The sequence below is a fragment of the Talpa occidentalis genome, unplaced genomic scaffold (genome assembly GCF_014898055.3).
Source record: "Talpa occidentalis isolate TD23 unplaced genomic scaffold, MPIMG_talOcc4v2.1 talOcc4.6, whole genome shotgun sequence".
Lineage (NCBI taxonomy): Eukaryota > Metazoa > Chordata > Mammalia > Eulipotyphla > Talpidae > Talpa > Talpa occidentalis.
Genome location: NW_023604972.1, coordinates 42,932,167 through 43,076,345, shown reverse-complemented (window position 1 = coordinate 43,076,345; position 144,179 = coordinate 42,932,167). Strand labels below are relative to the sequence as shown.

Sequence of the window (144,179 nt, the reverse complement as noted above, 5' to 3'; positions counted from 1 at the left end):
CTATTGCTTAATCTCAAAACATATTGCTTCTTGATCACATTTTCAAAGAGCAGATGGTGAAGTCAAAACAGTGAGGTGAGAAAGCTGATTAAGTAACATTCCAATCATCCAGCCAACTAACATTTAGTGAGTGTTTAAGTCTATCACACTGTGGATGATAAATGGTAAGTACAGTAAGGAGAGAGGGGGCTGGATACACCGTTACAGAGTGACCTGCAAGGCAGGACTGGGGGAATGCACAGATGTAGTGGTGTATGGGGGGGGGGGACAAGCTGAATATTTATTTTTGGTGGTGGGAGAAGGTGAAAGGGCTTATCAGAGAAGGTCTGATATTATTCTTTAGTCTAAAAGCATAATGTTCACTGAAAGTGAAGAGTGAGTTGGGGGTATCCACTGCAGATGGTACAGCAGATTCACACATGGAGCTGGGCAGCTCACTTCTTTTAAGTATGTTATATCATTGATACAATGAGAAAAATAATTACTTTCCTGGCTATTACAAAGATAAAATGAAACATTTTCTAAGAAAGCACTTGGTGGCAATGGTGATAACAACTCTAACTTTAAGACTGCTTTTTATATTCTAATATATGTATTAACCCATATACAATAACCTGATAATATAGCTATTATGAGCTCCATTTTACAGATGAAAAACTGAGGTTCAAAGAGGAACAAATATTTCTAAAGTATGAAATGATACTAGATTGTGAAATCTGTATCCTTTACACGATAACTCTTGGCTCAAAACTACAGAGTTTGACATATATAAATGTGTGTGTGTGTGTGTGTGTGTGTGCGTGTAACAGAAGACGCTCTTCCCCTTATCCTGATGGATTTTCAAAAGAACTTGTATTTAACTCACTTTCATATCTCAAATTTAAAAATCAGGTTTTTGACCTAAGAAATGAGGGGTTAACATTATTTTCTGAACAATTATTAAATCACCTTGTGAACTAAATCATTACTTTAACCTAGAATGTCACAGAACCTTTATTTGCCCTGTAACTAGACACTCAGTCTTACACAAATGGCATTGCCAGAGGACACTGAGTCTGTTGCATTACTTCATTTTTTCAGAGGTTCCAGAATTGCCATACCAAAGTGATGGCTGTCAGGGTGCTCCTCCTTGAGGATATCTCCTAATATATACAGCTCTGAGGATCCTTCCCATTGTCTTCCAGTGGAATGTTCGGCAGTTACAGTCATACTAATTAGACAATTTGCATAGACCTATATTCAGTGAGGACTGACAGATGAGGAAACCACACCTGCATTGACAGTCTCTTTGAAGAGGATTTTTTACATGACATTTACATCTCTTGAATGACCATTAACCAGGAAATAGGAAATTCTTCTGCAAAAATGAACAAGACATTCAAATTTAATTTTTTCCAAATTAACTATGTGAGATAGGACTTTCATAAACCCAGGCAGTACATCTACTTTCTCACTGCTAATAGAAATGTGCTATGGATTTCAACTTGATCATTTATTGATAGTGTATTCAATCACAATAATATAAAAGGACACTGGGAATAAAAAGGATATCCGTATTCTACTTCTTGATTGTTCTATATCATATACATGTAGGAAATATAAAGACTTGAGTCAGCTACCATCAATGAGCGCTTTATAAAAAGTCATTTTTCTGGGAAATGTGTAGATTTAAAATGCTGAATTTAGGTTAAGTAAAAAATTCAACATATTTTGGCACAGCATAAGTCTGTGCCTGATTTTGTGTGACACCATAAAGGTATGATTTTCATACATAAGCCTGTCCCTATAAAAGATTTAACTATGGGGTAAACCCCCCAGACAACTACTACAGAACTTACTATCTTGATTATGCTTCTGATAATCTAGAGACCCTCTGACTTCTTACTCACAATTCCACAATGACCTTGCCAAGCACTGTCTCTTAATACCTTGTAAGGTATTTGAATTCGCAGAGTCTTAATGTCTTCATTTGTCAAACTGGGCTAAACAACCCTACCTCTTGCAGTTAATTTGAGGAGTAAAAATATGATTAGTTTGTGTAAAGTACTAATATACAATGTGGTTGACTCACAGTGGACATCTGGTAACTGTCTCCTTCCCAGATCCTGCATTTGAAGCCCACTCCCCACTCCTGAGCCACACATCCCAATTGGCCAAGTTGTTTATATAACAAAATGATGTGGAGGGTAAGTAGAGTGCCTGGGTCCAGACAAGAGAGGCCTATCATGTTTTCTGCCCATTATGTGTCATTTCAGGTTGTGCTTACACTCAGGGAGCTTATAAACTCTCAGGATCAACAGAAAATCTCTGAGGCAAGCCAATGTCTCATGGAGAGCTGTGCTTCTCATATTTTCAAGAAAAAATGTTCATTTTGCTTAATTCTCTGTCACTCTGCAATGAAATAGGAATAAGTTGTCTTGGGGATCTCATTACTAAACAGGCTTAAAAGCTCATTTGGGTTTCAAAATGTTTGACTTTAGCACTGAGACCCAAAGTATTAATCACAGAACTCCTGGTAAAAATTTTCCTCTTTGCTGTGAACAATCACAAGATTTGAAACAATAATTCAACTCAAAAATTGTATACTATTTAAAAATTTGTTATCTGGTTTGGGGCAGCTCATGTTCAGTTAGCTAAAAGTGCTAGCAAACACAGGTATAAATTTTCTCAGCTTAGCCTTGTTTTCTTTGGGACTGTCAGTCATGGTTCCCAATATTTAAAGGCAGAACCTCAATATCAAATATTTCTAAAATTTAAAAGTAACTGAATGATTGTGTAAACATGTGGCAATTTTAAATCTACATTTGTTGGAGGCAGAGGATGCAATTGAAGTCATCTATATTTTTTCAGTCATAAAAGCATACAATCTACACAAAAGGAATAATGAATTTTTGGCTAAAATCTAAAACAAATGTCTCCTCCTTTTGAAGGCTAGACATACGTGAAATACATTTCTAGATAATCTTTTGCTGTGGTGGGTTAGAAGGGCAATTTCAAGAATAACAGGTGGCCTTGTCTTTTTTCCGTGTACTTTCAAATGAGTCTATTGGACTTGCATACCTGAATAGAGTATAGAGATATGAGATAGAAATTCAAACAGGAACTTTCCTAGTGGCAGAGAAATATCTAAACAAACTGGGAAAACAGAAACTGACCTAGCTCATTTGGAAATGGGCTTGGTGGCTGATGAAATAGGTGAACTATAATTAAGTAATGCAATAAAGGAGTTAAGCACTTTCATGACAACAAAAACACACACAACACACACACTAAGTGGGTAGAAACCAGGTTATTCATAGGCTATTGCTGTCTCAAATTAGAATATTCAATGAGTGGCCTGAACAGACACTTGCATTGTTCAGATGTAACCTTACAGATGGCAAGTAAAAAGCCCTGAGCCATTCTGACCTCGGGGTTAATTTCTAACTCTAGGAAGACTGTCACCTTTCTAATTTCATTCTTTTCAGAGGCAGCAAAACAGCAAAGCCACATTATTTACTGATAATCTTTTAACAAGTCATTCTTAACAGTTTTAATAGAAGCCATAGATCCAGTTGGCACTTATGTTCCTGTACTTGGAGAAGTAAGTTCCAACTATGCATAGTATGCATTTCATTAAGTCTCCCAACCCTGAGATAAAGGATCTAGAAATCGTAATTTAACTGTCACATCCTGTACAAGTAAAGTTAGTTTGTTAAGGGGAATTCTTCTCTTTGCAACTCCAGAGTGTGAGACATGCAACCTCTGTTTCCTTATTAAAATTTTCATGTAAGCGCCAAAATCCTCTTGAGTTGAAAGAATTGGGGAAAAGTGATTATTTTCAAGCCAGGAAGGTTACATAAGGATTTTTTTTCCCCCCTTGTCCTCAAGAGCTAAGTAATCTCAACTCGGAAAATAGCATTAAAATACAGTCAAAGATTGCGGGCTACATCTGCAACTCAGGCAAAGCTGGTACACGCACCTGCCAGTGCCCCCTTCAAGTTTAACCATTTAGAAAACTGAGAGCACCCCGGCAGGAAAGATCTCTTGTGCTCGGGTCTAGTTTCTACTCCATCTCCTAGAGCCCCTCGGGGCCCCCCATCCCAGCCTCCACAAATAGAACTAAACTTGAAATGTCAGCAGCGCTTCCCCGGCTTTTGGATGGCTAGAGCTGGAAAATATTCAAAAGAGAAAACAAGTTTTTCTTCTTCTTTTTTTTTTGTTATTTTGCCTAATACGGAACTCTATTAATGCGTGCACAACGTATATAACAATAGTTAATTCATCAATAAAAGACATTTTTAATACCAGTCCCTCTCCCAGCCCCCCGCCGCACCCTATTCCATGCCCGCCTGGAAGAAAAGACGCAATCTCATAACTGGAGACCACGTTTTAATTAGAGTACACTTTAACCTAGTGCAAAAGTCCCTACTTGTTCCCCGACAAACGCACACCCGCGGCGGTAGCGTCGGGCGGCGGCTGGAGACTTACCCAGGTACAGCAGCAGCGCGGGGACCCCACCGGCGCGACGCGGCTCCATCCTCTCTCTGGCCCGGAGCGGGGACGCGGCGGGCGCTCGGGCTGCGCTGCGGGCGGACGGCGGGGAGCCGGCGCGGCTGCGGGGTGCGGCTGCGACGCAGGGGAGCGCGGTGGAGAGTCTGGAGGGGCCAAGCTTCGGCTGCGTCCTGCTGACACCCGGCCCGTCAGGCAAGTGAGCTCACATTGCCCGGCGCTGCGACCTTTATAAGGGACAAGCTCGGTGAGGTTCGAAGTGCCCAAAGTTTCATAATCGGCCCCGGGGGAGGAGTGGCTGGAGGATTGTCCGGATGTCATCCTCCCTCTCTGAACACCTGAGAGTGGCTGAGGAATGAAATAATGTCCTTCTGGTGTCCTGGGGACTACTCCCCAAACTTTTCCATCTCCCTCTTGACTCTTGCGGGAGGAAGTGCAGAGCTGGACCTGATGCTTGGTTGGCTTGTGGGGTCACTAGCCGGATCGTGGGTGGTTTTAGGTGCTCTGGTGACAGGCCTAACTTGAATCACAGTCAATCCGTCAGCCAGGACTGCATGCTTTTTGGGTGTGTGTGTGTGAGGGGAGGGGGGAGAGAGAGAGGATATTGTTAAAGTTTGTCAATGTCTCTAATGCCCTCCTCATATTCATGTCCACCTGCAGCACAGGTGCCTTACATATCTCCGCCTTTCTTCTCTTTCTTCTTAGCCCCTCTGCTTCTAGTGTAGTAGAGGTGTGTATGGCTTCAAAGTCCACTACTGTTTATAAAGAAAATCCTCCAGTTATTTTTTTCTTCCCTCTGACATCAGTCATTCTGGTTTCTTTAATTCATTTTACCTAAACTTTGCCTTAACCTTTCACTTCCATCCGAAAATCTTGAAATGACTTCCCACCCATTGCCTTTTGAACAAGACTTGACTCCAGTGAGAAGGAACCCAGTCTACTCAACCTCAGGTCCCATTAGTTCACTAGACAAATTGTCTCACCCCATCACGCTGGAAAATTATTCTTATTGCTTATTCCCACCTTCCTACTTGAATTGATGGGGTTACAGTGAGAAAATGGCTGCCATTTACTGGAGTTAATCAAATCCTACTCATTTTCATGGTTCTCCTCAAGGGCCTGCATCTCAACCTTACGGGATGTCTTTACTTTGTGATATTGTATTGTTTAAATTGGTTTCTCTCCCCCTACACTCAGAATTCTGAATCTGGAACTTCCCACTTGATAAAAGTGTTTTGTATTATTTAACTTTCCTTATTTGTCAGTCATACATATGTTCAGATCTGTATAAATATAGAAATTCTCTTACTTTTCATTCCACTCTCCTATAAAGCCCAAGAACAATGAGTCAATTAGCAGTAATGAAGCATATTTGACCAGAAAATGAAATCTGATGGATATCTAGTTTTTATTAGTTTTTTAAATTATTTTCTTAAGAAAAATTTTTTTTTTAATTTTCTTATGATTATTTTACTTTTTGTTATATTCTATGACTTTTCTTTTGGCTTCTTTCACTCTCACTCCAAGTGGTATCCCTTAATATCCAGAACTCTTCTGTTGGAAAGAAATACTTTATCCTTCTTTTCATGGTTAAAATTTAGACCATCTACAATTGAATCTTTGGACAAGTTATTTAATCTCTACCAGTTTCCTCCTATGTAAAATAGGGCTAATGATAGTTCCTAACTTATAGGAAGATAATGAAAGTGCTTACCACAGTGTTAAGCACAGAGTTAGCACTCATTAAAAATAGTTATTATTACAATATGTAAACACCGATTCTTAGGATGGTGATACCTGATGGTCAATATTTGTGAGTTTAATGAATCAATACATGGTAAAATGGAGATTGGATTATGGGTTAATAAGTTTGGGTTCTGACTCCATCAAGAAGGCAGGCAGTAAGTAATTTCTCATTTAAATGCTCTTTTGTAAAGGAACAAATGGAACCAAGAAAGATAATCCAGGCAATGATTACAGGTTATGAAACACTGACAGGGAGCATACTTTTGTAAATTAGAATTTAAAAAAGGGAGTTGATTACATAATGGCTTTTATTTTACAAATTGAATCAGGAAAAGAAGGGGCTCAAGTGCCTGAAAATTAAAGCAGAATTCATTCAAAAAGTGAGGTGCCCTATAAAACCAAAATGAAAACGCATACATTGTGCAAAAATGAAATATGATGTACAAAATATATGAAATTAAAAAATAAATAAATAAAAATGCAAGTCACACAAAAACATGAGATGTCAAGGGGAAGCATTTCTTTATTCTACACAGTGACACTGTCTGGTACTTGCAAGGAGTGACAGGAGATGGAATTTATTAGTCCTGATTGATGTCTTATTTCATCAACTGTAATACTGTGCTTTGTGTTCAAAAGAAGAATGGGATAGGAACGTGTTGGGGAGAATAGGGTCACACTACAACAGTCAACTCTGTGGTATTGATAGGTGGGGAGGAATTTTTTTATTTGTACTGATGCCTACATGTATGAGAGATCATCACCGTGAAAAAATCCTTGTGCGTATCCCAAAATTTTCCATAGCAATGTGCTCTTCTACGAGCTGATTTCACATCGTGTGAAGTAATCTTTTCTTTATTGGTTCTATGTTTACTCAATTTTCTAGCCATTAGTTTTCAAGAATGACTCCGTCATGACACATCAGAGAGGATTTATCACTGCCTCTGCAAAACAGTCTCTTTTTTTAAAAATAATTGGGAACAATTTTCATTAATCGTTCATTTAAATGTGTATACATAGTATGAAGTACAATCATGATTTCTCTTAAAGGCACAAAACCTATTTGAAGGCAGAACGGTTTGGGAAGAAAATAATCGCACAGATTTTTCCAACTAGGAAGTGACTTAAAGACGTCAGTCAGATTAACAACTCCAGCTACCGGGATTTTTTTCCCCAAGTGGTTGGTAAATTTAAAATTTTCTATGGACTAAATATTGAACATATCTATCTAACATTAGTTTCTAAAGTGTAGAGTCTTTATTGTGATTATGTATTCATTTTAACTGATACTGACTACAAGGTGGCTTGGTGACATGATAAGTAGCAAACATGTAGCCATTATTAGGTGGAGGAATACTGTAAAAATAATCTTTTTACATTAAAAGGCAGTCCTCTTAGGAGAAATTAACACATCCTGGACAGGCTACATCCATATACAGACCCTACATTGGTGTCAGCTCTGAACCCAGAGCAGCTTGCCACCAGCTCCAGCCATGGGCCCAAACTAAATAACCCACATCCAGCCTCTCACTAGAAATGATAAAACCTTACAATTCTTCCATCTCTTGCTTTTCCCTCAACTTACTGCTCATTAGCACTGAAATTGGTACTCATTTATTGTAAGTAATAACTGCTTTTCAGGTTGAAAAGCAGTAAAATATACCTACTTGGGTGAGTTAACTTTTATATAGCATAGAATATTTAGTCTTTTATTAGCTATTCTTAGCAAGAACGCTTGCAATGGAATGGTATTAGATTGCTTTTTTTTTTTTTTTAAGATTTCTTTATTTATTTATACAAGTACTGGGTACAGTCAGAAGCGCAGGAGGGTGAGAGAATTCACCAGAGCCAGAGTGGGGAGCAGAGCAGGCAGAAAGACCCAGGTACACTGCTGAGGGGAGCAGCGGGCGGCAGGAGAGATCTGAGTGCCATGTGGGACCCTCGCCAGTGGCGGGGAGCAGCCGGGGATCCAACCGGCGCTGTAGAGGCTGCGGGCAGCTTCGCAACACATCGCTCAACCGCTGCGCCACCGGGGAGGCCCTAGATTGCTTTTTCACAATGAAGTCAATGAAAAACATAAGAAGGTGTTCAAGATCAGATTCTTAAATTTAATATTTAAAATAAGAGCCCAAGACATTGAAGTCTCTGCTCAGATGCTAATTTTTGTAAACAATTGATTTTATTATAAATCTAACCAGATATATACCACTTGTGGCTTTTTTAGTAAGTTATTTTGATTGAAGAATTTGTTTTTCATGATCATTTTTAAAATATATGTTAAATTAAATAATGTCTTGTCAAATGCAAATAAAACATAGATTTCCAAGCAAAATTCTGTGTTCCGTATTTCTTCCAAATCTTTATGGGGCAGTAACTGTTTTGTTTTGTTCTTTGACAAAAATTAAAAGCTTTTGCTATTTAGGCACATCTTTCATTGATTCATTTATTCAACCAAGTATCTACTGAATGTCTCTATAATGGAATTGTTATATGAATATAGTTAGATAAATGTATGCAGGTGCATCCCTGACCCCAAAGAACTTTTAATCTAGCTAGAGACATCTTAGAGAAAAGGAGGAACATGTACTGAATATAGTAATACTCTATTTAAATAGCCTCTATCATAGATTTTTAAAAAGTCTTTTTCCTCTGGATGAATCCACTCTTAATTGAGAATTGGTTTAAGAATTCAAAAAGAAAAATTATCTTATTTTTCTTAAATAAGTAGAACATAAGCATTTACAAAGCTTTAAAGTCTACTAAATAATTATTTCTTTTGATCAATCTGATAATTTGAAGGCTTTATTAAATACATATGATGCCCATGCATTGGAAAATTTACAAACCATTTGAAAGTTGAGTGAGTGGTGTGGATGACTGATCAATTGATTGGATGAGTAGATTCACTAAAAGACTATTTCTTCTCTTTGTGGCTTCATTTTGATTCAGAACTATAGGTGGAATGGAACATACAAATAATGGATATTTTTCTTAAATCTAAATGAGATGAGCCAAATAATAATAAGAACTAATACTTGAACTTAACATTTCAAACTTAATAGGTAGTTTAACATATAATTGCTTAGTTATTCCTGAAAAACAGAACTATAAGTACTTTTTATTTCTATTTTACAGATGAAATTAAAGCAAAAAAGTTAAGAAATTTCTCTAGGACCTTTCAGCTCATAAATGGAAGATATGGAATTCAAACTATGGAGCCTGACTCCAAAGAGTACAACACATTTCACCCCCACCATATATTGTTTTCACATGTAACAGCCAGTGAACCAAAAGTGCAGGTTCTATTATATATGTTGCATTTTCATACATTTTCAGTAAAATCCACTTTTCCAATAATTTCTAGTCTCAGATTATTTGCAAACAACATTCAGACCCTTTTGCAAATGTTTTTTATACTCTTTAAGAATGTTCTATTTTCTAAAAAGAATGCTCTTTGTCTTTGTTTTCCTATTAAGAAGACAGTAGTCTTCTAACTTCCATCACCAAGCCATTTGTTAATATTACTTTTTTAGTTGTTTATCACATATTTTACCAACTGAACCCTTAGAAAATTAGTCAGTAGTCACAAAATGTAAACTGAACCATATATCATTTGATATTTGCAACTCAACTGATTCTGAATTCATTTTTTCTTCTATTGCCCTGTACTGTGCCCTACTAATAGAAGAGCCTCCCCTTCCGTCACTTATGCACACCCACAGAACATTAATTACACACATAGTGACCAGGAATTAGGAATGCAACTATCCCTATTTAAAGCACTGCTATTTCAGGTTTCGTTAACGCCTAGTTGCATGTATTCAATCCTACAATGTCTACATTAACACTGCTACTCCTTAAGCAACATTTTACGGTTAAAATATTACCTTTTGTGAAGCCATTGATTCAGCAATCATTTTCTGTTTGACCATTAAAGAAATATTTTATGTCTCATGCTACCACAAATCAACCTTTGAGGAACTTTCATTTTCCTGCAAAATCATTTGTATAGTTACTGCATGATCACATAAACATTTGTGTAGTGTATTAATATTTAATGTTAATGTTTTTCTCAGGTATAGATACAGAACAATATATACACAATAGATATTTAAGCTTGATAGATATTTAAACTTGAAACTTTCTTGGCTTTTAACCTCTTTAACCTAACTTCCTTTTTAAATATGTCTCAAAACACATTATAGATGATTGCCTGAATTCAGGATACTCTGAGGTTAAAGATATTTAGAAGACAGAATGGAATGAATAAATCCAGCCATTGTTTTGTGATTTATGTTTTCTTCTCTGCTTAGAACTTATTAACAGAAGTAGAAATTCTTGAAGGCAATAAAATAATATTTCTATTATTTTTTAATTTATTTTATTTTATTTTTAAAACATTTTATTTTTGTATTTATTTTTATTTTATAATTTTCATATTTTTTATTGTATTGGCTATTACTGGTAATATCTATTTGACTTAGAAAATATCTCCCAGTAGATTACACACAAATGAAACTATGTCTTCAAATACAACTTACTCTATAAGAAATTATTTATGTGAATTGTTAATATTTTGATGTATGGCTTGAATAGACTCTGGTTCTCACTGTTGTCTTCACTTTACAATCTCTGATCAGTTTCAGGAAAAAAATCAGATGCCTGGGCATTACTTTCCCAGAGATTCTGATTCATTTGGTATGGCAAGGGTATCAAATGAATATATTTTTGCAGACAGCTTACTGTATTAACTAAAACATGGAAAGAAGACAACAACATGGTTAAGATTCAAATTCTGGTCCTGACTGAAAATAAAAGTACTGTGTGATCTTGTACAGGTCATTTATTATCTCTTGGCCAATGTGTCTCTAAGCATCAGGCATTTTAGCCAAGTATGCAAAAGCATTGGCTGAAATGTTCTAGTGTGATAGCACAGACGATGTCCTCAGGATATGAAAAAGCATTTCACCTTATAAGCAGGCTTTTCCAGTTTTCTAAAATCTTGTCTTCATCTCCCCTAGGCTTTTTTTTTGTATTTCCTTTTTCTTCTTTGCTTAAAACTTACAAATCATGAACTGTACAAAAAATATGTAGATATTTTAAAAACTAGAAAATCTAGATTTTGTTGCAGATAAAGGACTGTATTAGTATATGACTCAAATCACATTTATAAAGAAAATTTAATTTTCTCTGATATTAAATGTGTTAAAAACCAAGGAGGAAAACAATCAAGCAGAAAAGACAATCAATAGTTCGAAGGGGTAGATTTCAATCCTGGCTCCCATCATTCTTGAGTATTTCAACCTTAGGACCATATTTAAGCTGCACAAACCTTATTTGTTAAACTTGGATATATTGATCCTGTGTTTCATTCATCTCCATGTTTTCATTGGAACTCAAATGAGATAATATTTAATAAAACCATAGGACAGAAATATAAGATAGAATTGTTGACAATAAATATCAGATATTGTTTAATGTCAGGAAATATAAAAGAGTAAAAAAATTAAAGGGACAACCATGAAAGTGCTGAATTCCCACAGTAAAAGGAACTTCCAAAGAGAAGTAGACACCAGTAGCAGGTAGAATGAGGTCAAGGCAATAGGAATGGAGGAAGAGGTTTGGCAACAATGAGATCATGAATAACCTTTCAGGAGAAAGTTCAAGAGGATGGAGAGGACAGAAGTCACATTACATACATCTATTATTTTGTATTTCTTCTAACACAAAATATTGCCATCAAGAGATGAGTGACTTGTGAAGATAGTATGGGAATATTTATAGCACAGAACCTCTCATAAATTGTCAAAATGTAAGTGTAAATCATAAGAGAGATGAGTAATTTTGTCACTTGGTCTTTCATTAATCCATATTTTACTCGAATGAACGAGATGGAGAAGCTACCTGTGGTGGGTTTTACTTGACATTAACTTCTTTTATTTGGAGGGAAAATGTCAAAAATAACTTGCTCAAATAGTTCCCATAGCTATTTAAGGGTAGAATTTTTCAATACTATGTAGTTCTATGGTCTCCTTAGATATTATACTAGAAGGAAGGTCCTCTATTATAAGGACAAAGGAATTTCTGAGATATTGAGATTCTGTACTTACTATTTCACTCATTCCTTTTTAAAATATATTGGCCTTTTCCCCATTTCCTTTCCTTATCCCTAATTTACTCTCTCTCTCTCTCTCTCTCTCTCTCTCTCTCTCTCTCTCTCTCTCTCTCTCTCTCTGTGTGTGTGTGTGTGTGTGTGTGTGTGTGTGTGTACTAACTCTAGATAAACACATGTGGGAAATCACTCTCATTCTTTGTGTGGTGCTATGGAACTTCAGCTGATCTAGATTTCAAAATGACATAAGCTCAAAAAAATGGTGACATGAAAGGAATGTCACTCTTAGAGTTCCTAGACTCCACTCTCAAATTACTATGGCTCTGGAACTGTAAATCTAGATTTCAGATACTTCAAAATCCCATCATTTCACCAAACAGTTCCACAAACTACTGGAACAGCAATGCTTTTCTTTCCTCTAAAGGAACCTGCTAATATATTCATGTTTATGAAATCCAGTTATCTTTCTACCTTTGTGCCAGTGGAAATAGAACTTCAGACTTATTTTTCCTGGAAGAATAGAGTCTATCTAGGAATATACGAAAAATACAATTAACTGTAACCCAAAATCTCATGGAAAAAACCTTGAACTCTACATAAATTTTAAGCCAATTTTCTAGAGGTCTTCTGTATCCAATTTTTTTTTTCCAATTTTGATGACAAAATATGTCTTGGAATTTGTAAACTATAGTGACCATATAGCTGTGGGTTTCCAAAAAAATGGTTGTAAACTGCCTTCCTCTCTGCAAATACCCTGTGCTGCCACCATCATAGTAGATATTATGGCAACCAAAGGTGAAAACTTCCAGTCTTTCTGTTGCATCAAGGTCTCTGCTGACTCTTCAAAATCACAAGTCAATAAAATATGTTCAAAAGGAAATACTGTCTCAAGCTCAACACCAGGACACCAGGATAAAGAGTTAGAGCCTATTTGAGGGTAGAATCATTGATGTAATAGGAACCATTTCTACTTGTGTGATTTACAATTAAAAAAAAACTTTAATGACATTTCAGCTCCAAGTATTTGGCATTTTTGCTTACTTTTTGTTCTGGTCAACACTTAAATGAGTCAGATTTAATATCACTTCTAGAAGCCTTCCCTGATCTCGATAGCTATCCCTCAGTATCCTTGGGGGATTTACTCTAAGAATCCCTTTTCCTTAGATACTAAAATCCTAGAATGTTCAAGTTCCCTATATAAAATGGCATAGTATTTGCATATAACCTACAAATTTCTCCCATATGCTTTAAATCTTCTCTAGATTACTTATAATACCTAATACAATGTAGATGCTTTGTAAATAGTATTATACTATCCTTTTCAAGGACTATAAGGAAAAAAAGAGTCTCTATATGCCCAGTACAGGTGCACCCATCATTGGACTCACTACATGGTATGCTTCTCAGTCTGTGTTTGGTTGAACCTGCAGATGTGGAACCAGTGACACAGAGACCAGTTATACATACTGAGTTCTATCACAAATGCATCCATTCTTTAATCATATGCTTTGCTTTTTAACTGAAATACAAACTCTAGAAAAAGGAATCAACAGTTATCCTTATTGAGTAAGTTATGTGCCCGGCAATACTCTAAAATATGAAGTTAACTATTTTAGAACATTGCCTGGCACAAAATAAATTACTCAGTAAATGTTATTTTTAGTGGTGATTGAAAAGTTGTATCCTCAATACCAGAGCCAAAGTAATGTCTTGTGTTTGGATAGTCTGATGTCACTAGTTTAGTGTTTTGCTTATAATAAGCACTAAATACATAGTTATTGAATGAATTTGTTGATTACCGAAGTTGAATTCCATATTATAAATAGGAAGAGAAAGAAATTACACTGGGACTTGGTTGTCCTATATCTGGTTGTTGATCAGATGTTACAATGTTAATCATTATTGCAACTGTAATTCCTAATTACATTAATGATATGTATATCATCTCCACTAGTTCCTGGACCAGTTTTGTTAGACACTTATGAATTCAAATCTAGGGCCAATGGTAAGGAAGACTTGCCCATTAAGGAGGTTACTTACCATTACTCCTCTGCATTGACCAGTACTGCTCACAAGTCACAATGTTATATGATGGGTTTGGTGTGGACAACCAAAAAAGCCTGATGAGCAGGGGAAATACTTTAAATAAATTTCAAAATATGTTGTTTGTAGAAAGTCTTGCTCTGGTGGAAGAACATCTTGAATCGTGCTCAAAACTAGTCAGAGATGAGGTGAATCATCCTGTGGGTTAAGGACTCAAGGGACTCCTTCTATTGGCAATCCAGTAATTAGGAGCCTAAGCAACACAACACCCTTGTGTTTGAAAAGGACCTGATCACATTGGTACATGTGACTATGAAAATTAACATAGCAATGATACCGGGGCCTGAAAGATAAACACATCTGCAAAATTATTAAGAGAAATGGCATTACCTAATCCATGGTTTAAGTTATTGCTATTCCCAGTTTTTATATTTGAAATAATTTTACCTATGTATCCCTGATTTTTGAAGAATAACATAGCTCGCGCTATTCAACGATCTTGGGTTTGAAACTGAAACAATTTTGGGATAGGAAAAATAGCCTGACAATTATAATTAATAAATATATATATATTTATACACTGCTAAAAATATCTATCACCTCTTTGAATTGCTAACAAGAGTCTTACTTCCACTGTCTTCATTAATTGGCCTATTTGTGTGCTCAATCATAATTTTTATTTTGAATAGAGCTTCATTATATTTTTGCTTCCGTTGTAAAAGCAGTTATTTTGTCTTCTTGACATGCACTTTTTTGTGATGTTTTTGCCTGCTTTTGGTGTCAGAGTAATGTTGACCTTATAATTTGGAAACATTCTCTCAATTTTTTGTAAGAGTCTGAGAAGGATAGGTATTAGTTTGCCTTTGAAGATTTTCTAGAAGTTACTAGTGAAACTACCTGGTGTTAGCTTTTGTTTTTTGGGAGATTTTAAATTACTGCTTCAATCCTTTTCTTTTGTAATTAGTCAGTTGAGGTTTTCCATTTCTTCCTGATTCAGTCTCATAAGCTTGTGTTCTTCTAAGAATTTGATCATATCTTCTAGGTTATCCAATTTACTGGCATACATATGTTCGTAATAGTCTCATGAACCTCTGTATTTCTGAGTTCTGCCCTAAGTAATTCATCTCCAAGAGAAGCTGCACATCTTGCAGCCCATTGTAGTGGTAAGGTGTGAGGGAAAGGAAATGGTCTGTAATCTTACAATTAAATCTGCATTTTAGGGCCTCCCTGGTGGCACAAGAGGTTAAGCACTGCACTATGAAGCAATCTGCAGCCTCTGCAGCATGAGTTAGATCCCCGGCTGGCCAGGGAGCTATCCACATGGTGCAGCTGACCTCTCCTGTCTCACCCGCTGCTCCCTTCAGCAATGTATTTCAGTCAGTCTGCCTGTTCTGTTCCCCACTCTGTCTCTGGTGAATCCTCTCACTCCCTGCACCTCTGGCCTGTACCCCAGTTCTTCTATGCATAAATAAATAAATCTTAAATAAAAAAAAAATGTGCATTTTAGTAAGTGTGCATCTCTCCCTTTAGTCAGACACATATTGTTTAGCTTGTTTTCCATTCCCTACGATGAGTTAAGACAAGGCGGGCTGGAGAAGGAAAAATGCCCTTTTACCAGGTGGGATAAAGCTCTAATAAAGAATTTCATACAGAGGATTGGCTTCTGCCATGGAAATGTGCTCTGTGCATATTTTGTAGGGTTATGCTTCCCTTCCCCACACCTGAGTCAGAAGGGTTTCTTCTTAGTTTTCCTCAAAGCAAAACTGATGGGTTCCTGTAGATAAAACCCATTAAAGTGTGGGGATCCTCCTAAAACTATAGCCCCCAGGGGTTTCTCATTCTCTTGTCCTACATCCTTGGTCTTTAGCAATTCATCAAAATTACCATTTAAATTTCCTGCCAGTTTGTGGCTTCAATGGCTTGCTTCTGTTTCAGAGTTCAAAGAATCTCTGAAATTCATCTGTCTCTCTAGATTTGGGCATGGCAGTTAGTTTTGTGACCTTAGTCCTCTGACAGATCCAAGAAAAATCTGATTTTTAGCTTGTTCAGCATTTGCTGAAGGAGTGTTAACTTCTGAGCTCTTTACAAGTCAGTGCTAGAACCAGATAACCATCGAATCATTTTTTAAGTAGGGAAGAAGTCAGAAATTACATTCTTACTTGGAATAGATTAACTTCATTCTTAACAACATTCCTTAAATAAGCTTAATTTACGTATTTCCCAATTTCTAAAAATCACAACACGATGCAACAAATTTGCCACTGAAAATGTGAAGGTTATGTTTATTCAAACTCTAACTGTGTACGTATTTCCTCCTTGGCATTTCTTCCACAACCAAAACAAAACCCATGTATTTAATTGGCTGATAAAATTATAGAGTAACAGAGACCTGATAAAATATCCACAGAAGGAGTATCCATGAATCTATTGTTTGTAAAAGGAAACAGACGACATTGAGTGTGCAAAGAGCCTATGTAATAACTATTATTATTATCATCATCACTTAAGCACTTAAGAGTGAATAATAATTATGTCATAAATATGATCTTGGAAATGTACTGGTGAAATACAGGATTTCTTTTGTTTATCTACTTGGGAAATTTGGGGAGCATTTAAACGTGTCATGTTCCCACTGATCCCATTATTGACTACTGGATATTACATAGGTATTTAGCAAAGCCTGCGTAAGAAACCTAGACCAACTTGAAGTCACTCACAGTTAGTCTGTTCTTATAAGTACCAAATGAACTGATCTTGCTTGAATTTGTGATTTTGTGGTAGGATCACCCTGAGAACCCATGGTGAAATCTGAGAACAGACTACATTCACTGTTTGTGTTGGAATCTCTGACAACAGACAACCAACTATAGCCACAGGAATGTGGTGTGTTTAGTAGAAAGAAACTCTCAGTTTTGAGTGGTGAGCAGATTTTCAGCAGAGACAGAGAAAATCAGGATATTCTTAAATGATAAGAGACTTACAAGAAGCACTCCAGCAGTTAAGAGTGAAGACTGAATTGGCCAACTATGGATTTGTGTGGATTTTTATCCTTGAAGATTAGGGAAGGAGGGCAAGAAGCAGAATATTATCTATGTTTTAAGTGCAGTTTTGTCTAAAGACATCAGAATAGCCCAGGTAACTTCTTGTAGCCTTGACTCTGCTAATGATTTTTCAACAACATTCTAAATCCCACATCCTACACTTAACTCAAAGTTATTTAACAAGCTGAATCATTGTTCCCTCTGTAGTATGGAGTTCATAAAATATGCATTGTGTGATACTGTCAGTGTTGAAATAATTTCACATATTCAGAGTGCTCAAAAGAACCTCTGGCACATAGGAAAACATGTGCCAATTTACACACACACACACGCGCACACATGCACGCACATGCACAAGCACACAAAATACCTAGGAAACAAATTTTGTCCCTGGTAGTTACAAATAATACTATATGCTAAAATGCCAGAAAAGGTCCTTTACTTTTAATATAAATAAAAGTTTGACAGATATAAATTCCCTCATTGTGAGGAGGTTTGCAATGTAACAATTTAGCAATGTTTTCATATATGCACAGTTGTTGGATATCAGTAGGATCCTTAATTATAAACAGTAACTTTTCAAACTTTAGAGTGGCTAGGATCTTTGTTTTTTACAAAAAAAAGAAAATAGGAGTATATTTATTGCCAGGTACAGAATGGGAACTAATTTTAATTTCAGCTGTTTTTCTTATACTATATATTCCAGCATAAAGGATAAGAAGAAATAATTTTGCGTAATTCCTTTTTCTAGTTTTTGTTTATTCATCAACATGACATTTATTTTCATTTGGGTTACTGAATTATATTGTAAAGGCTGTAATATAAACTTTGGGAGCCTGAACTTAATTCTTTCCTTAGAGTTTTTTCTTCAGAAAGCATAAACAGTTCAATAGTTTTGAAATAGTTGCATAATTGAAGTCATGTTTTGTTTAAGGACTCAAGTGAGCTATTAAACAAGATTAAATAAAAGGTGAATTTTTTTGTGTGAAGAAATGAAGGCTGAGCAGCTGCAGATGCACTACTGACCTCTGGCAGCTGCTGACTTATCCATGTGGAAGCCAGGAGTAGGGGGTTCAGAATTGACTCTCTTCTCCCCTGGTAACAAATCACTTGAAATTTGTAAATTAGTGGAACTTGGCTGAGTGAGATTTTTTTTTAACTTCAGCAACATTTTTCAATTTTGTGAGAAACTATCATCAAAGACAATGGCCAGCAATGTTACCAGTAACACAGATTCTCTCCCCATGAACCAAGTGTATTCATTGGGGATCTCAATACTCAGGTGGTTAAAACGTCTGATGTGAAAGCAGTCCTCTCATCATACAGCAAGATTGTGGGTTCTCTGTTCATAAGGGCTTTGTTTTCACTCAATATGTTAATAGAGAAATGCTCGGGCTGCTGAGGCAGGAGAGGATGGCAGGCAAAATGATTGCTGCTGAGGTTTTAGATGTATATCTGTCTCAGAGCCAAAAGTGAACCTTGAAAAGCACATATGAAATGATTTGCAGGGAAGATGTATGAGTCTTCTTCTCTCTTTTTCCTTTTTTACATTTTAAAAGGACAGTTTATTAGATAAGGAGAAAGAAAAAGAGAAGTACCTGCATAGTCACAGGTAGGCAGAACTGCCTGACTTTTCTTTTGACTTGGGCTATTCAAAAGGATTATTATGAGAGGACCTGCAGCTCCCAAGGATGCAATCCTCTGGCCCCTCTTCCTCAGGCTGTAGTGCCCTTGAAATGCCAATGTGTGTCAGGAACACCTCAAGAAGGGCAAGAGTGGCTTCGATTCTGAACATGGACAGGGATATCTTCCAAGTTTGGACAGTTGAAAGGACAGGAACTTCATACCAGGGAGGACTTGACTCAAATAAAACAAAAAATAATTTCTCTACTAGAAAACCTGGGTAGAATTGAAAGGGAACAGAGCAAATATGGAGTAGAGATGCAGACAAGTCAGTAAGAAGAGGAGCAGAGCAACAATTCCCTGAAGAAATAAGAGGCTCATGTGAAGAGGGAGCCTGAGGAAGGTGCGGATGACTCTGCTAAGGAGGAGGACCGACTGGATGATATTGATAATGAAAACGGGGCAATGACCAGCTGGAGTTATCAAGGATAGTTTAAAAAAGAGTTTGAGGGGCGCGGCAGACCTCTCCTGTCTTGCCCGCTGCTCCCCTCAGCAGTGCATTTCGGTCAATCCGCCTGTTCTGCTCCCCACTCTGTCTCTGGTGAATCCTCTCACCCTCCCGGACTACTGGCCTGTACCCCAGCTCTTGTGTAAAAATAAATAAATCTTTAAAAAGAAATTAAAAAAATAAAAAAGAGTTTGAGGAAGAAGAGTAAGACAGAGACAGTATCAATGGTGAGGAGGACTCTGAAGCACCCAGTGGGATTTAGTCATGTTGACCTATTATTTCTTTTCCTAGGGGCATGTTTAAGATCAGATTTTCACCAGCCCTCTCCCCTAACATCTTCATCTTCTCCCCATCTTTGTCCTTCCGATATTCATGAATTCATATTGCTCTGCGCCTACTCCCAATTTCACTTCCTTTGACATTACCTAGTAATTAAGTCCCACCCTGTACTTTTTTGCATTTAATTTTGAAACCTGTTTATGTGGCTTAACCATGAAAAGGATATTTGGTCTTTATCAATTGTCTCCCTTATTATGTAGGAGGTAGAGTTCTGTCCTTTCATATATGAGTTGAGTAGTTGCTTCCCTAAACTGCAAAGGCAATCTCACTAGTGGAGCACCCCCTGAGCGCTGCTTTGGGTTATACGAATGTGTGTGATACCCCACAGAAGAGTGTTATGTGGTGATGTGTTATTGTGAATGAGAGTTGACATGTCAAATACATCATGTAGAAAAATAGTATACCTTAAGATTTGTTTCCTAAGTTAATACTGTGAATTATTTTTGTGAACAGCCTTATTCTCCCTCAAAATAAGTTCTCATTAAACAACAAAAAAAGTAAATAAAACATGGAGTGGAAGACTCTTGAAAGTACACATTTTATTGACCCAAAATGATGAATATTCATGATGTTAATAATAATATAGACAATGTGAGTTAATGACACATAAATTCTGTACTCATCTATAAAACTACTCACCATGATTTTTTTCATTTATACCTTATTCACAGATCACATGCCTTTATTATTAGCATTAGAATTGAACACATTTTACAATTATTTACATTTACAGAGCCACCATTTTTTCGCTCATTCTCCATCACACTACCTACAATAATTGCATTGTTTTCACAAGTTTGTGGAGGTAAATTTGTGCTATCAAGCTAGAAAAAATGTCATCTGGAACAAAATGGACAGCAATGTGTGTTAGTGCTGAATTCTATCTCTTCACCATCACATGTGTAGGGTAAATGGAAGTTATCATATTTTCCGCTCTCCCACTTTTAGCATCTATGATTGACACCTGTGGTCTTATACGCATGCCTGATGGCGGCACCTGGAGCATGATGTGGGCGTGCGTAGGTGGACACGCCTGAGCGTGGAGGCTGAGCATACAAAAGTGGTGTGGCAGAGAACAGTGCTGCGGAGAGCAGGGGAGAACAGTGGACAGACTAGGAGAGAATGTCAGAGCGACCCCAGAGAGAGTGAAGGCTCCGCTGCCCGCCTTGCTGCTGCCTGCACTGCAACATGTTAAAATCCTAACCGGACATTGTAAGGGCATTTTGAATCAAGTTTTGTGTAATAAATAAATTAGTTAATTGATAAATAAAATATCCTAGTCTCCAGTACCTTCGAATGTGACTGCATTTGGAGGTTGGGTCTTCAGAGAGGTGATTAAGTTAAGAGAAGGGCATGGAGAGGGGGCACAAATTCAACCTGACCAGAATCTTCTTTTCTTTAAGATTTATTTATTTATGCATACAAGAACTGGGGTACAGGCCATAAGTGTGGGGAGGTTGAGAAGGTTCATCACCAAAAGACAGAGTGGGGAACAGAACAGGCAAAATGACTGAAGTACACTGCTGAGGGGAGCAGTGGCCAAGAGAAGAGAGGTCTGCTGTGCCATATGGGTAGCTCCTTGGCTGGGGATCAAACTCATGCTGCAGTGGCTGAGGATAGCTTCATAAGGTTGTGTCTTAACCCCTTGCACCACCAGGGAGGCCCCCGACCAGAATCTTTTAAGAGGAAATTTGGACCCACAGAGAGATAGCAGATATATGTACTTGTACAGAGCAGAGCCCATGGTAGGAAGGAAAGACAAGGAAAGAGACTTCAGAAGAAGCCACAGCTGCCAACACTTTCATCTTGGACTTCCTGCCTCCAGAACTATGAAGAAAATAATCACAGTTTCTTAAGTTTCCCCATCGTATCATTTTGTTATGGCAGCCCTAGAAAATTAATGCAGCTTTGATTCTTTACAAACTCTTGTGAGGAAAGTATGACAATTATTCTTTACTTATTTACTATTATTTTATAGAAAACACTAAAGTATATCTTGATTTTACCCAGGCATGAACACAGCAGTAAGGTATCAGGGCCTTGCCATGACCTCCAAGGGTTTGTGAACTTTTTACTGCATAGTGTATAAAAGGCTACTAAAACTATATTTACATTATACATAATTCTTTCATTGCTCACTTGAGAATATTATTAGAAAAAAGGTCTTAAAAATTATGACAAGGAAAGGAAAAACGAAGAAGAAACAAATGGCAGGTTTGGAACACTCACAAGAAAAATATTTTCACTGGCAGATAAAAACCATGGCGATACATTGCCATAAGCTTGCATGACTTAAGTCACAATCAAAGTCCTCTTAGATAACATAGCAGTCCTCAGGGCCTTCTGGTGAGACAACAGAATAACTGGAGGCACATGCAGTCATAGCTCAAGGAAAAACAGAACAAAAGTAAAATTTCTTATAAATAAAATCTTTTAAAATAGAAGAGAGAGAGATTGAGAGAGAGAGAGACAATAGACATTGCTTGAAACCCCTTAGGGAACAGAGGACAAGTTGAGAAAAGCATTAAAATAAGAGATGTAACCAAAATTTAAATAATTACCATAGCAGAAAATGTGGGTGTGTCCAAAGATTAGACTTACAATAAAAAGTAGGGAGACGATGGTATTTTGGATTACACTTTTCATTGAAAGTACCTAGAAATACTAGAGCAAAACAAAAGTTTTCTCTCAAGGCATCAGACAGCCAGGAGGCTAGTGAGGAATTGGGGGATCCACATCTGGAAGGGAGGATGGGGAGCTCCCCAGGTGGGTCTCCCTTTCTTATGTGGATGATTCCCAATGAAGTAGGTGATGAAGAAGTAAGAAGCTGAGCAGAACTATTCATAAACTTACAAAGATGGGGACAAATGTTAGGGTTTAGATCCTACCAGAAAGGAAGGTCCTTGTTACCCAGAGCCTGGCCTTTCACTTGGGATTTGAAGAGTTGCATCCTAATAATAAGAAAGAACCAGAAATAGACCAGGTCTTATATTGTACAGTCAAGGAAATCAATGCATAGACAGTTTCAATAATTTGTATATGTGGTTGATAGTAGCAGAGGTGGAATTTGAACCTTGCTAATCTGGCTCCAGAGTTAATGTTTTATATAATCAGACTGCCATATGATATCACGTAATGGTGACATCCAAATCCAACAAAGACAGCATGAATAAAAACTTCAGTTCTTTTCCCATCTTTCAGGCTTGTGCTTATAATATAAGCAATGTGGGGTTTCATAAAATATTCTCCGTATTTCAAATTCTTATCCAAGGTGGTTCAAAAACTGACTCTAAAGAAAGGTTTAAGCAATTTTAATTCGGCCCTCTTCAATACCCCACTTATATCAATGGGCTGATCAGCTAGACAGAATATCAACAAAGGAATAACAGTCTTCAATGAGAAATTAGAACACATGGACTGCTAATTACCATTTATTGGATACTCTGCTCCCCAAAACAAAAAAAAAAAAACAACTAAGCACACATTCATCCTAAGTGCATTTGGAGCATTCTTGAAGAAAGATCACTTATTGGTTTACAGAACAAATGTCAATAAATTCATGGAAATTGAAGTCAAATCAATTGAAGTCAAATCAAGTATCATTTCTGATTATAATGGTGTAACATTAGAGATCAAACACAAAGATAGCAGAAAAATCCTCAAACATATGGAAATTAAACGAAATATTAATAACTCCTAGGTGAGCAAAGAAACTCAAAAATACCTGGAGACAGACAAAAATGAAGACATAATCTATCAGCACCTATAATATGCAGGAAAAACAAAACTAAGAGGGACGTTTATAGCAATACAGGCACAACTCAACAAGTAAGAGAGAGCTCAAATAATCTAACTTTACACCTAAGGATCTAGAAAAAAGAAGTAGTAATAGACAAATCCTTAGAATTATACAACCTTTCAAGACTGAATGAGGAAGAAATAGAAAATATGAACAGGCCAACTACAAGCAAGGAAATGAATAAAGGATTATTCCGTCATGCTGGGTCTCTCCATGTATATGAGAGACACACATGTTCTTACTAAACTTCCCTTTGGCTCTTATCAATCTGTCTGATGCTTACTTGGTTTGTTGGTAGCCTAGAAGAGCTCAGAGGGGTAGGGGAAGCTTTCCTTTGTGCCCTGAACAGTTTGGTGAGCCAGGTTAGCAGATTGATCAAAGGGCTGAGCTGCTTGTTCCCCGAAGTGACTGCAGAGGATGAAATCGAGGGCTTCTGGACATGCCCACAAGTTTGATAAAGATTTTACAGTATTAGGGACACTCAGGTGGTCTAGAGGTTCTCAGCACTATCAACATGAGGGAGCTCCAAGGCCTGAGTTGGCTCCCAGGCGAGGGAGTTAATACACATATGGCACAGCATATGGCCACATATGGCCCGCTGCTCCCCTCAGCAGTGTATTTCAGTAAATTCACCTATTCTGCTCCCCACACTCTCTCTGGTGAATCCTCTCACCCCACAAGTCTGGCCCTTCCAATTCTACACACACACACACACACACACAAAAATATTTTTATTATATCAGATTCCTGATCTTTCTCTCCCTCTGCTAATGGAAACTAAGTGGAAAGAAATCTTCATTTCTCTCTCTAAATTGAAGATATGTAAGAGAGAAAAAAAATGTGTGAAAGAGTTCATTGCTATTGTGAGGGTTTAGGGGATTTTAGTCTTTAAAATGATTTTAAGGATTTTATCCTTAATATAGATTGCTCACCCCAAGAATTTATTTTTTCCTTCCTAGTTTTCTCTTGAGACTCATTTTACAAACCACATTGCTTGGCCTCAGTCAAGTAATAGGACTTTATCTATCCCAAACGATTTGGCGAATGAGATTGGTTTCTTAATATTGATTGATCCTTTTATTTTTATTTTTTCAGAAACTTCGTCTCACTTGAAAAAGATGAAATTGTCTTACTAGTCTTTTTTTCTTTTGTTTTCCTTTTGGGACTTCTTTCAGTCCTCAAATACAGGATTTTTCTTTCCCAAATCATTTTTGAGAAATGAGATCTGGACATGCTTTCCTTTTGGTCTCCATCTTGAGATTTTGTTTTTCTATACACTGTTAAAGATTTCTAACTTGAGATTCAGGTGAAAGTCTTTCCACCTCTAGGAACTGTTCTATGGGTAAGAATTTCAGGTTCTAGGTTCTTGCCATTTCTTCTCATGTTTTTCAGTAATGAGGTTTGGAAAAAGGTTTCCTTTCCTCTTAAGCTTCTGTGTGCTGACATAAGAGCTGTGGCTATTTGGCTTCAAAGATTTCCTTAGCCACAGCTCTTATGTCAGTACACAGAAGCTTAAGAGGGAAGAATCTTTGAAGCCAAATAGCCACAAACTTAGGTGAGCATGGGTCAGGCATTTGAAAGTTATTAGAGAACTTACTTGTTAAAAATGAAGTGTTACAGGTGAGGATAAGTACATTATATGTCAGTATTATATTAGCCCCCACCAACCAAGCACACACAGGGATCTATATATCTTGAAAGGTACACTCTAGAACAAAACACATCCCAAAGTCATGGCATAAGCCTCCTAGGTTACAGTTCTCACTTCAGTTATCCAAGGTTTCACTGAAAATTGTTAATGTATATTGGACCTTTTCTATTATGTCTTATATTGCACATGAAATACTATGAATTTTCTGGTAAGCTCTAAAGACAAATACCAGATGGTTTCACTTATGTATGGTATATAGAGAAACAAAACAAAGCATCAAACAGAACCAAACTGATAAACACTAGAATTCTAACTGTGGAACTGAGGTTACCAGAGTGGGTGCATGGGATTGGGAAGCAAAGTGGGGAGACTCCTAATGGACTGTGGTAGAAAATTGTTAGTGGGCATGGTGCAGTAATGTGCATCTGAAGAGGTGTGAACCTACACCCCTAAAACATAACACAGATTTTAAATAAAATAAATACTTCAAACAAACAAGCAAACAAAAAAAAACTACTAAGTAGCAAAATATTCTGAAATTTCTATTCTAATATTTGAGTAAATGATAACTTGGGAGATGGTCAGTGCTTAAGCTATCAATGAAATGTTTTGACAAATTTATCTTATAAAGTACAAGGACAGAGTTCGAACTTCAAAAATAATCCTAATATGAATCAGGGTTCAGAATCATTTCTGTGCTTCTTACTGCTTCTCTGTGTTCTCATTTCATTCCCAATTCAGTATTGTCCTTGTGATAGCATTGATGGCCTTTAGAAAAATCTATGAATTGCTCAGCGAAATAAGTCAGAAAGAAAAAAAAAAATACCAGATGGTCTCACTCATAGCAGGAATTTAGAAAACCTAAATAAGGGACCAGGAAAAAGAGTAATTAATACAAAGTAAAAATCAAAATCAACATGCAACTATAAACCAGAGACACACTATGGGGGTCGGGGAAGGGCAGGCAAGGGGGGGAGGGGCAGGGAGAGGAAGGACTAGGGTCAAAATAAGTGGGGGGGTGCAATTGATGGGAATATAACCAAAATGAAAATGTATACATTGGGCAAAAATGAAAAATGATGTAAGAATTATATAAAATAAAATATTAAAAAAAAAGAAAAATCTATGATTTTATTCTGTTAATTTGACAATGCAATCTGAGAGAGAAATTTTCGGTCCAGAGAGTTCCAATAAAAATGCGAGGGCTAATTTTCATTGTTCAGGACGAGGTCTCATGCCTGCCTCTCAGTTCATCAGTACCGTAGGGGTTGATGGGATGCTCTCATAGCCCTTGGGGTTAGAGGAAAAGAAGATACACCTAAGCCAGGTGCTGAAGGTAAAGGAGAATGGTCCTCCAAAGCAAAATTAGGATGCTGTTTTCAGAAGGGGCAAGGATGCTGGCCAGGTAAACAAATCAACCAATACTTCAGTTTTACTGCAGGCCACTTTTTCCCTAGTTATGCAAACACAAAGCACTAAAAGACAAGTCAGTTTTGATTAGCTTTGAGAAGCTTCAGAAATAATGCTCACTCACAGGATGTTTGCTAGTCAGTCTATTAAGCAAAAAGACTGTTGTTGGCCCAAAGCAGCAGTTTGCAAAAACAACTGTTTTCTCAGCCCTGCTAAGCAGATCCGGACCCTGACAGTAAAATGTATTATACTCAGAATAGGATTCCTGATATATTCCTACATTCATGTCTTTCTTATAGATTTCCTTTTACTTAGTGGCCCCTTTTTTCTATTAAATATTTTTTTAGTTCTTAAGTTCTTGATGCAGGAAAATCTGCAGTTTTGCATTATTTACTGTCTAATATAGACTGCTGAAGGAAGCCAAAGTTTTTTTTCTTATATACCAGTTGAATGCTTTTGAATAAAAGTAACAGTGCCCTTGGAGGGTACAAAAATTAGGAGGGAAAGAAATCATGATGAAATGAGGAAGAATTAGAACTCTTCATATTAGTGTTGTAAGTGGATACTGTGAAAGAAAACCATCTTATAGTTCATTTAAGAAGGAGAATATAATCATGAGGTTCTTCCATCCATTTATAAAGCTTAACAAATGAAAGAGCAAACACCATGATAAGTTTGTCTGAAAGAACTTGATTGCACAGTAACATAGGGCCTTGGATCTATGTCTCTGGCGCTCTTGTTACAACTTAGGAGGAGCAATGAGGGTTATCTTAACCCTCCACAAGGTCTTTAGCACCTAACATAATCAGACTATTTCTAGACCTTAATAATTATAATTGTGGTTTAGATTGAGGGACAAGTATTGTGATAATTTCAAGCACAGTCTTGTTTTCAAAACGAGATGAATTTATTCCAATGTGAAATTTAAATTTAAGCGTAGCAGGAATTTTGTTTGTGCATAATTTAATCAGAGAGAACTGCTAGATAAATGCACGGAGCTTTTGAACTAACTGCACAGATTACAGCCATGTGCAGATGTCAAACATATACCAGCACCCTAGGTTCACATATTCACTATGAGCCGCTCATCTGCGTCTGCTGCCAGAACTTTCTGTTCAATTTCTATAACCCCTCCTCATCATCTGCAAATAACTCACAAACTACAACCTGTTTGACCTCCAAAAGCAAACTTCAGGTGTTTCTTAAGATAAAACGACATATTATTGATATATGTATATGTATGTATATATACCTAACATAAATTATATATATATATTTATACATGCACACACACATATATTTTAATCATTTACAATACACAAAATTGTGCTGCTGTTTGTGTTAGGTTTCTTGTTTTTATATGCACTGACAATTTTTGAGTATTAGACCCATAAACCCCTGTTACTTCATTAGTCCTTCCTGTTTTACTGTTTAATTTTGGTTTTTACTGTTTAATTTTGCAGTGGGATGAATTTTGGGAAGGTACATGTCATTTTGTAATAAAATTAACTGGATTGAGTACCAATGAGAGCTTCCACAGGAGTTTCCAATATTAAATAACTATAAGCAATAGTTATTGAGTACTGTGTTCTAGATACTGTACATACATTAGCTGTTATTGTTAGTATTTATTGAGATACTATTGGTTTACAATACTCTATATGATTCAGAGGTAAAGGGCCACACATTTTCAACTATATGTTACCACACCACACTCAGGACAAAGGCTCCCAGGGTCCTCCACCATAGTCCATTGGGCCTCATCCCTCCTTTGCTCTCCCTATTCCCCTCCTCCTCTGGCAGCCTGCCTCATTTCTGCAGCCATATTTCTAGGGGTTTTTGTTTGTTTGGTTTTGCATGACCCTTTTGTCTCTTTGTATTCCACATAAGATTAAAACCATCTGGTGTCTGTTTTTCTACTTCTGACTTATTTCAATAAGCATTTTCTCTCCAGTTCCATCCATGATTTCACAAATGGCAAGACTTCATTTTTTTTTTAAGCTGAGTAGTATCTCATTGTGTATAGGCACCACATCTTCTTAATACTTTCATCTGTCCTTGGTCACTTAGTTGGCTTGCATAACTTGTCTATAAGTAGAGGTGCAATCAGCATAGGAGTACAAACATCCCTTTCAGTTAGTGTTTTTGCATTTTTCAGGTAGAAACCTGGGAGTGGGATTTCTATTTTTAACATTTTGGGAAACCTCCATACTGGTTTCCATAAGGACTGGACGGGACTCCATTTCTACTAATGTGTGGTCAATGCTCACATAATCATTTCTCCAGCCTAAAATGACCCTATGGGTTAGGTATAATTATTATTCCTATTTTACAATATAAGTCACTGAGATTTAGAGGGATTACATAACTTATTTTTCATCACAGAGCTAATAAATAATGTATTCAAACCTAGCTCCCCAAGATTGCGCATCAACCACACTGACCAAGTAACAGCCCTGGTCAAAATATTATGCTAGTGAAGCATGCTTGGGAACTGGACAGCCCTGGGGTCACCTCCAGGTTCTACCACCAGTTGCACATTATTGAACAAGCTACTAAAATTGTCTAGATTTCAGTTTCCTAATCTGAAAAATGGAAGGTGGTAATAATAAAAGAGCTAATATTCATTGAGAAATTACTATTACCCTCAAAAACTCTACAAGATAAATATCACCCCCTTTCTACAAATCAGAAAATTCAGACCTGGAAAAGTCAAAAAACTTGATCAAGGTAGCACAACTAATGAGTAGAACTGGGCTTTAAACCTCAATCTGTTGATATGAAAGAAATCCCATCACCTTAAGCACTATTTGTACAGTTCCAAATAAATGTTTCTTTCTGGCAGTCTCATGGATAGAAAGAGATGCTATATATACATTGCTTAGCACCCAGTCTATGGTATGATTTTGCAGAGTGAAGTCTATTGTTACTATTATAACCACCACCACCACCACAGCAAAAACCATACACCACCACCGCCCATATTAATCATTATACAAGGCAAAAGGTAAGCACTATTTGAGAGGTTTCAAAAAAAAGCATGTCCAGGAGTTAAAAAAAAAAAAAAAGGGGGAGAGGAAATGTAGAGGGGAGGGCAGAGAGAGAGAAAATTTTTACAAAGAAGTCAGAATTTGAAAAACATTTAGAATTTTGGCAGAGATGAGGAAATCTTAACACAGAGAAGTTGTGGGCTCTTATGGACTCTGGTCAGGGAGCAGAAGGCAGCTGCTGACTATAGCTGATGGTCTTGGAGGGAGCCTTGGAAGTGTAAATGGAAAGAAAGAACATCTGAGCCTTCTGTGGGAGAGATTTCCAGCAGCCTGAGTGGAGTTCACTGAACATGGCGCACAAATAGGGTGTCGGTGTCAGTTTTTGAGCAGGGAGGTAACATAAACAGGGTTGAGCACTAAGGAAACCAATCTGGCGAGGATTTTTAACAGAGAGTAACTGAGGGTGTGGGCAGGGCAGTGTCTGTTTGAGTCATCAGAAGCAGAAGCAGCCCCTGCCAGCTCCCAGGTGAGTGCGGGTTCTCCTCAAGAGCACATTCCTGGGAAACCCGTCCGTGTGAAAATCCTTTATGAATGTGTGGTTCGCAGTACAACAAGGCCCTCTGCAGGCATCCCGATGACTAGGCTCAGAGGAATTTAGATGAAGCAGGATGTTCAAATTAATAGAAGAATCTAGGCTGCAGATGTAAAGACCCGTATGTAAGAGCCCGAAATGGTGCAGGGTGACGGCAGCAGGCTGGGCTCTGCCGCTTCAACAAAAATTCAAACGAACCAATATTTTGAAATTTTTACAGCAATCTTTCTGTTCTTAATTTCTAATTAAATTTCACCGAGGTCTAAGATCAAATAAGTCAGTAAATAAATAAATTAAAATTATCTGTCTTTTTAAAAAAGAATATTGGGCCAGTACTCTATTTTCTATTCTTTCAAAAGAAACTTTAAAAAAATTTAGTTTCTCTAATAATAATTTTTATAATAAAATATCCTGACTTCTACATGTGGGTTTCATTTCAGACAAATACATGAAACCCAAAGAAAATGGGTTTGTGGGGTAGATATGCCTCTTAATATGCATTTCAGCATCCAGTTTCCAACCAGCAAGGGAATGTGAGGGTCTTATTTACAGTGTAAATTTTTCACTAAACAGACAAGAATATTGTGTCCACAATATTTTAAAGGGCCCACAGAGAGCCAGACTAGATCACAGGTCATTTAAGTGCCCCTCCATTGCACAGATTTTTAAAATGTTGCTTCCAAGCTTTGACCCAAACAGGTGTATTTGAGAATGAGGATAGGCTTGAGGGTGACACGGTGTGAGACTATACTGTAGATGTGAAAACACTTACTCCTCATCTCATCGCCAAACTGAGACAGGCGTGTCCCTGTAAGGAAACATCGGTGCCAGACAATCGTCAACAGGCTGAGCTCCAGTGTTCCCAAGTGACCTCCTTACCCATGAGTCTGAGAATACACTGGAGTTCACTTACCGTCTGCAGTCTCTCCCTGGACTGTATATTCAGCTGTCAGCATGTACTTGAGGCTTGTTCTGGCCCCACCCTAAGGATGGTATGCATCTCTTAATAATTTGTAGATGACAGCAGGGAGTTTTTGTAGTTGATCCCTGACAAAGGTTATAATTTTATATAGTCTAAGGAAAAGAATCTTTTTACTCGTATACAAATCATTTGGGTATATCTCTAAGCTCATCAAGAGATTAAATCCCCCTTGGAAAATATTAAAGGATTATTGCTTGTTCTTAGGTGTGAAAACATATGTAGTTGCAATGTATAATTTTATAGAATACCCTTATTTTTCAGAAACACCTGTGAAAGTATTTAGGAGCAAAATTCATGATAGCTATAACATACTTTCAAATGAGTTAGCAAAAACATATGTGAATAAAGGTAATAGGGAAAAACAAAAAATCACCTGAGTCTAAGTGGCAAATATACTTAGTTTGAAAAATTTCACAATAACATATAGATAAAAAAATCAAAAAATAAACCAATTCCCAGATTAATATTTTCCATAAAATCCTGGGAAGCATTATCATACTGAGTTTAGAATAAGTATTTTTGCATTAGTTATACCTAGTCTAGTTCAGATCCAGACTCTAGTTAGTTGTGAGTGTAATTAAAATAATATTAACAGTGATTGTTTTTAAACATTGTAAGTGCTCACATATGGTAGCCCTATTACACTACTTCAATCTGATTTGTGAAGGGATTTATTTATTTATCTATTTATTTATTTATATATGCATATAAGAGCTGGGGTGCAGGCCAGACGTGGGGGGTTGAGAGGATTCACCAGAGACAGAGTGGGGAGCAAAACAGGCAGACCTACTGAAATACACTGCTGAGGGGAGCAGCAGGTGAGACAGGAGAGGTCTGCCTCACATTGTGGGTCACCACCCTGGCCAGGGATCCAATGTATAGCTTCATAGTGCTGACACTTAACCCCTTGTGCCACTAAGGAGGCCCCTGTGAAGGGATTTAATACTCAGTCATTATTTTTGTGCCATTTTTAAAAATCCAGAGATGCCATTATTTCCAGAAAGACATGGGAACTAATTAACATCTTCCTAAGGATCAAGCACTGTTAGTTTGATTCCTCCTCGACTGTGGTCTTAATTGAATTTCAGTTTAAGAAACATGCTCCTATAGTATCTGAGAAATAAAAATTACGAAGAAAGGCCATGAGATATGTAGATAAAACACGACTATATAATTCAATTCTCTGTGTAACCATGGAATTGCATTTCTAATCTTCATGAGCTATTTCTTTGGAAGCTGTGGGTGCTGCCCACAATTTGGAATATCTGGCATTGTTCAGCTTTGGCAGAGGAGTGAGATATAATGATGGGACACACTAATTCATGTGGATATTCTCAAGAGGGCTAGCTTTTGGGGTTTGAGGATATTAACTGCTTAGGCTCTTATACTCTGAGCTGTAATTTGAATCATTATCAAAATTTGGAGCTGAATTTGGAGGATATGCTCTGAATATGTTTCTAAATGGCTTTACCAAAGGTTTGGGAAGAAGTGTGGACTCAACCAGATTGGCAGAGCCGGACTCTGGCAAATTAAATGTCAACACTTCCAGTTCTTCTTGGCAGATGCTAAAATCCTGATGTCATACAGCAATGATGTAAGCCAGAAAGAGTGTTATTTTGCAATGGAGAGATTCTGGTAACCCTTCCCATGAGTGTGGGCTGCAGGATATCAATATTTATATCATACCACAGAGAATGTGTGATATTTTGTAATTCAGAGAAGTCAGATGGCTAACTCATTGTCTCCTGCAGAGAAGAATTGTCCTCAATAGCCAAATCTTAAATTGCTGATGTTTGGCTTGTTATTTCCTGAAGACATTTTTTCAGTTACATTTAATGAATGGAAACCTTGATGTCACAAAAATAGACATTTCAGAATTTAATGATTAGTTCTCTATTGTTCCAGGAAATATTAAAGATGAACTATGCTATAAGTCCATTGACTTCAAACATTATAAAAATATGATTTTACAAAAAATAATTTTGGGGAAAAGATACTATATCATAATCCCTTTTTTTTCACATTAACTGGCTCAAGTATTAAGATGAAATTATAAGATTTGCTTCCACCCTGATTATGCTCCAAAATGTTAACTAGTGAAGCATTTGTGAAAATTGGTGACCTAAGAATGTATTATTATATTAAAGAATTGCATATAATATTCAATTCCTGTGTCCAAGATGGATACAGGAAAGAGACAAAGTAGGGGATTGAGGAACTCCTTGCCCTGGTTTGATATAGTCAAAGATGCCAGAAACTTCTTCTTACCTATTTCTTTAGTGATCCATTCTGCGTAATGATCCATAGACTGACAACTAAAAATATAGTTCTATTATAAGTGTTCACTGGTAGGCTCTTTTTCAGAGTTTATATATATATATATATATATATATATATATATATATATGTAGAGAAGAAGATGAAAAAATTGTAGAACATCTTGCATTTATATATTTTCCCTCTTAAGTCCCACTGACATATGTAAATATTGCTAGAATTGACTCTAGGAATTACAAGATCACAAGATTATGTAACAGATCATAAACAGGTGACTTCTTATAAGCAACACTTCAAATTTCTGTAGTGTCACTGAGTGGATTTTATACTGTTAATGCTACTGTTTCATAAGTGAAAATATTTGAATCTCTACTGGGTCTCATTTTGGTTTATTTTTTGGTTTGTCAATCAATCTGGAAGTTTTAATGATCTATCTAATGTTCTAATTTCAATTACACTGTGTTCATAATTTAGAAATTTTTATGAATAGCAAAATATTTTTGACTTTTTAGGTTACCATGCATTCCCTTTCCTTTCATAAGGAGGTAGTCCTTAATTAAGCTTTATTGTTTCTTCTTGGACTCTCCCCAAGCTTTTTAACACCTTTTTGAAAGGCTCAGGAAGAGTACAGCTTTCTAGGTGCGGTCGCTAGAGTCACTGGGAGGAACCTTCACCTCCCCACTCTTTGAATGATGTAATCTTTGTATACTGTGTGAGGACATGCAGAAAGTGCTGACATGCAATTCACCTGCATGAAAGTTCTTCTGAAGGTAAAACAAGGCAAGTTAAATACCTTCTACTTAAAGGAAAGGATATTGTAAAGTTCTGTTTAGAACTAAATTAAAAGTTATAACTTAAATAAAAAGGTTTAAAAGTTATAACTTAAATAAAAAAGTTTATTACTGGATTACCATTGTAAGAGCATTCATGTTTAATTCTCTTTTAACAATCTCATGGCCAAAATAGTTTTTCTTATCTACATCACAATGAAAAATAAAAAGTACAGAATTTTGGATTGAATCTAAACAAAAATGTAGATATTATTTTATAATTTCACTTTTACTTCCTTTAAACACACAAATTCTTAAATTACTATTTCACAAAACACTATAATATACACCTAATTGATGTCCAAATGTGTATTTTGGGATTAGAGGTGGGGTTGGGATTTAGAGGTAGGACTGAAGATAATCCCACTTGTAGCACAGATACAGAAAAATTTCTCTCTTTTCTTATTGACAGATTTTTAGAGTTAGAAAGTCCTTGTAGAAATGAAATCAAAGCCCACAGAAATTAAGGGGTCTGCATAAGACTATTGGGATCACATGAAAGAAATATGATCAAGAGGGAAGACTTTAATTCCCAAGTTGTTATCACTACCTTTGTTCAATTCTCTCTCTGTGCAAATATGCTCTCAAGTATTCAGAAATGGTAAAGAAAATTTCCACATGCTGCTGACTGTTAAAAATTCCTATGTCCAATTCTTCAGTTTTATTTCAGAACCAATTGTAGAAAATTGTTAGTAGAATTCTAAGATGTTGGTGCAAATGTCTAGTCACCAGGTAATTCCATTAACATTAAGAGGAAGAAGTGCACATAAACAGTACAGGACCAGTAAATCCAACATGAAGTCTTATAATCCATGAAGAAACAGAAATGTTTTGCCCACTCCAGGCTTGATGTCTGGAAAGCTTTCAGTCAACAGTAATGCTTTAGCTTATTCCATATTTCACAGATAAAATTTGCACAGTATTGTCACAACTTAGTCATGATTTGTGCTTGAATATTCTGTTTTCTTTTCTCTTAGACTTCAGGTGCATGTTTGGCTCACTGAAGTTGCCATAGTACTGAACTCATCCTAATATTTGATAGCACATTCTTTTAGACACCATGGAAGCAGCAAATTTGGGATGAGGTCCATGGAGCTCTGGTCCACCATGCTGGCAGCAAGCACATGAAGAACCCAAGCTTGGCATTTCTTTGGCTTGCTGAAAGTTTGATAATTGTTCCCATAAAAATTCATCCCTGGTCAGAAGCATGAAACTCTTTGTAGTGAGAACAATGACCACACACCAGCAATCAACCTAAAGTAGGACTGAGAGTTTGACTCCTGTCATTGTGACTTGTTCTCTTGTCTCCCATAGCACCCTAATAACAGCAAAGTCTAAAGACCAGTGTTGGATTTCATTCCTTCATTTCATCATGACCCCAGCTTCTATTATATTCAAGTCCAGTTAGCTTGGGGCGTGTTGTTCACTCATTAGATTTCGATTTGGGGCACACTGTTACAAATGCTTCATGAAGGTTTCTTACAAGGGTCTCACAATGGGCGTCCTCCAGAACAGATGTTGTAAGGTGATTTCAACTTTAGACACCTGAAACAGAGCAGGGATTTCCATATGAATTTGACCGGTGTTTGCTCAGCATATTGAGTATTACATAAATGTGCTGTTGGTGGAGCAGCTCTCAGTGCCTCAACTTCTTACCCACAGGTGGGGCCATCTTCCAGCAGCTGTGGGTATTAACAGACTCACAGCAGCGTCCTTCACCAGAGGACTGCCCTTGGCTAGCAAGGCACTTTGCCTGAAGATTCCTAGGAGAGTCCAAGTCCCTACTAAACCCAAGATCCTTCACCTTCTTGTGATAAGTCTGCAATGCCATTCATGTTCTAGACCATTCTGTGGAATTAAGTTGATGCTAGACTTCAGCTAAAGCCTCTTTGTTTACCTTCTTCCTCTGCCCTGGCTTTCCTTACTTCATTACAGGTTTCACCTTAGAGCACTTCCTCAGCCAACATTGCACAAGAATCCTCACCTTAGGTTCTAAGTTTCTAGGAACCTGACCTCAGATAGCTATCTTGTTAATGTTAAAAGGTCTTTCATCCTTTTATCCCCCCTTCACCAGTCTTTTAGGCAACTGATATAACAATATCAATTGATATACCAGATGTAATTATTAATTATTAAGATGTAATAATTAAGCAAATAAAATTTTCCTTATTTCCCTGGTCATTTAAAAAATTGGCAAATTAGTTAATAGAATACAGTAAGGGAAATGTATTCATAGTATTTTCTTTAGTGTATTTCATTACTTTTTAACTTTTCACTAGTTACTTGCATTTAAGGGAAAATTAAATCCTTTAGTTAAGATAAGCCAGAAATAAGAATGCATACAGAAGTAATTATACTGTGGAACAAGCTTATTTTCTTAGTCTTGTAGCAATAAACAGTATCTCCTTTTATATCCTCAATTAATGTCTAGGGAGAAAATGGTCTGTGTTTATCCCATTTTCACTGATTTAATACTTCTTGATTATTAATTTAATCATTTTTACTGAGTGTTTATTATGTGCCAGGCATGGTACTAGTCACTAAATGTCTAATTGTGAACAAGATACATTCTCTATGTGTGGGGTTTACCTTCCTCCTCATTTGTAATTTTGATGGAAGCGGAAAGAAGAGGATGAAGGGAAATTGTAAATTGGAGCTATACTATTGCCAAGTGCAAGTAAATTTTTACCACCTGCCTGGGATTATGAGAAAATATGTAGGAATATGCCATATTGGTAGCCTTATTTTCACTTAAAAATTATACATGTTAATGTTTGCCATATTGTAGGGGCTCAATATGTATTTGTCAAATGAAAATGTGACTTCATATTTTGTCTTTTCATACCTCTTTCTTATATAGCAGTAAAAAATAGCAAGAAAACCACTTAATAACAATCCAACACCAATTCCAATTGCAATGTATTTTTCATAAGAGTCCACAGCATATGAAGTTAAGGTCAAGTGCTCACATCTTTCTCCAGTATAACCAGTAAAACATCTATAAAAAAATAAAAGAATGTATAATTTTAAAACTCATGATAATATAAATGCAAGGAAGTGACCAATTTCAAAGACTGAAAGATTTCAATCGAAAATAACTAAATAAAATTAAAGAGGCAACTATCAAATGTTAAAGATATTGAAGAAGCTCTGTGTTTTACCATAATAATTTCATTAAGGCCCATATTAGTATAATTTCTCTCTTTGGTAGAGGAAAAGGCAGGTAGTTCCTAGCTAGTGCATGAGTTTATCTAGAAAACTGTTCACTTCCTCTTTCATGGCAGAATGTTGAGTAAATCAATTATCATTAAAATTGTATCTTAGTTGCTCTGCAACTTTATATTTTTGGAGTGTTTTTGCCATAGTTTATTTTATCCCCTTCTCTATTTAACATTTTGAAAACATAGAATCATCTCTGCATGTTGTTAAAATGCAGATTTTGATTCAGTAGTTTTGAGGTAGCACATAAAATTATGCATTTCTAACAAGCTCTGTACAAGTTCTATAATCTCCAATTACAGAGATGTTATTGATCTGAGACCCATATTTTCAGTAGTGCGGATCAAATAGCTCAGGAAAAAAGGCCCTTAGTTATTAGAATATAAATAAGTGGTGAGTCAGATTTAGATCATGTATCCCTTATTCTAGATGAGAGAGATGTGTGTGAAAATGCACCAGGTGAAATACCAGAAGCATAAATTTACCTCCCGTTTTATAGACTTAGAAAGTTCTTTGTAATTACCTGCAGATGGCTTTCTCCAGCTCATGGTGGAATGCACAAACACCATTGATGCAGTAATTATTGTGATCTTCCAGGCAAGGATGTGAGAACTTCAAGGCTATGTGTCCTTCAATATAGTCAGCTAGGAAAAGAAAATACAATGTTAACAGATAAAGTGAGTCATGTTTTTCATGGTAGATTTACACTTTATATGTAAAGATACCTTTATTTTTTAAATTGTTGTTGGGCCTCCTTGGTGGCCCAGGTGGTTGAGTGCAGCACTGTGAAGCTGTCCATAGGCTCTGCAGTGCTGGTTCGATTCCTGGCCTGCCAGGGAGATACCCACATGGTGCAGCAGACCTCTCCTGTCTCGCCCACTGCTCCCCTTAGCAGTGTATTTCAGTCAGTTTGCCTGTTCTGTTCCCCGCTCTGTCTCTGGTGAATCCTCTCACCCTCCTGCACATCTGGCCTATACCCTGGTTCTTGTATGCATGAATAAATAAATCTTTAAAATAATTATTGTTGAAGTAAAAATGGTTTATAATAGTATGTGGGTTTCATATTCACGGCATTATAATTGGACCTCTCTATATGTTGCATTATGATCCCCACGAAAAATCTAGTTTCTGTCCACCACTAGACAATTGACTCCCATTCCCTTTCCCTTTGGTAATTACCATTCTGTTAGAATCTAAATTGTTTTGTCTGTTTGTTTAGAATATTTAAAGCAATCCCAAGGGGTGGGGCTAACAAAAATGAGGGTCTCGTGCTCCCTAACTTCAAACTATACTATAAATTCTAAAATCAAGCAAATTACAAAAGCAAATTACAAAAATTACAAAAATTAAATTAAAAAATTAATCAAAAGAGCATAATGCTAAAAAAAAGGGGGGGGACACCTAGATCAGTGGAAGGGAATTTAAAGCCCAGAAATAAGACCACATACATATAGACAGCCAAGAGCATACAACAGAAAAATGAAAGCCTCTTTAATACACGGTGTTGGGAAAGCTGGAAGTCACATGCAAAAGAATTGAGACTCACTACTATATTACAAAATGTACAACAATTAATTAAAAATGTGAATATAAGACCTAAAATTATAAAATACATAGGCATAAACAATGGCATAAGTTTTTGACATTGGTCTTCTTGTCTTTGGGAAATCATTTCTAATGGCAAAGAAACAATAACAAAAATAAACAAATAGGACTACACCAAACTAAAAACATGTGTACAGCAAAACAAACAAACAAAAACCATCATCAAAATGAAAAGAAAATACTGAATGGAAGAAAATATTTGAAAATCATATGTTAATAAGGGATTAATATCCAAAATATATTAACAACTTGCATAGCCCAACAACAAAAAGAAAACCAAACAAGCTTATTAAAAAAAGGAAAAAATATCTGAATAGATATTTTATCAAATTATCCATACATATGGCCTATAGGCACATGAAAACATGTTCATCATCTTTTATAGATAGGGAAATGCAAATAGAAACCACAAAAGGTATCAACTCACACCTGTTAGAATGGCTGTTATTGAAAGGACAAGAAACAGTAAGTATTGGTGAGGATATGGAGATAAAGAAATTCTTGTACACTGTTGATGGAGAGTAATTTGGTACAATCACTATGGAAAACATTTAGTGAGGTTGCTCCAAAAATTTAGAACAGAGCCACCATATGATACAACTATTCCTCTTCTGAGTATCTGAAGAATACCAAAAAGACATACGCACCACTATGTTCCCTACTCACAATAGCCAAGTTATGGAAACAATGTAAGTGTCCATTGACAGATGAATGTATAAAGATGTGAGATATAGATATAGATACATTCATACACACACAGTGGAATACTACTCAGCTATAAAAAAGATAAAATCTTGCCTTTTGTGACAACATGGATACACTTTGAGGTGATTGTTCTAAGTGAAATAAGTCACATGGAGAAAGACAAATAACGTATGACTTCACTTATGTGTGGTAGATAAAGGAGCTAAAAAATCAAACAAGACAAAATAAAACAGAAGAGATCTTTATTTTTAGGAATATTATTTGGGTGCTCTGTCTTTTGAACTGTTGATTGACTCCCATGGTAGGTTATATTTACAAGGGTTGGGTTAATATTATCTAGATATATAGTTAATTAAATAGGGCGTGGGAGTGGATTCTTTCATTCTTTAAAAGCTATGTAATGAGATATAGGTACAAGTTTGCCAAAAGGTGGCAGCATTGATTCTAGCCTTAGCAGGTTATTTTGAGCAAGATTTCCCAAATGCTAACAACTATAGAAATCTAACACAAATTTAGACCGATTTGGATTACATTTGTGAGCTAATGACTTGATTTCTCTTCCTTCCCCAGAGAAATGTAAGATGACAATTCTTCCTTCCTGTTAGGTTTTCTACCATGAGTGAGTAGCTAGTGGAAAGAGGAGTGTTTTCCCTAACTGACTTCAAAAGAGGTATTTTTATGATGTTTCTGAGAACCCAGAAACAACTTATGCCTCAGTTTAACATATTCAAGATAAGGCATAGAGATAGGTTTACTCAGTTAAAAGATAGTGAGAGAAGACATCAACCTGGAATTTAAAAACCTGGGTTTTATCTCTAGCTCTAATACTGCAAATTATCACACTGGGTAAAATTGTATAAAGTATCCAGAAAGTTATTTATGGGAAGCTTCCCTTTTAGAGTCTATGTTTTGGCAAAAAATGTATATATTTCAGGATGATTATATCTGATTCACTGGCATACTAAAGACATGTATCTGTAACATCCTTGGGAATGACTCTTGGATAAAACTGCCTAATGGAGTCCTTTTTGGTAAACTTTAACTACCAATTCTTAAATTTTTCTCAAGCAGAATTAGTGGCACTTCATTTTATCACTGGAATGAGTACATATTTCCTCACCCTTTGTTATGATATTAAGACTACATGTGCTTTGCTAAATAGCTTATGAGAATCCAACTTATTTCTTTTTAGGAAAGAAAATAAATCTAAAAAGGTGTCTTTTTATAATGAAAATATGAAATATTTAGCTACTAAGGCACCAACAACATATTGTGTTATATAACTTCATTTTTATTGAGAACACACAATATTACTTTAAAATCCACATTTATTTTATTGATTGTGGCATAGTGAATCAAATACTCATTTTAATAATTAACTTTGAGGTAGTGGGAATTTCCCATTATAAACTTTGCTAGGTTTTCCTACTTCAGGACTAAACAAGTTTACTTAACCAAACCAAGCCAGAATTTGCTAGAAAATATGAAAACAGAATGAAGGCATCCCCAAAGAAAGTGTATACTAGAGAGTCATCATTCTTCTAAGGAGAATATTAATTATAAATTTATGAAAATTTTCCTCAGATACTAGATTCAGTTTATTAAGTTAACTAAAAAGCAAAGAAAATTAAAGTTCTTAATCAAGAAAGCGTAGGAAAAAATACTGATGATACAGTAATATTTTTTTTCCATTTTTACCATCTGTAACTTGGAGAATTTCATTTGCAGCTCACTATACTGGAAGAAAAAGATGGTTCTGGGCAAGCTATCACAAAGTCAGTCACTAAGATAAATCTACACTTCTTTAATTCTCTATGGCATTATCTTCTAATTAAAATGTTTCCTCTTCTTTCATGTCAGAAGACATCAAGTTAGCTAAACGTTATTCTAAAACCCACACTGATTTTGTTTCACAAATTGACAGAAAAGCAAAAAATTAAATGGATATTTTAATAAACCTTTTAAAATGTTAAATTATTGGTGAAATGAGGAATACTTAATAGTACTCTCTCATATTCAGAAATGAAATACTTTCCAGGCTCTGAGATCAAGAAGCAGTTTCCTCTGCTCTGTCCCATTGCCAGTCTTCACATCGGGAGGCAGTGTGCGATTTCTGTGGGAATCACAACCACCCAGTACACAGGTCTTGACGGGTAACAAGCTTTCCAAGTTCACTCTAAGAGTTCAAACTGGTTTGAAAAAATGCTGATGCTCAAGAGCAGCTAAAGCTAGGCTAATGACAATAATAAAGTAGGAAAGAAAAACATCATCACCATCAACAACAAAAAAAAATCTGGCACAAGCTGCTAGAAAATGTTGTATGTGCTAAAACAACAGAAGTCCCAAAAAAACGAACAGAAAAAAGAACTTTCCAAAGAGAAGAGAAAGCAGAGCAAGCCTTCATCTTGTAGCTATAACTTCTTTCACTGCAGATCTCAGTCAGTAATCAAATTATGACGTCACTCATCAAGAATGTCAAGAAGGGACAAACTGCCTCTCCAGGTGCATGGAATACAGAGAACTAAGCTGAAATCAAGCAAAAAACGTGGAATGTTTCCCATTCAGGACAGTAACCAAAGACAACTTTTCTTTTCTCACTTCACACCCTCCTTTCCTGAAGGCAATTCTTTGCTAACAAATTGACCTGTCACTTCTATTGAATAGCATCCTGCTAAAAGAGTGGATTCCCTAATAATAAAAAAATATATTTACAAATTTCCAGTATTACTTTTATCACAATCCAAATTTATTTCAAAATGTTAAAAAAAAAGGTCACTTGAAATACAAAAATGTAAAGAAAATACCTTCTGTTTTGTTAACTGTCCAGTTACTGTGCTGGGCAGTGATTGGGGGTGTCACAGATATGGCTGCCTCTTCAGTCAGTGCTGTCATTGCTGTGTGAAGGGGGAAAAGGCAGCTTTAGCAGGTGAGCCTCCTATGTACAAGCCACAGATGGAAAGTTACTCTCTTTACTCTCACTTCTGTTCTATTTTTTACACATTTACATTTGAAATTCATAGCCTGGTTAGGGAACTCCTAAGAGTTTCACATACATACCAATTCCTTTGACACTGTAATTCTAGGAAATAATTTTTAAGAGAATGTAAAGACATTTATATTCTAATTCAACCACAGGATATTACATAGTAGTTAATACGTATCAACTACTTTCCAATTGTATAATGCAAACATTTAAAGGTCTCAGAAAAAGAAGTCTTCTCACATCAAAAGAGGAACATAATATTATGTAAGAATTTACTAAATAAATAAATTCACAGATTCCTTGCTCTAATCTTTGTCATGACAAAAAAGTGTTAAAAGCCATTCTGAGAAAACAAATTCTATTCACACTTTACAATGATACCAAATTAACAAGACATGAAGAAGTTACTTACCATTGAATAAAAGATAGACTGACACTGGGATTCCCAAAGCCATTTCCTGCTCTTGTTAACCGTATCTTTTTCTTATCCTCCTCGCTGGACAGGTAGAAGGTTTTTATTGCGCTGCCTGAGCCTTTCTTGCATTTATATTTCACGAAGCGTCATCTGGCAGTTCTTACCAATCAAAAAAAAATGTACTTCTGGCAGCAGCATGAAGCCTGCAGGCGCTCACACACTTATTTAGGATACCTGTGTTATCTAGCAATGTGATCAGACTTTCTTTGGAAACACAGGTTTCCTGTTACCTGTGGGCATAATCATGTATGTAAAAGTATTTAAAATAACAACAAAAAATTGAATTCAGGAAACGACTCATGGTGTTAACAGAAATGTGCCAGCTCCAAAAATGCTAGGGATCTAGGAGCCAATATAGGTTATCAACAAGGGGTAGTTTTGATATTTGCCAACTAGGAGACAGCACAATCTGTTATTAAAAGAAACATCCCTGAAACTGCAGTCACACTATATTTCATTACAGATATGGTAAATCAAGATATTTCGTAATTTTGTGGCAGTGGAGAACAAATAAATTTGTGTAAAAACAAAGGTTTAATATTCCATTTCAGTTTTTGCTAATTAGTTTTACCATTATAAGTTCTATAAAAATCATTCTTTTTAATAGTATAACATTTACCTTTATGTCATTCTGCTATTTTTTTCTGGGTAAGCAGCATGGGCTACCAAATTCTAGTACGTACAATACCTAAATCTGTGCCCCAATGATTAGACTAGAGAGAACCAGTAAATTACTAAAACAGAAATGATGATGATGATGAAAGTTTCCATCAAGGTAAATGAAGATATTTAGATTTAGTACATCTAATAAGTAGAAAGTTTTAAATTTAACATAACATTCAAATCTTCACAGTTAACCTAGTTATGATTATTAAAGTGCCATTTTAAAAAATTAAACATGTAATTATTGTGACATTTTATAACTATTGGTACTTCCCATAAATTTTCACTTGCTCCAAATTGTTATAAATATTTATAAATATTTCTTGCTGATGTGTTATGACCTTTTATATGGAATTACAATTGCTCATACTTCCTGTACCTTAAAAATCTGTTTCAGTAAGTTAAAAGTGTCATTTACATCCTGTCCACTAGGCAAACACAATTTACCAGAAAGGATTCCTTTTACTATTCAAATACGAATTTGGCTGTAGAAATCACACAAGAGTGAGCTTGTTGAACTCATTATAATTTGGGCAATCACTTTCCACTGGAGTCATCATTTTTAAATTAAAAAAATATATAGCACTTGACTTACTTTAAATGTGTCTACATTTTGTATTTCTACTTTTGTGGCTTTTCAAAAATGAGACAATTTCTTGATAATATTTTCCCAGGCAAATAATATTCAAATTACAACTCAAATAATCATCTTAGGCATCACTGGTGAGAAATAAAGTATTATAAAATTAATTTACAATGAATTAAAGAAACCATCACTACCAATTGCAGCTTCTAGAGGAAGATGCTGGGATTAATCTTAAATATTTTTATTTCTAAGATCAGGCTAGAGTACAACAACCATCTTTGTAATAATTACCAACTGGTACTACTTGGCATTTTGCATAAGATTTTCATGCATATCTCAATGATTTCTTTAGTAATCCTAACTCCCCCCCCAAAAAAAAAACCTAGTGTCTGATATATAATAAATAGTCAGTGAGTCTGTCTTGAGTAAAGAAATAGAGTCAAGACTTGAACCCATGTTCCAAATCTTGATCTATTCTCTTAATTATCTCCTAAAACCAACCTTTAAATAAATTACCTTTGTCATGAGAATCTATTACATGAACTGTGGCTTTCACATACATTTAGGCTACAAGAAATGGACTGCTATCTCTCCAGATGTTGCTGCATTCTGGTGAACTGGGCTATATCATAGAGAAAGTGATCTGCCAGTTTAGCTAAAGGTTGATAGCAGAAAATGGTTCTAAGAGAACTTACATGCTTCTTTTTCTCTTGGACTCATACTGATAGATCTCACTCTCTCAATAGAAAATTCTCTTACCTTCCCTTTTTAAATCCTCTCATCAAAAATTTATTTTTCCAATCCTGAAGAATAGGGTAGCTTACAATAGTAAGGTGAACTCACTGATATCTTTATTCACTCTTGATGTACTTTAGAGAAACTTAGAATAAGAAAGGAGAAAGAATCTTAAGAGCTGAGCCACTCTGTCATCACTTTTCCATCCTATACTTTTTATGTATTCATTTCTCTCCTTTGAAATGTGTCCTTTCCCCTTCTTCTACCATCCCTTACTTTCCTCTTTATTTCTTCTTGCTCTTTCACTAAATCAAATTTTGTAGGCATTAACAACAGCTCATAGCTTCTCTCACAATAAACTTATTCTATAATTCTCATTAACTCAGTTGCATTTATCCATTCATTCGCATTGAATATCCACAACATCCATGGCCCTTGGATAAGTGCATTATTTGCAAGACAAATCATGCTTGGATTCTACCCTAAAGGAACTAAAGGGAACCAAGGAAAGCACATATCTAATTACAATACAGGGCAGGGCGTGATACCTGCTGTGAATATGGGCATAAACAGCTATGAGAACTCAGGGTGGGACCTGGTCAAACTCATAGTATTATTTATGGACAGGTTTCATTTGAAGTGAATCTTAAATTACAAGTAGAATTTAGAAATACAGTGATAACAGAAATGATTGGTGGGGTGGAGGTAGAGGGGGTTGGCGAGAATAGGCAGATTGGTGTAATGAAAAAAAGAGTGGGTTCCGGCTCACACAAGCCCAACCGACCTTGCTTTGAATTCCAAATCCAGTTTTATTTTCCATTTGGTCATGGCTGGGCCTTTTTAATAATCCCCAGGGTTGATTTCCTCTGTCAAATAGAGATTGTCAATAACCAAAAAAAGGGCTCAAAATTACAGCTTTTACCTTTTCCATTTACCTGTGTTTTGATCATTCTATTTGTTTTGGGAATGTGGGACCCTTAAAAATTAGAGACCTTTTCTGAAATCTTCACTCAGAAGTTTTGAATTTAAGCTTCTCTCAGGGTCCTCAGAAAAAGATAGGTATGAACTCATTGTTGAACAGACTGTAGAAACTTTTGCTTCGTGTTTGAGCGATTTACATATTTTTCTGCATGCCATAAAGAAAGGGATAACAAATATATATGAAAAAATGAGAAAGAAAACAGCCATCCTTCAAATTGCCTTTATTATACAGTTGAATTATTAATTATAAACATCTAGTGTATTTCATACACACAATCAAAAGTACACACTAATAAAGACATGCCATGGGGTAAGGGTCATTATTAGTATAGAATACTTGGTTTTGGACATTAAAACAATGTAATTATATGGCTAGAACAGTCTCACAATTGCCTTCAACTGACATCCACATGTATTTCCTATTTTAAGCTATGTTAGAAACACGGCATCTAGTTTGAGAACCAACTGCCACAACAAAAGAGGGAAGAACTGTGAATAATAAAGCAGTAGATTTTCAGTCATGTCCTAAGGCTTAGCTTTGGCACACTGGCTCAAGATTTCCAAATTTGTGGAAACATAAGGCTTCTTTAATAAAGGCCTCACTTCATCTGATATATTTTTTGAGTATTTGTACAAAAACACAACCTTAGCTTTTGTGCTGTGTATTTGTTGGGGGTTTTACATTATTCCTCACTAAGATATTATCTAAAAACTTTTCTGGAACAGCAAAATTACATGTAAACCTAATAAATTCTCATTATAGTTTTACTATTGCAAGTAAATCATTCACAATTTGCAATGATCAATATCTTTCAAGTAGCACTGCATTCTGTTTGCCTTCCTTGTATATTTTTCTTTCCTTGAGTAGAGCATCATTCCTCATGTCTCACAGGCCACAGATGGGAGATTTATGAGATCCAGATTCTATTTTTAAATCTTCTCTTTTAGCAAATAATCACTTTCAACATATACTAAAGAACATAAAACACATAAGCATGCTTAAGACACAACCTAAATCACGCTTTATGTGGGTGCCCATTTGAATGACAAAAATCTGTTGAAAACATACTGTGATATTTAATTCTGTCAAAAATACATTCATTTATTATGAGCCCTTTTGCTTGAAACTTATGAACAAATACTATTCACAAACAATTGTTAACAAAGTTTTCATTGAAATTGTTTTGTTTTTTCGTAAAACTCAAAGTTTATTAGCAGGAAATGCACAGAGTTGTATGAATCATCTGATCCACAATGATTCCATCCATGAAAAAATAAATACAATGTAGAAATAAATAGCTTTGTAGTAAAATATAAAGGTTTTTGCCCTTTGTCAAATAAATAAATACAATGACTTCGGTTGCTTTATTCTCTCACGTGATCTAGAAAATGACTTTTTTGGCAGCCAGAAGGGTGTTCCTCAGGAGCATCAGCACTGTCATGGGCCCGACACCCCCGGGAACTGGAGTGATAAAACCAGCTTTTTTCTTAACAGCTGAGGGAGGAAGCACAATATTCTTAATTTTTAATTTTTCTGATAATTTCAGATTTTTAAACATACTCAACTGTAAAAGAGAAACTGAGACATATCCATTTGATCTATTTGAATGAGCACTGATCCATTTGAATGAGGTATCTCTAAATAGGAAATGTTCAGGGGTGCTCCACTGGACAGGTGCTAGAGGTAAGTTTTATGTGGAAAAGGCAAAAGAAAAACAAGGAAATTATTGGTTGACTATAGCTTAAACCTCATTTGGCTGTGATATGTTGATCTTGGGTTTTGCTTTGCTTTGTTTCATTGAGGTAACATTGATTTATGTCATTACTGGTATTTTGGAAGTACAGGAACCCTCTTCAAATTTCATTCCCATAGTGCACCCACCACCAAATCATCCATGTCCACCACCATAGTCCATTGTTTTCCCTCCCTTCTTGTCCTCACCCTATCTGAACCCTCTCCTGCTCAGGATGCTTCCAGTTCCATGGTCAGCTTTCAAGTGTTAGTTTTCAAGCTTACTCCTGGGTATTGATTTTGAAACCTTCACTCATTTTAAGGCTTCAATTTTGGTTTGCTTCCATTAGAGCCACATCAGTCTAAGGTGACATTTTTAGTTTAACAGACAATAGTGGACTTTCCACACTACATATATAACTCTATAATCCCAAATCATTTTTAAAATGACATAGACCATAACACACACACATGTTTATATCTGATGTGAACAGAAAGAACAAAATGAGGCTAACACAGTAAGCTGAATCTCTGTGCAACTCAGTTTTAAAGGATGAAGTTCTATAATCTGTGATTTAACCAACTAACTGTAATTCCAGTTAACTGCATCAAAGCTATATGATGTTGGCTGTCAAGTGAAGACAGGATATAAAGACATTTTGGCACAAACTATTTGTTCAATTGGAATATTCTTATAACAATAGCATCATGTATGTGTGGATAATACATTCCAATGCAAGACTGAAACAAATCATTACACATATTTGAATGACTGGGAATATACACATGTACCTGTTCCAAGATAGGAAGACTTCTTAGTTAGTGAATATGCTCAATGAAAACCTTCAGCAAGTTTCACTTAAGGTTTTCACACTATAATATTACAGGTGAATAACTCCCTGCAATATTGGATGAGTTGGGGTGGGTTGAGTACTTCACCATGTGAAGAACAATAAAGTTTTCCCAGGTAGACTTTGTTTTACAAAGTTAGCCTAGACAATACATTTTTAGTGCATAATCTGATGTTACTATCATATTATTTAGATGTATTGCTTTTTACAAGTTTGCTCATGCACACTTCTACATGAATCAGAATCTACAAACCTACAGTTATTTCTTAGATCTTAAATATTATTTTTGTATACTTTATATTGCCTTCTTGAAATATGGTTTATAAAGTTTATGTTGACTGAAATATGATTTGTAAAATTTATGTTTATTGAAACACGGTTTGTAAAATTTATGTTTACCTTATTTGAAGTGTAGTAGTTAGTGCATGGCAATAAATATTTTTAAATCATGGGAAAACAAACATTCTTTGACTTAAATAAATAAGCTTTAAGATATAACAAAAATTCCAGCTATGAATGAATCTTCTCATGGCATGTAATGAGAAAAAAAAAATCAAATATTTAGAAGGTAATCTTTAAGTTTTTGAAAAGCCTCAATACACATTCCTTTACCACATGCATCCAACATACTCTGTGCTGGATAAATACTACACTAAGTCATGAATATCAAAAGCTATGAACTACCAGATTTTCCCTTTGTTCTAGTTATTTTCTCGATCTGGAATGCTGCTACCTATAAGAATAAGAAATGTCTTGTCAGTCTTTAAAAATTAACAAAATGTTACCCATTTATAAACAGTTCTCTCAAAAAGTTATCCTTACAAACTCCAATGAAAAGTTCTACCATTAATGTTTCAGAAACTTTATTCTTAAGTCCACATGGGACTGAGCATGTTGCTCTGTCTGTTCCCTTAACTAGACACCAGTACCTAGAAAGCAAAAACCAGAACTTGTGGTGCTTTTAGTTATTATTTCCAATCTTAGAATTTCTCCATCCACAGGGTAGAATTCACTAAATTTTGGTAAAGTAAACTAAATAGCTCTTAGAATTTAAAATCTAAATCAAGTTGCCAAAATGTACTCCTGTGCTTTAGTCTGGATGCAAACATCAGGTCAATTTTGTTCAAGTTAATGTACTGAAAACTATAAACTACTTATTTTGCTTAAGAGTAACAAGCGCATTTTTCACTTTTCAATAAACTGACTTGCTAGTATCAGGAACACTTTCCAGAACTTTTTCTTTAGGATTGGGGGAGTAACGCCTATAAAAATGTCAGCAGGCTGCTAGAAGAAATGTACTATACTATACTATCCACATTGATATAAAAACTGGGGCCTCCCTGGTGGCACAATGGGTTAAGATGCAACCTCCAAAGCTATTCACAGCCACTGCAGCATGCATTAGATCCCCAGCCAGACCTCCTGATTCACCTCCTGCTCCCCTCAGCAGTGTATTTCAGTCAATCTGCCTGTTCTGTTCCCCACTCTGTCTCTGGTGAATCCTCTCACCCCCCCACACCTCTGGCCTGTACCCCAGTTCTTATATGCATAAATAAATAAATCGCTAAAAAAACCCACATATTTGCCAAGCACTATGAAATATTAATAGATAAAAATAGAAGGCCACTGAATAATGTGGTTAATTAAAAATTAAGTACAAACTTCAATGAAAAACAAAAGGTTTTAGTCCATAACCAAAAGGTGGATAAAATTGGCTGTATCAGAATATGTATTGTGGGTATTTAATCATTTCTATATAATTTGGCTTTCAACTTTGAGATGAAGTGACTTAGAATTAGGTGCATAAGGATAAATAGTAAAAATCATAGTTTCTATCACTTAAGTACCCAATTACCTGCCAAGAACTTTATATGTTATTTGAATAATTTGTACTTAATTATTGTTGCATTTTGGTAGACAAGGAAAGTGTGGCTCATTGAGGTGACAGTGACTTACCACTCTCCTACATGACAGAGACATAATTCACAGCCAGGTCTGAAACATTCTAAATTTCCATAATACCACCCACAATAATACAACTTTATATGACCAGGACAAATAAAAAAGTTCCCAAAAGGCTAATGTGGCAAAAATTAACTCACTGTTCTCAAGGGGTTAGAAGCATATTCTGAAAAAAAGCAGCAAAGTGGACAAAGTTCTAATATGTAATTTTCCTCCATTTTTACAACGTGTACTCATAGCTCATCATCGTTGAATCACACCCAGCACTTCAAATTACACAGCAGGCTTAGCAGTAGGAGTTGCTTTATTCCTGAGTGTCAGATCAGATAAACCACTGTTCTACTCATTGACCCTCCTCTTCCAAATTATGTTTTTCTCAACATGCTTATTGTTGCATATTTTTGGCTCAAAAAGTAGGGTTTGGATTGAGAAAGAGTGAATGGGAATGAGCAATCGCATGAAATAAAACCTGCCTGAAATGTGTAGCTCAGTGTCTGCATTTTTGCACACTTTACTGGTAGAAACTAACACGTATTTATCTTGTCCTGCCCATCACTTCATAGTCTTAGACTATGTGATAGGTAATGGTTCTTCATCTGATCTAGGCACTCATAAACATTTAGTTGCATCAATGGAATCTTGTTAATTACTCACTAGGCAGAAGTTTATGATATCACTGTGAACACACCTGGTTATTCAAATATACGTTTCAAATATTTTTATCTTTGAAGTAAACTAGGCAGATGTGAAAATTAAGTTTGCACACATTCATGAGAAGCAGACTGAAGAATCTGATTTAAAAACACTTAAGGTCTCTATTACTTTTGCATCTGTGTCTGAGAGAGAACTTTAAGTTTATCTACAGCTAGTTAGTATTAATATATTACTATTTGTCTATGTACAAAAGGAATCAGGATATGGAAGTAATTTTTAAAGAACGTGAGGAATTACCATTGGCTGAAGCCAATGGGCACAGATGCCAATGCTTAAAAAGAAATTCCCTAGTCTAATGATTTGGTGTAACTTTTCAGGGCTGTCTTAAGCAGTGTGTTTTTGAAGTACTGGAAGTGACATATGAGCTAAAATTGGACAGCACGATGGACTATGGAGGTGGACTATGGGTGCGTTGATGGTAGGTCTACTATGGTGACTGCACCTAAAGTGGGAGATTCTATACTCCCAGATACTAGCCATGTGTAAGCCAAAGGCATTTTAATAAATTAATAAAACTGAAAGCTAGTGATCTCAAAAAGAGTTAAATTCTACACATAGTTGATCCTCTGTAAAACATCTTCCCCAATCATGACTGGAGGAGAGTAAGTTAACAAGCATTACATCACCCAATTAACCTCTCATTGAGGACAGACAAAGGTTTGAATGTCACTTCCAGCACCTATTAACTCCCCAGGCTGAGTTAACTCTCATTCTTTGATTCATGAAACTTAGTAGAGTGATTTTCAATTTGTAGATGCAGAGTATGTTGGAATCTCCTGAGAAATGTAATCAACTATGTAAGCCTCCTTCCACCTCAAGATTCCAGTGTTCATCACTGAGAATGACCGTTGAAGTTAAGAGGTGTTTGCAATGACAGGGAGGAGTGTGTTATATATCAACAGCATGGAGCATTATATTTATTTATTTTAAAGATTTATTTATTTATGCATAGAAGAACTGGGGTACAGGCCATAGGTATGGGGGGGTGAGAGGATTCACCAGAGACGGAGTGGGGAACAGAACAGGCAGATTGACCGAAGTACACTGCTGAGAGGAGCAGTGGGTGAGACAGGAGAGGTCTGCTGTGCCATGTGGGTACCCACATGGCCGGCTGGGGATCGAACTCATGTTGCAGAGGCTGCAGACAGCTTCACAGTGCTGTGCTTAACCCCTTGTGCCACCAAGGAGGCCCATGGAGGCATTTTAAAACACAGTTGAAATTCCATTCTTCAGTAAGACTACTTTGCAGGGTGAAGTTTCTTAATCCCGTTCCACATAACCCCAATGTGCAAATGCTTGAATCATGGTTGCTAATAATCCTAATCACAGGTCAAACTCAAATTAATAGACTTGGAAAATGAAGAGTGACCAAGTCACACTACCAACGGGATATACATACAGGGACAGAAAGTATGTGAAGTAATTTTTTATAATCTATTGTCATAGTCACTTGCTTCCCAGTCTCTACGATAAGAGCCATATGACCTGCTGCCAGACTTAATTCCTTAAAACACAAATTAGATGATTTCAGATTAGAAACACTTGATGACTCTGCATTGTCTCTAGGATAAAACATCAATTCTTTGTCATGGAAATTAAGATCTTTTATGATCTAGATCTATATCATTGCTTTGCATTATTTCTTAACCCTTGCATATTTTCCTGACTCAATTATTCACTGTTTCCACACATGCTACAGATTGACTCACATAGATTTGTGACAAAATTTTTTGAGAAAGATGGAGATCATCCCTGTGCCTTGGAGCTTATAGTCTAATTGGGAGATAGATATTATTAAAAATACATTACCTAAATAATAACTGGATTGCCTCTATGAAATGTGCTACAAGTCAAATGTTTAACGTACTGGTGTTAGGAGGGGCTCAGTGAGCCTGAGTACCATGTACCTATGTATCTATGCCAGGTCTGGAAAAATGAAGAATGAATAAAAAATTGTCAGGTGTAATGGAGAAGTGGGAGGTAGACAGCATTCTTAGCAGGGGTTGCAATGTCTGTGATGGAGAGAGAGAGAAATTTCCCTCAGGGAACTCTTGGAAATACTGCAAGAAGGCCAGTGTGGCAGGAGCAAAGGGGAAGAATTGAAGGAAACAACATGAAAGAATATGGCTCCCACAGAGTCAAGCCGAAAATATTAAACATTTTGGATATTAACCTAAAAGCAATACTTGTATTTTAAAAATTTAGGAAAGATATTTGGAGTCAGGATAAGGTCAAATGGGAAAATCATCTGTTCTATATTATCACATTCTTCTACTGAAGTGGGTTCATCAATTGGGACAGAGGGAAGGGAACAAACACAGAAGTAACAACAGGGCCTCCCCGGTGGCACAGCGGTTGGGCGCTGGGTTGCGAGGCTGCCCGCAGCCTCTGCAGCGCCGGTTCGATCCTCGGCCATCGGAGGAGGGTCCCGCATGGCGCGCAGACCTCCCCTGCCGCCCGCTGCTCCCCTCAGCAGTGTACTTCGGTCCCTCTGCCTGCTCTGCTCCCCGCTCTGGCTCTGGTGAATTCTCTCACCCTCCCAAGCCTCTGACTGTACCCAGTGCTTGTATGTATAAATCAATCAATCAATCAATAAATAAATCTTTTAAAAAAAAAAAAAGTAACAACAAAAAGTGAGGTGTGCTAAGATGGTAATAAATTCTAGTTTTTGTGAAAGCACTTCAAAAAGCGACAGAAATTTAATATGAGGTCAGAGAATGAGTTGAAAGTGACAGCAAAGTTTCGAGATCTTATGGACGCCCAAGGGATTAGAGGCAAAGAAAACAGTGCAGACATTGGGAAGAGTGAAAGGAAAGGAGATATGGATTTGACAATGAATCTGATGCAACTGAAGAGATGAAAGATGTTCACTCTGACCAAGCACATGGTGAAAACTGAGAGTAGAAAGAGATGAGGCTAGGGAGATGGAAGGAAGTGTCACCCTGAGGTGAGAGTTTATGATACTTAAGATTGGGTGATGGCAGCAATTAGCGGTGTGTTCAAGGTGAGGACATTTTTAGAAAATCTTTTGTGAATGAAACTGGTTATTTATATACTTAGAAATGGCCAGCTTTGCAAGATGAGAGACTAGAAAGGAGTATGTGGACTACTACCAAACTTTCAGAAGAAAATTTAAACAAAGAGAAATTCAGTGTGTTGGCATCATGTTTCAGGTTCTTGCACAGCATTAAATTGTTACCAAGAAAGGCTTTGACAGTCTGACATACATGACCAGCGTTCTGTGTGCCCTGTGTCCACCATATGGAGAGCTACTTGTTCATGGAATGGGTTTCAGATTTCTAAAGGGAAGAATTAGGACAGGTTTGACTTGTCATCATTTCCATTATACTTACTCAAGGCCATATTTTTCATGTTAGGATAAAAATAATAAATATAGATCAGAGGTTATTTCATATTTAAATTTTGAGGTGATGACAGGAATGATGGGGGAAGGTAGGTGGCTATTCTATTTTTGTGCTAAAAAAAAATAATTTTAAAAAAACAGCAGAGGTGACCTGTGGTCACAAGGTGTGGAAAGATTACTCATGAAGGATACTATTAATAATAACAACATAAGGGACATTAAAATGCCCTTTTCGCAACTTCGGCAAGAATAAAGGACAAAGTATGTGATAATTAACCACTGGCACGGGCAACCTATGCTTCATGACAGGGTGTCTCTGGCTTATGTGTTCTGTGTCATTACTTCCTCTGGAAACTTGAAGTTCCCAGGTTCCCAGGCCTGGGTTTAGTAATCTAAACTAATTCTTTGGCAGATAGTGAATATTTGCTTTGGTACATCATATACTACACAAAAGACTCCAAATAATGGACTTTCCAGATGTACCTAAAAAAAATTGATTTTGCTAGTGTGATTTGGAAATTGTATATTCTGGCAAAGTCAAAGAAGACATTCATACTTTATAAATCTATTATTGGTTGTAGAAAGAAAGCAGAGCTGATGTCTCAAATACCTGTAACACTGTTTTATCTTTGTATTTTGTCTGATTTTCTTTCACTTCTAAAGAAGTACTCTATGATCCATGGCAGATTTTGACAATGATACAAAAATATTTCTGAAACCAAATTCTTTCCCCCCAAAAGAAAGGGATGATTCCTTATCTGTGGCAAAGCAGCAGAAGAAAAATGTCTTGTTTCTCTGATGTGACTTTCAGTCTCCCGGTATACATGTTTAATTGTCTAAATTAAACGCTTGGAGAATTTTCCCATGCTTCTAAATGCAGGCCATTTAGACATGACCTCTCAAACATATCCACCATAATGAAGGGGAGACAAGCTTTAGGAAAATGAAGTACTTGAATAACAACCAGAAAAACCTGACTGGCATAGGACTGGAGAAATACTATGACTCAGGAGGTAATGGAAAACACACCACTTTCTTATATGGTTGATATAAAAATGATACTTAAATGCACGATGAGCCAAGTGAATGGCTCACAAATGAACTCTTACAAAGCAGCAAGGAATCAGATGCCCCAGAGCCAATTTACTATGCTTTCTCTTACATATATCTGGCTTCTGATTCCTAGGGTTTCTATAAGTTTTCTACATATATTAAGACACTCATTGTCATGGCACCCTGCAGGGCAGTAATGGGATAGAGATACAAGATAAATGCCCTGTTGGGGTACAGAATATGATAATGTGATCCACATTCCTATACAAATTGTGTTGGCTTCATTAGATAGATGGGTTGTACTTATAAAAACTTTCCTTACCTATTTACGATGCTATCTGTGTGGGATGGCTAAGACTTTTAAAATCATTTTATCATTATTTTTTTAGTTACTTTTCACCTTTATTAACTCAGATGTACATATATCCAGCTACTTGCCTGATAGATGTGAATACCCCAAAATACCATGCATATCATTCAGAAGGCATCCAATGGAGCCAAATAGCAAATCAATCTTCTGATGAAAGTCTGAATTTGCTTTCTGTGAACTCTGCTGCCTATGACCCAACAATGGAACCTCCTCACTTACCATAGATGGTGTCACTATCATTGTCAAATTCTGTTTTGGTAGGCAGGAAGGCAGGAGTAGGGATTATGACTTAAATAATTTCCTTTCATGACTTCATTAAAAAAAAAAAAGATCATCATACATTCTTGTCATTCTCCCCAATTCTTTTTCTTCCCTCCCAATCCATTTTCCTCAAGTGGTAAATCTTAAATAGGCTGTCTGGAGTATCCTCCAAATCTCATGCCAGACCCTTGATCTCTGCTATAGTCAACCAAAATACTGGGAGATAAAATTTCTCTCCTCTACATATTTGTATTCTAATACGGAGCTCTGAGAAATAGCTATTAAAAACTTCAACAAGTATAAGGGAAGAAGAAAGACATGAAGAGGCATCAGGTACTTCTCTTGTCCCTACAGCTGTTCATTGTGTGCTTCAACTTTTACTCTTCCTTATAAAGGGAGATTATTCAATATGAAATACATTCTACTAATTGTAGAATTGTAGAATGTTTTCTAAAGGTTGACCTGAACTCAAAGAACTCAGATTTTACAATGAGCATCTTGTCCGTATTTGAAGCAACAATGGAAGCAGTTTGCTCACTGATGATAAGAATCTTAGTGACCATCAGCAGTTCTAGCTTTTTGATGAAATGACCTGTGTAGACACTGTGCCCACAGTGTTAGTATTAGTCTCTCCAAGAAAGGCTTTTGTGATTTCCTTCAGCTTATTCAAGATAATTGGATGAGGTCACTTCTGAGCTAACATGTTCAATACTTCCTTTCACGAAAGATGGTCTTTTGGGCTACTTTATATTAATCTATCACACGCAAAATGACATTTTGGGTCAAACTAATCAACCATCTTGAATATGTGCCCTCCCCGCAATGCATATGTTAAAATCTTAACCTCTAGAATGTGGGCATTAGGTGATGAGGGTGCAGTCTTCATTAAAGGAATTAATGTCCTTATAAAAAAGACACAGAACTCTCTTTAGGTCATGTGAGAATACATGGAAAAGTAGACCATTTGCAACCTGTAAGAAGGTTCTCATCAGTATCTGACTATTATGGCATCATAATCTTGGACTTCCAATATCTGAAACTATAAGAAATAAATGGTTGTTATTTAAACCATCAGGACTATGGTAACTTACTACAGTAGCTCAAACTTACCAGATACATATCATCAAATTAAATGACTAACACTGAAAACCGGGTTGGTGGGGAGTCATTTTAACTTGGTTATCTATAGTATTACAGATTCTAGTTCCTTACAAGTGACATAGTACAAAATAGTTGTATTTACATAGAAATTAGTAATTTACTCCTATTTTTTCCAATTGTAGAACATGCAGTAGGGCACAGTTGTGCCAAAATCACTTTCAAAAGAATCCTACCTTTACCTAGAATCTACCGAATATAAGTTCCTTCAGAACTAGGGCTTTGTCTATCATGTGCACGACTATATCCCTATTACCTTGAGGTGTGTTAAGTGAGAAATATACGCTGAGTGAATAAACAAATGACCTAATGAATGTACTATTATTGGATCAGGGTTGTTGTAGACTAATAAATTGTTTGATACTAACTTGAGTGGGAGCTTCTGTTTCCAATAAGACAACTTTTAGGAATTGCTTCTATAACTAAAGAGTAGTAACACTAGAGATTTGTAAGTACAGAGGATGACCATGGAAGTGACCAATGGTATGACTAAAAGGGCTGAGACCTGGTGTTAGATGGACATACAAAAGAAATGCAGGATAAGAAGCTTACCTGACAGTAGAGAACAACAAAGTAAAAGAACAAGATTACAGAGGATTAAGAGAAAACATGAGTAACGTGAATGAGACCTACCATAGGAGTTTGGAGAAGATGAGGATAGCTATGAGAGCTTTGAAGTTGATTTACAGGACTATTGGTTGAAGACTGGACCATACCAGAAGAAAGTGAAGGCCAGAAAAGCAGTGAATTACAGGGTGATAATTTATATATGACATTGTATGTTTCTGAATAAGTACTGTAATGAGAATGAAGAGAAAAGGTGAACGACATGTACACACACTCACACACAGTATTTTCTAGCAGCCATTATGCTCAGCAAGTCATATACCTTAGCTCATGTGAGGTGGTTATTTCATTTACTCTTCATTACAACTTTATAAGATAGGTTTTATCTCAGTTTTTCAGATGATAAAATCAAGTCTCAGAGAAGTAAAGTGATTTACCTAAGATCATAATTGTTTTGAGCAACAGAGCTAGGATTCAAACCCTGACACCAAATCATTACCTTTTATGAAAAGTTGAACCTAACATATAGTGAGCAGGGAATGAAAGGTAATGCTCAGATTTCAAAGAGAGAGCATTATGCACACACAAGACATCTGGAAGCACTAACTAAAACTCTGAGTTTTAGTTCCATCTCTAGCAGTTTCTTAGAATAATGATATAGGAATTCTAAGTGAATCCAGACACTCTTCCATCCTAATATTTTGACTATTAGGTTGGAATTTTGAGGAATAATTCTGCTCAGATAGAGTTCCAAATTATAGGTCCTTTTGCTGTAAGAACAATTTTCTGTACTGGGCATTTTTATTTTTATTTTTTTTTTCCAAGATAAGCTATTGAACAACAACAACAAAAAATCAAACTATAGGGCAGTAGATATCATTGGTGGCTTCAAAGGAACATGTACACACATAACTAATTGTAAGTGCATAGATTAACTTTTTTTTTTAATTAATAAATTTTATTTTTATATTCCCCATACAATTGCAATCCCCCCAAGTACTGGGCATTTTTAAAGAATGCAACAACTCTAAACATCCCTCCCATCTTCCTTTACTTTTGCAACACCAAACACTGCCTAATATGTTACATGGATATGTTTGTGTATATTCTATTTTGTGTCCTTTCCAACCAGACTGTAAGCTACTTGTGGGTAAGGACTTTACCTATTTAGGTCACTATCATATCTCAAGTACCTGAGGCAAGCATCAGGGGTGCCCTGCAGTGCTTTCAGTACCTCTCAGGAGGACCCACAAGATGAGCACAGCATCGAGAAGCAGTGAGCCAGGCTGCACCAGGAGGGAGAGACCCCATCCTCAGTTTTTTTTTAATATTTATTTATTTATATGTACAAGAACTGGGGTACAGGTCAGAGGTGCACGACAATGAGAAGATTCACCAGAGACAGAGTGGGGAGCAGAACAGGCAGACTGACTGAAATACTCTGCTGAGGGGAGCAGCAGGCAAGACAGGAGAGGTCTGCCACGCCATGTGGGTAGCTCCCCAGCTGGCCAGAATCAAACCTGTACTGCAGGGGCTGCGGACAGCTTCACAGATCTGCAATCAAATGCCTATGCCACCAGGGAGGCCCTCCATCCCCACTTTCACTCTATCCCAGCCTGGTCTCCAAGCAGACCATCCTGAAAATCTGTACTCTTCTGCCAGATCTCCCTTTGTGGGTTTCTCTTTCTCACCAGGTCAAAATAGGTAGTAACTTAGCTGGTAACTCAAGTGTCTTTTCCACTCAGGACCTGTTGTTGGTGACTGGGCTAAGGCTGGTACCAAGACCTACTTCCTTTGTTATTTCCAACTCCTGAACATACTGCATGACACAGTTCAATAAAGATATGGCCTGCTAAGTTGAAAGGCTATACAGAAAACATCAACAATGATTAAGAAATTGAAAATAAAGTCCATAAAGTTGGATACATAAAAATGGAAGCCACAAAGGGACTTGATATATAATTTTCAACATTGCATGAAGTGGTCATAAAGTATCTAGTCTCTACTGATGACTGAATAATAAAAATGAATGGCCAGAACTGAAGCATTTAGGTGGGGCTATATTATCTACACAAATGCTACAGCAAATCTAGATACCTTTTATCTGTGAGGATTTAAGGGTTAACAATGTAAGAAGATCTGAGCCAACACATAACTTCACTGACATTCTTGCACCCACCAACCCCATAGGAAAGAGTTAATAAATGGAGCATGCTTTGAAACTAACTAAAACTCAAGCAGGCAATGATGATGTCATCTTTGAGCTTATCACAACCAGGTAAGTCAGGATAGATTGAATGGTATGTGGCTGTTAAATAAAGAAATCCCTCTTTTTTCACATAGGAGATGAATCTTTATGTTCTTATGTGCAGAATGGATCTTTATTAATCCAAGTATGGCTTCCCATCCTGAGACTGTGGATGCCACATGCTTTCTCCTCCTACTTAGGAGTGGCCATGTGACTATGATCATGTCATTATGATGCTAGCAGAAGTGATGCAACCAGCTTCCAATTCTATTTTATTAAAGGTGAGATCACCTGCCTTCATCTTTATTTCACTTCTCCATGGAGGAAAACATGGATGAAAAGGAAATTAAACTGTATGGATGAGAAGAACAATGAATGCTTAAGTGAAATTGTTTTGCACTGAACTGTGGCCCCTGCAAATTCATATGTAGAAGTCCTATCCCCCAGTACTTCGGTATATAACTGTATACAGAAAGTAACTGTAGAGGTAATTAAATTAAAATGAAGTCATTAGGGTGTTCTTTAATCCAACATGGCTGACATCATTATAAGAAGAGGAAATTTGGACACAAACCTGCACACAGGGACACAGACAGGGACAGTGTGAAAACACAGGGGAAAGACAGGCATCCACAAGTCAAGAGAAAGGCCTCAGGAACAATTAAACTCTAAACTGGTCTCCAGAATTGTGAGAAATAAATTTTTATTGTTTAAACCACACAACCTTTGGTATTTCATTAGTTCAATCAAACTAATGAAAACAGGGCCTCCCCTGGTGGCGCAGCGGTTGAGCACTGGGCTGCGAAGCTGCCCACAGCCTCTGTAGAGCCGGTTTGATCCCTGGCTACTGGCAAGGGTCCCACATGGCACGCAGACCTCTCCTGCCACACCCGCTGCTCCCCTCAGCAGTGTATTTCATCAGTCTGCCTATTCTGTTCCCTGCTCTGACTCTGGTGAATCCTCTCACCCTCCTGCGCTTCTGACTGTACCCAGTGCTTGTATAAATAAATAAATAAATCTTAAAAAAAAAAAAAACCTAATGAAAACATGCAAACAGGATGGATGAGGACAGTATTTCTAAATGAAGCAGAAATAGCTAGCTCCCTCAACTGCCTTCCTAACTACAAACTTTTGTGAGAGTTAAACTAACCTGTTTGAATTAATGTAATCTGGTGCCCATTTGTTACAGCAGGATAACCTATACCTTGGTAAAGAAGTGAAACAATGGAAATGAGTTAAGATTTTAACAAGAAAGAAAAAATGAAGTAAACCTGGATATACTCACTGAACACAACTCAGCATGCAAAATGACTGATTTAGGCTTTAAGGCATCTATCCCTCAAATTATGTAAAATTATAAATATACAAAACTTTTGGAAGCAACTATAGCATAAATAAACAGCTTGTGTTAGAGTAGCTATTTTTTACCATACAATATGGCTTCCTCATTTTTTTCAGTTTCTTCAACAATATAATGTACCTTTAGATTTATCTCTACTTTTTCTATTTACCATCCCATAACTTAGGTAAGCAGAGAGAATCACTCTTACACATTAATACCTCACCCCCCATTTTGATTTTGGGAAAAGTGCTTAAACATTGCTCCTACTTTACTTCCTGTTCACCAGTTCTTCTCACTATTATTATTTTTTAAAGATTTATTTTATTTATTTATGCATATAAAAGCTGCAGTATAGCCCAGAGGTGTGGGGGAAGGGTGAGAGGATTCACCAGAGACAGAGAGGGGAGCAGAACAGGCTGATCTACTGAAATAGACTGCTGAGGGGAGCAGTGGGTGCAACAGGTAAGATTTGCTGCAACTTGTGGGTTAGCTCCCTGGCCAGGGATTGAACTCATGCTTCAGTGGCTGCAGATTGCTTCATAGTCCTAAAATTCAATCCTTTGCACTTGCAGTGAGGCCTCTCTTCTCAGTAATATTTTATTCCCTGTTTTACTATAGGCCAATAAACGGTGACATGTAATCAGGAATTGAAGACAGGGAGAAGAGATGGACAAGAATAAGGAGGGAACATTCCACCATGCTCTTGTAGAATTCATCAAGTTCAAGTACAAGAGATTATAAAAACATTTCTGTGCTAGCTATGGGTTGTACATGAGGTCTGATAGTTTAGCAGTGTGAGAAAGTTTAGCTGAATTAATGGCAGGGAAGTCATTCATAATTAGATTGTTCAGTTGACCAAATATATTCAGTGTATTGCTGTTACAAAGGCAGTATGATTGTAAGTTTCTGAATCGAGGCTTACAGATGACTTCATTCATTTTGTCATTCAGAAAAAGCAATCTACAAGTCACACCACATAATCTCTTCCTTTTACATTAGATGAAAAATACCCTTCTTTGGCAGAAATGTGTACCTTTTCTTTTAAAGCTATCAGTAAAAAATGATTAAAGCAACTTAAAAAATTCTACATAGCAAATTAAATTTTTAGAGATTATTTATAGTATAATAAGCACTATAATTTTCAGGCAAAATAATTTTATCGCAGAGGCTTTTAAACACTGCTTCTTCTTTCCTGTCTGAATTTGGGGGGAGGGCATGTTCAAGTAATTGAAGGGGAATGGTAATATTTGCCAGAATGAGATAGCAATGATGAACTATCTAGAGTTCTATAAATGAGGATTAATACAAAACAACAAAGCACATCAATTTAGTGATAACTTTAAGATTCAATTAACTCTTCAAAACATGCAGAGAGAAATGGTGTTGCAGGGAAGACCTAACTTGGACTATTCTATGTTGAAGAAAAGCATTCATGAGAATCCCTAGGAAAGATGCTAAGCAAATAATACCTCCAATACTGAACAACCTACATCTGCAGAAATATTGAGAAATGGTAATCAAATAAAACTGAAAGATAATGTCGTAGAGGTGATTATGACATTGGACGTGAATTTGAAAAATATGATCACTAATTTCATGAATTTTATTGGACATAACAGGAGTTTTACATTTTTACAGTTGTGTAAGATCATAAAATGATTGTTTAAGTTGAAACAGTGCAAAAGAATCTTAAAAATCAATGGGAAAAATATCCTTGATTAATGACCTTTAAAAATGTTTGTCAAACATTAAAAGCATTCATGATGATTTATAATTTATATAGGCTTTTCAAAATAATAGCAAAACTAATATTTATTGAGTATACCATATTAAAACAATAGAAATCTGAGAATTAAGGTGTTGTTCTAATTTGTAAAAATCATACCAAGAATAGTTTGAGTGGTGCTTGTCTCCTTCTGGTCTTATCTTACAGTGGAGCTATCACCTTGTCTATTTCTTCTTGACTTGTTAACTTCCTTTCTAAGTGTAGAACAGCTTCCAGTATTTTGGTTTTGCCTTTTCAGTATTACAAAATATCTCTTGAGGTTTCTTTAGAGTGAAGTGTTATGTCACTTCCTCTGGGCACTGTTATCCTTTTCATCACAGCCATTGTTCTCATGTTCATCTTCACTAAGTTCCTCCGGCTGTATATCTAGAGTGTCTCAAGTGACGAACAGTGGCATTGTCAACACCCTAAGGTCAGGTATTCCAAATTGCACTTTCAGCATATTTCATGTTTCATCTTTTTGCGATAAATTCAGAATGCAATAGCAATGATGAACTATCTTGAGTTCTATCCATTCACTTTCCATGATCTATTTTTCTAAAATGTCATTTTGTTTATCATGGGAGACAAGGAGTAAATGGAACAGCACACTTTGTTGTCTGCACTGAACACTGGATGAGCCACAACCCCGCACCAAGAAGGAGATGATGTGTCTGGTCACAGATCACAGTGCACACTTGATTTTTACAAAATGAGTTGTAGACTGACGTTTGCACTTTATGCATTACAGTTAACACACTATGGTAATTAAAATTTGAACCCTCTTTTTGATGAACTGGTGTTATTTAGCTAAATTATAGTACTGAAATTTGTGCCTATCAGAACCGTGCAAAGTGAGAACTGTTAAACAAAAACACTGGTGTTCAGATATTTTTTAAACTTAATATTATACATACTCTGGGGCTAAAATAAAAGAAGTTGATTCATATCCCAAAGTATTAACCAAGTGAAGTAGAAGAGAGTGGAGATATTAGAGGGTAAAAATTCCAAGCACTTGACTAGTGAACCTTTGGTGCCCCACTGCTAGTCCCTCTCAGGCAAGATGCCGAGGTTCTGTGTGTCTCCATGAAATGGGGGATAATAATAATACCTACACTATAGGGTTACCATATGAATTAAGTGAATAATTGATGTAAGAGGTGAAAAACAGGACCTAGCACACTGTAAGCACTTCTCAAACATGAGCTACTATCATGACTACTGAAAAAATGAAAAATAACCCAAAATGCCTGGCACAAGGTTGTCCCAAATAGAAAACCTCTTACACTGTCCTTAGTCTTTGTAATTTTTACAAGATTTTCCTGCCACTTCTCTCAGAATAAATGGCAATTTTTATATAAGATGACAGGGAATTGTTGGAGAAGCGGTGTAGGAAGAAAAAATGTCAGTTCTAATCCTGATCACTATACAGTGCCATCAGTTACAGAGGGACTATTGTATTTTATTCTGGGCTTAGGTTAAGGAGAAAGAAGAAAGGAGGAAGAGAATAGAGCAGAGGGGAAAAAAAAAAACAGAGCAGAAAACCAAATTGATGCTTTGGAGGAAATTACTGAAATAAAAATCTGAAGTTAAACAAGATGGAGGGCCTCCCTGGAGGCCCAAAGGGTTGAGCACCGCACTATGAAGCAATCCACAGCCTCTGCAGCATGAGTTCGATCCCCGGCCAGGCCAGGATCCTGTTTCACCTGCTGCTGCTCCCCTCAGCAGTGTGTTTCGTCAGTCTGCCTGTTCTGTTCCCCGCTCTGTCTCTGGTGAGTCCTTTTATGCCCTGCATCTTTGGCCTGTACCCCAGCTCTTGTATGCATGAATAGGTAAATCTTTCAAAAAAATAAACAAGATATGGAAACAAAGAAGTTGATTAATGAAGTTGATTAATTCCCCACATGGGACAATCTGATGCAGCTTTTCTTTAAACATCACTCCTGTCAATATAATCTACTTCATTAGTGAGTCAAAGATTTCAGCAAGGACACTTTCCTTCAACAATTGATTTTATTCATTCCATAGAGGATGAAAGCATAAAAAGATGTGGTCTATACACACAATGGAATACCACTGAGTTATAAAAAAGATGAAATCTTGCCGTTTGCAAAGATATAGATAACCTTGAGGGTATTATGCCTGGAGAAATTTCAGAAACAGAGACAGACAAATACCATAAAGTTTCTCTCATATACAGAAGATAAAGAAACAAAACAAATTAACAAATAAAAACAAACTCTTAGATTACAAGAGCATAATGGTGGTTACCAGAGGAAGAAGGGAAGGTGAGTAGGTAAACTGAGTAAAGGTGGTCAATTGTATGGTGATGGATGTCTAGTCAAAAGTCTAGTCAAAACCAGACTTTTGGTGGCAATCATAATGTAAAATAAACAGATGTCGAGTGACAATGTTATACAGCTGAAATCTAATGTTAGAAACTATTTAAAATACTGATGTGGGACCTCCGTGGTGCCCTAGAAGTTAAGTCTCAGTGTTATCACCACTAAGGCCTGAATTTGATTCCGGGCCAGGGAGTTAACCCACACACCGTACATCAGACCTCTCCTGTCTCACCAGCTGCTCCCCTCAGCAGTGTATTTCAGTAGATCCACCTGTTCTGCTCCTTACTCTGACTCAGGTGAATCCTCTCACCCCCCGCCCTGCACCTCTGGCCTACACCCCAGTTCTTCTACACACACACAAAAATGTTTAATAATAAAAATAAACAAAATAATGATGTGAACCAATATCACCTAAATTAAAAAAAAAACCTGACATTAAAGTTAAAGAGAAATATTTAGACTGTTTCTATGTCTCCTTTTGTCCAAATTATAGTAAGTGGTGATGAAACCCTTGTGTTGTATCTGATAGAAAATATTACTGTTCTTAAAGAGAAACCTGATTCAAAACTGATGCCAAAACATCAAATAATAAAGAAGATTACAAATAGGTTAGTGTGTATTCTTAGAAATAGAGCAGATAAAATAACTTCTGGTTTTATCAATTAATGAATTCGTGATTATTTACCTATTTCCAATATTCCCCACATGGGACAATTTGATGCAGCTTTTCTTTAAAGATCACTCCTGTCAATATAATCTACTTGATTAGTGAGTCAAAGATTTCAGCAAGGACAATTTCCTTCAACAATTGATTTTACCTACATTTTGTTTATCTTGGCTATAGTTACAGCGAAACTTTCACCGATACCCACAAAGCAGCCACACTTCCCCCATGGCAACTGCAGTCAAATGCTTCTTGTAAGTTCTGTGGCATAACCCAAGTTAACATCCCTCCCTCTCAGCTGAGAAATCATCTCTCACCTCAGGTTAAGTTGTGATGCACAACCTGAAAAGCAACATGTCAAAACCTAGCGCCTGCCTGCTCCTCTGGGTGGCTGAGTCATGTCCCTGCTGGCAAGATCTTCCTTAACAAGCCCAGGTCTTCCCTGGGCTCTGACTCCATGAACCAGCAGGGCAGAAAGAATAATATATCAAACACGGAGACATCTTATATGATTGGTTTGGAAAAATTTGATCTTGCAAAAGTTCCTGTGTTTTTACACAATGTCTAAAAGTTTCTGGGTTTTTACACAATCATAGATAGCACAAAGTTGAATGTCCAAGAGGCGCCAAGCATCACAGCTGAAAAGAGCCATAGAAATCACTGAACTGAGAACGATACCAATGGTCAGAGAGGTTGTAAAGTTGTCAGGTTATAATAAAAGGTGTAAGAGAAACTCTTCTGTCTCCCAGCCCACTGCTCCTTTCTATTCATCTTATAGCTTTGTTTCCATTTGTCATTTCCTTTCTGATTGCTCTATACACTTGTCACTGCAATTTAATAGTTACTACCAAGTGGAGTGGTATGCCACCTGAGTGCACCGCTATGTGTGACTTGGCATATGCACCTCTCAAAAATGCTCATTTTATAATATTTTCAGAATACCTTGATAAGCAAAACAAATTCTTGCTAAACATAAGAATGCATGGAAATGATCTGACACCACCAAAATATACTGAAGGGTGTCATAAAATGTGGTGAACTTCTGGGCAAGCTTTCTGCACAAGCACAGTCAAGGCTGTGAGCTGCAAAAGTTCTTTTCTTTCCTCGTTACTATAGACCATCTGGGCCATCTGGGTGCATCATAAGTGGGTGGTGATTTAGCAACAGAAACATGGTAACCATACTGATACCAAGTAGTAGAGTGACAGTGCAAGAATTAAGAAATAAGGTCAGATTTAAAATGAAATGTAACCTTATTCTTTTAAGTTAAGAAAATCAAATCAATTATTGATACCTGGCATGAGTGATTAAACATGGAAAATGAAATAAAGAAGTCGTTTCTTAGAGTTAAGCTATATATGCAATACACACACAAACACACACACACGTCCACTTGGAGAGCCGCCCCAGTACACTGGAAGCATCATACCTGGCTGGGGCCATATGAATGACAGCTAATGAGGTTTCAGTGTGTTCTTTGATAAGGTACATCTGTATCTTGTTCCCATTCACCATTCAGTCAGAGTGCATTGCTGCATTTATGTATCCCCAGGTTTTCCATTTTTTCTTTTCATTTTTCTAGCAAGGTCAGATTGTCTATTTGGATTTGATCCTTCATGTACCTTAGAATCTCATATACATAGGGCCAGTACCCTAGGTAACTTCTCAGTGTGTGCACATTGAATTTTATTCATTACTATTTTGGAGTTGAATAAAACATCAGTTGATAGATTCCAACAGAAATGTTAGATTTGAATTATTTTAAAAATTACATCATCTATTTCCTTCAATTTGTCTGTAAAAACACACAGATGCCTAATGAAATTACTGACATGTTCCTACTTTTCTTTAGCCATAATAATTAATACAGAAGATATTCTAATATGAAAATGTTAGATTTACTTTACTATATGTCCTATTAGACATCAAAGATTCCTAGACCATATTGAAAAACTGAATGCACTCTAGGTATCTGACAAAGAAATTGCAAATCAAATTGGATTAGGGGTCAGGCATCTAGAAACATCTCTGTCTCAAGGCTCCGTCTCTTTGTCAGTAAAAGCAAGGCATATGGTTAGGTTTTTTTGCTTGTTTGTTCTTTATGATTACATATTTATTGCCTTATTTCCTTCATTGACTACAGAAATGTTGGTCTAATTTTCCTTCCTCATCCTTTTCAAAACACAAGTGAAGAATGTTCATTTGAATTATCCAAGTAACTGTCTAGATATGAAATATAGTTTGGTTTAGCAAACACACCCTAAAATGCCTCTGTCCCTAAAAGTGAGTACTGATCATAGGTGGGGAAATATAGAAATACATTTAAAAAAATCAAACTAGTGCCAACTGTAAAAGACCAACTGAATTCTTTCACTGAAAACACTGCACTATAAGGAATTTAATTTTAAGATATTAAGGGCACAACTATATTTTCCTTCCAAAATGGGAAAGAAGAAAAGAAAGAAAGAAGGTAGGGAGAAAAAGAGAAAGGAAAAAGAAAAAGGAAAGAGAGGTAGGGAAGAAATAGGAAGTATAATTAAACACTTTTTGCCTCAGGGGAAAAGAGGCATTAGTAAGTAACTTAATAATGTCCCCATGAAATAGAAAGTTCCTCTTTCTACTATCAAAACATGCAATGTAGAATCTTTTTTCCTTCACTTAGCAAAAAAGGATCTAATGTATTACCTTCAAAGTCCACATCTCCGACTAACTTTGTCTTTCCTGTCACTGGGTCAGGGACATAATTAATACCCACGTCAATTACTGCAGCACCTTCTTTGACCATATCGGATGTGATTAACTTTGGAATACCTGAAAGCAAAAGAGAATCATAAAATACTGGGAAAAAAAAAAACCTTAAACTTTGTCCTGGAGAAAATCAGTGGTTTATGCATCTAATATCTTTCTTTTTATGGTTTTAAACAATATACAAAATACACACTACCTAAGATGTCACCTGGGTTTTGATCATTTCTGATGAAGCAGAAAAACAAAGGCGGCACGAGAGTGTGTGGATCAAATCCAGGAGGTGCCCTTTTGCATTAGAGACTGGTTACCAGATTTCTCCCAATGGAGGTTGCTTGAGCAACCTCCTTTTGCATTTCATGTACTATTTTTTTTAAGATTTATTTATTTATTTATACAAGCACTGGGTACAGTCAGAAGCATGGGAGGGTGAGAGAATTCACCAGAGCCTCAGCGGGGAGCAGAACAGGCAGACAGACGGAGGACACTGCTGAGGGGAGCAGCGGGTGCGGCAGGAGAGGTCTGCGCACCTTGTGGGACCCTCGCCAGTGACTGGGGATCGAACCATCACTGCAGAGGCTGTGGGCAGCTTCGCAGCCCAGAGCTCAACCGCTGCACCACTGGGGAGGCCCTGTATTTCACGTACTATTAATAGCCTGGGGAGATTATAGAGATGAGATAGTCTCCTGCTGAGGTGAAGTAGGGTGGAGTGAAAACAGCTTGGAAATTGGAGGCAGAGAAAAATAATTGAGGGAGAGAAGAAAAAATAATGAGGGTGATAATGACCATACTCCTTAGCGTTGCGATAAGCTGCAAAGTGCCATCCATACATATAGTGGACTCTCACCAACTCCAAACATGCATTGCTATCGCAAACTTTCTTTCAAATTTTTTCTTGTTTTTTTTTTATTTAGAATGTTCATATATGACTCAGATGAGTGTAAGATATATTAAGTTCTACTCATTATTTTCTTCAGTCCAGTTTGAAAAAGAGCTCTACAGATAGCTTATGTCATCATCTGTTTCCTATAAGTATATTCGGATTTTATTTCAAGTCTGACAACCCCTGGTTACAATGGCTAAGGTTCACACTTTTTTGTTAATGATTAACAAACCATCACTTTATGGCTCCATGGTTGACTGAGCTCAGCTGGATGGATCTTGTTCGGGTCTTTCATATGCTTGAGTTAGATCATGGTGGAGGCTGGAGTCGTCTAAAGGTGTGATTGGGCAGAATGCCCAAGGTGGCTCACTCACACGGCTGCAAGTACGCTCAGGGTGGGCTGGAAGTTCAGGTAGGGCTGCCCACTGGGACACCAGGAATGCTGGTAGCTGACTTTTAAGAGACACTGCTTCAAGGGGCAAGAAGGAAAAGTTGCCAGTATCTTAGGGCTGAGACCTGGAAACTGGCACGTCATTACTGTCATATTTTATTGGTCAAATAGTGACAGAATCAGCTAATTCTCAAGGGAAAAGATGGACACTCCATTTCTCATTGGGAGACAAGTGAAAGAATTTGTGCCCATCTTCACTCTCCTACTGGACATTGTATTGAGTAGTGATTTACTCACTTTCAGTCTACATCCTTCGCAGGAAAAGGGGTGCTATCTGTTGTGTTGTTAGAGATTTCCTTCTAGCATCTGAACTATTCATGGATGCATTCCAGGTGAATGAAATATCACCTTGTGACATAGTGTTTAATGTTAGCAGAAATTGAAAAGATCTAAAGAAATGGTCAGTAGCAAAATAGCTGTAGCTATCTGATCAGCCACATAATGCTATAACCAGTGAGGCATCACTGTTTGAGACATATTTTTTCTCTTGCTTTCAAACCCTACAACAGAGAACTTTACTCTTAGATTGGGTCTGCATATTGAATATTGCCCTAGAGACAGACATGAAATACTGCTGCTTCTTGGCATTCGATTAAAAAAAAAAAATACATTCATTGTAGCTGCAGGAAATTTTTTTTTTAAAGATGTATTTATTTATTTATACAAGCACTGGGTACAGTCAGAAGCGCGGGAGGGTGAGAGAATTCACCAGAGCCAGAGCGGGGAACAGAACAGGCAGACTGACGAAATACACTGCTGAGGCGAGCTGCGGGCGGCAGGAGAGGTCTGTCGTGCCATGTGGGACCCTCGCTGGCGGCTGGGGAACAAACCAGCGCAGCGGAGGCTGTGGGCAGCTTCGCAGGCCAGCGCTCAACTGCTGCACCACCAGGGAAATTTTTTTAAATTAAAAAAAAAAAAAATTTTAATCTAAAAAAAAAAATAAATTTTTTTATCCGCAGGAAATTTTTTAAGATAAAAATGTTGAAGTAGGGCCTCCCCTGGTGGCGGAGCGGTTGAGCGCTGGGCTGCAAAGCTGCCCACAGCCTCTGCAGTGCCGGTTCGATCCCGGCACCGGTGAGGGTCCCACATGGCGCGCAGACCTCTCCTGCCACCGCTGCTCCCCCTCAGCAGTGTACTTCGGTCCTTCTGTCTGTTCTGCTCCCCGTTCTGGCTCTGGTGAATTCTCTCACCCTCCCGCGCTGCTGACTGTACCCCAGTGCTTGTATAAATAAACAAATAAATCTTAAAAAAAAAAATGTTGAAGTAGAAATTAAAATTCAGGGCCTCCCCGGTGGTGCAAGGGGTTAAGACACAACCTATGAAGCTGTCCACAGCCTCTGTAGAATGTGTTCTATCCCCGATCGGCCAGGGGGCAACCCACATGGCACAGCAGACCTCTCCTGACTCGCCTGCTGCTCCCCTCAGCAGTGTACTTCAGTCAATCTACCTGTTCTGTTCCCCACTCTGTCTCTGGTGAATTCTCTCACACACCCCCACACCTCTGGCCTGTACCCCAGCTTTTGTATACATAAATAAATTAATCTTTTACAACCCAAATACCCAAAAATAGATGACTGGATCAGGAAGATGTGGTACATATACACAATGCAATATTACTCAGCAATCAAAAAAGATAAACTCATGCAGTTTGCAGCAACGTGGATGGAGCTGGAAGGGATCATGCTCAGTGAAATAAGCCAGAAAGAAAAAGAAAAATACCGGATGGTCTCACTGATAGCGGGAATTTAGGAAACCTAAATAAGGGACCAGTAAGTTCATTTCTTAAACTGATACTAACAAGTTCATAAAGTATCTTCCCAACTTTAGAAAATCCTGTGGAAAAACTTTGCCTCAAGTCACTTAGTAAAGTTTTATGGGAATTTTCCTCAGTCTTGTCTTGTTTTGTCTATAAAATCTCTCCAAACCAGTCTGCGGGAAACTGCAAATTAAGTCAGGTTTGCAGCTGGAGAAAGGCCAGCCATTTGGGAGCCGAGGCATGAGGTACACAATCAGCACATTCTTTATTTTTCTTTTTTTTTTTTTTATTGAGGTAACATTGGTTTTCAACACTGTACATGATTTAGAGGTACAGGATCACACACTTGAGATTTATTTTATAACACCACACCCACCTCAAGGCACCCACAATCCTCCACTCTCCACTGACAAGCAGCACTTTCAGTGACCAGCCAGGGACTCTCCTAGGTTTGCCTCAGTCTAAACTTAAGATGATTTCCCCTCTGATAGAGATACCTGCTTCATATGGGTATTTATACCATAACCAAAATTTTTAAACTTACTTTCTAAACATCATCATTTCATCAAGTATAATTTAGAATTACGAATGTCTTTCTGAGCAACTTCAATATAAACAAGTGTTCATTTCAGAGGAGACTTAGAACATAAAGGAGTAAAATTCCAAGCATAATGACCTGCATTTTTTAAATGTTCTTGAGGGAGTATCCAAATGAATAGATTCCAAAATTGTTCCCTTAAAAGTTATCTTGGTTAAGGCAAAAAAGATGAAAAAGCAAAAATCATCTTAGATTCTTCCAAATGTCAATACAAATTTAATATTCTTTATCCTTTTATTCCACATTCCCTGCCCCATTCCCCCAAAATGCTTCTCTATTTTTTTCTGACTTGCTTCTCTTCCAATCCTGGTTGGTCAGAAACCTCCAAAGAGTAATTATCTCATCAAGTTAAATTCCCCTCAGAACAGAGACAACCACTTTGGTTACAAGATCTAGTGTCATTCTGCCCTGAAAGTCAGCATTACAAATTTTCTAAAGCCTAGAAAGATAAATTTGCATATAAATACTATAAGAAATAGAAATAGTTTTAGGAATTGAGAGAACTGAAGAAAGTAGAATTGTGTGTGTGTGTGTGTGTGTGTGTGTGTGTGTATTCAGACGCAAAAGAAATGAAGGAAAAAATGGAATTTAGAAAAGTCATACATATTGGGCATTTGGAAACTATCCCCCAAGTCATTCCTGTGACCACAGGCTGGACTGTGATTAACTCCATGAGCAAAGAAAGGACCCATCCACTGGGTAATTCAGAGATAGTTTCTTTAATGCCTCCAGATAATAACTCCTGGTATAGCAGTAGCCCCAGCTCTCTGCTCACTTGTGGAAATAACCTTAAGACAGACAAAGAAAGCTTAATGAGTTAAAAAAGCTAAAATGAGAAATATCCCCAAATGCAGACCCCCAAGTGTTTTTGCTGAACATTTTAAAGAACTAAAGAACAAAAACATAGAATTCAGGATAAATGTATGACCTTACAGATAAAATAATCAAATATTCCCAGTGATTAAACACAAAGAAGGAATCACTTGGAAGGCCCTTATAGATTTTGAAGAGAAAGAACACCGGCAAAACAAAAACCTAAAAGGAAGTGAATGACACACTTTGTGATTTAAGGAAGAGGAGAAGGAACCAAATGCCCAGTCTCCCACTTTACTCTTAACTGCTTAAGGAGAAATTTATCACAATACTGAAGAATAATCTTTTACTTAATCTGAGCACTACGTTATTAGCCTTATACTCTGCTATTCTTTAATATCTCCCTCAGAATAAACAAATTACTCAGGTGATAGATAGCTAATAGTCCTCAGACATTCTGCTGTCCCATCTATAGCAGTGTAGTCTTTTCTCAGCTGTGACATTACATTCATTAATTTGGTAAGGAGAGCTGTCCTCTGAAATGGAATTGCCAGATTGAAAGATGTCTTCAAGGCTTCTTTCTTAACACCCCTGAGAATTCCCTTCATAATGAGGTCACAGTTAACTCGAGCATCAGCATAGACTTACCAGTACCTATATGTCTAAATGGAGCTGAAATTGAAGTCCTCAAAGAGGTGTTAGAGTTTTGAGTAAAACTTCTATGGTATCTGTAGTATTAATTGGGCTCAACCACTGAGGTTTGACCTCTTTAAACTCTAAACTTTCATAATAATCTTTTGAAGAATAAGATTTAAAAAAGATTAAAACTAATAGAAAATAGACTAATTCATAAAACATTCAACCTCCTGGTCAAAAATCCCAATGGGTAAGGATATAGATTCATTCAGAATTTGAGAGTCATAAATAGAATAATTATTTCATGGTTCCCTGCAGTAGCATACTTCAATTCTATTTTATATTTGTGCTGACTGGGGCTATATATTTTAATTTTACAACTGTATTTTGTTTGCTTTAGTGTCCCTTTAGATAATGATAGTTAATTTGCCTTCTTCTCAAAATATCAACAACATAACTGCCTTGAATGTTATATTCTAGGAGTTGATTAAAGAATCTAAAATGCCTCTTTGTTTCTACTCCTATCATTCAGATGAGGATTTGGAGAAGAGCATATATTTCAGAAGACATCAACCGAAATCTGAATTTGAAGTTTCTAATATTGTTGTTCTAATATTGTTCAAAATATTTTTCTTAGTTATCTGATCCATCTGCTGATATATTTCTGAAGCACATAGATAATAACATAAGAAACATTATAAGTATAACAAACGAGGTATTAGGTTTTATCGAAACTTTTACTGTTTCAAACTTCCACTTAAATATTTAGTAGTTTTCAAGACTCTCCTATCAGTTGTCTAAGCTCCTAACAAAATATATCAACTCTAAATCCTAGGTAATTCAGTAGCATATGTAAATGAATTGTTATATATTTATAATATCATCATTAAAAAGTTTTAGCTTACAAATAAAAGTATAACTTAATGTCACAGCAGATTTATGGAGGTAAGCTGATTTTGTCTTTTTTTCCCCAAGCAAGTTAATCCATCTATGAATTCCTTTATGGCAAAAGAAAAGGCCTATTATTAACAAAGATTTTAAAAAATAATTGCAATAATTATTTTAGGGTAAACTATTCTATAAGGAAATTTATTAAGAAGATTTATGATTCCAGATTTTCCAGTTGTGGGTGAAAATCTTTTTAATTGATTAGTAAACAATGGATGATCTCTACAGAATGACTATCTCAAAGGTTATGACTTTGTTATTAGAGGATTTTAAATCTGCTAGTTTATGGTTCCTTACATGACACATATGAAATAAATCACCAATGTGGTCTCAGAAAAATATACAGAGTAAACATAACATTCTGAAAACAATGCCAGTGCCAAAAGCATGTACAAAGCACAATTCTATACCCTAAGAGGTAAGTTTTCCTTAGAATGAAGGCGATACCCATTCTCCTTGAGCATGCATGAGTCTATATCCTTATTCCTATAAATTAGAACCCCAACTGGCTATGTCTATATGTTTATTTGACAATCTCTGGTTTGAATTCATGATTTCTTTTTTTAATTAATCCCTTCCCTGCGATTCCTTCTATCATAGTCATCTTTAAGTCTTTACGAAATGGCTCAGTCAAGGCATCCTGATAAAATGAAGCACCATATTTACACATCAATTTAATTAGTAGAGATCAAAGGGCTGTGCAAACATTATCTAATTAAAACTTCACAACAATTCAGTGAAGCAAGAGAAGGTTTACCCATTATCCTCATTCACAGAAGAGAGATTTTGAGGTGCTGAGAGGCTAAATGATTTCTTAGTTTCACAATGATGAGTCAGAGCTAAGGCTGGGAACAAAACCACAAATCTTGTTCAGATATAAAAGTGACACCATGGAAATGCTTATTCAGGTGGGTCACTCCTTCAGCTGGAAGTTGTTCTACTACATAAATAACAAGGTAACTGCAATGGAATTTATATGAATGTGTATGCTTCTTTTTAGATTAGAAAAACTTTCTTTAGCATTGTTTGTTTTGGAGAGAGTCTTATGATGGCTAAGTGCATCCTAGTTAAATAGGTTACTACTGCACTAATAGTGAGAGTACCTCAGGAATTCCCTCAAGGGCCCTTCTGTTATAGCTAAGAATCCTCAAGAAGTGGCTATAAATCAGTAAGTCAGTGGCAATGACCACAGAGCATGGCCTTCCCCACCTCCCCCCGGCTTCTTTAATTCCTATCTAATACTTGTTTGGCTATGATGCCTATCACAAGAACAATGTCTATAACAAGGACAATACTTGCAATGCTTCCAAAGCTTCTAATACTTGGGTGCCAAAGCAATGCTATGTTCCTTACAGAGCTAAGGACCAGCAGGACCCTGTTCTTTATCTTACTTGATCATCTGGGAATATTGCTGTTGTCAGCAATCCCATCAGCTTTTGTCTTGAACCCTTTTCTGTCAATTCCAGTGGACATGGGGTCCAAGAGGTATGCTTGTCTTTTCTTCCTCCCATCCACAAAAGCACATTCCCTTCAAATAGACTCTGGTGCATTTGGGGCATGGGTAGAGGTTGGAGGTCAATGGAAGAGGTGCATGGTTTTATATTATCAACTATCAAGTACAGAACGGAGTATTATGGTAAAATGAGCTATTTTTCAGTTCTTTATTTAAAGGAAAAAGTGTGCCAAACTCCATACATGCAATGATCAGCAATGTGAGACGAATAATTAGAAGAGAAGGTAAGGCTAGAGGAAATTTACCCTCAATCAACAGGCCTCTAGTTTCCTAGAATTTGGTGTGGAAACCAATGAAACCAGTGAAACCAATGGAATCCTTGATTCCAATCCGTTTTCTGAATATATAGTTCCTGAAGGCCAGACAGTCTAATAATATATACAAATGAAGCCTGACATTTAGGAAACACACTATCTTTTACAACCTATGCTATTTCCTTAGTATGTAGTTAAATTAGACCTTTCATTCTCCACCTCCATTAAGCATTGAAGTGGGCTAAGACATTACCTGTACTGACTCAGGGAAGTGATACAGATAAGAGAAAGAAGCAGACAGGAAAGAACTTAGTTCCTGGCTTCTGGATTTCAAAAGTTGAGCACTTTGGGAAGATAGAAGAATCAACTAGAAAATGAAGTGCTGGGACCTCCCTGGTGGCACAAGGGGTTAAGGCACAACCTATGAAGCTCGCCGCAGCCACTGCAGCACGAGTTCAATCCCCAGCCTGGAAGCTACCCACACAGCACAGCAGACCTCTCCTGACTTGTCCACAGCTCCCCTCAGCAGTGTATTTCAGTCATTCTGCTCCCTACTCTGTTTCCGGTAAATCCTCTCACCCCCTATCTCTGGCCTGTACCCCAGTTCTTGTATGTATAAATAATATTAAAAAAAAGAAAATGGAGTGCTAACATTGAAAAGTTAAAACTTGTCTAAAAATTCAGTTTTATCCCTTTCTTTCCAATCTGGATACACTTTATTACTTTCCTTACCTGACTGCACTGGATAGAACTACCAGCACAACGTCAGGCAGAAATGGTGGGAGAGGACATCTTTGTCTTGTTTCTGATCTTAAGAGGAAAGCATCCATAAAGTATGATGCTCTTTTACCATAAAGTATGATGCTTTTACCATAAAGAATGATGCTCTCTGTAAGGTTTTCATAGATTCTATCTGTCAGGTGGAGACAGTTCCCTTCTCAATCTGTTGAGAGCTTTTATGAATAATGCATGATGAATTTATCCAATGTGATTTCTGAGACTATTGGCAGTTTTCTTGTTTTAGTTTGATATAATTGTGAATCACAGGGTTGATTTGCAACTCTTAGGCCAATCTTGCCTCCTTACAATAAATTTCATTTATTCTTTATAGATTGTCCTTTGACTACATTTGATTAACTTTGGATACATTTTGTTCCAAATACTTGCATCTGTATTGACAAGGTATGTCCGTCCATAGTTTTCTTGTAATACCATTGTCTGGCTTTGTTGTCAGAACAGTGCTGGTAGTTGAGAAGTGGTCTTCCCTTTTTTAATTTTCTAAAAGAATTGATGTAGAATTAGCAACATTTCTGGCTAAAATTTTGGTAAAATTCACAAGCGAAGTCATTTGAAAAGTTTTTGTTAAGTTCTTTGACACAAGATTATTTTAGGTGATTTTTTTTTTTTTTGAGTGAGCTTTGGTATTCTATGTCTTTGAAAAAATTGGTCCACTTCATCTAAGTTGTTAAATTTATTAGCATTAAGGTTTTTTTCACTCGCGTTCCTTTATGATTCTTTTTAATATCTGCAAAATCTATAATGTAATCTCTCTCACTCAATATTGGTCATTTGTGGTTGATTTTTTTCTCTTTTTTATTCAGTTCACTTAACATTGATCTTCTCAAAATATCAATTTTGGTTTCATTTACTTTCTGTTTTCAATTTTACTGATTTCTGCTCTGATCTTTATTAGTTCCTTTATTATTCTTAATTTGAGCTTATTTGCTCTTATTCTCATGTCTTAAGGTGGAAACCGAAGGTTTTCTTTTGTTCTAATATGGACATTTACTGCTAGAAATTTCCCAAATACAGTTTTATCAACAGTCCACAAATTAAGATACTGTTTTTTTTATTTTCATTAAATTCAAAATGCTTTCTAATTTCCCTTTTGAGCCCTTCTTTGCCCACTGGATTGTTTAGATGTGTATTAGGTTCCAGTATTTGGGGATTTTCAAGAAATATTTCTGTCCCTGATTTCTAACAATTCTATCATAGTTAAAAAATTTATTTTCCATAACTTGACCTATTTTAAACTTTTGAGACTTGCTTAATGGCACAGAATATGTTTTATTATTGTGAATATTCTGTAGTTACTGGCAAAACATTTATTCTACTGCTGTTGGGCAAAGTCATATAAATAATTAGGTCAGTTGATTCGTAATAGTCAGGTCATATATCCTTACTGATTATCTACTTCTATCAATTATTGGGAGAAAAGCATTGAAATAGCTTACTATAATTGTATATTTCTCTTCATAGTCCTATCATTTTGCTTCATTTATATTGAAGTACAATTACTACATGAAAAAAATATATAGTTGTCATATTCTCTTGATGTCATATTCTCTTTACAAGTATGAAAACATTCCCTTTATCCCTGGTAATATTCTTTGCTCTGAAATCTACTTTGCTTGATATTACTGTGATACTTCAGCTTTCTTTTCATTGGAATTAATGTGGAATATTTTCTCTATGCTCTTACTTTGAACCATTTACTTCCTTTGATTTGTAATATATTTCTTGTAGGTAGAATGTAATTTTAGCTCCCTCTTTTTCCACTTTCCTTGAATTAACAGAATTTTTTTCATTTCATTTCATTTCATTTGTTAGCTTATAGTTCACAATTTTTTTATTATTGGAGTGTTGCCATAGGTTTCTAGTATATATCTTTAAGTTTTCATGACCTACAATTTTGCACTGAGTTGTTTTCTCCCAAAATTCATGTTGAAACTTTAACATGCAAAATGATTACATTTGGAGACAAGGTTTTTAGGGAGTTAATTAAGGTTAAATGAGGTCATAAGGGTGGGGCCCTAATCCAATAGGGCTGGTGTCCTTATATGAAGATAAAGAGATACTGCATTACTGTACTGGAATCCCTCCCTCTCTCTCTCCTTCCTCTTTCTCTCCACCCCACCCCCACATACCCATAAATTAGGATGTGATGACACAGCTAGAAGGTGACTGTCCATAAGCCAGGAAGTGATCCCTCACTAGAACTGGAATTTGCCAATCCTGTTCAAAAACTTCTAACTCCAGAAAGGTGAGAAAGTTAAATGCCTACTGCTTAAACCATCCAACCTATAGTATTTTTGTTATGGCAGCCCAAGCAGACTAATATATCTACCTTCAAGTGACATTATTCCACTTCCTGTGTATTGTATAAGAACCTTACATAATGTGCTTCCTTTTCTCTCTTCTATACCTTTATGCTATAAATGACAGATACCATAACTTTTAAATATTTATAAAGTTCACACTACATTGTGATTATCTTTATGTAATAACCTTTTCAACTGGTTTTAAAAATAAGGAAAAGTCATACACATTTATCCATTTATTGATAGTTTCCATTTTCATTGTACTTTATTCATTTATATACATCCAGTTTTCCATCTAGTATCATTTTGCTTGTGTCTGAAGGACTTTTAAAATATGCTTTTGGTGCAAGTCTGCTAGTAGTGAATTATTACAGCTTTGGTATGCATCAAAACATTGATTTGTGTAAAATTTTAAAAGATATTTTTCATAGGGTATATAATTTTAGATTGAGATACTTATTTTTGGTTTGGATTTTTCTCTGACATTAAAGACAATGCTCTTCTTATCTGCACTGTTTCTAGTAAGAATCCTGCAGTCATTCTGTATATTTTTTCATGGTAGCATATTTTTTTCCTGGAAAGTGTTTAAGTTTTTTCCTTATCAATGATTTTGGACAACTTAATGATGAGTAGTCTTGGTATAAAGACAAAAGAAAACCTGGTATAAAGTTTTCTTTATACTTCTTGTGCTTATGAAAGAGCACAAAGGAGAGGGGTGATTTGTGGGCTCATAACCCATGCACTGACAATTGCATGACACAGCCCAAGATCAGGTGCAAAAACAGGGTTTATTTACAAAGGGAGATTGGGATAAGGAAAGAATTCTTGAAGCCACAAATGGCCAGCTGTCCTACCCCAGATGATGTCCACAGTGTCCAGTAGTCCAAACCAAAAGCTGCTCATGCAAAATAGTGTTGTCCCTCTGAAGGGAGCCTGGAATTGGTGGCACACCAGCAAGAGATTGACCAGGATCCAGCTGTGGCAGCTAGGATAGTCACAGGTGGCACTGCTGTGGTGGTAGGACAGCAGTGTCTCTCCTGAAGCCAAAGTCAAGTCTCCTCCTGAAGCTTCTTCAAGCAGAGTCAAAACTTCTCACACCAAATCAAGCTTCTCCTCTTATGCTGGCTCCCAGCCTGCCCATGCAGTTTCTAACAATTTTCTCCCAGGCAGTCTTGTTCCAAGCAACTGCTTCTCTCCAACCACCCTCAAGCTGAGTCAAGCCTCTGCTTATATCCCCCTTCAGAGTACCCGCCTTTTTAACCTGATTGGTCCATTTTCCAAACCAGCTGTTTCCAAGATTTAATTAGTGCCAATACAAGCTTAAGCCTAATTGGGGCAAGTGGGAGCTCAGGCCTGGTTCATTTGCAAAACAAGCTCAGAATTCAAAATTGAAATCCTGTAATATTTTCAACCTGCATTGCACTGTCTCAGGTCAGAGCTGAACAAGTAAGCTCTGCTGCGTGGGAATGGCACTGGCCAGGTTCAAACTGACGTGTGTTGCCAAAGCTGCCATGGATTTTTTTTCTCTTTTTCCTAAAACACAAACATGGCTGTGCCAGTGTCATCATCTAACCTGGCTACCACGGTGTAGCCCAGGTTGATGCTGCTCAATTGCGGGCTGCTTTTACATTAGAATTTACTGAACTTTTTAGTGAAATAGGTTTATAGTTTTTGCCAACTTTTAAATATATTTGGCTATTTCTTCAAAATTTTTTCCTGTTTCCTCTTCTCCTTTGTGGACTCCAATTATACATATAGTAAATGGCTTAAAAGTATCTGATAATTCACTGATGCTACGTTCATTTTTAATTGTTTTTCCTGTTTCATTTTGGATTGGGTTATTTTTACTACTATATCTTTAATTTCACCAATCTTTTCTTCTGCAAAGTTTTGTCATTATAATTGTCTACAGTTTCCTTGCAGACATTGTAGTTTTCATCTCTAGGAACTTCATATATGTCTTTTTAATAATTTCCATATCTCTAACTCTTTGAACATATGAAATAAAATTATGATAACTGGTTTAACATTTTTGTTTGGTAATTCTAACATCCATGTCAGTTAAAGGTCAGTTGCAAGAGATTGATTTATTTTATTATAGATTATGTTTCCTTGTATGTCTGGTAAGATGCCAAACATTGTGAATTTTAACTCATTGGATGCTGAGTATTTTGCATTCCTAAAAGTATTCTTGTTCTGGGATGCTAAGTTGCATAATAACAGATTCTTTTTGGGTCTTGCATGCAATATTTATTAATCAGAACAGAAGCAGAGTTCATTCTGGGACTAATTATTAGCTGCCATTAACACAAGGCTCCTCTGTGTATTCTGCCCAGGACCTTGTGGAACTTGAGTTTTATGGTCTCGATACTGAAAGCAGGCACTATTCATAACCTTGTATGTGTTCTGGACAGTACTTTTTATTTTTTATAAACCTCCAAAATCATTTTTAAAGAATATGATTTTTAATGAGGCAAAACTGATTTACAATATTGTAAATGATTTAGGGGTATAGGTTCACAACTTTTCAGATTATGTTACCATACCACACCTGGCACCAAAGCCTCAATAATCCCCCATAGTCATAGTCCATTGGGTCCACCCTACCCTGCTGGTAGCCTCAATTCTGCAGTTTTTTTTAGGTTTATTTTGGTTATTTTTGTCTGCTTCTTTGTTTTATTTCTTTGTATTATATATATTAGGGAAATCACCTGGTATTGATTTTTCCTCTCCTGACTTATTTCATTTAGCGTAATCCCCTCCAGTTTCATCCACGTTGTCACAAATGGCAAGATTTCATCTTTTTTATAGCTGAGCAGTATTTTGATGTGTATATATACCACACCTTCTAAATCCACTATCTGTCATTGGGTACTTGGGTTATTTCCATAACTTGGCTATTGTAAATAGTGCTGCAATGAACATGGGATTACATGTATCCCTCTGAATTAGTGTTTTTGTATTCTTCAAATAGATATGTAGGAGTGGAACTGCTGGATCATACAGCAGATCTATTTTTAATATTATATCAGGTTTTTGTTGATTTTAACTTTTGTGTGTATCTGTGTGTTTGTATGTATCTGTTCTAAGAGAGCCTTACTATTCTAAATTCATGAAGATGTCCTATTAATTCTACAATAATTAAGTCTTATTTGTAAAATGTTTTATTATATAATATCATTGGCATAAAACATTATACTGGTTTCAGGTCCACACCATAATAATTTGGTATTTGTGTATGTTGTAAAATGGTGACCACAATAAGTCTAGTTAGCATCCAGCACCATACCAAGCCAACTTTTAAGGTTTACCCTCTTGATACAAAAGAATTTAAAGAAAACTGCCCTAAAATCTTCTCATTGTCTCATTCTGTCACACACACACAGAAACCACAAAGACTGAGAGAAGTGCAAATGTCAACATTTTGAGGTAATTAAAAAAAGTGCACAGACATTGTCAAGTGGCAATTGCAAGACTATTTTGAGAATAAAGTAAAGACAATAGGCTGGACTTCAGGTAAGCAGAGCTCAGGTGTAAAGAAGAAATGTGACCTTTTTTTCTGACATCCTTATCTGTGTAGGTACATGAGTCAATCCAATGACCCACTTTAGACTGACAAGTAGAAAGACATTTAATATCAGAAGTCTTAATTTTTATTTCTGTTTTTGTATTTTATTCTTGTTGTTCCCTATGGAATTAATTTTTACATAGGATGTGAGATAGAAAACTAACTGGACTTATTTTCCTAGAAGGGAAGTCAAATGTTCTAATATTACTTATTGAAATTTTTGAGTCTGTCCTCAGTTTTAATGATGCCATTCTGTTGACACAAACATATGTGAATGCTTTAAAATTTTCTTTCATTGACATATTTGTGTTTTCTTGGGCCTCTGTCATAATTTTAATTACTACTAATTTATAATATAACTTGGTATCTAATAAGGTACTTTTCATAATAATAACTAATACTTACTGAATGCCTACACTGTTAGTCAATGTTTAAAGTGCTTTGTATGTATATAAAAAAAAAAACCTTGTAGATATTGTTAATATACTCACTTTACAAATGAGGAAACTAAGGAACAAACAAGTTAAGTGACTGGCAACTTAAGTAACAGGGCCATACGGCTAGCAAGTGTGAAGGTTGAGAAACTGAAGTTTAAACAAAATCTTTATTCTTTTTCATCCACTGCTTTTTTAAATAAGAGGATTCTACATTAAAATAGGACAATTTTCAGAGTAAAAGGAAGCACTAATAACAATTACAAGAGGTCATGAGGCATAATCCTGAACTATTTCAAACAAATCATAATATGAGAACACATTATTTATAAAGTAACTCTGCTGTGGAATGAACCTTTCCAATATCTTGCAAAATCATAGGAGACTTTTAAATAAGGTCTCCTATGAAATAACATGTGTTATGTCTTCATTACTTTTCAGACTTTTCCCTTTTATTATTTTTTTTCTATTACTTGCTCCTATTCCTAGGAATTTTATAATTTTGTTACTACTGTAAATGGGATGTATTTTCTATTACAAATTATTGATATTATTATTGTATATTATTGATGCCTGTGGATACTACTTATATATTGCTGATATTGCATGCAGCAACCTGAGAGATAAGGATGACCAAGGGGAATAGTATTCACAAGACAGAACACTAAGGAGGAGAGAGCTGCACAGAGGTAACTTAAGCTCTGCAAATGGTCACCCTTGAGGAACTCAGGATGCATCTATGTAAGGAAATTATTCATGAACCCCATCAAAAGTTTCACCCCATTAGCTGAGATATTCCAGATTCAATTATAGAATTTCAAATTTGGACTGTATATACAGCTTCTGATATCTCCCATTGAATTGGTCCTTATATTATTTGATTCATAAAGTTATATTTTAATAAATTATGGCTTGTAATAATGCAAATAAGTACAACAGAATCTGCAATTTTGGTATCCCACTCATTGAATAATTTGATTTGAAATTTCCAAGTGATTTGGATAAAGTACAAACAAAATTTGGGTGATTCATGTATACAATTTCAATTCTACTCTAATACACTTAGTTTCACTGACCAACAAATATTTAAATGTGCATATGTGTATGCATATATAAAAACATAAATTTTGACAATGACTACTTCTGCTCCAATTGGCAGAATATCTCCCCTCATTTGGAAGAAATTCTGAGGTATCTGTGTACCACGATTATTCTGAAGTCATATCTACTCATAGCATTTTTTTTTTACCAGCTCTATTGATATACACTGCATATAATTCATCCCTTTAAAATGTACACTTCAATGGTTTTAAATTTATTCACAGAGTCATGGACCCCTTAGCACAATCAACTTCTGATCATTTTTATCACTCTCATAAGAAATCTTTTACCCATTAGCACTCTCTCCACCTAGTAGTGCTAGTTACCACTAATCTACTTTGCACCTTTATGGATTTACCTATTCTGTGCACTCATAAAATGGAACCAAACTATATTTGGCCTTTAGTGACTATTTTTACTTAGCATATTTTCAAAGTCAAGTCATGTTACAGCATGAATGTAGTTTAGTACTGTATTCTTTATTATCTCCTTTGTATGTTTATACCACATTTTCCTTAACCATTCATCAGCTGATGGACAGTTGGGTTGTTTCTACTTTAGGGTTATTATGAATAATGATGCTATAAACATTCATGTGTTAGCTATGGAATGGAAGTACGTGTTCTTTCTCTTGAGTATACACCTAGGAGTGGAATTTGAGTCATATAGTAACCCCATGTTTAACATTTTTAATAACTGCCAAATAACTTTCTGAAGAAGATGCACCATTTTATATTTCCACCAACAATGTACGAAAGTTCTAATTTTCCTACATCCTTGCCAACACTTGATATTATCTATCATTTTGATTACAGCCTTCCTAGTGGGTGTGAAGTGGCATCTTGATTTGGGCAAAGTGATTTGGCAAAGTGATTTGGGCTTGATTGTGAGCATCTTTTCGTGAACTTTTATTGACCATTTACATTAATTTGTTGGAGGAATCTCTGTTCAAATTGTTTGCCTATTTTTTTTCACATATTTATGTGTAGAAGAACTGGATTATAGGTCAGAGGTGGGGGGGGGTCGTGGTGAGAGGATTCAGCAGAGATAAGAGTGGGGAGCAGGACAGGCGGATCTACTGAAATACACTGTGAGGGGAGCAGCCGCTGAGACAGGAGAGGTCTGCTATGCCATATGCAGGTTAGCTCCCTGGCTGGGGATCAAACCCCTAGGCCACCAGGGAGGCCCTGTTTGCCTGTTTTTAACTTGGTTCTTTGTCTTTGTATTTTTCAGCTTTAAGAGTTCATTGTATATTCTAGGTATAAATCCTCTGTCAGATATTTGATTTGCATATATTTTCTCACATTCTTTGGATTGTCTTTGACTTTCTTGATTGCAAAGTTTGTCTCCTATAGACAACATGGAGTCAGATCTTGCTTTTTACCAGTCTGCTAATCACTGCCTTTTGACTGGGTTGCCTAATCCATTCATATGTAGTGTTTCTTTGACAGGGTTGGATTTATGTCTACCATTTTGCACTATTGTTAGACATTTACCATAGATTTTTTTTTTCACTGCTGATTTTCCTCTATATCTTTCTTTTAAATTAAGATTTTTTTTCCTGAAATGACACTTTAACACTTAAGCTTTAATTTTTTTTCACTTTAGGATTTTTTGAGTTATCTTCTTAGTCACTGTTTTTGAATTTACAGTATACATATTAGCTTATCAGAATTGACTTCAGATTTATATCAATTTAGTTCCAATCATATATAGAAATGTCAGTCCTGTAAGGTTGTATTCCTTTCATCCCTTTTTCATCCTTTTTATTATTATTATTATACACACTACATCTTTATATGTTACAAACGGAAGCATATAGCCATAAGTATTTGTAATATATTTTTTGTCTTTTAAAATATACAAGACCCAACTTCATTTACCCTACACAAGCTTTCAGCTGGTCTTCATTTTATGGGGCTTTTGGGCTCCACTTATTGTCAATTGATGCTACATTGTTTCAATAATACCTTGATGGATAAATTTCTCTGCATTCTGATTCAGTTAGATTCAGACCTCTTTGTAGAAGTCATCTTCCAGGCCATTCTTTTTTTCCTACCACAGAAGGTACTTTCTTAGCTTTATCTTTCCCTGCTTCTCTCTGTTAAACCTAACTGATCTGTAAGTTAGTTTGTTTCTCTCATTGGATTACCAGTTTCTTTTTAATTGTCCATAACCAAAATCTGTATTGTTTTTAATAGTCACTTTAGGCTTTAATTTCCCTTTATTCTCTCTAATAATATAGTAATATACCTTAGAGAGTGCTCTGGAATAATGTGTTCTTATAACTTGCCCGATAGCAAAAACTCTGAGCCATTTCTCCAGACCTGAGTATAAGAAAAGTCATCCACTGTGATCAGAATGACACCTCTGCTTTATGAGCTAGTGTTCTTGGGCAGCAGTGGTAGCTCCTGGTGTTTGCAATTTACCTCTCTTCTCATTAAGCCTCTGCTCTAGTTTGAAATAGAGCTTCTCAGCAACAAACTGCTGGTAATATGAAATACTACCTAGATCAGGAATACTACTCAGCTATAAAAAAAAAAGCCTGGATCAGGCTTCCAGATACTAGATTGGGATCTAAGTGGAAAGAGAACCCTGAGTTCTTGGATGCCCATACCCAGAATAAAACTTCTGTTATATAAGCTGAGCTGGAGGAGAGAAGAAAAGAAGGTTAAGAGTCACATGCAGGAGAGTTACAGTTTTCTTAGAATCAATTGATTTTCTTGAATGAATGTTTGTTTCTTCATTTATTGTGTGCTTTTAAGAATTTCTAGAAATTTAAAATAATTAAAAAGTATATACTTATACCAGTTATGGTTGGTTGTTGGAAAGAGGAACCATGGAGTTGCGCTATTCTAGAAGTGTTTTCCTGTTCATAGGATTCTTAACTGAATAAAATTATTGTTCTGCACTGGTATTTATGTTTATACTATCACAAAAAACTATTTCATGTTCATTGATGAACATTTAAGCCAAATCACTCTATTTATAATGTCAAATATTTCATATTTATAGAATAAAAATTTAAAACCTAGATATTAGTTTCATGAATTTATTATAAGTTGAGTTTCTCCGAAGTGTCCAATAATGTGTATATGTTTATTAATCAATAGGCATCCTGCATGCTGTCCAAAGGAGGTGTCTTATTTTACGAAGGGAAACAGTAAGTGATATATCACTCCATGTTCATTGCAGCACTATTTACAATAGCTAAGCTATGGAAACAACTTAAATTCCTGAGGACAGCTGAGTGGATTAAGAAGGTTAGGTATGTATACATAATGGAATACTACTCAGCTATAAAAAAGATGAATTCTTGACCTTTTTAACAACATGGATGGAACTGGGGGGAGATTATGGTATGCAAATAAGTCATAAGGAGAAAGATAAATAACAAATAGAAGAAAGATAAATAACAAAAACTTGCAGAATATAGAGAAACTAAACAAGGGATCAGTCAAAACCAAACCCATATTAAACCCTAGAAGTCTATCAGTAAAGTTAAGGCTACTAGATGGGATGGGGGAGGTTGAAGAGCAAAATGGGGAGTGAACCAAATGGACTATGGTAGAGGACTAAGAGTGTCTTGGTGGTGGCAGTGGCTGGTGACATACCACTGAATGGTGTGATGCTATATATCTGAATCACATACAATGCTGTAAATGTCACCTCAATAAAATAAAATTTCAAAACAAAAAAAGAAAAGTGGATTATCTCTTTAAAATGTAGTCATATTAAAAGGACAGTTCTTTTCACTGCAAAGGTGTGTACTAAGCTGCAATTTCATGAAATTATCAATGATCTCACTTAAAATATTTTATCTTTTATGCTAATATCCTAGGATTTCTACCTTTGAGTTTCATAATTTAAAATTCATACTGTAACCCATATTTTCCAATTCTTTATCTCTTTGTGTTGAATTCTAGCAAGAGTTCATTTTACTATCCAGTGGTTTATACTTTTTCTGCAATGTTTAATTATTATTCCATCTGCTTTAAAAGCCTTTTTTAATTACAATAGTTATGTTTTTCATTTCCAACATTTATAAGTATTATCTGTTCTTGTTGCATAAAACCATATTCTTGTTTTCAATCTTTCATTTTCTTCTCATGACTGTAATCTTTTCTCTATTTTACTAAGAGCATCAACAATGCTTAATGTCAAGTCCTTTTCGGTAATACTAGTATGCCTCTCTTTCTCATTGTCACTTTTTCTATTTATCAAGTTTGTGTTTGTTCTTACTTGTCTTTGTCAAGTACCTGTATAGTTAATTTCCATGGGATTACACCTCCTAGGGCACCCTGGCTTCTTAAGCAAGGTTGCAGTGGCCCTGGCACAAGTTCGACTGCAGTCTGGCTCCAGAGAAAGCCTGATACTCAAAGCTACACTCTTAACAGATCCATTTCCAAACTCCCATACCTGTACAAGCTATGCTACAGAAGCCCTAAGCTATATTGCTGAAGGTACTGCTGACCTAAGCAGAACTGAAAGAGTAGAAAGCAAGTGGCACTTTCCCAACACTCCGGTTTCACATAAGCTGTACGTATATGGCCCTGAGCTATCCACACAACCTGTGTAGTCACAAAGATGTCAGCATCTTTTTCTAGGCATTCATGTGGGTTCTGCCTGTGGACTGAATTCACAGTTTCAAACTGTTTTGAACCTTTTGTTCCCCATTGTTATTTTCTTTTAGAAGAGTATCCTTATGCTAGTCTTTAGAGACCTCATGCTAGATATTACAGTAGGTGACAAGGTTAAGGCAATAAACAAAACAGACAAAAACCCTTCCTAATGGAGCCTACATTTTACATAGAGAAGACAGCTAATAAACAAATAAAATGTAATACATGTCTGGTAATGATATGTGCCAGAAAGAAAAATAAAAGGCTATTTTAGATGGCACTCTCTAAATATATGTCATTTGAACAGATATGCAAATAAAGAGGGTTAGTTTGCAAATTAGTGGTTCTCAAACTTTTTGGTTTTTGGACTACTTTCTTAAAAATTATTGAACTCTAAAGGAACTTTGTTTATGTGACTTAAATCCACTGATTTTATCATATAAGCAATTAAAACTATACATTGTTTAAATATTTAATAATTCTTTTGAAAAAATATTAATGCTAAAATAAATAACACATTTTATTTAAAATTACTATATATCTCAAAATTCCCCCAAAAATAGTGAGAAAAGAGGTAGTGTTTCAAAATTTTCAAAATCTTTAATGTCCAGTTTATTTTTAATTTTCCCCAAAATTGGCAAATTAATTAATCTATTTTTAAAACTGAGGTAACATTGGGATCCCCTATCAGGTGTCACCACTGTAGTTTAATAGAAGACAGCTGGATTCTGAAATCGCCCTCTTCTTCCAACCTCACATATACATGTATTTGGAAAAAGGAGTGGTTTAATAACCTTTAAGATAACTGGTTATCTTTCTTTGAATCTACACTCAAACTTGACATATAATAGTTTCTTAAGGTTAGTTACAAGGTGGAATTTGAAGCCATTTCAAAAGAGCTTTCTATACTCTGTAATACCAAAATCTAGTATCGGTTGATCTTACATTTTGAACCAATTTGGTGATATCATTCATTGTTCATTTGGAAAATTTCATTTCATCGAGTTATGCAGATCCCCAAATGTCACATATCATTACACAATATTAAAATTATATTTGTTAATATCACCATTGATCTCATGAGAAAAAAACTTTGGTTGGGAAGATGTCAAATTTACCATGGAAATACCTTTGCAAAATTTTGAATTTGCTTGGAATCAAATTATAGCCTAGCCCAGAGGGCTATTACAAGCCCACCCCATCTGACCGGGGTGCCTTTCCTATCTGCTGACAGTCATTGCTTTGATATCTTCCTTCCTACTGACAAAAGCCTATCTCTGGGTGCTGAGACCCAGTTACTGCAGGGCCCATAGAAAGAAGGTTCTGAATCTACCATCAGCCAAAGACCTCCCCATCCCATCCATCTGCCTGACCTGAGGATCATACCACTTCCCAACAGATCAGAAGAATGTGGTAATGAATATAATGCATGATGTCACTCTTCTTTTAAGACCCCACCCCCCACAAACAGGAGTGGCATTCTCTCCCACAGGTCCAACCTTAAATATATAATAATCAGGTAACAACAGTTGGGACAAATAGTAACGACAGAATTGTCCTCTCACACCTATCAACAAAGTGAATAGTGTTACTTCTAATTTTGGTCCTCCATAAAGCATAAAAACAGTATTGTTAGACACAGTATTGTTGGACTAAACCTTACAGAGACCACTATCTAGATGAACTTGGGGTGCAAGAGGAATGGGCATTTTGAGACTGAAAAAAACCTTCTGTTCTCCTAGGGATGTAATGGGTGGTTCTGTTACCTTGCCTACAAGCCCTGTTTTGGGAGATTTACTAGTTACTTATAGCACCCTTTGCAATGACTTTTGTTTGGTAAGGACAAAATAAGGGCAACACATTTATATTCATTAAGAAACACTAAAAATATTCAGAGCATGGAATACTGAAGATGCCAGAGATAAAAGCACGGAAATCAAAGAAATAACTTTTGAGGCTTTTTTTTAATAAAAGAAAAGTACTGAGTGAAGTTAATAAGACAAAGTAATAAGGCTAAGTGTTTGCTTTAAAAAATTTTAAAAATCCATAAAAGTGGACTTGAGAAAGCATTAAGACTTTCCCTCTAATACATCAAGGGGTTTATTGGTAGAGTTTTTATCTTACCCTAACAATCCTTTTTCATGAAGCCTGATAGGCTATAGTAACAATGACATCTGACAGTACAAGAACTAACAGAGCCTCACCCTCAGGAAACTAGAATGTTCTGTGTAGAAAATGACCGTAAACTGAAATGCTTTGTAAATAAATGTACCACATCTATGCAAGGTGCTCAGTGAAAATTGGTAAAAAGAAAGAAAACCAGAAGGCCCTTCACACCTATCCTTGAAAAGCATATGCCAGTACAAAAGCCACTTCCTCTGGAGCCAATCAAGCCCACACCAGTCCTGCCTGAGACCAAATTCCCTCTTTACATGTGCCTTTAGCCTCTGCACTTTCCTTTCTCTCCAATTTCAAATTTTTCAGTTACAAATTTGAAATGAAAAAAAAGAGATGTGTCCTGATTTATTACAAAGCTTACTTCTGTTAAAATTTGGAGTTGCCGTTGGCTGAAAACTACAATAGAACATGGTTTGAGTGACCTGTGGGTAGCGCGAGAGACGAGGCTGAGGAAACTGTTTCAGCAGCACAAACTCTAAGAGTATGTACTCTCAATACACATATGGAGGGCAAAATCTAAGTTGTTTTGTTGTATACTCAGCACTTCATATAGCCTAACTCTACTAGGTCCTCAATAAATGGGTTGAGTAAATGAAAGAGAGTATAGCTTTAGATCTGTTTGATATGCCAGTCCTTGGAAAGTGGTACACAAATCTCATTAGGAGGAAACAAAGAAAAATCCCATAGGACAACGAGAAAGTCACCAAGGCTTTTGTCCTACATCCTTTAACTTGGGAAAAGCAATTCATGTGAGTAAACAACTGAATATAGTGCATGATCACCTACTAGATATCTAAAGGTAATAGAAATCCTCAGATTCTGACCAATAAACTCCAAGTTCTCTTTGTGAGATGTTTCTTTTTTCATGGTGTGAGAGAAAATGCTGCCCCCCCCCCAAAAAAAGAACATTGAGTAGTTTATCTCTTGTGCCTTTATCGCTTAATTGGCTTGGCTGACTCTGAAAGGCTGGAGAGCAGGAATCAGAAATAAAAACAGTTGTGAGCATCTCCACACATCTCAGGAGTAGCAGTGGTATTGAGGACTAACAAAAGCTGAATAAGGAACAAGAAGAGATTCCAGTTCCAAATGTGGATGTATACAGTTTATTTTGCTCCATGTAGCTTAATAGGACAGAGCATGGTCTCAGTAATTCTTCATGTGAGAAACACAATGCTATTGGCCATCTCTACATAAAGAACTAGTAATTACCTTGTCAGATAAAAGAGTTTGCCATCAGTTCTACACAAGAATGCAAACTCAGGACTTCCCTGGTGGTGCAGGTGGTTGAGCACAGTGCTGTGAAGCTGACCGCAGCCTCTGCAGTGTGGGTTTGATCCCAGCCGGCTGGTGAAATACCCACATGATGTGGCAGACCTTGCCTGTCCAGCCCGCTGCTCCCCTCAGCAGTGTATTTCAATTAGTCTGCCTGTTCTGTTCCCCGCTGTCTTTGGTGAATCCTCTCACCCTCCCACACATCTGGCCTGTACCCTGGTTCTTGTATGCATGAATAAATAAATCTTAAAAAAAAAAAAAAAGAATGTGAACTCAGTCACTGGAAAAAATTCGAGTAGAGATGAGAATGCATGCACTGTAAAAATATGAAAGATTATGCAAAAATACATATATAGAGAAATAAATGTTAAAACAAAGAAGATGAAGACATCAAAGCAAAATATTTTTTAAAAATTGAGCTTTGGAAGTGATTTCACCTTGACAATTATAAGTTCTGTGATTTTTAAAGGTAAGATTATATCTCACAATTATAAGAATAAATTCAAATTACTTCTACCCTTTGCCCTAGGATTGCTGCAAAAGTAAAAATGAAAGTGCAAAGCAAGATGCTTGGCACGCAATAACATTTAATGAACAATAACTGCTTTGGCTTCTTAGCGTTCTAATTGAAATTTCAAACATAACATGAATACTGCGTTGCTTATGGCTTAATTGATATTAAGTTAGTGTAGGTGACCTTTCTATGCAATTAACTAAATGTCTTTTTTTATGTTACTTCAAAATTTTTTCCAAAATGTCAAGGTATAATTAAGTTTTCAGAAACAAATGCCAGTGTTAATCTCCTTTGGGCAATCATAACAAATCAGTTTATTTTCCTAGTTATTCCTGAATATTCCTAGTTATTTCTTTAGGGTAAAAAGTAAACATGATTTAAAGAACCACACATAAATAAACTAAAATTGTCCTAATTTACCTGTTTATTATTATGGAATATGACCACCAGCTGATTATAGGAAATCATTGTCATACTTAGCCATTTTGTCTCTTTTTCAGGGGACAGATTTACCTTTAGTTAGTCTAGGGTTATTGGTACACCAACTAGTTTTCACCTAGAGTTTACAGGCCAAAATCCCTAAGAGAAATGAAGGACAACGATGGTAAGAAAATATCTAATGAATATGCATAAACAGCATAAACAGCAGCTAAAAAAAATTTTGATTTTTATTTAAAAATTAACTTCTTGGCCATCAAAGCCATACAAGACTGTCCCAGGAGCTTAAGTTTTTCGAGTTTTTCGAGTTGGAGCACAAATTTTGCTAGAAGTGATTATGGATTAAAGATATATTTGAGGGATAATTTTTGCTCCTTTCAACAAAATTTAAATCCTAAAGAATAGCAACCTCATTTTGTGGGAAAAACTCTTCCTCACTGCAACCATTACAAAAGGGACACACACAGAAGCTGTGCTTTGTAAGGACAACTGACCTAGAGTCATACTGCACTCAGCTATAGAAAGTCCAAGTTTTTTCTCCTATTTGAGTATATGAATATGAAATGTTATTTATTGACAGATAATTGCAGAATTGTAGTCACAACTCTGCAAGCTTTATGAACTTAAATACATGTTGCATATTTTTGTCCTAAAATACACCTTTTCGGTTCTATAAAAAATGTTACTAGTAAAATGTGGAGTGTGAATATAACTATGCATTCTTAAGAAACAGCTGTGATGCTTTGATGCCTTCTCCTTCAAATGCTAAGGAAAATGAAAGACACATCCCACTCTCTAAAATCATGACAATAGCCAAAAGCAGAATGAAGAATCAAGATAGGGGCTTTAGTGTAAGATGTGACTTAATTACTTCATCATATGTCTACAGGCAAATCAATTCACTCTTTTAAGCCTCAACTTCTGCATCTATATTAACATGGGGGGGTAATCTCACTGATCTCAAAAAGATATTGGAAGATTCAAATAAATGATTTTTCAAAAATGCTCAAATACTAGCAATTATTATTATTTATAAATAAACATTATAACACTGATATGATAATATAGAAAATTATGAAAAACCAATACTAAAACTCACTACTCAAATAGTATTTTAGATGTTTGATATAACCACTAAATTTAAAAAAAAAATGCCCAGGGCCTCCCCGGTGGCGCAGCGGTTGAGCGCTGGGTTGCGAAGCTGCCCGCGGCCTCTGCGGCGTCGGTTCTATCCCCAGCTGCTCCCCGGCCACCAGAGGAGGGTCCCACATGGCGCGCAGACCTCTCCTGCCGCCCGCTGCTCCCCTCAGCAGTGTACTTCGGTCCTTCTGCCTGCTCTGCTCCCCACTCTGGCTCTGGTGAATTCTCTCACCCTCCCGCGCTTCTGACTGTACCCAGTGCATGTATAAACAAAACAAACAAACAAATAAATAAATAAATAAATAAAAACATGCCTCTATAAAAAAAAAAAAAAAATGCCCATGATACTCAGAAATGAGGATGTTTTGATTATGTAATCATATAGAAAAGGATTTCTAAATGTCCCTGCTCATGTTCTGGGGGGAAATATACAGAACAAGCTAGTGCTGAAGATGAGTCAGATAAATCTGAAATTCAATAGTTTTTCTAAGGTTCAAAATATTTATGATGGTTGGATGTGCCTCTTTATTACCAAGTTTGCTTCAGTTAATAATACGAATTTGTGGGCCTCCCCGGTGGTGCAGCGGTTGAGTGCTGGGTTGCAAAGCTGCCCGCTGCCTCTGCAGCACCGGTTCGATCCGGTTCCATCCCCGGCCACATGAGGGTCCCACATGGCACGCAGACCACTCCTGCTGCCTGCTGCTCCCCTCAGCAGTGTACTTTGTCAGTCTGCCTGCTCTGCTCTCCTCTCTAACACTGGTGAATTCTCTGACCCTCCTGTGCTTCTGACTGTGCCCAATGCTTGTTTAGATAAATGGATAAATCTTAAAAAAAAAAGAAATTTAAAAAATAATAATAATATGAATTTGTTCTAGCCTGTCTAAAGTAGAACAAGGCAATAGTGACTGTGTAGTTTTAAGAGCATGAGGCAAGAGCTTCAATACAAGGAATATTCAAGATAGATGTCAAAGGTGTAAGTCAGAAACTCAAATGAGGGCAAGTAGAATGTTTTCATTTCAACTCCTTTCCCTCATATTCTTACTCCACTTCTTCCTTTTAGTGCTAATTGAAAACTAGATGATTTTATTCTACTACACATTTGTGAAATAATTTAAAAGTCAAAATTACCCTCAGCATCCCCACATCTTCCAGATTTTCATTCTCTTTTTTGGTAGATTTTATTGAGATATAATTTACATACCATATGAATGATCCATTTTAATTCACATCCCTTTCTTTTCTCCCAAGAAAAGTCACTTAATTAACATGCTTGGTACTTTGTAGGATATTAGCTATTTCAGATAACCATGCCACTCCCTTACTCTTCTATATTCAAAGATTAACAAACCCAGAAAACAACACGGACAGCAGGCAAACTCTCACGATGGGTTGGGAATGAGTCATTTTAATATTTTTTTATTCCATTTTATAATTATGAAATCAATGCATCCTGAAGAATTTACCTGGAGAATTCAGAGGAAAAACTTACTTAGAGCATTCAGAGGAAGATAAATAAGGATCAATATTTATCTATCACCTAAAGCCCACTAGCCAGAGGTAAGCAATCTTTTCAAGTTGTAATTTTTCCTTCCATCTTTGTCTGTTGATGTGTGTGTGTGTGTGTGCTCATACTTGGATTTTCATCATGAATACAACTAATGTAATTGTTTTTCAAAATATAATTAGCTGTAATAATTCATATGTATATATAATCATTAGTTTTTCCCTATTGTTGGATGTTTAGGCTGTTTTCTACTTTTTGCTACCATAAATAAATCTTTGATGCATATTCTTGAACATTATCTCTCTGTAAGTCTCATTACAATTCTCTCAGGTAAATTCCTGCACATGTAGTATTTTGGGAACTGAGACAATGTCTGTTCATAAGCTTATATCCAAAATAAGTCTTAAAATAAACTTGTATTTTTCATTTGTATTTGAAAACATTTATTCAAGTTTCTATCTAATCTAGCACTTACAGTAAACTAGTAATATTTTCTGAGTTCTTTCCAAGTCATTCAGTAATCTTTTGAAGAACTACTAAAATGTCATAAAATTTATAATAAAATACAGGGGCAGGAAACGCCTTCAAATAGTTTTTTTATTAAAAAAAGTAAATTTAGGGTAATAACTGACATGGTAAAATATACCGCACTATTTTTAGGGATTTCTTGGGAAGAATGTATATTCATATATACATGTGAAATAATATATATATATATATATATATATAGTTCATGGCAAGGATATATATTATAACATATCCTTTGTGTAATAAGTGTGTGTTTTACAGTGACAAGGAATCTTCTCGATTCCTTTTAATAAGTATGAATTAAGAAAAACACACAATAGAAACTCCATAGAAATATTATTGAAATACACCTTGGTTAATTGTAGTATAATAAACTGATATTGATTACTATCTTGATTTCAAGGACACATGTTAGTAAGATACTAAGAGTGACTTACCTGCAATCTTCACACTCATAGAAGAACTATGACTTATTTGAATTTGTTCCAACCACAGTCATAAAATAAAGCCCACACTCGTGCATAGTACTCATTAATCCTCAGGTTTTGCAACAAATATAAGCCATTCTATAATAAGCAATCTTAATTAGCCAAATCAGAAATGAATTTATGAGAAATGCGCTTAAAGGAAAGATGAAGCAACAGAGTCAGAATACTTTCTCTGACTATATAAATGTGTAAAAAGCAAGGACTTTCATAGAAATCTGCCTGTGGAGACATAAGTCAACAAAGGGATTCCTTCCTTCTCATCACTCCACTTCAGAATCAAAGCCACACCTACAGCAGACAGCCAGGAGAACAGTCAGATTCTCCACAGGCCATTTCAAACACCGCCTCTCCATGGATTATTACATAAGTGTTGATGTCTGACATTTTGATTCCTGCATTTTAAAAAATTTTTCAGTTTTCCTGGATTTTAATTAGATGTGTGGATGCTATTGAAAAGCCACAATTATAATGGCTATCTATAGGTCTAATGGAATCATTTCACTTTCTGCCAGTCAACACATGTCTGGAAATGACATTTGGCAATGCCACAAGCTGTGAATATACCACTGGAAGGATGACTTCACCTAAGAAGGGCTCAGATTCCTACCCACACTAGAAAGTACAGCAATGGTATTTTCTCATTCTTTCATTAAAGACAGTCATCATTTCTCAGTTGTTTCTCTGCCTCCTCCCTACCTCACCTTTGAACTCTGCAGGTGCGAGTTCTGAGTCAGTGGTGCTGATGCAATGCCATATTAAGCCTTCATGAAAGGGAACAACCCCAAACAAGGTATTAGGGAGAATTGAAGCTGGAACATATCACAAAAAGATCAACTGTTCCTATGAAGGCCCTCCTAAACTTCTAGGGAAAAAAAAAGCTTTACCCAGGATAAGCACCTGACTTCTAAAGAAGAAAGTTTACTTATTCAACAGGGATTTTTTATAATCATTGGTGGAAGGTTCTTCACTAGATATGAGAAATACAAAGTTATTCTATAATACAAGAAAACTATAATGGGTAAGATATGGCACTGGCTACCAGAGGTCTCGATACTGGGCATTCCTCCAGGGCTGTTCACTGTAATTCTCACCGTTCTATACTCACCACATAGCTCATCCAACTCTTTTATATTTTCATTCTCCTTTTCATTTATTATAAAAAGATAATAATAGAAATGTGATGTTTAAAAGATTTTCTATATAAGGGCACGCTGTGTCATCTCATGCTAACACAACAAATTCAAATTTTACATAATATTAAGGCAGATGTTATACCTTACAAGGGTGTTGCTCAACAGTTTTCTTTACAAATATAAACTATGTCTCGAGCAGAAAAGTGAGGTCTATTAAAAATGTAATAAACTAGAAAGAGATAAGTTCACTGGAAGTATAGCAGAAAAAATGTCTTAAACATCCTCCTCAGAGTATTGTCATGATGTTGAAGTGACTGATATATTCAAGAGACATGTTTTAAAAGGGCACAACAGTCTTACAGCAGAGGTTAAATCATTCACTGATACATTTGGAAAAAAATGTAAGGATTTAGGCACCATTCTTTATTAAACAGGATTAGGCAGACATCATCCTTTGCTTAACAAGAGAAAGGTTCATAATTTCTAAAAGCATTCAGACAATGAATGCACGACCATGTCTGCTTGACCAGAACCTTAGGAAAATTTAATAGACAGCACAGTGGTATTAGCATAAATAGAAGAGAAAACAAACTGGATGGCCAGAAGAAAATACAGAGAACATCCAAAGCATGTGGAACTTTCATTCTCAAGTCCCAGATTTTGGAGCACAAGAATGAATAAGTCAATAGATGTTTCAAGCAGAAAGGAGGCAACCCAGGCTCAGAAATCAGATAATAAGACTATAAAGGACTGAGAAAGCAATTTCTCTGGTTTTATAATACATTAAAATAATAAATAATAGGCATGGGAAATACATTGTTATTAAGACCAAGCTCAGTGTGGTAGAAAAAAACACTATGAAGATATAATAACCTGTGAGAATTAAGACTGGAAAAGAGTGAGTTAGTTGGGTAACTGACCAGGACATACAGTGAAAATCCAATGTATGGATGGTAAAGGCATCAGGTGGACATGACAAATCCACCATTACAGCCAGTAGTGCAGCATGAACAGAAAATACAGGCTGGGAGAAACATTTTTAAATGAAACTCAAGTATAATTTTAAAAACTCAAGTATATTTTAAAAATTCAACATTTATAAAGTTAAATCAATTATTCTAGTTTTATAATATGATTTTGTCTACAACTACCATATGGTATGTTTTGGTTTATTAAAGACATTTCTCATGTTACTCAACAAATGCTTTCAAAGATGATAAAAGGTGAGGATACAAGGTACAACAGGTATGAAACAACAAAGCTTCAGAAAAATGCCAATTTCTTTCTTTCACAATTAATCAAAGAGAATGCTGAAATAAAACAGGCTATCTCTCCTTGGCACTGGTGATACAGAGGCAAGAAGGCAACATGACTGAATTTGTCATATCAGCCAGCGTGTTTCAGACATGTCAGAATAGGACTACTCAATCCAGATGTTATAAACGAACTCCTTCTGGATAGTTCTAACCATGCCTCGGTGTTAATGAGATGCAAACTACAGCTCTCACCCAAATCTCCAAACCACATATCTCAATCCCCAACCACTTGTCCACTTGAAAATGCCGCAAATATTTCAAACTCAACTAGTTCAAATTGAATTCATCTTCCACTCCCACCCACTTCTCTTATACTTCTCCCTTTCTACATGAATTGCTTGCTTTCATGAATTTTCTTTTTTTTAATTTTAATTTTTAAAAATTCTAAAAAACTTTTTACATCATTGTTCTTTTTTATCCCAATGCACCCGTGCACTATCACCTCAGTTCCCTGTGTTCCTCCCTCTGATCCCTTTCCCTCCTCCTCCCCTGAAGGATGTCTCTGATTTATAGTTGTCTGGTTTTGCTTTGTTGTATTTTGTACTGCTATTATTTTTTTACACTGATGTCTTATTTACATGAATTTTCTTGTTCATGGTCACACCATATACCAAAGAACCAAAAACAAAGCTACTCCGTTTCTCTTCATTTTCAGCTACTAGAGACACATCAGTTCTATTTCCAGCCTCATCCCTGCCTAGAGGCTACTCCAGTTACCTCTCTAAAATTCAATTAAGGGCCTCCCTAGTGGCGCAAGGGGTTAAGTCTCAGCACTATCAAGTTATCGCCAGCCACTGCAAGCACGTTTGATCTCCGCAAGGGAGGTGACCCACATGCCACAGCAGACCTCTCCTGTCTGGCCCGCTGCTCCCCTCAGGAGTGTATGTCAGTAAATCTGCCTGTTCTGCTCCCCACTCTGTCTCTGGTGAATTCTCTCACCCCCCCGCACCTCTGGCCTGTATCCCAGTTCTTGTATGCACAAATAAATAAAATTAAAAAAAATAAAATTCAAATAATATCATGTTATTATAATGTTTACAACCATTTAATGGCTTGCCCATGTCCTACAGGATAAAATCCAAATCTCTTCATTTAATTTGCTGTCTGACCCTTCCTATATGTTCAGCTTTGTTGTTCACTCCTGACAGAGAACTACCATTTTGAAATAATTAACATTTTCTGACACGTGCATAGCATTTTACAGCTCTAGGTTGCCAAAAGTCCCCTTTCTCCTTTGATTCTGGCCAGTGAATTTCTGTTCATTCTGTGAGATAGAATGCACACAATCATTTTATTTTCAAAGAACACAGCTGTTACTCCTTCTTGGGTGGTGCTCATGCTTTCTCTCTACCTGTCTCTTTCTGTTCCTGTCGATCTTTCTGGCTCTCTCGTCTCTCTGTTTTTTTCTCTTCTAGATGATGGATGGATGGATGGGTGGATGGATTAATGGATATGTAAATTAGATAGGTAGGTAGGTAGGTAGGTAGATAGATAGATAGATAGATAGATAGATAGATAGATAGATAGATAAAGACTGACAGACATACGTATATACATACATATATAGACCATAAATAAGATATTAGTAGACACCTACAATTCTACCTCAAATATTGTACTCACAAACTAATTTGCTTCTCCATCTTTCTTTTCTTTTCTGATAGATTCCAAGAACTAAAACTTATATCGTATGTACCCTTGCTTTCTAGCACCTGTTATAGCACCTAATATATACCACTAGCAAATTACCATCTATTGAAATAGAAAGAAGATATATACCAGCTTATACATTGTAGTATTGTTTATAGTAACAACAAATTGGAAATAACATACATAGCCTATCAACAAAAGATAGATATTCAGTCAATTGAATGTTATACAAATACATGCATTTGCATGGGGAAATCTCCAAATATGTTAGAATAAAGCAAGTTGCAGAAATCTACAACATAAAGAGACTGACAGCAAACATGAGCTCAGCACCAAAACAAACATTATATTGAATATTTAGATCTGACTTCTGTGTGGTAGTTGTACAGGTATCAAAATAGTTCTTTTTACTTTAATTAAAAAGAACTATGGTTCTTTTTACTTTAAGCACTTTTTTTTAAAAAAGATTTATTTATTTATTTTTATACAAGAGCCAGGGCACAGGCAAGAGGCGTGGGAGGGTGAGAGGATTCACCAAAGACAGAGCAGGGAGCAGGACAAGCAGACAACAGAAATACACTGCTGAGGGGAGCAGCGGGCGCGACTGGAGAGGTCTGCGGCAACATGTGGGATTCTGACTAGCAGCTGGGATCAAACCCACACTGCCAAGGCTGCAGAGAACTTCACAGCACAGTGCCCAACCCACTGTGCCACCGGGGAGGCCCTACTTTAAGCACATTTTAAATATTTCATAATATAAATTTTTTTAAGACCTGACCACAAAACACAACAAGGTGTTACATTTCTCTGTTCTTAAAATAAAAAGAATAGTTTCCCTTTGAGTTAGCATTTTTGTATTCTTATGGTTGACACTTAGTAGTGTCATATGGCACTGGGTCATATGGCAGATATATTTTTAATCTTTTCAGAAAACTCCACACTGCTTCCATAGGGGCTGGACAAATCTACATTCCCAACAACAGTGAAAGTAAGAGAGTTCCTTTTTTCTCTATATCCTCGCCAGTATATGTTGTTTCTACTCTTTTGATGTGGGTCATTCTCATAGGAATGAGGTGGTATTTCATTGTGGTTTTGATTTCCTAGTGATTATGAACATTTCTTCATGTGCCTGTTGTCCATCTGTATGTCTTGTTTGGAGAGATGCCTATGTAGCTCAGTCACGTTGCCTTCTTGTCTCTTTATCACCAGTGCCCAGGAAAGATTGTCTATTTTATTTCAGCATTCCCTTTGATTAATTGTGCCTGTTTAGATCTTCTGCCCATTTTTTGGATTTTCTTTTTGTTCCATAGTTTGAGAACTTTGTAGATCTTAGATACCAGTCTCTAGTCAGATGTATGGTTTGCAAACATTTCTCTTATTCACTAGGATGTCTTGATTTTAGTGATGATTCCTTTCACTGTGCAAAAGATTTTTAGTTTGATGTAGCCCTAAAATTGTTTATATTTTCTTCTGTTTTCTTTGGTTGGAGGCAAATCCACAGACATCATTGAAGCATATGTCATGGAATGTTTTACCTGTTTTCTTCTATGTTTTTAATGGTTTCAGGTCTTACATCCAAGTCTTTTATCCACTTTGGGTTGATTTTTGTGTATTGTGTCAGATAGCGGTCTAGTTTCATTCTTTTACATGTAGCTGCCTAGTTTTCCAAAAACCACTTATTGAAGAGGCTTTCCTTGCTCCAGTGTGTATTCATGATTCTTGTAGTAGATTAACTATTCATACAGTTTGGGTTGATTTCTGGGCTCTCAATTCTATTACACTGGTCTAAGTGTCTAATTATATTCCACTTCCATATTGTTTTAATTAGTACAACTTTATATTATATTACAGTTTGAAGTTTGGAAGTGTGATACTCGCATTCTTCCTCTTTTTTGTCAGGATTGCTTTTGCTATTCTGGGTCTTTGGTGGTTCCAAATGAATTTTAGTAATATTTGTTCTATTTATTTGAAGAATGACATTGAATTTTTATTAGAATTGTGTTGAATATTTATATTACTCTTGGTAGGATGGCCATTTGACAATGTTAATTCTTCCAATCCATGAAAAGAAAATACCTTTTCATTTCTTTGTGTCTTCTATTTCTTTTAACAATGCTGTATCATTTGCCTTGTATAGGTCCTTCACTTCCTTTGTTTAAATTTACTCCTAGGTATTTAATGCTTTTGTATTAAATATGTAATTGTAAATGTATTACATATGTAATTGTAAATGTGATTGTTTTCTTAATTTTTCTTCTTGCTCATTGCTTATATATAGGAAGGCAACTCATTTTTGTGTTGATTTTGTAACCTGTTACTTTGCTGAACTGATTTATTATTTCAAATAATTTTTCAGTGGAATCTTTAGTGTTCTCTGCATATTATCATGTCATAAGCAAACAATGATAGCTTTATTTTTTCTTTCCCAACTTGTATTCTTTTACAATCTTCCCTGGCCTAATTGCTCCAACTAGGATTTCCAAAACTATGTTGAATAGTAGTGGTGAAAGTGGACAGCCTTGTCTTATACCAGATCTTAGTGCAAAGATTTTCAGTTTTTCATTGAGAATGATGTTAGCTGTGGGTTTGTCATACATATACATATATTTATATATATAAATATACATAGATATAGATATATATCTTTATTATGTTAAGATATATTCCATTTATCCCCATTTTTCAAGGACTTTCATTATAAATGGATGTTGAATATTATCAAATGCTTTCTTGGCTCATATTTATATGATGATATGGTTTTAGTCTATCCTTTTATTAATGTGGTGAATTATGTTGATTTTTGGATGTTGAACCATTATTGTGTCCCTGGCATAAATCCCATTTGGTCACAGTAAACAACATTTTTAATGCATTGTTAGATTCAGTTTGCTAAGGTATTGAAGATCTTTACACCTGTGTTCATTAGGGAAATCGGTCTGTAGTTTTCTTTTTATGTGTTGTCTTTGTCTGGTTTTGGTATTAGGAGTGCTGGGCTCATAAAATGTGTTTTGAAATGTTCCCCTCCTTCTCATTTTTTTTGAAAGAGTTTGAGCAGGATAAATATCTCTTCTTTGAAGGTCTGGTAGAACTCATTTGTGAAGTTGTCTGGTAATGAACTTTTGCTTTTGGGGAGAGTTTTGATTACTGTTCCAATTTCCTTGTTTGTGCTTGGTCTGCTCAGGTTTTCTAGTTCCTACTCAATCTCAGATTGTAGTATAACTCTAAGAATTTTCCCATCTCTTATAGATTATTGAATTTATTAGTATACAAAGATCTGCAAGAACAATCCCTTTCCCCTAAATGTTTCAACCTTCCATAACCCCTCACGAAGTTAGAACTACTCCATAAGAGAGAGAGGTAACAAGAGACAAAATATACAAGTATGACCAAAGCTTGGTGTCACCTCAAAAGCCACAAATACTAAATAAAAATGAATCTTTCATGAAGTTGTTCTCTTGTATGTAAGGCACTTCTTAGATTCATTTATGTATGTTTATGATGACCAATCAAATCTGATACTCTGCTGTATCAAAAGAAAACAAAAAATGTATTCCTTTAGTTACGCTGAAGTTGTAGCTTAATAATCAACTGATTTATTCTAACTGGTGGCTTAAATAAGGACTAAAATACACTTATGAGCACAAAACATTTATTGAGTATTTGCGTTATGCTAGACACTGTGTTTTACTCTTTACATGGATTGGCTGACTGAACAACGCTATGCTAGAGGTTTTCAAACACTTTAAGGTTTGAGGCTCAGAGAGATGGGATGACTTAACCAAGTTTATGCAATTATCAAGTGACAGAGTTGGGGTTTAAATTTTGGAATTCTCATTCTAGCAAGAACTGTGCATTTACATAACCCTATATCATTGAAAATAATTGCTAAAATTGAGATAAATGACAACTTTTGAAAGGAGGAATTCTAAGTGGAGAAGCAGAGGGTAGCTAAAGGGACAAGCTGGAGAAAGAGAAATAGGATATAGGAAGAACAACAGCATTATTCAAACCAGAAAATGTGCTGGCATCTGCTCAGGAGGCACCCAGGGCTGTGAATGAACAAGTTCCACTGCCAAGTTGCATGGGCTGCAGATGGTAGAATAGACTCTGCTGCATGCCCCACCCACTGGAACTTCTCAGTGCCCTGGCATTCTGAAAATTACTAACTCTGCTGCAAGGAGGAAGAAATCTATAAGAGTGAAAACCCTGTTGGGAACCTAGGATGATGTCTGATGGGACTGTACCCAAATTTTGATAATATGATAGGAGAAGAGAAGCTGGTTGGTCACTTTGTGTTTTACGACTACTTACGTATGAATATTCCAAGTTACTTTATTGAATAATTCTACTTATCCCGTTTTATATCACAGTGTCTATCATTAAAAGTGTTGTAATAGAGACTCTAGAGTTACAACTGTGATGGTTCATTCATCATGCTGTAGGGGATTGTTTAGTGGATTGTTTAAAAATTCCAACTTTTACCAACTACAACACTCTGCATCCAGAGGGTAATATGCAAGTGGCATTGACTCAGCAGTTCATTGTCTGAATGAAACTAGTTTCATAGAGTTTACTCAGATGGGTGGAGGGTCCTTTGGGCAATGTTTTGGGGGGAAAAAACAACAACAACAACCTGCCTCCCCTGCCTGAATAATGAAGATTCCTAGAACATTTACAAACTTAGAACTTGCCCCAGTTTCCTGGAAGCAAAAGATAATGAAGAGTTAAAGAAATTCTAACACAACCTTAAAATTGCTGATCTATTCTGGCTAGCCTTTCCTTCTTTCTCATTAGCCTTACATAAGTCAATTCATTTCTCCCCTATGCTATTTCTTTTCATTCAACTGTTTAATATGTTGTATTTTAGATGTACATAATAATCTCATTATTTCCTTGATCCTTCTCTATGTTTTTAATCTTAACACTTAAATCAGTCCATTCATCAACATGATATGAATTACTATTTCATGAATGACTCTTTCACTTTATGACTTTATCAATTACTTTTCAATAAGTTACAAATGTTTGCAGTTTATAAAAATAATGCTGCCACTATGTAAATCTGCTAATAACTAGACTAAATGATTCCACCTTTATAAAGTTGCACTCTTAAAATTTCATCAGCTACATTTGTATTAACTTGAAGAGGCCTCTATTCCAGTTGTAATCTCAAAATGTATGTATTACCCACTATATGTCAGGTATTGTTCCCAGAGCTTGGCTACCAGGCTAAAAATAATGTATTTACTGCCCCTGCTGTAGTTTAAGATCTTGACAGACAACCAAAAACTAGTCTTAAGTGATTTTACCACGGATGGAACTTTAAAGTACCTAAAAACAGATGCATTCTCTCTGAGAGCTCAGAGAGGTGGTTTTGTATAGACTTGAAGCCACTTATTTCTAAATGCATCACTTCACAGGGTCTGATTTTCAGATTTGAGCACCTAAGTTTAAATCTCTATATTTTAAGGAAATCTTTAAAAGGTAAGTGATATATGGTTAGATCTACAAGGTTAGGCTTACTGGAATTTAAGAAACTGGAAGGATGAAATTAATATTAACAAAAACAAATTTTATTCATGCCCCAGGATTTTCACATGACAATTTCCTCTTTACTTTTTTCTTCTACAAGCCCATTCCAAGATTTCATCACTCCATTCTTTGCTGTCATCTCTCAGACATTATCAATCTTTCTGATACATACACATTACTCCTCCTTCTACTCTTCCTGGCTTGTAGATGGATTGCTTCCATGTATGCTGACGTTCTAGTTATGACAACGATCCAGCCCTCCCTGTTACAGCTACCTCTGCCATTAGATCACTATCTCCTTCTTTAATACTCACTGCTAATTGTATCTGCTTATTTCCCACACATAATGCAAGATGTGGTCATTTTATTATTATATATATATATTTTACATCATTGTTCATTTTTAAATAATGTTTGCTTTCCCCCTTCCCTCAGGTGTAGTCCCCATAGAATTTCCTTCACCAATTCACCCGTGCACCATCACCTCAGTCCCCTGTGCTCTTCCTTCCCTCCCTCCAATCCCTCTCCCTCCATTATTTACCTCTTCTTTACCTATCTTATTTTTTTAATATCTGTACACAATGTTGATTTTACAAAGGACCATAAAGTACGTCTACAGGGAAACTAAAGGATGATATTGCTGGCATAATGATTTGTAATGTAATATTTGATTTGGCCATCCTCCCCTGCAGGATGTCTCTGGTTTTGTATTGTTATATTACTTTTTACACTGATATCTTATTTGGTTCCCCTATATTCTTGCTATAAGTGAAACCATCCGTTATTTTTCTTTTTCCTTCTGGCTTATTTCACTGAGCATAATTCCTTCTAGCTCCATCCATGTTGCTGTGAATGACATTAGTTTATCTTTTCTGATTGCTGAATAGTATTCCATTGTGTATATATTTCACATCTTCTTGATCTAGTGATCTATTTTTGGACATTTGGGTTGTTTCCAGGTTTTACCTATTATAAATAGTGCAGCAATAAACATAGGGGTACAGATATTCTTTTGAGTCAATGTTTTTGTGTCCTTTGGGTAGATCCCTAGGAGTGGAACTGCTGGGTCATATGGTAGCTCCATTTTTAGTAGACTGAGGAACCTCCAGACGGCTTTTAATAGTGGTTGCACCAGTCTGCACTCCCACCAAATGTGGTCATTTTAGTACTAGTTCATTCCTATTGTATGGTTATATGGAATTCTTTTGTATATTAATTCACGCTTTCTCTATAATTTCACTGCAATTTACCAGTATCTGCATATTTTATTCTGTGATTCTCCAGGTTGTTATTAAGGAAGCAGACATGTAGCAATCTTTAATTATTTCTTAAAAATTCTCAAGTTTCTCCCAACAAATGTCCCATAATGCAAATATTTATTTCCTCATTGGGACTGCAGGGCTATGTACAGGTCTGTCTTCCAGCATTAAATATATCTTTGTAGCTAGTTAGAGGCAATAGAGCCGGAAAACAAGTCAAGAAACAAGGCTTGTTCCCACTCTTCATTCAAAACGTCTTCCAACTAAAATGAGGACAGTATATGGCCAACTGCCTAATATAACCACGCACCTGACTGATGCCCTCTGCTGGTAAGATGATATCCGAAGTAGGATGGTTGGATTCCTGAGCCTCAATACTATCTCCATACATAATGGCCTGAGGACCTCTTAATTCCTTTTTTATTTATTAAATATTCTTGAGTCTTCTTTCTTATTCCTTCCTTTATTTCCCTCTTCTTTACCTCTTATTTTTAAATATCTTGTACACAATGTTGATTTTACAAAGGACCAGAAAGTAAGTCTACAGGAAAACTAAAGGATGATATTGTTGGCATAATAATTTGTGATGTAATACTTGATTTGGCCATAAAAGGATGTCATTTATATTTTAAAAAGGATAGGTATACTAGGAAAAGGAGAAAAAGGGCCCTGCATAGTCACAGGCAGGCAGTAGAGCTGGTCACTTGCCATTTCTTATGATAAGAAAACATGAGCATGAATGCATATAGGTGCTCTACTAGAAGAAAATATTTATTATTCAATATTACAATTGATTATAATTGATAAATGGGAGCCAAGATAAGTTGAGAAAAATTCTTTACAATTTGCTAACATTAGGATTAAGTACCATCTGTTAAAGAAAATGTAAATTTCATCTCCTCTAAAATTAGAAATGGACAAAGATGACCACTCAAACTCCTCCTTACTCACCAAATTCTGAATCTTATGTCTGAATCCAAGTGTTTCTAAAAAAAGACAATGCAGGGCCTCACTGGTGGTGCAGCAGTTGAGCGCTGGGTTGCGAAGCAGCCCGCAGCCTCTGCACCGCAGGTTTGATCCCCGGCCACTGGTGTGGGTCCCACATGGCTCGCAGACCTCTCCTGCCACCCGCTGCTCCCCTCAGCGTACTTTGTCAGTCTGCCTGCTCTGCTCTCCGCTCTGACTCTGGTGAATTCTCTCACCCTCCCGCACTTCTGACTGTACCTAGTGCTTGTATAAATAAATAAATACATCTTTAAAAAAAAAGTCAATGCAATATTTGTCTTTCATGAATATATCAATTGCTGCAGCAGTATTTCACTTAACATTCACCTGTGGCCTGAAAAAAGTTTATTACTGTTCTAAAAATCTTACTTCTGTAAATTCTATTCAAAAACTAGCATTTGATATCACTTCAGTATAATTTCTCAGAAATATAGGAAGTATGGTTATTTGTAATATCTAGTGATCTTTTAAAAAGGGGATATTTCTGTTTTTATTCTATAAGGAGGCAAATTTCTCCACCTGAAGTCATCACATATATATTCTGTGTTCCAGAAATGACTCTATATTAGAATTAAAAAATAAATTATGACTGAAACAAATTTAAACTATTATTATTCTCTTCATCAAAATGAATTTCCTCTGGAATTTTTTCACTCTACCTTTATTTTTGTACATACCTAGAAATTTAAGTGTAAAGTACAGAAGTAACCATTAACTTTCAATTGATAAACAAAAGGGCTCTTATGCAAGACTTGGAGAAAGTAAGAAGAGTCACAATTGTCTGAAATGTAGAAAAACTATTAGGCAAGAGTAAAGGTTGGAATTATTTTCTGTTTGGTTACAAAACAATTAGGGAAAAACCTACATCCACTAAATGAAAATGCAATAACTGTTCTCTGTTTCGACTTTGGTCCTTCTAGAGTCAATTCTCCTTGAAACGGTGTAAGTAATCTTTCATAAACATAATCATACTGTATCAGTCTCCTGTTCTTAAACATCTTGGCTTATATATAGCAGTAATTATCATGGTTTACGAAGTCCTATGGAATCTAGCTAGCCCTCATTATCTTTTCAACAGCATTTCCCCATGTCCCCATAACTCATTCATGTTTAAGATCAATCATGTCTGTTAGAGGAATTGGCAAAGCGCACGTTTGCTGGTGTTTAACCATTTGGGTTTTCCATAGAGAAGTGAGCAGTGCTAATTGTGGGTCGCACTGGATCAACATGATGATTGCCAGAGACAGAATCCAGCAACAGAAGTAAATGATATATAAACCTAACTCTCCAAGAGAGTTCTTACAGACATGCCAGCAATTCAGGCAGGACTTACTCTGCTGATGACATTCCACCAAAAAAACAGCCACGAAACACTTACCTGCAGCCACTATGATGATATCTGCCAGCTGAGCATGGATCTTCAGTTGTTCTTTGGGAGTATATCTGTGAGCTATTGTCACAGTTGCATCACCTGGAAGACCGAAGAACTTCCATTAATGATTACTGAGCTTTTCCAAGTTTTCTGAACACTCAATTTTAGTAGAGTTTCAGTGATATCCTAGGGATAGGAAAGTTGCTTGGAAATGATTGAATCACTTTAAGAGCAAAAGCTAAAGAAGGAAATCTAGATGACATTAAATAGTATATGCTTCAACTGAACCAGTGTAAAATCATATAAGAACAAATGAGGGTGAGTGTAGACCATAACAGAACAAAATCAGGGCTCTAGAAATCCAGGATTTGAAAATTCACTATTGATGGGTCACTACATAGGTACAGGGGATACTCATTGGCTTGCTAATCACACACATAGATAAACACCGAAGACAATAAGGTAAGCACACTGAAAACTGTCTTGTCTATGGTGGGAGCACAGACAAGAGAATAGCTTTGTCATAAAGAGGTGTCAAGGTTGGGCCTCCCCTGGTGGCACAGGTGGTTGAGCACAGTGCTGATGAGCTGTCCGCAGCCTCTGCAGCGCCGGTTTGATCTCGGCCGGCGGGCAAGAGTCCCACATGGCGCTGCAGACCTCTCCTGTCGCGCCCGCTGCTCCCCTCAGCAGTGTATTTCATCAGTCTGCCTGTTCTGTTCTCCACTCTGTCTCTGGTGAATCCTCTCACCCTCTCGCGCATCTGGCCTGTACCCCAGTTCTTGTATAAATAAATAAATAAATCTTTAAAAAAAAAAGAGGTATCAAGGAAGGGTTCTTACAGTGATTTTATTCATATGCTTGACAATAAGTACCTCTGCTACTGCATTTGTACTAGTGAACACCTTGGGCCTCCCTGTTGGTGCAAGGGGTTAAGCATAGCACTATGAAGCGATCCACAGCTTCTGCTGTATGAGTTCGATCCTGGTACCCTGCTGGCCAGGGAGCAACCCACATGGTGCAACAGACCTCTCCTGTCTCCACTGCTGCTCCCCTCAGCATTGTATTTCAGTCAGTCTGCCTGTTCTGCTCCCCACTGTGTCTCTGGTGAATCCTCTCACCCCCCCACTCCCCCCCCCCACACACCTTTGGCCTGTAACCCAGCTCTTGTATGCATAAATAAATCTTTTGAAAAAAAGTTTTTAAAGTAGTGAACACCTATGATTCTAACAGTTTAACAGGCTGGTATTTAGGAATCTTCCTTTTGTTTTCCAAAAGATGGCAGAGTAGCACAAGTATTTTTTCCCATTAAAACAAGAGAAGAACATATTATTTAGCCCAATTATTAGAAATCTGTTCCTTTTAGGAGCTAAAGTTTATCTCCTTTTTTTGCAATGTCTACCATGATTCTAAATCTATTTTTGATGGCAAGACATAACAAGTCTCAACTTCCTTTTCCATGAAACAAATATTCAAATACCTACTTATGCCTGCATCAGCAAGTAATGCAAAACAGCAGACCCAATAGGAGCTAGCAGGTTTTGCTTTGTCATTTTATCCAGAAAAAGGAAGACTTATCATTGCCAAAACATTAACTCATACCATAATCAGGTTAAAAGAGAAGTCACAGGAAGAAAGACTCAGCACTCATTAACATAACAGCACTGATGAAAAGAAGCCTGAGTTCTTAGTTTGAACAAGTACCTCCAGAGGCCTAAAGATTCTGGATTTGAATATATGTATATTTTTTCTACCACAGCTTCTATTGCATCTTTCAGCAAGAAGGAAGGACATAAGCATACAACAAGGCAATCAGATAAATAAATCTTCCTATGTAGAAATTCTCTGTGGAAGCCAAAATTGCACAGCCAAAACGGATGTGACTAAAACCCTTATATAAGAACTTATATGTCGGGCCTCCCCGGTGGCGCAGCGGTTGAGCGCTGGGTTGCGAAGCTGCCCGCAGCCACTTCAGCGCTGGTTGGATCCCCGCTATTCCCCGGCCACCGGAGGAGGGTCCCACATGGCGCGCAGACCTCTCCTGCAGCCCGCTGCTCCCCTCAGCAGTGTACTTCGGTCCTTCTGCCTGCTCTGCTCCCTGCTCTGACTCTGGTGAATTCTCTCACCCTCCCGCGCTTCTGACTGTACCCAGTGCTTGTATAAATAAATAAATCTTTAAAAAAAAAAAGAACTTATATGTCGCACATTCGTAGTACTTAATATATATATATATAAACTTATATAATCTTCTCAAAATACTATGAGAGTACTTTTTATAAGGCAGAAACTAAAATTATTTACATTTTACAAGTGAGAAAACTGAGGAGCAAATGTCCAATAATTTGTCCACGATGATACAAATGATAAAAGGGCCAGACCTCAGACTCACTTAGTCTAACTCCAGTGCTCAAGCTCCTAATCATTTCACTATACAATCTCCATATTGGGCAGAAAGAAAAAGAATTGTTGGAGTTCACAGTAATAAAAATTGAGTTAGCACACATGTGTTTTCACTGCTGTCAACTGAACAGCATTTCTGGGGTTAACATCCTGATTCTTTTAGGAAGCCATTCATAGTGTGCACTTCTTTTTCCTAACTGATAATTCTGCCTTGAGAATTAAGGACACAGTAGTACTGATACGAGGTCTGGTGACAGAAAGCACATGCACCTTTAATACAGAAAGGATGGTTTAACTTCTTTTTTTTTAACGATTTATCTATTTATGTATACAAGAGCTGAGGTACAGGTGTTGGAGGTGAGAGGATTCACCAGAGACAGAGTGGGGTGCAAAACAGGCAGACTGACTGAAATACACTGCTGAGGGGAGCAGCGGGCGAGACAGGAGAGGTCTGCTGTGCCATGTGGGTCAGCTCCCTGGCCAGGGATTGAACTCGTGTTGCATTGTCTGCGGATAGCTTCATAATGCTGCAAACTAACCCCTTGTGCCACTAGGGAGGCCCTAACTTTAATTTTCTTACCACATGTAAAATGACAGAGGCCTTTTTCACATATCTTAAAATAACACTGTACTCTTGACTCCTGAGTTGCATTTATTATGTCTTCTATTTTGATTTCAGCTCTTATTTCTGCATTAGGTTATTTAAATAAGTTTAGACATAGCTAAGTACACTCAGATCTGAGCCTTCTTTTCATGCTTAAAATGAACCCGACTTTAACATCATATCTAGTGAAGACCTGGCTATTCAGAGTTGCTTTTTATCAACCCTTCAATTATCATCCAAACACCTTGTGCCACTAGGTAAATTACAATTAAGAAATATGACTTTACTTTCAATTAGTCAAACGCCATTTGAAGCTCACTCCTTTAAAACATCTAACTCAGAATTCCTTTGAGATTAAGAAGATTAAGAAAGGCCTACTGAGTCTAGACCAGCAGAGTCTCTAGATAGTTTTAAAACCTGGGGAAGGCTATGGGGAGTACAATTAAGAGTGAAGATTGTATATGGTAATTTAGAAATGCCTATTGGTCTTCTAAGGAGAACTCTCATGTGGACAATCATTAAAATATAGGGTGTACAGACTACATGGTGGATATAGATGGTATTTCATACTATGGGGCTAGAAAATAGGTGTAGGAAATGACTATGGAAAAAAAATAAGCTTTGGGCTCATTTCAGTGTTTTGAACATTTGTCCTTATACTGATTACATTGGAACCTTCTATAGAGTTTTCTAAAAAGTACTGTGATTTAATTGTTCTGTGTTCTGTAAAGGGACAATATTTTTTAAAGTCCTCAGATGATTCCAATGGACAGTTAGGGTTGAGATTCACTGGCTTAAAAGTTAGAAGAGGTGAATGATCCACAAACTGAGAAATTGAGAAGAAATGTCTACTGAGATAAGGGAAATGATTGCCAGCCGTAGTTTCAATCTGTGCTTAAGCAGTAAGAAATACCCTATAAAATGTGGCCATTCCTCCTCCAGCTAAGCTTTTTACAGAAAGTTCTACTTCTCCTTTGTAGCACCTGGCACAATTACAAGGAGTTAATCATTCATGCTTAATTGTTTAATGACTGTCTTTCCTACCGGGCTATAACTCGAGAACAACGTATGATTGTCAATGGTCAAGAGGTCAATGTATGATTTATTTACCATCATATGACATACTTAGTGACAAAGAAATCATCCCCTCTGAAAAAAAGACAGTATTATGTATCAGCAGCTAAAAAAAAAAAAAAGTCAACTCAAAATGATAGATCCCCAAGGATCTACCAGGAAAACTGTACTCTCTTACTTAAACAAATTTCTTTCCTCTTTCCAGTTTCCTGAGGTTCTCTCTCCTCTTCCTGAACCATTAATGATGTGATTCTTGAAAGAAGAGATGTTTAAATTCTACTTTTATATAAATGCCTGTAATTTTAAAATAGGAATTAGCATGTGGTGATCACTTAACCACTTCTCTCCATCCTCCCCTTCCTGCCTGCCACACAGATATTTTTCAATAAATGACATTTTATTTAAAATCACTGTACTATGATCTTATTTTTTGAAATACTTGCACAGGGCCTGGCACAGAAGGGAAACTAAATAAACTTTGATTAACTGTCTAACTGGTTGCATTGTTATCAACTACTGCCACGTCCTGCGCTGCAAAAAAATCTAAGACGACAATGGAACTGGAGGGGATTGTGCTAAGTGAAATAAAAAGGCAAAAGACAAATACCAGAAGATTTCCTTTATATGAGGACTATAAAGAAACAAAGCAAAGAAACAAAGCCAACACAAAACAAAACCTAGAAATCTGACTGCAGAATGGAGACTACCAGAGGGAAAGAGTGGGGAGTGGGGGTAAAAAGGGGAGGGGGCTCCAATGGACAATGGTGAAGAGTTATGGGTGCTTTGGTGGTGGACATAGTGTGGTAATATAGCTATGAAGAAGGGTGGCCTATACCTCTAAGTCATATACAATGTTGTAAACTGAGATCACCTCAATAAAAAATTACTACAATTTTTTAAAAATGCAAAGGACAAAAGACTTGTTATTGAGAAGTTCATGTTCACTATGTGTAGAAAAGAGGAACAAGTAGACAATGATAGCCAATAATTGTGATGTACTGTGATGGCAGCATTAACAACATGCAAAAGTGAGGCAACCTGAGCTGCATCTTGAAAGATAAGAGGGACAGGGAAGAGAACCACAGAGTGATGGGAACTAGCATTCCATCCTCAGGGAACAGGATATTTAATGGCATGGAGGCATAGAAGAGGTGGTGTGTTTGGGGAAGCCTGTATATAAATCCATGGAGCTTCAACATAAGGTACCAGGGAGAAAGTGAGCCAGGGACTGGCTGAAAGGTCGGATGGAACAGATTCCAATATCTTGTGATATTGAACGATGAGGCTTATAGACATTAGAAAAGGGATGCTTTTTGCTGGTAGTAAAACAAATGGCTAGTATTCTAACATCATGGGAAATCAGAGAAAAGGAAAGGAAAGATAATGATCTAGACTTCATTTTATACTTTAATTAACGTTGAATGTTGGTTTCAACATTGTCAGGGTTCTGATGTGAATACACATAAGATTTCCTCAGAGCAGTGCTTTTCAGATACTAGTGGCTGAATTAGGAGACACTGAATATGGAATCGTGCTCTGATTATTTAGCTTGGAAAAGGAAACTAAAACAAGCATTTGCGCTTTTCTACCGCCTTGTACTACACAAACTCAAAGTTGTCATTTAGTAAAGTCCAATTAACAGAGGCATCACAGATCTCACAAAACAATATTCTCAATGTCTTGCCATGCATATTTTTAAAGTGGGGTATTCAGTGAGAGCAGCAGAGATCGCATGTCTGTAAACCACCCTGCCCCAATTTGGCAATGGTTGATTCCAAAGAGGCAGCAAATGTCCTATTCCACTCCACTGCCAACAAGGTTGAGTCTCAAGGCCAGTCACATGATAGCTTTGTGCAACTTCTGCATTCCAAGGTGTTCCTGTTTAGCTCCTCTCTTTGAAACCTGACCATGCCCGCCCAATCTGGCACTGGGCTGAGCTTAATCACACACACCACTCACATGGTGCTGCACTGTCTCGATCACCCACTCTTGTATTACTACCTGAAGCCGCCTCCTGGAGGTGGGTAATAATGCTCCCAAGTTGGCAGAAATGTTCATTTCTACAACTGTGGCCAACTTTCACAAAGGAAAGGTGTTTCACTGGCATATTGTCTTGTAGTTTTCAATTTAGAAAGGATATCCCTTGTATAAAAAAGCCCTGAAAAGTTGCAGCTTCAACACAAAAACTGAACACCAATGCAAAAGCAGTGCTTTGAGCAAACAGTCCAAAGGTGAATCCTGAAGATGCAGACTCTCATTTTCTGGAAACAGAGGACTACGTCTTTTCCACCACTGTACATGCCAGTGTTTCCTAGCGAATAAGCACTGAATGAAAACTGCCTAAATGGAATCAAGATCATCCTTGTAAGCAAAACCAGCAGGTTGCTGACTCTTTCAAAATGATCTTCAAAAATGTCCCAGTATTAATGCCACTGTTTTTAGTTAAAGGAGGAGCATGTAGTAAAATCCACAAATGGATCGTTAGGACTGTGACTCTTGTCAACTAAAGAAATACAATGTGAGCAGAATACTCAACATTGTGAGTGTCATTAGAACAAGTTCTGTAGATATGAACAGGCTAAGTTAATTCCCCATTATATCCATTAGCTAACAATGCATATGTAGTCACTGCACATAATTACTGTTCTAACAGACATGGACATTTGAATTATTAACTTCCCCACAGACTCCAAATCTTCAATAAGTAGTTCTCAACAATTCATTATATTAATCATTTATGTTACCACACTTGTTAACTATGCATGAGATTAAACAACTCTGTGTTGCAAATTGTCCAACAGCATTTTTAATATAATTTGTTACCTTTTAGATATTGTAATTATAATGGTAACTATATGTGCTGCTATATTAAGTTTAAATTTAACCACCAGATTTGTAATTATCAGTACAATAACAATTCAATTTTCAACATGTAATCAAGTGAGAATATTTTATAACATAAAGTATAAAATACTTAGAAAGTTAATATATTTTATAAATTCTATCAAGAAATTAGCATATCTTTTGATATTCACAAGAAAAAGTGCAAAGTATGATTCAGTGAATTATGATGTCATATTTCTAATCAAACACTTTATATTTGACTTGACTTATATTTATAGAATTGGTAAACTCAATGTTTATGGAAATTACCACAGCAAAGACCAAATTTGACCCCAAAAGGCAAAGTCTATCAGAAAAAGCAAGTGAATTGTAAAAGTTGAAGTAAAACTTTATCAATGCCATGAAAACTGTGTTTCTACCACCAGATTTGAACTTTCAAATAGTTCCTTAAAATTAAGGTGTCTTAAAGTTTCTAGAGTTTACCATCAGAGCTTTCTTTACTATGAGTTACCTGTAAATTCTGATTTCTGGTACTATTTAATTCTTTAGGCTTAGGAGGGGAAAATAATATGTAAGAGCCTAATAATTCATCATTTTAGATACATGATATGCAATAATGGAGCTTATTTTTCCATAGTGTAATGTGGTTTAAATAAATTATTTCATATGTACCATGTCAACCAAGATCCTAAAATAAGTATTTGAAAATTTGGAACTCACTAAAAGATCAACACTGGAATTCATTAAAGTTAATAATTATAAGAAATTATTTTATACTGGTTTTGTGCGTGTGTGAGAGAGAGCACAGCATGTGATTTTTATGATGTATTACTGATTTAAAGAAAATATATAGACTCAAAGAAGAGAAAATAGGAACAAAGGAGCTATACATTTCTAGTAACTCCTTTATTCACTTTCAAAGCATTCATGTCATTAGACGATGAATAAAGGAAACAATCATTTGCATAAACCTCAAAATATTCTAAGTCATATTTTCAAACATCTTTACTTAATGATCTTAAGAAGCAAGAATATTATAAAAATACACAGACTCTCCAAGTCCTACCTACCTCCTGGTCGTTCATGCTCTCCATCAGTGTGCAGAAGCATTGCAATAGGCATCCCCACATTCTTGGATCTTCCAGCCACTACCACGTTTTTCCCAAATGTTTCAATTCCTTAAAATACACAGTTTGATTTGAATGAAAAATTAACAAGAAGGAAATTAAACATTTGAAGAGCCAACCAAAACATTCTTTAAAAGCCTCCAGCTAAATTTGAATTATTGGTTGTCCTGTCTATAATGTGCCCACATTATTTAAAAATATTTCAGTTTATCATCTATTCTCTGACTATGACCTCATTAAAGACCACAAATACTTTTACATTGCCATTAAATTACTTTTAAACATTAAGCTTTGCATTAAAAGTTGGAAGCACAGAGACTTAAAATATATTAGAATAAATACTAATTATAAATTAACTACTGCATAATGGGGTCAAACTTAACTGTCGATCAAACTGTGAGCAACTCTGCACAAAATGAAGTGCAAAAAACCTGTTTCACCAAATTTATGCATGTTAGTCCATATGAGAAAAGCAGTAAACTTATGGACTTAGAAAGGTATGGAAGATAAACCTTGCAGATTTAATACTCTTTACCTCTTTTGAGTATAATTTCTTCATAAGAAAAATAAAGAAGATAGAATTACGGTATTTCTATATACTTTCTAAGAGTATGATTCTAGAACCTGTTTTCCCATTGGAAGTTTTCTTTTTATTATGGTTAGAAAACAATATATTAGAAAGGAGATGATAATGCCAGAACGAAAGTGACAGTAATGAAAGCAGGGGAACCATCAATCTAAAAGTCAAAGTGGAGTCAATTAATTGAGTAGGACACTTTAAGGGTTTATGAGAAAACTATTTAGAACACAATTAAAGCATAGGTGTTTATCATGAAAAGCTAGGTCCTAAAAAGATGATTCAAATATGTTCAGCACATTTTGTTTTTAAAGGTAGGGAAAAAGGGCCTCCCTGGTGGTGCAAGGGGTTAAGCACCACACTGTGAAGCAATCCTCAGCCTCTGCAACACGGGTTCGATCCCTGGCTGGCCAGAAAGAAACCCACATGGAGAGGCAGACCTCTCCTATCTCGCCCGCTGCTCCCCTCAGCAGTGTATTTCAGCCAGTCTGCCTGTTCTGTTTCCCACTTTGTCTCTGGTGAATCTTCTCACCCCCTGCATCTCTGGCCTGTATCCCAGTTCTTGTATGATAAATAAATAAATCTTAAAAAAAAAAAAAGGTAAGGAAAAATTAATACATATTGGGAAAATGATATTAAAATACATTGTTTAAAGTTCAAAAGTAAGGAGACAAATCTACTATTTGAAAAATTCATTGATTACAAGATGCAAATCAGTTACATGTAACCTGGGATGTATTCTTTATTTTGGAATGTTCTTTGACTTCTATAACTCTCTGTCTCTATACAGATTGAAGTTTTATATTTTATCATATTCTTAAGAGAACTGAGCTGGTTCCACGTACAAATGCTCAGCTGGACACTTACCACCCCTAGCCCATATACCAGAAGTTACCGACCTGTTCTTTTGAGGATTTCCCAAACAGCACAGGCAGTGGCAGGTATGAGACAATGCTGATCAAGGCACAGTCTTCCCATATTGATGATATGAAATCCATCCACATCTTTTTCAGGGGTAATTCCATTGCATACAGTTCGCTCATCCACATGGTCTAAAAAGTAAATAAAATTAATTCAGTTTTACAATTATTATTAATATCAAAATCCAGAAAAAGAAATCTGAGGGCTATAGCAAGATCACTTACGTCAGTTTTAATAAAAGTGTGAAAGCATTACACTTAATTTTCTTGCCACCAAAAGAGTAAGCCAAATTGTTCTTGCCTGATGGAGATAATTAACTATGGTAACAGTGTATGTAATTACAGGGCTAGAAGTGACAGGTCTGGTAAGATGGAAAATTTTGTGAAATAAAAAATTTATCAGTTAGATCTAGGAACATTCAAGTAATAAGTCTTTGTCTTAATAAGTTTTCAAACTTAGAGGGTTTAAATGTATATTTTTCCTCTCTAAGACATTTTTTGAGTTGAACTTCTATTAAATATTTCTATCATGATGAATTAAAAGGTCTTTGTTAATGTGAAAATAGTCATACCATCATTAGTGCTTATATTTCTACTGATGACATAGCAAAAAAGCAAGTAACACACACACACACACACACACACAAATTTCCACCTGAAACACTAGCACAGGGGAATCTAAAATATCATTGTGGTTTCCTATTTGGAAGAAAAAGAACATAACTTGAATAATGAGTTAAATGAGAAATGAATGACAATCATCTCTTTCTGAAAAATAATACATAAATATAAGTATTCTATGCAGAATACTTAGATTATCCTAAATCCAACAATTAGCTCATGTACATAGCACACTGAAATAAAATTGTAATTGCAACATAATGTTTCTTTGCCCATACACTATGGATGCCATTTAGATATATTAGATATGTATATAAACCTAAACATAAAAGCTAAAACGAACATCTAGGTGAAAACTTAGAATTTCTGTGCTAGGTATATTTTCTTAGATCATAAGAAACATAAAACATTAGAAGAAAAAAAGATCAATTTAGATTTCAGAAAAATTAATCTTACATTCATCAAATCTTATGCTTTCTTAAAGATACCTTTAAGATATCTTTAAGATACCTTTAAGATATCTTTAAGAAAGCAGACAGGCAAACCAAAGATTGGAAGAAAATATTTACAAATCAGGCATTTGACAAAGAACTTATTTCCAGAGATATATAAAGAACTCTCAAAGCTCAATCATCTCAAAATAAATAATTCAGTTTTTGAAATGAACTAAATAATTAAACAGGCACTTTACAAAGGAAGGTAATCAAATGAGCAAGATGCATGTGAAAAAAATCAGATCAGTGGTGCCTGATGGGGAGGATGAAAGTCAGGGACAGGGATTAGGTGACAAAGGACAGTAAGGCAATCTTCAGTTGATATTCTGTATTTTCACATGAGCTTAAGTACATGGGAACTTAAATTTTTCAAAACTTTATGGAATAATACACTTAAGATATGTTCATTTCAATGCATCTGAAATGCATGAATTTAGAGCTAACATAAATTATTGATACAAATTTCACATAAAAATGTAAATCTTGTAACTCATTGAAATTTTGGGGTATATTATGTTCTTAACTCTGAATACCACAAAAGTAATATAGATTGACAAATGAATAAATGGATAAATATGTAACAAAGCATGTAGAACAACATGTAAACAATTACCAAATCTAGGTTAGGGGCATATGGGTAGTCACTGTGCCGTCTTTTAACATTTCATAATAAAATGTTGAGGCGGAAAAACAAAACTACATCTTACCCTCAATATCCCAACCCTCTTTACTATACTTTTTTCTTTTTCCTTCCATAGCATATGAACTTCTAGTACAGATATTTGCTTATCTAGTACTGTTTTTTTATAGTCTGTCTCTACTATTATTCCACAAGAGCAGAAACCTTCATCTTTTTTTCACTGATATAATTCTAGCATAAAGAACAATGCCTGGAATACAGGCATAGTGGAATATACTTATTGAATAAGTGACTATGACTGCTCCTGATTTATAGATAAACTAAAACAAAATTAGAGGACAAACGGGGACAATAGAATAGGTTGTCATAACAAAATGATGTCCTATCCATCAACTTTCAAAAACATAATGAAAAACCAAAGGTTGCTATCACTGAAATCTTGACTTGTCTGTATCTCTGCATCTACATTATTAGATACCTGGCACTATTATATCCTGTGACAAACTTTAATGGAAAAGATTTATGTTTGTTTGTTTTTCAGTCCTTTCAGGACTTGAAAACCAGACATTTCAGGCAAAGTTTTAGGCTAATAGTTTCAGTTCACATTCTGAGTATGAACATAGGCCCTTGAAAATTCATATATTCACACAATAAATTATCTACTGCTTTTCTACATCATGCCCAGTACTGCTCTAGGGAATAAGGTATACAAGTGAACCAAATAAAGTTCTTAGCCGCTGCAGTTTATAATCTAATGGAATAAATGCAAGACTAAACAAATTATTTAGCTATAGCCTCTTAAAGAGTTAACTGTTTTTGAAAAGCAAATGACAGAGAGAGAGTTTTGGAAGCTGTGTTCATTGTTCTCAAGCCAATAAACAATACTAAGTTACACCCTCCGGGTTCTACACTATGGTTTCAAAACAAAAAATACTTATCAGGTTCCTATCACTTGCCCAATATCATTTAAGAGTTGTTTCATCATTGTGGAGTAAGGGGATGAGGAAAACACTCAGACAAGTGTGTTATTCTAAATAAGCTTCTTTTACACACGAAAAAGAGACGCTGTGTTTGTGGGACTCTGCTTTCAAACTTCTCAGAGGCAATCAGTCTCAAATTGTTTTCTAACTAAACCTTTCTTTCCCCAGTACCCCGAGCAGAGTTATATATAGATAGAATTTAAGGGGTATATTTGTTGGAATAGTAAATAAACACATAGAAGTCTTGGTGAAAGGGTTTCTCTTTGAAAACTTTAATAATCAAGATGTTCCAGTGTCTTCTTGCATGTACTATTTCTGACAGGAAACCTGTTCCTTCTTTTTATTCCTCTGCATGTCACGTAATGTTTTTTCCCCTTCTGCTGCTTTTGATAGTTAATAGTTTTTCTATCACACTGATTTTGAACAATTTGATTATGGTATTCTTTTATATAGTTCTCTTCATGTTACATTGAGTTGGAGTGTGTTGAGTTTCTTTGATCTGTGGATATATAATTTTGGCCAAATGTGTTTTTTAAATATAAAATCTGTCACTGATAAAGAATACTTGATTATGTAAAGCTCTACAAGGATCTCATTTTCCTCCTTGTAATATATAACCATCTGTAACACCTAGAATCTATGAAAACTGCAGTCAAGAGTGGAGGGGGCACAGTAGCTTTTAACCATCTCTGTCCAGCAGTAACTCAAAGAAAAGTCATTTCCCCTCACACTGCAGTGACCAGTATTCACATGGCGCTAACCTCGGTACTAACGGAAGCTGAGAATTGTGAATAGTTGGAGAACTTTGTCTGACATAGTAAAAAGCAGATATGAATAGAGAATAACAGAATTAAAATTACTTCAGATGGTATGGCCTGGGAAAGGTTCTCTAAGGTAGTTGTGTTTTAATACCTGAAGCATGGAAAGAAGTCAGCCCAGGTATGTTGGAAAAGTAAACAATGTAGTTAAGAGATCAGAGGCCAACGCCCTATTCAGATAATAAATGTGCATTTTCCTAGCATGCCCTCTTTATGTAAACACTTTAGTTATAGGAAGCTTTCAAGGATAAGATCCCCACAACCTCAATCAGTGATAGTTACTCACTTTGAAGAAGAAAAATATAGAAGAATGAGACTTGAATAACAACAATAACAAATGAAGTGGCTGAGAAACTATGGAGTCTATTCATTCTTTCAATAACATTCACTAAAAGTTTGCCATGATACCAAGATGGATTTCAGATTATTGACCACAGTTCTCCCTGCTTTAAAGGAACCTCCTTTCTACTGGAGGAAACATTAAGAGAAAAATTAATCAAATATTTTATGTGAGCTTGCTCTGAACACAAGAACTGGGGTTCTTCCCAAAAAGAAAGGGGATGCTATAACAAAGGTTAAATCAAATTTTATAAATAAATAAAATATCTTACAACAAACATGAGGGAGTCTAGAGTAATGAAAATTTCATATTCTGATCAAGAACATTAAAATTGAGTAGTAAGTATTCTTCGTACGTGAAGAATTTGGATTTGGGTCTTGGCCCCATGATCACTAGCAATTCATATCACCTCTCTGTGCTTTAGTCTCTTCCTCTGTAAAATGAAGAAGATATTTCCGCTCAAATGATTATTTTGGAGATTAAATAAAATCACCCATATAAAGGAAAACCCACCACATAGTAAGCACATCTTACTAGCTAAGGCTGATACGGTGGTGAGAGCCCTAATTTAATGTTTCATTGGAATGGCATGAGCGACCAGTCTGCCTGTATTAACATCCTAATGTAATTACTTACCAGCTCTGAGACCTTGGGGGAAGTTATTAACCTTCCTGTGCCTCAAACACCCTCCCAGGAAAATGTACTTAATAATTTCTCCAACTCTACAGGATTACTATGAAATTTAGTAAGTTCATAAATGTAAAGTTCCAGAGACATAGGCAATTCTCAAAATAAATGGTAGCCACTGTTATTTTTTTTAATCTTACTGGCTTTTCAGCTAGATAAGAAATTGTTCTTTCTCTGAGCAATGTGATATTTGTTAGCTCCAAGGTCCCTTTGGCTCTAAAAATGAGCACAGAACATGGCAATTTAATAAAGATAGATCACTAGTGCCATCTAGCGGATGATTGCTAATAAAGTCAACCAAATGTAGCCCTTAAATTCAAATGTGAAAATAATATTTTAAGACATATAAATTCTATAATATTTAAGACCAAATTTAAATGTAATTGTCTGGGAATTTATGACATGTTTGAAATAATTTTTCTATTCATATAAGTGTAAGTGGGGGAAATTTCAAAAACCATGAACTATAAGAAGATGCACTTTCTCTTAACCAGACATATACAAGGGCATTATCATGTACCTGGCAGAGGTAGCTGAACTAATATACCACTGACTCTCGGGTCCATGTTCAATTGATCAGTTATATCCAACAGTTCTTCTTGAGAAACATCGTTAGGTTTTAGAATGACCTCACTACAGATACCTGAAAGGAAAACACAGAAAGTCACTTGACTAACAAAGAAAGATTTTTCATGAATGGTAACACACAGGGTATGACTGGTTTCCTGTGTTCCTGATCCACTGAAAGGAAAGAAAGGCTCTTCTACTAAAATGATGCTCAATGAACCATCAGGAGGGATTTGTCAAATAGAACAAATGCTTTCTTGTGATTGACATGCATTTTGTGGCCCAGTATCCCACGTGGCAAATCGCACTTATTTGTGATAAGTTACTGTTAGTAGATTTAAAGAGAGTAGAAATACCACCAGCACCACCAGCACCATTAGGCCAAGTTTGACAAATTGAACAAGCCAGGTTTATCATAGGATTAAAGCAAATGTAATAAAGACAACACTTTAACTGCAAAGCATGGTGGTGAAGTCTCAGCTCTATCAAGCTATCACCAGCCACTGGCACGAGTTCAATCCCTGGTCAGGGAGCTGCTCACACGGCACAGCAGACCTCTCCTGTCTCACCCACTGCTCCCCTCAGCAGTGTATTTCAGTAGATCCGCATGTTCTGCTCCCCACTCTGTCTCTGATGAGTCCTCTCATCTCTGTACCTCTGGCCTATACCCTAGTTCTTGTATGCATAATGAAATAAAATAAATCTTTAAAATAATATATATAAATGTAAAGTGCTTCTCTCACCATAGGACCTGAAATCACACAGAACTGTATCTCTGGAAAAAAATTAAGAAGAAAAAAATGAAAATAAATATAAACTTAAGTAGCTAAATAACTATAGTAATACATCTTATCCAAATAGCACTTATTTGACAATTATCACTCATAATATTATAAGTGACACTTTGAAGTAAAGTCAGAAAACATGACTTAAAATCTGGTAGAATTAAACATCCCCACCTACAGCAGAGGCAGCTCTGATCTTCTTCCTGACGTATGTATGGCTCGCCAGGTTATCACCCACTAAAATGATGCTGAGGTGAGGTCTTCTGTTCCCCAGGGAAATCCATGAATCCACATCTCCTTGTATTTCTTTCTGGATTTTTTTAGCCATTTCAGTTCCTGAGATAATAATGGCATCATGTCTATGAAAAACAAGAGAATAAATGTAGCACTAAAAATAATAATTTTTAACCGCATAAATTTATGACACAAAAATGAACAGACTATCAATGATTCTCCAAGCGAGCAACCAAAATTCATGTTTGTCAAGTATATTTGACACCCATTCTTCAGGCTTACAAAAATATTTCATAATTTGTGAAGGCTATCAACTATGATTTTCAGTTCTATATTATAATTTATGCTATTTATTACTTGATAACTTTTGTATATATTTTAATTACACAAACCACATACTCAAGATTTGTAGGAGCTCTGCTATTTTTTCAAAAAAGGCCATGTCTAGTTAAAACCAGCACCCATCCTCAATGTCCCATGCTATGCTGTATGTAAGTCTCATGATGCCAAGACTAAGTCAATTCACGCTCAGTTGACATATCCTACAAAAATCCTGAAGTCAATCAAGATGGAAGAAAACAATATCCCATGGCCTGGACAGCTCCATGACAACAACTTTCCATGATTGTTATTGATTATGGTGTGGACTAGGTCAACAAGCAGATGGTTGCTATTCCCACACCCATGGCATCACGGTTAATGCAAACACTTTGCACAAAACATTGCTTCCTCACAGATTGTAAGTACTTAAGGAGATAAATTATGCTATATTTTGATAGATGACATAAATCTATCTCTGGAACAACACAAAGAAATGCTTTCTGAAAAAGTTTTTCTGTTCTCCATGAAGTCAACCTTAAAAGTTGTGTCTTATGTGTCCCTTACTGTCTGTCTATTTCTTAAATACACCTGATAATGTATCAGACAGTTTCTTCTTTCTGTTGCCCATCCTTTCAATACTGAAAGGTCCAGGGCCTCCCTGGTGGGGCAAGGGGTTAAGCACAGCACTGTGAAGCTACCCACAGCCTCTGCAGCACGAGTTCAATCCCCAGCTGGACAAGGAGCTACCCACATGGCACAGCAGACCCCTCCTGTCTCGCCCGCTGCTCCCCTCAGCAGTGTATTTCAGTCAATCTGCCTGTTCTGCTCCCACTCTGTCTCTGGTGAATCCTCTCACCCCCTACACCTCTGGCCTGTACTCCAGTTCTTGTATGCATAAATAAATAAATCTTTTTTAAAAAAAAGGTCCCAAGAAAGCAAGATCTGTAGCATATGATTATTATACAAATGCCAAATTTAGATCATTGAATATTGTAAAGGAGAGGAAAAGGAGGAGAAAGAAAGGCCAGGACAATAAAGATAAAGGAAAATCTTATAGCATTTTAATTTTTTCTAGTACCTGTACACATTTTATTTTTTAAAGTGAAAGACATCAGGAATATCAGCCAAAACACAAAATGAAAACTTGCTGCCCCATCCAAATAAGTCAACTGCTCTGTAATAAGGTTGGTATATATTACAGGTAGAAGCAGATCAAGAACACTCCATTTCGGTGTCATACCAGTGGTCCATCCAGGCTCATACAATTTTGATGTAAGTCATGTTCTGCTAAGAAGTAATTTCTAAATGTGGTCTATGGATAAGCATACACCAAAATTTCATGAGAAGCTTGCTGGAATTGCAGACTCCCAGACCCCATGACTGCACCACTATTCAGAATTCCTAAGGGGGTGAGTCAAGGGACCTGCCCATCTAACAAGTTCCCATAGGTGATTCTTGTGCTGGGCCATGTTTGAAAACCACTACTTCAGTTCAACACAAAAATATATTTTAATATATTTTAATAATAAAAATATATTTTAATAATAATTATGAGTAGATAATTAATGAACAAATAAACAGATGAGATAAAATAATTAAATCTAGAAACAATTTAAATAAATTCTACTTTTTTTTTTTAAAGATTTATTTATTTATTTATACAAGCACTGGGTACAGTCAGAAGTGCGGGAGGGTGAGAGAATTCACCAGAGCCAGAGTGGGGAGCAGAACAGGCAAAGGACCAAAGTACACTGCTGAGGGGAGCAGCGGGTGCAGCAGGAGATGTCTGCACACCATGTGGGACCCTCGACCATGGCTGGGGATCACACCAGGGCTGCAGAGGCTGTGGGCAGCTTCGCAGCCCGGCGCTTAACTGCTGCAACACTGGGGAGGCCCAATAAATTCTACTTTTGATTCTTCACTAAAATCTATAGTTTTCAAAGACACGGCAGATAATGGTAAATTCATTGTATCAATCTTGCTACACTGTTATATGTCTTTATTAAAGTATAATTGACATAATACATACATATAATTTTGTTATACATATACATATATGCTTTAATATACGGATTACTTGGGAAACCTACATTACAATCAAGAAAATGAATGTATCTATCCCTTGAAAGTTTTCTTATAATCTCATCATTCCACCTATAGATATGTAGTCTATCTCTGCTATGCCCCTCATTCCTTAATTAGCAACCACTAATCTGGGTTCTATCACTATATTTTAGTTAATTACTATCATGAACTTTATAGAAAATGAACTCATGCACTATAACCTCCACTGTCACCAGTTACTTCCACTCAGCATAATTATTTTGATTTATTCATGTTGTTACAAATAGTTCATTTATTTTTATTGTTGAGTAGTTTTCCATTCTATGGATGTACCAAAATTTATCTGCTCAAGTTTTATTAATATTTGTGTTACTTCCAGTTTCTAGGCTTAACAAATAAAGCTGCTATAAATATCCATGTATAAGCATTTTGTGCACATTCCTTGAGCAAACATCTGGGAGTAAAATGACCAGGTCATATGGTAAATATATGTTTAAATTTGTAACAACAAAACAAAACAGCCTCAATCTGTTTTCCAAAGTGATTGCATCATTTTACAGCAGCATATGAAAGGTCCAATTGCTCCACATACTCACCATCACTTAGTATGTTTAATTTTAACTTTTAGACATGCTAGTGGCTATCTGATAGTATTGTGGTTTGAATTTGAATCCCCTTAATGAATAATTATGTTGAGTATCTTTTAATGTGCTTATTTACACTCTGCCTAACTTCTTTGGTGAATTCTGTAATTTTATCTTGTACTTATTGTTTACTAGGTTATTTTCTTACTATTGAGTCTAAGAGTTCTTTGTGTATCTTAATTTGTCCTTTGTCAGACATATGATTTGCAGTATTTCTTCCTAGTTTTTCTTTTCAGTCTCTTGGGTATTTATAAGACCACTTCTTAGTTTTGATGAATTTCAATCAATTTTGCTTTTATGGATCAAGTTTTTGGGATTGTTTATAAGAAATCTTTGCCTAACTCAAGGTCTCAAAGGTTTTCTCCAGTTTCCTTCCAGAAGTTTTTTGAGTTCAGGTTATAAATTTAATTCTATGATTAATTCTAATCCTAGTTTGATGAGAATTTATATCTGTATACTATGAAACTTTTTCTGTGTCTAATAAGATGACTACATTATTTCATTTGGATAATCACATTGATTGATTTTCAAATGTTAAACCAACTTTGCATTCCTGGGATAAGTCTCACTTGGTCATGATGTATCTATCCTTTTCAGATATTATGTAAAATGATAACCCATAATATCATGCATCTATGTGCATGAGAGGTATTTGTATCTTTCTTTTCTTGTAGTATCTTTGTATAATTTTAGTATCAGGGTAAAGCTGCTCTCAGAGGATGAATTAGGCAATATCCCATCCACTTCAAGTTTCCAAAAGAGTTTGTGTGGAATGTAGTATTTCTTTCTTAAATGTATGGTAGAATTCACCCATGAAAACATTTGCTCTTGGTGTCTTCTTGAAGCAAGGGTTAAATGTAAATTATTTAATACAAATTTAAATTATTCAATATAGATGTTCAGGTTACCTATTACTTCCTGAGTGAATATTTGTGGTTTGTATCTCTGTATTAGTTCATAATTACAATTATAGACTAAATCAAGTTAAGATAAAACACATTTCTTTTTGAGTTTAAGTTTTGTTTTCAGGGTACCACACGATCCGGCAATTCCACTCCTAGGGATCTACCCAAAGGACACAAAAACAGTTATTCAAAAGAGCACCTGTACACCTATATTTATTGCAGCACTACTTACAATAGGTATAACCTGGAAACAACACAAATGCCCAAAAATAAATGACTGGATCAAGAAGATGTGGTATATATACACAATGGAATATTATTCAGCAATCAAAAAAGATAAACTCATGTCATTCTCAGCAACATGGATGGAGCTAGAAGGAATTATGCTCAGTAAAATAAGCCAGAAAGAAAAAGAAAAATATCGGATGGTTTCAGGAATATAGGGGAACCAAATAAGACATCAGTGTAAAAATAATAATAATAATAACAGTACAAAACACAACAAAGCAAAAACAGACAATTATAAACCAGAGACATACTACAGGGGAGGAAGAGGGAGAGTGGTGAGAGAGATGGAAGGAGGAGCACAGGGGACTGTGGTGACGGTGCACGGGTGCCTTGGGGAAGGAGATTCTATGGGGACTCAATCTGAGGGGGTGGGGGGAAGCAAATATTGTCTAAAAAATGTAAAAAATGATAAATGTTAAAATAAAAAAAAAAACCAAAAAAAAAAAAAAAAAACCAAATCCTGGGTTTCCAAAGAAAGAATCTATATACATATTAAACTTGACTACACCTTATATGTTGGGCTCTGAGAGAGTGATTTAACATTATAGCACCTGGACCTCCCTGGTAGTGCAAGGGGTTAAGAAGCAACATACGAAGCTGTTCACAGCCTCTGCAGCACTAGTTCCATGCCCCAGCCGGCCAGAGAGCAACCCACATGGTGCAGCAGACCTCTCCTGACTTGCCCGCTGCTCCCCTCCGCAGTGTACTTTGGTCAATCCATCTGTTCTATTCTCCACTCTGTCTCTGGTGAATCTTCTCACCCCCCACACCTCTGGCCTGTACCCCAGCTCTTGTATGCATAAATAAATAAATCTTTAAAAAAAATAACATTATAGCACCAAGGTGCTAAGTCATCTTGCTAATTATAGTCTGGACTGGTTGGTTTAACACCCATAAAATGCCACCCAATTTTGAATAGGGAATTTAAGCATTTTTGGTAGCAGCTAGCCCATCCCATTAGTTGCTTCAGTCACTACAAAGCACCAGCCTTGCTATGTAAGCAACAAAATATATGGATAAATGAAGCAACAATGGAAGCAATGGAAGCTCAACAGGAAGATGTGTGTATCAGTTCATATGCTGGAAGAGCTGGCACACATACACATTATCCAGTTCACTGAATGCATTAACAAATAAGATTTTTAACGTACATATTGCTGAAATGCATTTTGTTAAACATCAGCAAAAATTCAAATGTTCAACAACAGAAGCATAGATCTCCTAAGAGTTCTCCCTTACTCGAATCTTTATTTGTGCTAATTCATTCTCCATAATGTAGTCAGTGATTTTCCATTTAATTATGTTCCCTGGTTAAAATGCCTTATTACATGCAGTTGTGTGTTAATTTAAAAATACATACTGGGAACCTTTCATGTGCCAAGCACTATTCTAAGCATTGCGAACATAAATAACTGCATAAAATTGTCCCACTTTCATGGAGACTATATTCTAGTTGAAGAAAGCATAAACAAATGTTTTAAAAAGCAAATCTTGGGCCTCCCTGATGGCGCAGACAGTTGAGCACATTGCTGTGGAGTTGTCCACAGTCTCTGCAGTGCTGCTTCCATCCCTGCTGGCCACGGAGCAACCCACATGGCGAGGCAGACCTCTCCTGTCTCACCCACTGCTCCCCTCAGCAGTGTATTTCAGTCAGTCTGCCTGTTCTGTTCCCTGCTCTGTCTCTGGTGAATCCTCTCACCCTCCCGCACATCTGGCCTGTACTACGGATCTTGTATAAATAAATCTTTTTTTTTAAAAAAAAAAAGCAAATCTTTAATATATCATGGAAAGCAGAGGGGAAAGATATTATCTAGGAATCAGAGTTGCTATTTTACATAGGTGGGTTAAGGTATTACTTCCCAAATAAATCAGGTGACATCTGAGCAGAAATAAAGGAAATGAGGGAATAAATCATTTGGCTATCTGGAAAAAAATAATTCCCGGTCAAGGGAAAATCCAAAGACCACAGGCAGAATTGTGCTTAGATTGTTTGAGGAATAACAAGCAGATCAATGATAGATAGCAGTGTGAACAAATGGACCGTTTCTGGCCATGAAGTCAGAGATATAGTGGGATGTCAGATCCCATAAGGTCCTACAGGACTTTGAAATAATGTTGGCTTTTACTCTGAGACAGAAATCTATTTGAAGATTTTTTTTTAATTTTTTAAATTTTTTAAAATTTGTTTATTTATACAAGCACTGGGTACAGTCAGAAGCGCGGGAGGGTGAGAGAATTCACCAGAGCCAGAGCAGGGAGCAGAGCAGGCAGATTGACGAAGTACACTGCTAAGGGGAGCAGCGGGCAGCAGGAGAGCTCTGCGCGCCATGTGGGACCCTCTCCGGTGCCCGGGGATCGAACCAGCGCTGCAGAGGCTGTAGGCAGCTTCGCAACCCAATGCTCAACCGCTGCGCGACAGGGGAGGCCCTAGTTGAAGATTTTGAGGAGTGCCATGAATTGATTTTCATTATTCAATGATAGCTACAAATGTGGGAGATAGGTTCTATGGGAACAAGGAGGGAAGCAGAGAGGCAGGTTGAGACCAGAGTGGTATCCCAGGCAAGCATTGATGGAGTTTGAGCAAGGGGGACAGCAGTTGTGCTAAGTTGTCTGATTCTGAATCTACTTTGAAGGTAAAACCACTAGAATTTTCTGAAATTGAGTTTATGCGTGAGAAAAAGAAGTCTAATATGACTCCAAAATTTTTGACCTAAGAAACAAAAGTTTTGACAAATTTCCTGTGCTTAAAAGTCCCTGTATCAGCTATTTTTAGACCATCACTAAAGAACACTGCGCTCACCAAGTCCCACACTATACACTGCTGTATTTAAATTCACCAACTGTGCTAGGTTCGCACTTCTGGATTTCCAGAATGTGTATCTCCTCTTGACTGTAAACATTCTTCCTTCTCTCTTGCCACTCCAACCTCTGTTTCTCCAATCTGTTTCTCCTTCACTTCCACAAATTCCTCAAGTCTCAGCTTGGAAGACACCCCAGAAAACATTCTCTGACCTCTTTATCCTGGGAACTTCCTCTGCTATGAGCTCCCACGCACCCTGCACTTCTCTTTCATAGCTGACATCACTGTACTTTACCAGCCTCCAATTTGTGTCGGGTAGGAAGTTTATATTTACAACAATATATCATTAAAGCTTAACAAGAGTATTCTGCACAGTGTATGTATTCATTAAATATTTAAAGATATATTAAATAGTTAAATTGTTTAGTGTACTGTAATTTGTTGGAATCATGCAGCTACTGAAAATAGGAATTATAAAAACAGTAATATGTGAAAATATTCATTGTATAAAGGAAAGAAAAATTGTGCATACATAATTATAACTATTATAACTACCAATGAATATGACTGGAGTTTAAAAAGGTATATACAAAATAAAATGGACAGGCAATTTACCAGATATTTATCTTTCTGTCATATTTTTTAAATGTTATCAAATTAGAATCTCTTGAATTGTGTTGAAACATATCTATAAAACAGATAAGGAAAATAATGATACAATTAGCAAACAAATGCACTGTTTAAGAAAAATATACATAATCATTGAAATCATCTAGGTATCCCTCTGCTATCCAAACCCTTATCCTCCCTGCAAAGTTAAACACAATCCTGAAATTTGGGTTTTTAATTTCACTACTTTATCATTTACTCTAATATTGGTATCTCTAAACATTAAAGATATAATATATATTGCATTATAATATATATGTTCCACACTATATATTTATGCTATTTTATAAATATTTAAATATTTTATAGGGCCTCCCCTGATGGCGCAGTGGTTGAGCGGTGGGCTGCAAATCTGCCCGCAGCCTCTGCAACGCCGGTTCGATCCCCAGCCGCCGGCGAGGGTCCCACATGGCACGACAGAACTCTCCTGCCGCCCACTGCTCCCCTCAGCAGTGTATTTCGTCACTCTGCCTGTTCTGTTCCCCGCTGTGGCTCTGGTAAATTCTCTCACCCTCTCGCACTTCTGACTGTACCCAGTGCTTGTATGAATAAATAAATAATCTTTTAAAAAAATAAAAAAATAAAAATATTTTGTATTGTATAGCATCTTAAATCCTTGTGTGCACAATGTATTTGTATAGATATATGTGTATGTGTAAATATATGTATGTACACACACACATGCATATTTACTATTTCTCTAAGATATGCATCCAGAAATGGAATTGTTGTATTACAGGATATGTGTAAGTGTTCCATTTATGTTATTTTCCAAAGTGGATACACTAGCCCATTAGCGCTAAGTTAGAGGTTATACCACTCTATTGTCTTGATATTGTCAAAGTTTTTTTTTAAAGATTTATTTATTTATGCATACAAGAGCTGAGGTACAGGCCAGAGGTGTGGGGGGTGAGAGGATTCACCAGAGACTGAGTGGGGAGCAGATCAGGCAGACTGACTGAAATACACTTCTGAGGGGAGCAGTAGGCAAGACAGGAAAGGTCTGCCTCACCATGTGGGTTTCTCCCTGGCCGGCCAGGGATCGAACTTGTGCTGCAGAGGCTGTGGATTGCTTCATTGTGCGGTGCTTAACCCCTTGCGCCACCACGGAGGCCCCTATTGTCAAAGTTTTTAACTTCACCAATTAGATGACATTCATTTGGCTTGCTTTCTTTTTGATCTTTAAAAGCTTTTATTTTGAAATAATTATAAATTTACAAGTTGCAAAAACAGTACAGAGAGCTATAATGTATCTGTTGGGTCAATTTCTCTCAAAGGTAACATTTAATTAATTATAATACAATAGCAAATCTGAGAAATCCACAAAATTATTCAGATTTGTTTTACAGGAATTAATTTGTGTATGTAGATGTGTTTCTATGAATTTTAATACACGTGCAGACATATTCAAATCACCATTACCACAATCAAGATATAAAAACTAAGCCATCACCACGAAGATGTTGCTAAAACTGAACATTATAGTTACAGCCACCTAACTACCACTCATATTCCTACATACCGGCAACCACAGTTCTGCTCTCCAAAATATTTTCACTTCAGAAATATTACATACATGGAATTATACAGTATGCAATCTCTTAATTGCCCTTTTTCCCCAAAGTAAACTTTTGTATACTTGATGTCTTAATAAAACCACCACCATCTCTGACAAAACTGTCACTGATCATAACAGCAAAGACTGTTGATGAGACAGAATGACTAAGAAATTGCCAGGAACTTTGAGATTTTCTATAGGCCCACAGTGGTTTGTGACATTTTCTAAGCAGTACTGCTAAGCAATTGAATTAAAACCCCTTGCTCTCAAAGCAAAGTCCTTGCTCTTGTATTCCTGATGGGGTTAACTATTTTCAATATGAAGAAATGTTTAAAGCATATGTGCTCCAAATATCATGAGACAAGTCATCTACAATGACAAGTTATAATCTTCTACCAACTGAAGCATAAATTGGTAACAAAGTTTACAAGTATTGCACACAAAAAATTTTTGTAACTAAATTCATAACTATTGTAATGAAGTTCATAAATACAAAAAAGGGCCTCCTCAGTGGCGCAGCGGGTTGAATGCCACACTGTGAAGCTGTCCGTGGCCTCTGCAGTGCGGGTTCAATTCCTAGCCAGCCAGGGAGAAACCCACATGGTGCAGCAGACCTCTCCTGTCTCACCCACTGCTCCCCTCAGCGGTGTATTTTGTCCTTCTGCCTGTTCTGCTCCCCACTCTGCGTCTGGTGAATCCTCTCACCCTCCCGTGTCTCTGGCCTGTACCCCAGTTCTTGTATAAATAAATGCATCTTTAAAAAAAAATAATAAATACAAAAAAAGAATTTTACAATAGCAGAATAGTCTTCCCTGCCTGCATCAGATTTTAGAAATGTGTTTGAAATTATTAACCAACATTTCAACAAATAGACCAGAGTTGGAAGGAGGGGGTCTTCAGATTCGAAACTGTTCTTTAAGAGACATAGAATGTGTCATGAAAACACAGAGGGAAGACACCACGTAAGGACAGAGGCTGAGGTTTTGCAGTTACAACCTAAGGAACACCAAGAATTGCCAGTACAACCGGCAGCTAGAAGAGCATGGCTCTACAGCACCCTGATTTCAGATTTATAAGCTTTAGAATTTTGAGGATAAATTTCCATTGTTTGAAATTTGCGGTCCTTAAGAAAAGAGACACATCTATAATCCCAACCTATAATATTTCATTTTGTGGGAATAATCTTTGAAGATCTTCTTTTCATAAATTTATATTTTATAACATAATGGAATATCATTAATAAGGCCTGTAATTTTACTGAACGTAAATATGGCCCCCAATTTTTTTTAAATCATAAATAGGCTTAATTTACTTGATGACTTTCATCTCAAGTATTTGCCAAAGAAACGTACTGTGAAAGGAGACGCAAAGATAGCACCCATGAAAATAATTGGCAGAAATAGCTTCACACTTCAATATTAGAAAAACTAGAATTGATCCTGCGGCGCCTGCTGCTCCCCTCAGCAGTGTACTTCATCAGTTGTGATGCCTGTTGTGTTCCCTGCTCTGGCTCTGGTGAATTCTCTCACCCTCCCGCGCTTCTGATGTATCCAGTGCTTGTATAAATAAATAAATCTTTAAAAAAAAATTATTTAAAAAAAAGATAAAAAAAGAAAAAAAAAGAAAAATTAAAATTGAGACTATTTTCCATTCAGTATAGTTTGCTTAGAGCTTGCCAGGTGTTCTGGCATTTGTAAGAAAGTATTTTGAAACTAAAAAGACATTCTAGAGAAGTGTCGCTCTGCAACTTTTAAGAAAGCTCGTGAATTTTAAAATTAAGTAAAAGATTTTATTGACAGTTTTTTTGTTTTTGGAAATGATTAATATCAAGGTGTTAAAGGAAGATATGGCAAGAAACTAATTCAAGTACATGAACATGTATTAAGAATTCAGCATGTGTTCGAAGTTTATATTCACAGAATCAACATAAAAATTAAATATATTAACATAAAGTTAATATAAAATTTTACATTGTTTTAAGGTAAAAGGATGTACATTATTTACTAAAACGTAAGTCACATGTGAAATGTTATTCTCATTAATGTCCCTTTTTTACTCTGAAAATATTTGAGGGTAAGCAAACATTGGTTTGGTCAAAAACCAATGGTTTGTTCAAAAAGTTAGAATTACCTGGTCATTAACACACATCAAAATGCAGTCAATTTGATGCCTTAATTCTTCATATAAAGCAGTCATCAATTGCCTAGGATGACATTTCCTACAAAGGCAGAAATATTGTGAGCAGCCCCCAAAGAAGGCAGGACAAGGATTGCTCCCTTTTAGTACTTTATTCTACCCACATCATTAGCATTGCTGGACTGGCAATAATTGTGACTTCAATAGAAACCAAAAAATCATAGCAGAAGAGAGGTGGAGGGGTTTAGGGTTTAGTAGGGCAGCATAATATAGTACAAATTACTCAAAGTCATTAGTATTGACTGTCATTAGTAGCAGGTTGTAGTCCAGACTTAAGGTTGTACAAGTCACTTAACTGCTCTCAAAGGCAGGCAATTTCCTTCTCTATATATGTAAGAATGTTCTCAGCTGACCTTTCATAAGAGTATTTGGTTGAGTTGATTGGTCGCCCAGCAAAAATGGCTCTCTCCTAGTTTGTTTAGTAACAGATGGAAACATGTTCAGATAACTAGGGGTAATTGGAGATCAGAAAGCATTTAGTGTTGTTTCTCTCAGCTTGTTTGACAATACCTCCAGAAAATAAACTAACCATCCTAATCTATAATTACTGGCACTAAATGAAGTATTTAAATAACTAACGCAAAATTAATAAAAATAAGAAAAAAATACAATCACTACTTCCCTTGTATATCAAAATATTCCTCCACAAAACAGTAAGGTAACAAAGTCTCAAGATCAACAATATATTTAATTTATATACTTAGCATCATATTCTATATACAACTAGGGTTTAATCTCATTAACTTTAATTAGACCTGCAATAAACTTCTGATCTATAAAGATGAAAAAGGCTAATACTATTATTAGAACCTCCACAGGTAGAGGTCCTAACATAGTTTAATTGCTTTGTATCTTAGGACACAACTTGGAGATTTTGAGTTGGAATTCACGAAATGATAGAAATGGAACCCAAGGTAACTTGGGCAACATCATACATGGAATAAAATCAATCACTCTTACTAAAAATCTTTTGAAAGCATGTTTTTAAAATAAATTAAAACTTACAAATGTTAAGTTTATGGACTTTTGGGAAACCATTTCAATTCACATGCTAAATATTCTCCCATATACAACATCAAGGTAATTTTATCATAAATTATAATTTTTAAATCAGTAAAAAGTAAAACAACTTCTTTTCATTTTATGATTCTGGTATTCAATTTTTTAAACTTATTAACGCTTTCAGGACCTTAACATGTAAATTGAAACATAAGTAGCTATGAGAAAACACTGATGTTTTTTCAAACTGCCACAACTTTTTATGCTGAGCTTTGTACCACAAGAACAGTTAGGCAGTCTGTTGAACTCTATAGACACCTTCCCAGAACAATATTTGAAAATGTTTCATATAAAACACATAGTTTACAAGGGAAATGTTTTACTTAAATAGCTATGAAAGTTATTAAAAAAAATAACAGACTCCAATAACAAGACTCTAGTAACTACTACAATATCAAGGTATTGAAGACTCTGTTTTCAGATCTCTGCATCAACTCTGTGATATTAAAACATCTGTGGTTTTTATTAGGAACATCATAAGCACTGATAATATCACTGTGTTGTTTTCAGTTTTCACAAATGAAAAAAATGCTAAATTTATTAGACGTTAGAACCTCCCATCCCAGTTTATAGATTCCCTGAATTCTATCTATGAGGTTGCAAGTCAAGAACACCCTATATTGAGAGAATTGACAACATAATGTTTAAGCATTATAAATTGCAAAATTAGTTTTCTTGACAGAAAAATTCTGAGTTGTAGAGGTATGTCAACAATTATATAAATTCCTAATAAAGCAAAATGGTGGGCAGATTATGTAGTTTAAACTCTATGTTCACCATTCATATACTATGTGAACTTGGACAAGTTGTTCAATTTCTGTAAACCCGAATTTCCCAATCTATTAAGTGGGAATAGTAACAATGACTATTTTTCCTTCAGTTAATGTGAGCATTGAAGGATAAACTGCATGAAAAATTTCAGCAAAGTACTTAAGACAAAGTAATGAATCATTGAACAGTAATAAAATTGATTTTTTAACACATCTGGATTACTGAAATGAAAGCTATTACTTGTGAAGTTAGTCATAAACAGGCAAAAGAGTGTGGAGGGAACATTTAAAATGCATATATATGTATGTGTGTGTATGTGTATATATACACACTTTAGATTTACTGATCTTTGTGTGGTCTTTTGTTTCTATTATCATTTAATGATAATAATTACAGAAACCTACAGAGGTCAGATGATTAAATAAACAAACTTGGTTGGTATGATGTTGATGAGAACATGACCTGAATCTAAGAGTAAATTATTTCATATGTTCCAAGGACTAGACATTGAACAATAGCAAGGTGGTTAAATAAATTATGGCCAATTGACTTAATGTGATATGATGCAGTCAATAAAATATTAGTAAAAACAATGGCAACATGAAAAATGCTTATGATGTAATATTAAGTAGAGCAGCTGGAAAAGCCTTCCTGGATAATAACCATCCCTGAGTTCTCCAAGGATACTTAGGAGAAATTTACTTTGATTTGTAAATTCCTCACACAGCAAGGCAATAAAGAAAAAAATTAATCACTAAGAATTTTTTTTAACTTTTTGACTGTTAAGGTAATTTGCTTTGAGAAATAAGTTGCCATAGATAAAAGGGCTTAATTTAGTTCTTTGACATTAATTACATTTTCTTCTAATTCATAATTTACTAAGTAAACAAGAAAACCTCACTGCAAATTTTCAAAGAAAACATTGAGGGAAAAATGTTAAAGGAGACCTCAAGATTTTTAACTTTCAAACTTGGTCAAACATTATTACTTGAAATTCCATTTATTAATATAAAATTCCCCACTGAAAAAGGATTTATATGTTCCAATATTATATGTATCTAATTAGTCAAAAATATGAAAAATACTTTTTCACCTATGGCTTTATATAACTCAGAAATAAATCCATTCATTTAAAATACTCAATGTGATTGTGGAGCTTATCAAACCCAAGGACAATTTCTAGCAACAATTAACATTTAAGGTTCAAATTTCAAGTCAATAGGTTATGTCAGATTTAAACCACATTCACTATGAAGAACTAGATAAGAAATGTGTTGTTATATGTAAAAAAAAGATGACTGAGGATGGGGTCAAGTGGGGAGGCAGACAGTGGCGAACTCTGGAAGATGGAATCTCTTCTCTCTGCTGGTCCTAGAAGAGAAAAGAGACACCAATAAGCATCAACACACTGTCCGAATTCCTCCCCACCCGAGACCCAACAGTCCACAGGTGTGTTTCTCAAGCTTACAGACAAGCTCACCTTCCACCTTCAGATGTAATATTTGGTGCCAATGGGATGTCAAAAATATCACCCTATCTTAAATTAATTGGCACTGCATTAAAAAATACAAAGTAACAAAAGTATTGCTTATTTTTACACAGTTATAATGTGCATCATTCCAGGCTGAAGGCAGCTGGGTTGAACATAATACTGCTTAATTATATTAAGGGTAACTTTTCAAACCTATTATATTCAATTATTGTAAAGTATAAAGAAGTCATTAAATATAATAAAAAGTCTGAATTATCCAGGAGTGAGTGAGAGTGTGTGTGTGTGTGTGTGTGTGTGTGTGTGAGAGATGTCTGAGCTGTAGTAACTGTTGTGACTCCCTTTCCAAGTACACAGTGATGAAAAGGATAGGGGTTCATGCCAAGCATGACTTTGTTACCATCTTGTTGATAAAGGGAAATTAATCAGCTTTTATAATTTGAAAAAGAATATCCTCATCCTGGAAAGAAGCCCTTCAACAACTGAAATCCAAAAAAAACCCCACCTAAATAGAATGACTAGAGTAGTTAATTCACCCAATTCTGCAACACAAATAGAATTCTACAGAATCTCCTTTTCCTAGATAGTGGAGTTGGTAACTCCAATCCAACTGGCAATTCTTTCAGACACTGAGAGAGCTTACTAAACTAGAACTCTGAGTCACTGCTCTTTTCTCTCATATCTCTTGGAAGACTACTCCCTAGACACCACCTTCAATTAAACCCTATAGGAAACATTTTTATTTCAGACACTGAAGACTAAAGTTCAAATGCATGCATCAGAGTTAATCAATTTAAATTAAATTAACAGTGGCTATGTTTCCACACTTTCTTCGGGGAATCGTGCTATGCACTGGGAATACAAAAAGACTAATAAAACACAAATCCCTGGCCATATAAAGTAGCAATGAAAGCGCATTACACAAAGTCCTAAAAAGTCTAAAAACAATCCCTCTTGGAGTCATTGGCTTTATTTTTAAACTTGAGTTTGCAACTTCTGCAAGGAGATGAAGGGAGGGTAAAATGCCCCTGGGCAACACCGCAGAAGAGTTAAAATGCACCCGTTTGCATTCAATACAAATACACGTTGTTAGCTGGCAACAAGATCTAAATAAAAAGAATCTAAGATAGAACTTCGCTCAAAATTGAAAGAGGTTTGGGAAGCAGCTGCCTAAAGAGAAAAACTGAGAAGTCAAAATTAATGTCTGATTCTAGGAGAGTTATAAGAAAGAACTTAATAGAACCCCCAGCCCTGGAATTCACGAACTGAAACAAGAGAAAACCATCAAGACAACGCCCACTCCTTTGTTGACGAAACACAACCGCCGAAACAAAAAGAAACGTTTAGAACAAGCATGCCCTGTGCCCGTACGGCACCTCCTGAGAGCCTCAAATTTCCCAAATGACTGAAAAATGGGAAGTTCAGACGCTGAAGGCAGCCCAGAGGCGAGCGCGTCCGAGCGGCCGGGCTAGAGGTCAAGGCCCGCCTCGCCCCGCAGCCCGGCCCGCGCCGACGCCGCTCCCCCCGCGCGGCTCCCACCGGGCGCGCGGCCCGCGGGGCTCCGGCTCCCCGGGGCGCACCGACCTCCAGCCGCTGCTGCGAAAGCTCCGCAGGGCGCCCCCGCCCAGCGCCGGCGCTCGGCCCAGGCGGCCGCGGAGCAGCGACAGGCCTCGCGCGAGCTCGAGCATGGCCGCCGGGCCGCGGCTGCCGGACGGAGGCCCCGCTTTCCGCCGCTCGCCGCCTAGCCGCTGCAGGCCTGGCTCCCGGTTCCGGACTCCGGGCTCCCCAGTCGCAGCAGCAGCCTGTTCCGGGGCGCCATGCAGGGGCGGGGCCAAGAACCAAGTTCAGGGCCGGGGGCGGGGCCGAAGGAACTCCTGGGCCGCCAGGGGCGGAGCAGGCGAGGCCGGGAGCCGCGGCCGGCGCGGGGAGGTTCGCGCGCCGCTTGGCAGCGGCTGGCGCTGCGGCCTGGCAGCCGGGCTTGGAGCCCACCCCGCACGCCTCTGACCTGCCCACGGTGCGGCCACTGGGAAGTGGTCGCTAATCATTCCAGAGTCGTTCTGTCAAGCCAGGGTTTCTATCCAACAGCCTCCAAGGAAGTGAAATAGTAAGGGTGTTTCTGGTTCTTTGCTTCCATTTCCTTAGTGTGACCTTGGGACACCTTGAGGTCTGGAG

General features: G+C 36.4%; 3 protein-coding genes across 5 annotated transcripts in view; all 3 read right to left on the bottom strand.

Annotated features, from left to right (window-relative positions):
• Positions 1–4,519, bottom strand: part of EREG (epiregulin) — a 16,148-nt gene extending 11,629 nt beyond the window's left edge. The window contains exon 1 of the mRNA XM_037529309.2: positions 4,471–4,519. Coding sequence (XP_037385206.1) covers positions 4,471–4,519 — 49 coding nt within the window. The remainder of the gene's footprint in view (positions 1–4,470) is intronic.
• Positions 4,520–35,550: 31,031 nt separating this feature from the next.
• On the bottom strand, positions 35,551–43,542 carry EPGN (epithelial mitogen). Its single transcript, XM_037529697.2, has 5 exons — positions 43,359–43,542; positions 42,768–42,857; positions 38,177–38,297; positions 37,280–37,432; positions 35,551–35,979 (listed from the first exon to the last, which is right to left on the bottom strand). The coding sequence occupies exons 1-5, from the start codon at positions 43,399–43,401 to the stop codon at positions 35,925–35,927; spliced, it is 462 nt and encodes a 153-aa protein (XP_037385594.1). The 5' UTR covers positions 43,402–43,542; the 3' UTR covers positions 35,551–35,924.
• Positions 43,543–46,596: 3,054 nt separating this feature from the next.
• Positions 46,597–143,648, bottom strand: MTHFD2L (methylenetetrahydrofolate dehydrogenase (NADP+ dependent) 2 like). Of its 3 annotated transcripts, XM_037529109.2 has the most exons (10): positions 143,592–143,622; positions 139,042–141,889; positions 138,623–138,710; positions 127,184–127,368; positions 126,178–126,300; positions 121,057–121,209; positions 119,524–119,631; positions 111,541–111,633; positions 69,468–69,593; positions 46,597–47,881 (listed from the first exon to the last, which is right to left on the bottom strand). In XM_037529109.2, exons 3-10 carry the CDS (start codon positions 138,628–138,630, stop codon positions 47,769–47,771), a joined length of 909 nt encoding a protein of 302 aa, XP_037385006.1. In that variant the 5' UTR covers positions 138,631–138,710; positions 139,042–141,889; positions 143,592–143,622; the 3' UTR covers positions 46,597–47,768. The 3 variants fall into 3 exon arrangements, with proteins under 3 accessions (XP_037385006.1, XP_037385009.1, XP_037385008.1); XM_037529112.1 differs by lacking the exons at positions 138,623–138,710; positions 139,042–141,889 and having other exon boundaries at positions 143,592–143,648; XM_037529111.2 differs by lacking the exon at positions 69,468–69,593 and having other exon boundaries at positions 138,623–141,889.
• Positions 143,649–144,179: the final 531 nt, after the last annotated feature.

Bases quoted from the DNA above. Each gene is read 5' to 3' on its own strand.
- MTHFD2L (XM_037529109.2), bottom strand. The intron at 126,301-127,183 runs GTGGGGATGTTT...TTTTCCTTTCAG, and splicing joins CAGAGCTGCCTCTGCTGTAG to GTATCTGTAGTGAGGTCATT. The intron at 47,882-69,467 runs GTAATACATTAG...TTCCTCCCTCAG, and splicing joins CGGAGATGTGGACTTTGAAG to CTGTTAAGAAAAAAGCTGGT.
- EPGN (XM_037529697.2), bottom strand. From the start codon at position 43,401: ATGGCTTTGGGAATCCCAGTGTCAGTCTATCTTTTATTCAATG. The intron at 42,858-43,358 runs GTAAGTAACTTC...CCCTTCACACAG, and splicing joins AGTCTATCTTTTATTCAATG to CAATGACAGCACTGACTGAA. The intron at 35,980-37,279 runs GTATGAAAAGAC...GCTCTGTTTCAG, and splicing joins TACTGCTATATAAGAAAGAG to GTGTCTAAAGTTGAAATCAC.